General features: G+C 39.9%; 7 protein-coding genes across 23 annotated transcripts; 4 read left to right on the forward strand and 3 right to left on the reverse strand.

Moving 5' to 3' along the window:
* Positions 1-10,195: 10,195 nt before the first annotated feature.
* On the reverse strand, positions 10,196-20,150 carry LOC111610933. The gene is made up of 9 exons (XM_023346083.1): positions 20,079-20,150; positions 16,054-16,089; positions 15,502-15,576; positions 15,170-15,422; positions 14,859-14,869; positions 14,628-14,711; positions 13,132-13,224; positions 12,639-12,704; positions 10,196-10,544 (listed from the first exon to the last, which is right to left on the reverse strand). The coding sequence occupies exons 1-9, from the start codon at positions 20,107-20,109 to the stop codon at positions 10,480-10,482; spliced, it is 714 nt and encodes a 237-aa protein (XP_023201851.1). The 5' UTR covers positions 20,110-20,150; the 3' UTR covers positions 10,196-10,479.
* An 8,085-nt stretch (positions 20,151-28,235) lies between these two features.
* Positions 28,236-31,452, forward strand: LOC102223511 (erythroid membrane-associated protein-like). Its single transcript, XM_005814604.2, has 3 exons — positions 28,236-28,430; positions 30,590-30,934; positions 31,078-31,452. Exons 1-3 carry the CDS (start codon positions 28,361-28,363, stop codon positions 31,206-31,208), a joined length of 546 nt encoding a protein of 181 aa, XP_005814661.1. The 5' UTR covers positions 28,236-28,360; the 3' UTR covers positions 31,209-31,452.
* Positions 31,453-39,886: 8,434 nt separating this feature from the next.
* Positions 39,887-55,977, forward strand: LOC111610932 (uncharacterized protein DDB_G0271670-like). Of its 7 annotated transcripts, XM_023346076.1 has the most exons (8): positions 39,887-39,984; positions 40,935-40,970; positions 41,099-41,368; positions 41,448-41,576; positions 55,074-55,190; positions 55,266-55,310; positions 55,385-55,594; positions 55,714-55,977. In XM_023346076.1, the coding sequence occupies exons 1-8, from the start codon at positions 39,954-39,956 to the stop codon at positions 55,764-55,766; spliced, it is 891 nt and encodes a 296-aa protein (XP_023201844.1). In that variant the 5' UTR covers positions 39,887-39,953; the 3' UTR covers positions 55,767-55,977. The 7 variants fall into 7 exon arrangements, with proteins under 7 accessions (XP_023201844.1, XP_023201842.1, XP_023201848.1 ...); XM_023346074.1 differs by lacking the exons at positions 55,074-55,190; positions 55,266-55,310; positions 55,385-55,594; positions 55,714-55,977 and adding exons at positions 41,775-41,939; positions 42,072-42,155; positions 43,249-43,554 and having other exon boundaries at positions 39,894-39,984; positions 41,448-41,693; XM_023346079.1 differs by lacking the exons at positions 55,074-55,190; positions 55,266-55,310; positions 55,385-55,594; positions 55,714-55,977 and adding exons at positions 41,775-41,939; positions 42,072-42,155; positions 43,249-43,554 and having other exon boundaries at positions 39,931-40,053; positions 41,448-41,693.
* Positions 55,978-76,963: 20,986 nt separating this feature from the next.
* LOC111610860 (high affinity immunoglobulin gamma Fc receptor I-like) lies at positions 76,964-82,463 on the reverse strand. 4 transcript variants are annotated; one of them, XM_023345881.1, is made up of 9 exons: positions 82,375-82,463; positions 82,124-82,159; positions 81,667-81,930; positions 81,342-81,587; positions 81,078-81,260; positions 80,900-80,974; positions 78,506-78,598; positions 77,617-77,688; positions 76,964-77,228 (listed from the first exon to the last, which is right to left on the reverse strand). In XM_023345881.1, exons 1-9 carry the CDS (start codon positions 82,403-82,405, stop codon positions 77,176-77,178), a joined length of 1,053 nt encoding a protein of 350 aa, XP_023201649.1. In that variant the 5' UTR covers positions 82,406-82,463; the 3' UTR covers positions 76,964-77,175. The 4 variants fall into 4 exon arrangements, 3 of the variants coding, with proteins under 3 accessions (XP_023201649.1, XP_023201650.1, XP_023201651.1); XR_002753797.1 differs by having other exon boundaries at positions 77,121-77,228; positions 78,110-78,598; XM_023345882.1 differs by lacking the exon at positions 78,506-78,598.
* Positions 82,464-98,541: 16,078 nt separating this feature from the next.
* On the forward strand, positions 98,542-103,318 carry LOC102216959 (coxsackievirus and adenovirus receptor homolog). The gene is made up of 4 exons (XM_005811621.2): positions 98,542-98,669; positions 99,072-99,189; positions 101,131-101,472; positions 102,867-103,318. The coding sequence occupies exons 2-4, from the start codon at positions 99,126-99,128 to the stop codon at positions 102,959-102,961; spliced, it is 501 nt and encodes a 166-aa protein (XP_005811678.1). The 5' UTR covers positions 98,542-98,669; positions 99,072-99,125; the 3' UTR covers positions 102,962-103,318.
* Positions 103,319-107,350: 4,032 nt separating this feature from the next.
* Positions 107,351-139,975, reverse strand: LOC111610953 (high affinity immunoglobulin gamma Fc receptor I-like). 8 transcript variants are annotated; one of them, XM_023346188.1, is made up of 14 exons: positions 139,138-139,973; positions 122,594-122,932; positions 122,448-122,490; positions 116,817-117,004; positions 116,480-116,515; positions 116,030-116,308; positions 115,705-115,950; positions 115,443-115,604; positions 115,189-115,257; positions 112,401-112,487; positions 110,584-110,623; positions 108,086-108,159; positions 107,764-107,948; positions 107,351-107,656 (listed from the first exon to the last, which is right to left on the reverse strand). In XM_023346188.1, exons 4-12 carry the CDS (start codon positions 116,845-116,847, stop codon positions 108,144-108,146), a joined length of 966 nt encoding a protein of 321 aa, XP_023201956.1. In that variant the 5' UTR covers positions 116,848-117,004; positions 122,448-122,490; positions 122,594-122,932; positions 139,138-139,973; the 3' UTR covers positions 107,351-107,656; positions 107,764-107,948; positions 108,086-108,143. The 8 variants fall into 8 exon arrangements, with proteins under 8 accessions (XP_023201956.1, XP_023201952.1, XP_023201959.1 ...); XM_023346184.1 differs by lacking the exons at positions 108,086-108,159; positions 139,138-139,973 and adding exons at positions 127,219-127,393; positions 127,778-127,890 and having other exon boundaries at positions 107,764-108,085; XM_023346191.1 differs by lacking the exon at positions 112,401-112,487 and having other exon boundaries at positions 139,138-139,974.
* On the forward strand, positions 128,184-136,764 carry LOC111610956 (coxsackievirus and adenovirus receptor homolog). The gene is made up of 3 exons (XM_023346195.1): positions 128,184-128,328; positions 135,451-135,786; positions 135,901-136,764. The coding sequence occupies exons 1-3, from the start codon at positions 128,265-128,267 to the stop codon at positions 135,981-135,983; spliced, it is 483 nt and encodes a 160-aa protein (XP_023201963.1). The 5' UTR covers positions 128,184-128,264; the 3' UTR covers positions 135,984-136,764.
* Positions 139,976-143,389: the final 3,414 nt, after the last annotated feature.

The raw sequence follows: 143,389 nt of genomic DNA on the forward strand, positions 1-143,389 counted from the left end.
AGTTTTTCTGCTTTATTTCCCCTGCTGTGGCGTTCTGCACTAAATTAATATTTAACTTCAGCTTTCATTAGTTAACAGAATCATTTTACTGCAGCAGTAAGAATCGTCCTTTTGTTCTCCATCACTAAATATCCAGACATAAACAACAACAGGCCAGGGGTCCACATCAACATGTACTCATGTTTCTATAGCAACAGTTTCTGCAGCAACATCCGCTACTCAAGCCAGAACATTTCTGGTCTTCTGACGATCTGTGCTACCTCATCAGATTTTCCTACCGTAGCGCATCTAGACAGCTGTGTCTGTCGATCGGTGCTACCTTTTAAAAACCGCTATCATCATGTTAGCAACCAAAGAGCTTAGCAGCCTTCGTCCCTTCGGCTCTTTTCATGACCCACATTTCATTTCCATCAGTTCTTGTCCTGTTGTGTTGTCGTCGAACTTGGACTAGGCCGTCACCAGCTTGAATTTACCAAAACTACTAACTATTATCAAGACCCTCTTTACTTGTGTGCAATACCGCCACCATCTGGTCTGGAGTGTGAACTGGATCTAATTCAATAACAAATCTTACATCATACATCTGAAAATGGATTGGATAAAAACAGTTTCTGTGTTTTAGTTAGAAACTGAAACAACAGATTATATTCAGAGAGAACTGGAGGTACCTGCTGCATTAGGACAACAGTCAATGTCCTTAACATCCATCCATCCATCCATCCATCCATCCATCCATCCATCCATCCATCCATCCATCCATCCACCCATCCACCCACCCACCCATCCATCCATCCATCCATCCATCCATCCATCCATCCATCCATCCACCCATCCACCCACCCACCCATCCATCCATCCATCCATCCATCCATCCATCCATCCATCCATCCATCCACCCATCCACCCACCCACCCATCCATCCATCCACCCACCCATCCATCCATCCATCCATCCATCCATCCATCCATCCATCCATCCATCCATCCATCCAGCATGTCCTGGGTTTTCCCCTGGGCCTCCTCCCGGTGGGACCTGAACTCCTCACCAGGGAGGCGTCCAGGAGGCATCCTGACCAGATGCCCCTCAACTGGCTCCTCTCGATGTGAAGGAGCAGCAGCTCTACTCTGAGTCCCTCCCGGATGACTGAGCTTCTCTCTCTAAGGGAGAGCCCAGCCACCCTATGGAGAAAACCCATTTCGGCTGCTTGTATCTGTGATCTGGTTCTTTCGGTCATGACCCAAAGCTCATGACCAGAGATGAGGGTGGGAACGTAGATCGACCGGTAAATCGAGAGCTTCGCTTTTTGGCTCAGTTCTCTCTTCACCACGATGGACCGGTACAGCGCCGCTTAACAGCAGACGCTGCGCCAATCCGCCTGTCGATCTCCTGATCCCTTCTTGTTTACTAAATTTAAGTGAGTTTAAAGTTATAATGTCAAAATTGGTACAAGTGTACTGTTAGTATACTTTGTATATATTTATAGGTAGTACTTGTAATACTTAGGATACTTAAAATATACTTACACAAATGTAAGTATATTTGAAATACAGTAAAGTATATTTTTTCACTATGGTGGTTTAATACTAATACAGTTTAGTAACTGCAGACACAAACTAAAACCATTTCTAACTTTACAAGCTGCCTGTCATGAAGTAAAACAGCAGCTTAATGAAAGCCTGGTATAAAATAAATAGATTAAATAAAGATTACCGCCATCTTCAACAAATAAAACAGACGAATCAAAACTAGGATGTATGATAATAAATCTGCTGAGTCAGCAGTTTGTCAGGATGATGTCAGAACTTCTGTTGATGTTTGATTCACTGTTTGGTTGCATTAAATCTGCTTTCTGTTGCATATGAATCATTTTGTGTAGCAGGGATCCACTGTGAACATGATGCTGCAGTAAAGAGCCACTGAGGAGCTCAGCTTAGTGAAGAACCAGCCAATAATAACTCAGAAATATTTATCTGTATCTTCAGCTGTTAAAGTTGTTTTTCTCTCCTTTCTGCTCTGAAGTGAAGTGAAGTGAAACCTCAGACTGTTTGCCTCTCTGCGGTCTGACGGCTGATTCAGTTCAAACTTTCACACTTTTCTTGTTTTCTACCTTTTGTGGTGAGAAGTTTAATCTCTAAAGACGGTCAAGAATCTTGTGGCCTGATTCTTAGTTTCAGATCATTTTCCATGACATCTTCAGTAAGTTGCAGTTTATCACGTCTTCTTGATGATGATTTATAAAATGTTTTTAAGTGTAGCGTCTCAGCAGCAGCCGTTCTGTACAGGATTGAACGTTTGCTTTGTTTTGCAGTGACTGATCCTTATGCAGAATATGCATCTATGAAGACAAAAGATGGGCAGAAAATCAGAGGTAAAACTCTAAACTTATGACAATAAAAACTATTTTCTTTCTTTAAATGCTGTTTTAAGACGTTCAGTTATGACTCAGATGATGAAACCAGTTCTGCTCTGAATGAAACTGTTTCCTCATTCAGGAACATTTGATCCATTTTCTCCACCAAAGATCTGAATTTCTGCCTTTTTCTGCCATAAGGCTGATTAATATTCTCATCCACTGATTGGTGGATTTGCTGTAGACAAACAAAATGCATGGATATAAAATTAGATCACATTTTATTTGTATAACACATTTCAGCAACAAGGCAGATCAGAGAGCTTCACTTTAAAAACACAAAATCATTTTCCATCGTTTCACATCAGATTATTGATTAATGTTTCATTGATTATGTTTCCAAGGAAACAAGCTGAGTTTTAGTCTGGATTTAAAGGATCTCAGTGTTTCAGCTGTTTTACAGTTTTCTGGAAGTTTGTTCCAGATTTCCTGTATAGATGCTGAATGCTGGTTCTCCATGTCTGGTTCTGGTTCTGGTTCTGGTTCTGGTTCTGGATCCAGCTCAGTGATTTTTAAACTACATCAGGATTAAAGTTTCTTCTTCGGTGAAGGACTGCAGGTTGATCTGCTGCCTCAGCGGCTTCACAGCATGTCAGTGGGAAAATTTAGCAATTTGGAAGAAAAATAATCAAAATTGGTTAAACTAAATGAAAACTAAATACTTTATAGTACAAACACATGGTAAAAATAATAATATAGATTATTTTATCATAATATTTTTCATGCAGAGCCTCATCTCCTCCCTGACATCATTGGATGTAACATTGAAGCTGCTAAACCTTTTTATTCCTGACGGATCTGAATTAACTAACCGACGGATGTTAGCGCCCTCTAGTGGGCAACAACATAACTGCTACACTTAACCTGCTTGTTCCATGGAAACAGAACTAGATAAATATTAACACATTAAAATCTCACACTAACCTTGTTCCTCATCGACCAGGAGCTAAAATTCCACCTTAACTAGATGATTTGATCATTTTAACCTTGGAGACTCTGAGCTGCTGCTGCTCACTTTTCTTTACGGCTCCGTCCCGTTAGAAACCTTTTCAAATGAAAAACATTAACTGTGCAGCACAATAATAAACCATTATGAACTAATTTATGAAATGGAAATATTGTGGGGAATAAAAACTATTATTATTATTATTATTATTATTATTATTATTATTATTATTATTATTATTATTATTATTATTATATTTCTGACTGAATATTTGTGAAAGACATTTTTCAAGTTTAGGTTTATTTTATTGCACATTTCTGCAGTGAGAAATTCAAAGTACTTTACATAATAAAAAGACAAAATTACAATGTTAAAAAGACACAATACAAATATAATGCTTTTTAATTAAAAATATTAAAAGTTCAGAAATAATTTATTTTGAAAAACAACAACCTTATATTTAGTTACTTGTTTAAAGAATAAAAACATCTAAACCTGAACATCTTTATTCCTTCAGCTACATTTTAAGATCAAATCTATTTTTAGCCAAAAGTCACAGCAGAACAAAATGAACCAGATTTCATTCGTTTCTAACGTGGTTCTGGTTCCAGATGTTCCTCCAGATGTTCCTCTGGTTCCAGATGTTCCTCCAGATGTTCCTCTGGTTCCAGATGTTCCTCCAGGTCCAGATGTTCCTCCAGATGTTCCTCCAGATGTTCCTCCAGATGTTCCTCTGGTTCCAGATGTTCCTCCAGGTCCAGATGTTCCTCCAGATGTTCCTCTGGTTCCAGATGTTCCTCCAGGTCCAGATGTTCCTCCAGATGTTCCTCCAGATGTTCCTCCAGATGTTCCTCTGGTTCCAGATGTTCCTCCAGGTCCAGATGTTCCTCCAGATGTTCCTCCAGATGTTCCTCTGGTTCCAGATGTTTTCTGATCTTCGGTCTCATCCTGACGACCAGCTGACACCTTTCAACTCTCCAAACATCAGATCAATAATGATGATCGACTTTAGTTCAGGCTTTACTAAAATAAATTCTTCCTCGCGCTTTTGTCTCAAGAAAAATATTCAAAATAAAAATGTTTAGATTTAAAAAATGTTTTTTTAATTATGAGCTAAAAATGTTCAACTGCAGCAAAGTTTTTATTTTTCTGCCTTTTGTTTGTGTTTCTAATTCAAGAATAAAAACATTACTTGTGTTTCTGTAACTTTTATCCAGATCATAAAGAAAATAAATCATGATGTACATTATTTTAAAACCACTGATAGAAACGGCATTAAAACATGAGAGTCATTATTTCAATATTAGCCAATGTTTGCATCAGCAGTTCAATAATCATAACACACAGTGATACAGTAATTAGGACTGTCCCAAAAAGTCCAATAATCTATGAGGCCCATAATTAATCAGTAATTAAGAATTAAACGGAGTTTTAATAGGAGGAAACTTGAGCAGATTAAACAATAAACTCGGCTGTTTATAAATTACATAATAAAGTATTAAAGTTCATATTTTTGCATGCAGCTGTAAGCAGAATAAAGGCAGTGAAACGTCCTCGGCTCTCAGCACCGCAGGAAAAGAAACGTTTCTGCTCTGCGTGGTGCATTCAAGGAGCGTCTGACAAACTATGATGAGTTCAATGACAGGAAAATTTAAACTTATCATGATAAAACAGCAAAACATAACACTATGTACGTCCTGGCGTCCTACTGGGACCGGAGACACGTTCCTGGTCCCAGTAGGACGGGTTCTGGTAGGACCGGTCCACCTGCTGGTCCCGGTACAGGAGGACCAGTTCGTCCCCCAGGTCCGTCCTGCTCCACCGAGCTGTTGCCGGGATACGGACAGTCTGTCCCGCTACGGCCGAAACCGTCCCCGGTCTGCAGGTCAGAGGTCAGAGGTCAGAGGTCAGCGCTGCAGCAGGGTCACATGACACGATTATTTAACTGTAATGATCCGTGATATTACTGTGAATATAGAGACAATAAACTGTCATATTCAATAAATTAATGATTATTGAAACATTAATTTATTTCAGAATTAAAAATTAAAACATTTTCAGAATAATTAACAGAATTAAAGTTTTTATTTCTGTTTATTATCAGGATTTTCTACAGTTAATAAAATCTGATCAAAATATGATATTAGATCAATAAAAAAAACATTTTAATTCACAAATGTAAGTTTAAACATTGAATATCTGGTTATCGTTATTTTAAAACATATTTTCAATCTGACAACTGAACCTGATCTGAAAACATATTTACTGAAAATGATCAAAGCGATCCAACATGGAGGATCAATAAAAAATATTCATCCTCTTTTACAAATCAATCATATAAAAACCTCAGATTATAGATGATCAACCTGTTAATCCTGGAACCGGAACCGGAACCGGATCAGACTGAAGGTCTGAACAAAGTTCTGCTGTTTGGATCTAAAGCTGCTTTATTTCATATATTTATATTATAAATGACGTAGATAAAGTTAAATAAATCTGATTCTGCTGCGTTTAAATTCTTCAGCTTTCATTTCTCCATGAGGAAAAATAAAAAGCAGGAAATGAATCTTTTCTCTTTTAAACACAAACATGCAGATTTACCGTAACGCAGGGAAGCAGAGCGCATTAAAAATGATAAAAAACAACTGAAGGCTTCGGTTGCTCTAAAATCTCTGCTTCAAATCATTTTCCTAAATGATCCAATAACATTTTCATCTGCCTCCATAATTTAACCCTGATGATCAATAATCAGTGAAAGCTTTAGCATGAATTGGATCCATTTTTAACATGAATGTTGGATATTAAAGATGAACTCAGACCAACATGAGACTTTCTGACAGGAAACTCCAGCTGAGGAGCAAAGCTGCAGCAGACGCTTGTTGTTGTTTTCAGAGCTGATGGTTCAGATTCACATGGAGTCACAATAATACAACATATAATATGATATATGGCTGCAAACCGGCTTTATGGAAGATGAAATAAAGTTTATGGAGGATTTCATAATCACCTGTTTCTGTCTCCGTTCAGCTGAACTCTGTTTAGATTCAGCAACAATATGAAATATGAAATATGACGTCATCTGAGCAAACCTGGCTGCGATGCGTTCAAGGACCAGTCAAACTCTGGAGGAGACATGGAGTTCAGCAGGAGGAAGAGTTCAAGGAAAACAGCGTGATGCGTTCAGGTGTCAAATTCAGGTTGGTTTCCTCTGACGGGTCAAGAACCAGAAACTTTTCATTAAGGCCATTTTACTGAGTTTAATGATTATATAATGGTTATAAAAATAACAAAGTAACCATCAACTGTCAGGAATAACAACTTATAAAGCAAAACATGTCAGGATTCAATGATTCTCTGATTGAACCGGGTCAGAACAGATTCTTTTCTCTGTTTTGGTTTAAAAAAAGAAAATTTAAGTAAATAATGAATAATTGTTTCTTCTTTGTGAATTTTCCCGATCATCTGGTTTGTTGATGGATAAAAACCCGTTGACGTGGTTCTGATGTGGTTCTGATGTGGTTCTGACGTGGTTCTGATGTGGTTCTGTTTGCAGCAGATATTAGCTCTGCTAAGCTAACACCTTGTTGTTGTTTCCATTTCCTGTTTCTGCATAAAACCTTCAGCTGAGGCCCCGCCCACTTTTACCTGCTAAATCACTGAATCACCTGCGGAGGGATTTGGGTCAAACATTTAATCTGTTTCCTTCTGGATTATCGATAATATGGATTATAAATGTATTTATCGTTCATAACCTGCTGCAGTGATCTGGGTTTATCAGGAAAAGTGTGGAGGAGAAACTCAAAGTGTTTTATATTCTAATCATTAGAGTTTATCATCGGCTGGAAACGGATCAATAAATGGATTAATCAGCAGCAGTTGGGTTGCTGCTGCTGCTGTTAACCACCAGGGGGCGCAGCTGTGTAGCTTCATGTTACTTTGGGTTTTCAGGTGTTGCTCACCTGCAGTGATGGAATAGTTACTTTGAAAAGTAACTTTAATCAGATTACTGACTACTTGATTTGGAAACTAAGTTACATTAAAAGTAACTTTTTTAGTTACTTTCAGCAGCTGCTAACAACAACGCTGTGAAAATGACATTGATTTTTGCCAATATTTAATTGTAAGTTATTTTATAATAATAACATCAACAATGTTTCTCCATTTATAAGGTTGAACTGAAGGGGAGATTGTTTAATAGTTACAACAGCACAAAAAAAACTTTAGTAATTTGTGCAGTTTTTGTGTTTCTATTGTCTGGAGAACTATAAATAGGATTTTAGTGCCCCCCCCCCCCCCGGCCTCCAGGTTCTGTGTTACGGCCCTGTGTCTGCTGTCAGAGCGCAGCGCTCAGAGTAACGCAGCTCCTCCTGTGGCTCCACAACTCAGATGGATGCACAGATTTGTGATGCTTATCTCTGGAGCCAGGCCTGGAGGGGGGGCACGACGGCGAGCGTCTGGTGGCCAGGCTTTTACCCAGGGAGCCCGGCCGGACTCAGCCCAAAGAGGAAACATGGGCCCCCCTCCCATGGGCCCACCACCCGTGAGAGGGGCCAAAGGGGCCAAAGGGGTCGAGCGCATTGTGTGATGGGTGGCGGCAGAGGGAGGGGGCCCTGGCGGTCTGATCCTCGGTTGCAGAAGCTCTTGGGACGTGGAATGTCACCTCTCTGGTGGGGAAGGAGCCGGAGCTAGTGCGTGAGGTCGAGAGGTTCCGGCTAGAAATAGTCGGTCTCACCTGGACGCATGGCTCTGGTTCTGGAACCAGCCTCCTTGAGAGGGGCTGGACATACTTCCACTCTGGAGCTGCCCACGGTGAGAGGCGTGGGGCAGGAGTGGGCATACTTGTTGCTCTGCATCTGGGCGCCTGTACGTTGGGGTTTACCCCGGTGAACCAGAGGGGAGCTGTGGCAGCAAGGTTGTCGGTGCCTGTCGCGGCGGCAACCCTCGAACCCGTTGGTGGACACCTTCGGTGAGGGATGCCGTCAGGCTGAAGAAGGAGTCCTATCGGGCCTTTTTGGCCTGTGGGACTCCGGAAGCAGCTGATGGGTCCCGGCGGGCGAAGCATCATGCAGCTCGGGTGGTTGCTGAGGCAAAAACTCGGGCGTGGGAGGAGTTTGGAGAGGCCATGGAGAAAGACTTCTGTACGGCTTCGAGGCGATTCTGGTCCACCATCCGGCGTCTCAGGGGGGGAGCAGTGCAGCACAAACAGTTTATAGTGGGGATGGTGTGCTGCCTCAGTTGTTCTCCTCTCTCCAGTTCCTCCTGTTTCCTGATTATTCAGTGTTTTTATTTCCCTTGAATTATTCTATTAATCTCTTCAGTGTTTAATAATCCTGCTCTGATTTCTCTACTATCTGCTGTGCAGCAGGTGTATAGTTAAAGTTTACTATTTTGCTGCCTGTCCTGATAGCAGCTAAAGCTACTTTTACTTGAGTTACACTTTAGTAGCAGCAACAAAAACTTCAGATTTGATTTGGACTCGAAGTTCAGGACTTGAGTTTTGGACTTTTAAAACGTTTAATCTCATATTCAGGATAAATGTTTAAACTTTTCCTTCCTCAGTGATTCATCAGTTTTAATCATATGATGCATTAATGAAGCAAAATTCATATAATTCATAGATAATGTGAATAATTGGTGTTTTTGATATTAAATAATTATTAAACTTAACTTGGACATTCATAAAATGGCAGCTCGGTGTAAACATGAGTGTTGTCATGGCAACAGTCTGAGCTTCTGTAATGTGTTTTCTGTCCTGTAGGTGGCAGAAGTGGTTTAGTTCTAGAGGGAAATTCTGCTGCTGGTTCTGGTTCTGGTCTGATTTCCTTCCTGTTCAGTTCAGACTCTTTGTTCTGATTGAATCGGTTTCACATCTGGATTCAGTTTGAGTTTCACCTTTTTTCAGTATTAATTCAATAACCTGGATTCTTCCAGGAGTTTATAACTCAGCAACACAGAGAGGAAATGAGGAAGAACCGACCTGCTTTAACCTGACACATTATAGAAGATAATCCTCACTGGTTTCATCATCAGGTTCAAGTTTAAACCAGGTTAAAGGTTAAACCAGGTTAAAGTTTAAACCAGGTTAAAGTTTTTAAACCAGGTTAAAGTTTAAACCAGGTTCAAGTTTAAACCAGGTTAAAGTTTTTAAACCAGGTTCAAGTTTAAACCAGGTTAAAGTTTAAACCAGGTTCAAGTTTAAACCAGGTTAAAGTTTAAACCAGGTTAAAGTTTAAACCAGGTTCAAGTTTAAACCAGGTTAAAGTTTAAACCAGGTTCAAGTTTAAACCAGGTTAAAGTTTTTAAACCAGGTTAAAGTTTAAACCAGGTTCAAGTTTAAACCAGGTTCAAGTTTAAACCAGGTTAAAGTTTAAACCAGGTTCAAGTTTTTAAACCAGGTTAAAGTTTAAACCAGGTTCAAGTTTAAACCAGGTTAAAGTTTAAACCAGGTTCAAGTTTAAACCAGGTTAAAGTTTAAACCAGGTTAAAGTTTTTAAACCAGGTTAAAGTTTAAACCAGGTTCAAGTTTAAACCAGGTTAAAGTTTTTAAACCAGGTTAAAGTTTAAACCAGGTTAAAGGTTTAAACCAGGTTCAAGTTTAAACCAGGTTAAAGTTTAAACCAGGTTCAAGTTTAAACCAGGTTCAAGTTTAAACCAGGTTATAACAGGAAGTCAAACATTGACTTCCTGTTTCCAGCCTCCGTTTTCTTCCTGCTTTATTCTGCAGCCGTTTGTTTCTTCTTGTTTTTCTGGCGGGCCGGCCACATCCATATCAGAACATTGCTCCATTTTCCATCGGACCATCAGAACCACAGAACCACAAAACATGGACTGGAACCAACTTTATTTAGATTAAACCAAATAATGAGGCAGATTTTATAGATAAATATCAATAATAATGACACTGATGATGGAAACAGAAACTCAATCTTTCAGTTTTATTAGTAATTATATTTATGAACCATAAGAAAATAAAACATGTCAAATCAAATTTAAATGTTTTTGTCTCTTAGCTGTTTTACTAAATTACTATAAAGTTACAATATGTTTAATAATAATAATACATTAATATTCCTCTCTTATAGAAATACTTGACAGAGCAAACAGACGTGATGTTGATGATCCGTTATGGACCATCAGCCGGTCTGACTGCAGAGTAAACCACGTCTGGTTCTGGTTCTGGTTCTGGTTCTGGAAACAAAAATAAAGCAGATTTGTACCAACAGCTTCCTTCTGAATATATTCATAATGTTCTTTTATTAATGTTACATTTATAAAATATTAATGGTAAAATTATCTCCAGGTTTTAATGCTAAATATGAAAAGGTATTGATAGGAAAACTGATCGATCGATAGCAGATCTATAAACGAGATAAAAACAATAAAATGTAAAAAACTCCATTATTGTTTCTATAGAGAATCTGCAGCCATGTTGTATTGATCATCATCATCATCATCATCACCAATAACCATCATCATCATCATCACCAATAACCATCATCATCATCACCATCATCATCATCATCATCACCACCATCACCAATAACCATCATCATCATCATCATCATCACTATCATCATCATCATCGTCATCATCATCATCATCACCATCATCATCACCATCATCATCATCACCATCATCATCATCATCATCACCATCACCATCATCACCATCATCATCATCATCGTCATCATCATCATCGTCATCATCATCACCATCACCATCATCACCATCATCATCATCATCGTCATCATCATCATCATCATCATCATCGTCATCATCATCATCATCATCATCACCAATAACCATCATCATCATCATCATCATCACCATCATCACCATCATCATCACCATCATCACCATCATCGTCATCATCATCATCATCATCATCATCATCATATTCATCATCGCCATCATCATCATCATCATCATCATCATCATCATCATCATCATCATCACCATCATCATATTCATCATCGCCTTCATCATCATCATCATCACCACCATCATCATCATCAGGATGTTTTTCTAATGGGCTGCAGTCTGAGGTGAGTGGTGACATAATGCTAATCTGGAATATCATCAGAAATCATTTTATAGATACTAGATTTAATCCTGAAAGGGATTTAAGATTATTTCAACTCCATCATTCTGCCAGAGACAGACTAGATTAATAAACTTATAGATATTTTATATTGATTAATGTTGATCAACTCAAATCAAATGATTTCCATCTTCTGCCATATTTGATCAGATTCTCTTCTTCCTCAGAGCCAGAACCTCTTCTTCCTAAGAACCAGAACCTCTTCTTCCTAAGAACCAGAACCTCTTCTTCCTAAGAACCAGAACCTCTTCTTCCTAAGAACCAGAACCTCTTCTTCCTAAGAACCAGAACCTCTTCTTCCTCAGACCCAGAACCTCTTCTTCCTGAGAACCAGAACCTCTTCTTCCTCAGAACCAGAACCTCTTCTTCCTAAGAACCAGAACATCTTCTTCCTCAGACCCAGAACCTCTTCTTCCTCAGAACCAGAACCTTTTCTTCCTCAGACCCTGATGAAGAACCAACTGTCCTCAGACTCCTGGTGAAGTTTTACCGCTGCACCACTGAGAGGATCCTGACCAGCTGGTACCGGAGCTGCTCCGCCTCGGACCGGGAGGCGGAGCAGAGGGAGGTGGAAGCTGCCAGCGCATCACTTCCTGTCTCAGAGAACATCTACAGGAAGTGGCGTCTGAAAAGAGCTGGGAAAGTCGTCAGACTCCCAGCACAGAGACTCTTCCCCCTACTGGCCTCTGGGAGGCGCTACAGGAGCTACGGACTGGAACAGGAACAGTTTCCTCCCCACAGCGTCTCACTGCTGAACTCCTGACGTCTGAACATATGAGGCTGTAATCTCCTACCCAACAACACACAGACTGATAAACCACTAACTACCTGCACTGAGCTATTAGTCACTATTGTAAATACTCTATAATCTGCTCCTGTTTATGAAAAACTTAAATTTGTATAAATATATTTTTCTTCTCTTGCTGGATGGAAACAAACTGCATTTCATTGTTTTGTTCTTGTGACAGTAAAGTTGAATTTGATTTGATTCTTTATTCTCCTGATTTTCTTTCTGTCTGTTTTCCTCCAGTTTTTCCTGAAGTTAAAAAGTTTCAACAGGAAGTGATGAGATGAAGATCCTCCTCCTCTTCCTCAGTTCACCATTTCATCAGACATGTTGTTTCCAGTGTTTCCAGTCTGCAGGTTAAAACCAGTAAAGTTTAGTGGAGGAGAGTCGGTACCTCTGGTTCTGTTGGGTCTGATGCCTGCTGTCCTCACTGCAGAGTAAACTGGACCCGGATCCATCTCTGAACAACAGATGTTAGAGGTTCTGTTAGGGTTCAGATGTTTTATGATAGAAAAGCTTTTTAGTGGTTCTGCTGTTATTGTCCAACATATGAATGTATAAACCACAGAGCTGCTCACTTCCTCTGAAACACACAAGCAGAGCTTTGAGTCACAGAAACACACTGACACCTTCAGAACCGCACCGAGTCGGTTCAGTTTGGACCCACGCAGGTTTTATTTATAAAACCGTCAGACGTTTCCTGTGGTGAACTCAGGATGTTTGCTGCTTGAGAAACTTGACTAAAAAACAGCAGCAGGAAGTTTGGTGGTTTAAGAGTCCAACGTTGTTAGAGAGGAGCTAAAAAGTTACTATTAAAACTCTATAAAGACATTAAAACTAAAATATTAAACTATAACTGAACAATAAAACCAGAGTCTGGACTCTACCTCTGCTCCTCTGATGGTTTCCAGTTTCTCTGATGTTTATCTGTCCATATTCAATGTCTCCAGTTCTCACTGCAGAGTAAACCAGAGCTGGATCTGGAAAACATTTATAAATAATATTACTGCAATAAATAACATTAGTGCAATAAATAATATTACTGCAATTAATAATATTACTGCAATAAATAATATTACTGCAATAAATAATATTACTGCAATAAATAATATTACTGCAGATAAAAGTGGATCTTTAGACAAAAAGATAAAAGTCATTATTTCAGAGAAATAATCTAGACTCACATTTTAACAGTTTTTTAAGCTCTTGTTATTAATTAATGTTAAACATGTAAATGTATAAATGTTTGTAATAATCAGAAACCACAGAGCTGCTCACTTCTGTTAAATAAATGTTAACGAGACACAAATAGACCCTGAGAGTCTTTGTTCACTAGACACCATCAGACTGAATGGAAAATGTCTGTTTTCTATATTTACATTTGATTTCATCATGTTGAGTAAAATGGATTGTAGGGTCTCTGCTGAAAGTTTCAACCTCCACAACATTGAAGCATAAATGTTATTAATATGAGTCTCAACATGATCAATGTTTGAACAGGTTGTCATAATATGCCAAACATATTTTAATACATTTCTATTAGTTTTTATTCTAAATCTGTCCAACATGATGTTACATTCCTGATGATGAAGGACGAAGATTTGGACGAGTCAACAGAGGAAGAGGAGGAGGAAGAGGAAGAGTTAGGAGGAGGAGGAAGAGTTAGGAGGAAGAATAGAGGAAATGTCAGACGAATTTATGATTCTAGTTTCCATCAATCAATTTTTTCCATTTGTTCTCTGCAGTTCTGTCTTTTCCTTTCTGTCAACAAATCAGTAAAATCATAAATGTTCATCTTCTCCAGTCTCTTGCTGTTCATCTCCCATAATTACAATTTACAATACAAGTTATCTAAACTTTATCCATAGTTTACATCAGAACTTTCCTCCAGAATCAGTTTAATGTGACTATTTGGTCTAAACTCAGTGAAACAAGAATTTATTATTCTGATGAACTGACATGTTTATTAATACAGATGTTTAACTTTGAGGATGAATTAATGATTTAGAGAAAGAAACTGGATTCTGCAGGTAAAATCCAGTTTTCATATATTTGAGAAATGTTTTGAGTAATGCAACGTATTTTATGAGTGTTGAAAATTTGCATGCTAGCTGTTAGCATGTTAGCTGTTAGCATTAATAACCACAGGCTGCAGAAACGCTCAGAGGAACAGTGAACAGCTACCAAAACCATCTAACTGAATAGTCAAACCTGCACTGGACATGAAAAATATCTATTTATGGAAATTTATCTTTTGTGTTTTTGAATGATCAGTTGAACAGATAAAGATTTTTACTCTGCAGCAGAAAATGGAAACCATGTTTGATTTTGTCTGAGAAATAATAAGTTTGAACTTTAACAGCTACAGGATGTGAGGTTTTACCTCGGCTGCTTCTGATTGGCTGCTGCTGATTTCTGAAGGTTTTCAGTTCACTGTAGGTGATTTCCTTTTCATCTTTTGCTTCATCTGAAATAAAACAGAACAAACATCAAAACTCATCAGAGAAACTTTCATTAAACCTGGCTGGAGTTTTTGAACAAGCAAAACATGCAAAACATAAATATCACAAATTGTAAACCTGTTGAAATGAATGAAAATATTATTAAGGCTCACCTTCAGGTTTCCTGCAGAAACATCGTCTCACCAGAAGAACCAGAAGAATTAATGAGAGCAAAACCAGAAAGATAAAAATGGAAACAACGACTGAGATGGTGGGAAGAGATGAAGGAGGAGGAGGAGGAGGAGTGGAGGATGAAGGAGGAGTGGAGGATGATGGAGGAGTGGAGGATGAAGGAAGAGTGGAGGAGGAAGGAGGAGTGGAGGATGAAGGAGGAGTGGAGGAGGTTTTCCCTGAAATGAATCAAAGGTAATAATTTATTTCTTGTCTCCTGATGAAGGTTGAAGCAGACAGAGAAGCTGCTGACCTCTGACCTTTGACAGAGATCCTGCTGGATGGAGACTCTCCATGACGGCTGATGTTACATTTATAGAGGCCTTCATCAGAGCTGGAAACATGGAGGAGGGTCATGTGACCTGATGGTCCATCACCAATGAAGGAGCCATCTTTATAGAAAGCAGCTGGGAGGTTGTGGGTTGGATTCTTTGCTCTGCAGCTCAGAGTGACGTCATCTCCCTCCATCACAGGGAGGACAGGACTCTGCAGGATCACTGATCCACCTCAACACAGAGACAAACTACAGCATTTCATCCATTTCCACACAGCTTCAGCAACACTAACTCCACAGTCTGATCTTACCAGAGACAGAGAGCTGGATGCTGCTGCTGCTGCTGGAGGATCCAGACATGGACTCACACCAGTACAGACCAGTATCTGATGTGAACAAGTAGCCAATTTTACAGGTAGAACCATTTAATTTCCCCCATCCATCTCCACATCGCGTCCTGTTTCCTCTGGTTGTGTTTCTCCTCACAGTCCATCCATCAGGTCTGTTTTCATCCTTACAGATCAGAGTCACTGATTCTCTGATAAAGAACTGAGATCTGCTGGGAATCACAGTCAGAGGAACAGCTGGAAGGAAAAATTGCTGTTGGTTTTAGCTGCTTTAAGTTATTTTCATCAAAGCTTCATAGTCCTACAGTAAACTCTGTACCTTAAACACATCCGCCCATTTTAATGCTTTAAACCATAGCCTTCAAATATCAAACATTAAAGCCTACAAATGATGATCCATATTGCTTTGTTGTATTAAATATTATTGTCTGAAAGGATAAATCACTTTTCATTAGATAAAGCAAATGCTTATATCATGAATAACATCTCATGATGTCATCAGGAAATGTAACCAACCTTTGTTTGCTGTGTAGATCATTATAAAAGTCAGACCTAGAGAGGGAATAAAAATCACTTTGAATTAAATGTACATTCATAACTTCAGAGCACAGATACAACTTGTCCAATCATTGTGAATAATATTCCCCTTAAGTCATTATGTAACTCTAAACAACTTTTGGTAAATCAACAAACTGAGATCCATGTCATATTTTTAATGTAGATAAAGGTGCAATTACTGTAACATGATTTTTTTTTGGTAAATGTAATCTGGGCCTGCGACAGACTGGCGACCTGTCCAGGTGACCCCGCCTCCAGGTGACCCCGCCTCTCGCCCGGAACGTTAGCTGGAGAGGCAGCAGCTCCTCCTGACCCCACTGGGGACAAGGTGTTAGAAAATGGATGGATGGTTGGATGGATGAAATGTAATCTGTATTTTTTTAATGTAATCTGACCCAGGAAGAATAGCTGATGCTAATGGAGAGTTCAATAAAAGCAAACTTACATGTGTGACTGTGGTGGATGCTAATATCACCATATTGTGTTAGTATTTATTTTGTCTTTATATGAGTTACAGTTTATAGTCAGTTTAAGTTAGTTATTTCATTTAGACATATATTTTCTAATGGGTGCACACTTTAGTTAATATTTGTCTGAATGGTTTATTTACACTTGTTTTGTTTGAGGTGCTGCCACTACCGACCAGCTGGAGGAGGAAACCTGGAATAAACCATTTGTATTCTAAAAGACTGAAGGGGGGACTTTGTTGTTTCAAGATGGTCTTAATTAGTTAATTTTGTCACTTAAATATTCTCTTATTATCATTTGTGCTAAGTTAAAGTTAGTTTTGTTTTATGTTTCATAGAATGCTTTAGTTAATTTTGTATTTGTTTGTTCTTTTGTGATGTCGTGCCTCCCTCATGTGGTGGATTTAGGTTACTCCACCACTATTTAAGCCTTTTGTGCTTTGTTGGCAGGTCAGTTTTGTTTGTATGGAGCTAAAACTGTGTCATAACTCACAAATGCACAGACCAAGATCCACACATGTACTGTATATCTTGATTTACAAGCTATTTCTGGCCTGTGAGTCTTGTTGCATTTGTGTGTGAATTTTGAGACTCTTCTGACATCTCAATCCACAAATGTCTTTTTTAAATAAATGTTCTATCTGATTGGATGATCAGCAACCAATCAGATAGCGTCCTTGTTTCAGCCAATCACATTAACCCATTCCAACAGCGCCATAGCCATGACGACGCACCGACAGTTTAGACCTCAGCCTGGCTTCTGGCAGCGACAGAGGAGCAGTAAGAAAAATATCTAGAACAAGCAACAGCAACACTGGTCAACGACATTGACCAATCACAGAAGTTACATCAAAAACAACTGCGAAGGGTCCACTACTTTACTGCAGATGAATTAACAAGATGACAGTGAGTAATAACCACAACGCAGTTAGGGACATAACATATGCAACATCTACATATGCAGCAAACACATATGCAACATTGCGACAGACTGTCTACCTGTCCAGGTGACCCCGCCTCTCACTCGGAACATTAGCTGGAGAGGCAGCAGCTCCTCCTGACCCCACTAGGGACAAGGTGGGTTAGAAAATGGATGGGTGGATGGCATATGCAGCATCTACATATGCAACATCTACATATTCTACATCTACATACAACAAAGCACTAAGACCATAGACATCTACCAAAGACACATAGCAACGACATAGACCAACAACATCTACACATATAACTTCTACGTATTTTTGATACAAATGGAACCCCATAAGAAACAGCTTGTAAATCAAGATATACAGTATTTGTGTTTGCATCAAAAATACAAGTGCAGCTCTTGTTCTGTGCATTTGTGAATTATGAGACAGTTTTAGCTCCATATGTTTGTGCTCAGTTAGTGTTCAGTTGACCTCAGTTAATTTGGGCCCAAATTTGTTATTTATCCTTTGATTTATTCTTGCATTGAATCTTTATGCTTTGACCTTTTTTTCAAGTATTAAATGGAAGTTTTTTCTATTTTTTTAACACCTTTTGTCCTTGTTTAGTTTGGTCCTTTACAGCGACTATTTCCAAGGAGAGTCTCTTGTATACCATCAAACTCTATATAAAGAACTTTAAAACAACCCCAGCTGACATAAAGTGCTGCATATAACTGTATTCTTGCATCACAAAAACCATGAAGATGATATAACACAAAGAAAAATACAACAGAACACAAGTTGAAATTGTTTTTTAGATCTGTAGGCAGTGAATAAAGGCAGAGGTAGGTACCTTTGCAGGTAGCTGTGGATTTTTGGTGTAAGAAATGTATGGAGTTAAATTTGTTTTACAATTATTCAATTAAAAAAATCATGTCAAATAATAAAAAAAAAAAATTTAATCGTGGTCAAATCTTTTTGATTTGCAATAAATTTTTAGTTTCAAACAAAAAAATAATCTCAATAAAAAAAATTAAACTGGTCAAAACTTTTTGAATTGTAATAATTCTTTAAAAAAAATGTTTAAAAAGCTTTTTTTTAAAAAAAGAGAATCACAAATTTTTGTTTAAAGAAGTGGAAAAGTTATTTACAGGACATAAACTTTTATTTTCAATGTCAGAATTTTTGGGTTGGCAGCCTAAGTTTTTGGCTGCAATTCTCAAACTTTTGGTTGTGATGCTCCCTACTATCTCAGAACTCTGCCCTGAATTAAAGTAAATCTGAGTAGAAATAAAGCACAAGAACGAAAGAGCATGCTCATTCTCTGATTGTTTTTGTCACCTGTCATGGTGGCAGACATTACAGCTCTGTGGCTGCTTGGCTTCACGCAGCGGGAGAGAAACAGAGAACAGTCACGGTGCTCCTTCTGCTTGGTTACTTCTTGCTTGTTGCTCTTTGGAAGGTGTTCATAGTTGAGCGTTTTTTACCGTTAATGCATTGCCTGAATTCCTATATTTAATGGTGAGGATAGTTGTGGTTTGTGACACGGGTAGTATGGGCAAACGCCCAGGGCGTTACCTTGATTGGGACGGTTTAGACCTCTGCGGACTGTAGCACAGAGATGGAAGCGAAGCAGAATCAAGAGTTTAAATTAAAATTAATATTGGTTAAATTTATTTCTGCTCTAAGCATTTAATATCTAGGTGTTTTTTGGGAAAGTGAATCTTTCGGATGAAATTGAGAAGCAATTTTTTAGCACAAGATGCTGGTCTTGGTCTTGTGTCTTGGTCTACAACACCACTACAATTTGAAAATTACAAGTTTAGCATTTTGTTTTCAATTGTTGTGTTTATACAGACTTTGCAGGTGAATTCACAAAACTATTTTACTGATATGCAGACAAATGGAGCTTGTTAGCACAACTCTCACCTGGCATTGTTTGAAGTCAGCTTGCATAACTTTAAAATATTTGATATATGCAATATTTAAACCTGATGAGTAACTTGACAAAATGTAACGCTTCAATTGTTGACTGTGTTTCTAAGACTTAGCATTTTTGTGTTTTTATGATGTAAAACACTTTGAAATGCCTTGTTGCTGAAATGTGCTATACAAATAAAATTGACTTGGATGTAAATGCAAATACTCGTTCCATTGGCAGACATTGTAATTTAAAGCAAGAAAAATTTCTTGCTATAAGAAAAAAAATCTGTTAGTGGGACTATTACTGGTAAAGATGGTTGAAGAAGACGTTTTGTTTTCAAACATCAGTGAGCGTTCACCAGCAACATGTTTCAGGTCCACGTTTGATAAAACACAGATTTATTAAACACTGTGTAATTTCTGCAAGTGTTTAATTTGCAGCGAGTCCAGTTTGTTCTGCTGATTACATGCCTAGAGGTGTTTATAGTGTGGAGTGCTTAGGAAGAGATTATGTTTTCAATGCCATGATTCCAAAATCTATAATACAGTTTTCTCCTGTTTGTCTTATTAAATTCTGCTAACTCCCCTTCTGCTTCCTTTTTGTTTTATTTAATATCATCAACCACTTCTTTTCCACCATTACAACAGAAACAAACAAATCTAGAAGAAACAGAGTACTTACAGAGGAGAGAGTGGACAGATGCTTCCTTCATCGTGGTTCTCACTGTTTGGACATTTTTCAGTTGTTGCAGGAAACACCCAGTAAAACCCGCCTCTTCCTCTGACGCTGCAGGGGGAAAAAAAACACAATTGGAAGAAAAAAAAAGATAGATGTGCAATAAAAATGTGGCTGATAACACAAATATTCTAAAAACTCAAACTATTGGTTCATACCACATTTAGTCTGTTAATTCAGCTGCTTAAAGTTGCTTTTATCCTTTCTCTTCCAGAAAAAAAAACATTTTAAAGTAAAACCGTTATTGTGGAAATGACATTTTAGCTTTCTACTTTTGAGTAGAGAAATGTTATTGATCCTAATCGTGTTGCTGGTCCTTTGATTTATGCCAAAATATTAATTAAAAAGTGCATCTTATCTTTAATTGTCCACCAGAGGGAGCTGTTTCTTCAGAACTAAGCTCCACATCCCTCTCAGTACAAGGGAGACGCTGTCTTAAGGATTTATTTCATCCAGATCCGCAACAACCTGATCATCGTCATTATTCTTCTGTTCAGTATATGGATCCCTGGTGAATATTAATATACTAAGTATGTTAAATTCTAGTATACTTCAGTGTACTTTAAGTATTTTGTTTTTTATGTAATATAAATGCCCTTGATTAGTTTATTTTGACTATTTTTGTGATTAAAGTACAATTAAAATATACTTAGAATGTATTTTTGGTATATTGTCATTACATATTTTATATATTAGTAGTGTGATTACAGTACGCAACAATTACACTTTTGGTTTATTATAGTTGCTAATGAAGTAACTTTTAAATTACTTAATGTCTTTTATTAATCTGCTTTGCCACTTTGTACATTAATGCTTCAAACACACTGCAGAAACACCAGAACACAGAAGGATCAATTAACACTTTACAGGTGAAACTAATTACATTGGGCTTTCAATATATTACCATTTTTCAAGAGTACATCGCCAATATACTATCACAGAATTGTACAAATTGTCAATATATTCAAAGTTTACAGACAACATGCTTATGAAAATTTGCACAATAAAACAACAGGTACACTTTAGAGGAAATGTGAAAAATGTTTCACCAAGGACAGAGTTTTGTTTTAACACAATGTCACAGTTTTCCAGTTTTACTGCAGACAAACTGACATTTCTCCTTCCTAAGATCAGTGAGGATTGTGTCTAGTTTCTTAGTTATAAAAAGTTCATCAGTAATAGTAGAAATGTACACTTACATAGACTTTATGATGCTATCTTGGCCTATTTATCAGATCTTGTGGCTTTTCCATCCTGGGCTACACAATAGTAGCCCAGGATGGCCACATAGAGACATAGTAGCATGGCAGACTCTGTGGGAGGAGACAACCCTCATTAGATGACAAATTCTGAGGTAAAAATAAAAAAAGATTATTTTCAGATGCTTAGACTACTATTGACAGCATAATTCAGATTATTATATTACATTTCAGCCAACAGATGATAACCTTAGGCATATTGGTACCATATACATTATGCTTGCTGAGGATGTTGATTTCAGTCCGGCCTACAAATGAGTTCATTAAAAAATAAAATCATTAAGATGTAACCATTAAGCTTCAGGTGACCAGCAGCATTGTTATCGCCTTTCATTTACTACCACATTTCTTTTAACCCAGCTGCACCAGAGAGGAAGTTAACAACTGCAATACTCATCAGACTAAGGCAGTGGTATCAAACTGCATTCCTCAAGAGCCAGAGTCCTGCAACTTTTAGATGTGTCCCTTTTTCTACACACCTAAATTCATTGGCTAAATTACCTCACAAGCATGCAGTCTTATTAGCAGAGCAGTCTTGATGCAACATTAGAGCTTGCACATTTCTGAGCTCTGCAGCCTGTTTGCAAGTCAGGAACAGTTGGGTAGCTTGCATGTCAGTGGTGCTGGGGATCCTCACATACTGAACAGTCTAATGAATGGAGAAATTCATAGCAAGATAGTAAGCTATTAGACTATTAGATGTGAGGACATAAACCTCTAACAGCTAGCTGGCTATATAGATAGGAAGACCACAGTCAGACAGAAAGACAGAGAACTTTATTGCCATCATATGCTCACATTAAAATGTATTGCCTTGAGTAATAGAATTGCCAACAAAAAAAATTAAAAATTGCTGAAATGGACAAAAAAAAAGGTCTGGCCCATGGACTATATGGTCCCCAATAATGAGATGGGATTTACGTCCTTTCATGGAGGCGATCCACGTAACTAACTAACTAACTAACTAACTAACTAACTAACTAACTAACTAACTAACTAACTAACTAACTAACTAACTAACTAACTAACTAACTAACTAACTAACTAACTAACTAACTAACTAACTAACTATCTGGAGCTGCTGACCTCATTAAACCAGAAGAAAGTTTTAAAAGCCTGGAAAATCAAATCATTTAGTTTCAGGTTGGATCAAACATTTAGGATCAAAAGAATCATTAAACGGCTGTGGACTGGTTTCTGCCTTAGTGAGTTGTGCTATTTAAATAATTAGACTATGATAACGATGCTACCGCTAACAACAAGCTAACCCATGTTATTTCTATGGATCTCCTGGTAAATCATTTATTTAGCTTCTGTAAACTAAATCCATGCAGGAGTTGTAGGTTAATGTTGAGTTGTAGGTTAATGTTGAGTTGTAGGTTAATGTTGAGTGGTTGCAGGATTCAGGTCCAATGTAGGTCATGGATCCGCTCCGACCTACAGAACCTCCGTGTTGGACTCAGACATGAACCGTGTGGGGGAACAGTCACAGCTCTCTGTCTGTATGGCTGTATGGGAGGTTACATTTCATTTATTTAGCTTTTAGCTTTTAGCATCAATAAACATGATCTTTTCTGTCCAGGACTCGGCCCTGAGCTAGCTGCTAACAACATTAGCGCTCTGAGGACAACCAAGCTAGGCCATAAAATAATATCTTACATATGAATGCTTGTCTTTCTAAGTAACTGTCCAGTAAAATATCTGAAAATACAATTTAAACAATGGATCGTTACCCGTTAGAAACTCGGCGTTGCAAACTGGCGTTGTTAGTTTTCACACCTCCTGTTTTTAGCTGTAGATTGTTGATCCACTTTTCTCCTCTTTTTCCTGAAAGTTTTTAAAATTAACTCCCTGTGACCGACTACCTTAGAAACACGAAAACAACTTTTATCTTTCTCTGTATTAGAACGGCTGGAACAACCGTACAGGACTCAGACTTTAGGCATTTTGATGCTGGATCAGCAGAAATAAATGGGCTGCATTTACTTCCTGCCCTCCATCTGCATTGGGTGACGTTGGTGCTACGTCTTCTTCTTCTTCTATTGCATTTTCTGGCGGTTTACAAACTTTGTGTATTACCGCCATCAACTGGACGGAGATGTAATTCAGAAATTCATTTTTCCTAAATATCTTCAAATCTTAAAATAACTAAATTATATACATGCTTTTTCACACACACCCATACATACTAAATACTCTCAGCTAATTTTGTATCTTTTAAATATCTAATAAGTGCTTGAATTATATCATGTGATTGATGCTTCCCTAATAAATGATCCATAATTACTGAATTTCCCATTACCCTCTCCAGTTCTTTCCTCTCTTTTATATATTTTCTACAATAAATCATCACGTGTTCTACTCCTTCTGTTTCCCTGCAATAAGAACAATCACCTGATGGATGTTTCCCTATTATTTTTAAACCACTATTTAAACTAGTATGCCCAATCCTCAACCTGATAATCCATATTTCCTCTCTCCTATTCATTATGCTATTATTTCTTATGATTACCTCCGTCTGTATTTTATGTAAATGCTTTCCTCTTTCTTCTAAGTTCCATCTCTCCTGCCATATATTATTTGTTTTATCTTTAATAATTACTTTTATTTCTGCTCTACTTAGTGGGACATCATATTCACTTTCTCTTGCCTTAACTGCTTCTTTAGCCAACTTATCTACTTTTTCATTACCTAATTCCTTTATGTGCTGGAATCCATGTGAATTGAATATTTATCTTTTGTTGCTTTACATATCAAATAAGTAACTTCATCTAAAAGATCTTGACAGCTATCAGATTTTCCACTTATAATACTGGTTAAACAAGACATTGAATCTGAACAGATAACTACCTTACTAGGCTTCACCTCCAGCAGCCATTGTAATGCCAAAATAATTGCCAACATTTCTGCTGAAAAATTTATAAATTATCCGTTGTTCTTCTTTTTATAAAAACTTTTTGTTTCGGAACATAAACTGCTGTTTTACCATTTTCCTCTTTTGATGCATCTGTATATATTTGTGTCATATTTTCATACATTATTTCTAAATACTGCTGAATAATTTGATACAAACCTCCACAGGACTGTTCTATTTTGTGGGTTTCTAAATGTACTATTGCCAATTCAAATGACCATGGAGCAATTTTAGATTTAATTACAGTTTTACAGCATGCTATATTATTTATCCCCAAATGATCTGCATAAATATTTCCTTCCCATCCAAAACTCCTAATGTTATGGCCATACTCCCAACATTCTCTGAATATCTGTTTAGTAGGTGATTTTCCTCATGCCCTTGTAATTGTAACCAATAATTTGTTGACAGTTTCATCCCTTAAGTCCAGAGGCCTTTCTCCAGTTATCACCTGAAGAGCAGGAACTGGAGACGTTCTAAAAGCACCACAACATTTCCTGAGCGCTTTAGTTTGGATTTTATCTAAATCTAATAACAAAGAATCTGCAGCTGACAGATAAATAATACATCCAGAGTCCAACACAGATCGAATTAAAACATCATACAATCTTTTCAAAGATGTGCTTGTTGCCCCCAATCGTTCCCTGGCCAACATCTCAAAATATTAATACCTTTTTTACATTTATCAATAATCTTTTGTAAATGTATCTTAAATGAAAGTTTTACATCAAACCATACTCCTGGGTACCTTACGATATTTACCTGCTTCAATTTATGCCCATATAATCTAAGATCTAGTGTAGGATTAACCCTTTTTTTTGAAAAACATATTACTTGTGTCTCAACAGACAAATGAAACCCCCATCATGTGACCATCTTTCAACCTTATTAATTGCTGATTGCTTCTATTTTTTAAATTACTAATATTGCCCCATCATCTGCATATAATGCTTTACTGATTCTAACATGTATATTATCAAAAATATCATTAATCATTACATTAAAAAGCAATGGGCTATATACACTACCTTGTGGAGTTCCATTTTGTATGCCATAAATATTTGAATAATTTACCCCAACTCTTACTTCTATTGTTCTATTCTTTAAAAAACCCTTAATCCAATTAAACATTTTCCATTTTATTCCCATTGTATCCATCTTAATTAATAAACTTTCCTTCCAAAGCATAATGTAGTGGCATAGAAATATATATATTTCTACACATATAGAAGTTCCTATTGGGTAAAGTGGGCGTGGTTTATAAGAAGCTGCTGGTTCAGTAGGACACATGTCCTCCTCTTGCTCCCCCTGTGTGGCTTCTGGCCGTAAACAGCAACAAGTCGCTAAGTGAGCTGCAGGCTGCTTTGGTTTCCTGGTGGCAGGTCTCCTCTCTCCCTGCACTGTAGCTGATCTTTGTTAGAAAACCTGAATTTGAGTGTGATTGTAGGTAAAACGCCACTGAGCTGCTCTTCTCCTCCTCTTCCTCGTTCTACGAGTGGGTGTGTGTGTGTGGGCGTGTGTGTGGGCGTGTGTGTGTGTGGTGTGTGCTCATTGTAAGCTCCAGTTTGTTGCAGTTTGTTTAAAAGGTGACTAATTAACTTTTATAGGTCTCCCCGTATTTGGACCATTGCTGCTCTGTTGTCTCCCGGATTTCTGCACAATACTAATCAAAGTCGGACTGTGGTGGCGGCTACACGCCCTGATTAAGATGGTGTTTGGGGTGTGGCGTTGGCACGCCCAGTTCGCCTCCTGCTGCGGCGTGGCCAGAGGGCCACACCTGGTGATGCTGACATTTTAACTTGTATTTTCTCCTTTTTCTTTATTTTGTTTCCAGTCCTTTCGGTTCTTTATATAACTGTTTATTAATTTGGCCTGACATTGTTTAAAACTTTATAACTAATTCCCTTCTGAACAAATATAGCAACCCCTCCTCCTACATGTGGATTTCTATCTTTACATAATGCTGTATTTCCATTAAGAATAAAATCAAGTGATGGTTTTAACCGGGATTCTTGAATCCAGACTGTGTTTGGTTTAACATTCTGTCTTTCAATAAAAATTTTTAACTCTTGTCTATTAGCAATTAAGCTTCTTGCATTCCACTGCAATATGGATAAAACCATTAAATTTCCCCATTGCTGGACTGTTGACCTTCATTTATCCCAGATGTTAAAACTGAACTGAAAAGACAAGTCTTCAATCTCTAGGTATTTTTCTGCTGCTTTAATTATTATTTTAATTTGCTCTGTTCTACTATCTGTCTGTGCTGAACTATTTATTACTTCCACAATAAATGCAACACATTTCTTTTTCTCCACCATCATTGTATTTCCTGAGATTCTCTGGTTCTGCATTTGCTCTGTTGTTTGAGACACAGAAATGTTTTTATCATTAACATTAAATTACCGTTTTAACTGCATCTGCATAGGTAACTTTTTCCTTTGCCTGTATATTTTGTACTTGCGCTGCTTTTATGAGCTTCACATCCTTTAAATGCAGAACTTTGTTCCCCACCACAAACTTTAATTTAGTTCCTTCAGAACATTTTCATCCTCACGCTCCCCTCCACACTTGGCTTTAGCTCTGCAAGCAGCAGCAATCTGTCCAAACATTTGCAGCATCTGGTTGGTGGAGGAATATATTGCCTTATTGAATAACTGACATATCCAATCATCACTTTTTCAGGTAATCTATCCTCTTCTAGGATTAACATAACTGACTTACCAGGACTTTTACCTCCTTCTCTTGTAACAAACAAGAGCTTCACTTTAATCACCAGAGCTCCTTTTACCTTTAATCTCTTCCTCTGTCAGATCAGTTGATACTCCAGATACATAACAGATATTACTCCCATTACTTTTCCTTTATTCTACCATATTTGTGGCTTGACTGTTTTTCTTGCATCTCATTAGTCCTGCACCTGATCTCTATCTCTGCATAACACCAATAGATTATCATCTCTTAACGTTTTGACTGCTTTCACCTGACCTATTATTTTATATATTGCCTCACTTATTTTTAAAGGATTCAAAGCACATGGGGTCTGGAATCTAAGAATCACTTTAATTTCATTCCTTTTATTTTCCTCTCTTTTTCCTTCATCAGATTCAAATCCTTTCCTTTTCTTATTTTCTCGGTTCACTGTTTGCCAGTCTCCTGTTTCTGCATTTCTTTTACAATAATCACTATTCATACTACAATTATCTGAGTCATCTAATTCTTCGCATTCATCCATCGCACTTTCTTGTTTAAAATAACCTGATTAACTCCAAATTACACCTCCATCACTTTAACTTTAACCAACAAACGCTTGAAAGAACGCCCTCCTAGCTCCTCCTTCCTCCGGGCTGCTGGCAGCAAAGCTGCTCCTCCTTCAGCCTTCACCTGAAACCCACCTTTTTAACTTCGAGTCCCTCCAAATGTCTCTGTGTAGCCCTGAGGAAAGTACATCAGGGTTAACATTGTGTATGAAATATGTTGTATTTTTGTGAAAATGTAGTCATTTTCCTGCCGTTCATTTGAATGCTTTTCTGGGGTAGGAAGGGAAATACTGGCACATCAGCTCCAACAATATTATTTTCATAAGCTGAATTATGCCTCATTAAAATACTTCTTCGTATTTCGAGTTTATTTCACTCATCGGAGTGAAATAAACTCCATGAAAATTCAAGAGAGTTAAAACTGTTCATTCTTCCGATAGGGAAGTAGCAGATACGCGAAATGCACTTCATTTTGAAATAATAATAAAAAAAATACAATACACAACTTTATTTTCTTTAGAAAAAAATGACATGTATATTTTATGAAAAGTTCCATCAAACCAGTAATGTTGAAACAAAATGTTCCAAGCATCGATTTAGTTTCACTTTTGCTCTTTGATATTTGTTTTTTTATGACTTGCTGACATCAACCAGCTGCTGTGGGGCTGAGTTTCGTCTGGGTGTGGCGATCTGACAGTAGACTCTCAGATCGACTTTTTGTCCGTAAACGCGGACAAAAAGTCGATCTGTAAGTCTCTTTCTCCGAGCAGGGACAGTTTTTCGTGCACTGAAGTCATGGATTGTGGGTGGGCCCCCAGATTTGTGTCTCTCAGCCTGGTTCTGCTGATTTCTGCCTCTGCTGAAGGTGAGTTGTGAAGCTCACCAGTTCGAGTTTTTTACAGTTTCTTTGTTCTGCCTCTGAAGCAGAAACTTTCGCTTAGTGACAGAACTTATTGACAGGTAGCGATGATATTTACCTGAACATCGATGTGGTATTTTCCCTTTGGGTAAACCAAACTGAGATGTAATTTAAAACATACTGAAATTCCAGTATTTTTAATAGTTTACTTTTAAAGTCAGAGTTAAGTGAATTTTTAAAAATTCTATTTTGACCATATATATTAAAATATACACAAAATATCTGTAAATGCATATTGTTTCATTACTTGAGCAAATGCATATTTTGTTCACTTAAAGTATACTTTTATTTAATATATTTATTAAAAGTGTATTTTGGTCCAATTATATTTAAGTGTGTTTAAAGTTATGATGTTAAAATTGGCACAAGCATGTTCCTATAATCCTATTTACAGTGAACCCTCATTATTTCGCGGTTCACCTGTCACGTCTCGCTGCTTCACGGATTTCCACCTGCATTGTGTTCTGCATTCTGATTGGCTAAACAGTCTCTCCGCCTCTTCTCTACCTGTGTGTCAACAACGTTGCGGTTTAATATGTACACAAACGTAAAACAGCTTCCATATTCAACATAATCGTTGGTGGCATGTCGGTTTATAAGAATCTTTTTGCCCAGAAGGAAAAAGAGCGACAGCAGCCACCGATAACTATGTTCTTCTCTTGAAAAAACACACCTGCACCTCGGGCTTTAGAAGAAAAAACCCTACAGAGCGGAGTCAGGCTGCAGCGGCTCAGTCAGAAGAGCAGTGAAATACATGATAGTCACTATTTGTCCTACTGTACTTTGTTTTGTTGTTTTTCATAATCATTTTTTATTTTCTCCCGTTCTAATCCAATAACTCAGGTCGCGGTGAGGCGGCGCTGATCTCTGCAATTTGAAGCCTTCAGTTCGTCTTGATGATTAAAATTATTATTTTACAGTACAGTAGTTATTTGTAAAAAAACAAAAAACAAAGCGTTTATTCAGTATTTTTATTTGTTAAACAAATGCTTGGGCCTGTAAAAAGGTTTTTTTCTTTGGTTTCAATGTATTATGGAGTATTTTATTGTATAATAAATGTAAAATAATAAAGGTTCCTACTTCGTGGATTTCGCCGATCACAGGTTCTTTTTGGAACGTAACCGCCGCGAAAAACGAGGGTTCACTGTAAATAGTACACTTAGTACTTAGTATACTTAACATGTACTTACACAAACATGTTTGAAATATACTAGAGTATTTTTGTCGCATGGGTTTTGGAGAGTATATGAATGAAGCATAACTTGTTAAATAATTTTATTTTCTTGTTAGCACTCCAGTTAAGAATAAAAGGAAACAAAAAAACCTAGTATAATTACATGCTCAGTTATATAAAAATGTACAAGTCTTTTGCCAGTTCAGTCAGACAAATTTTGCTGGTATCCACATTAAACATCTGAAGCTCCTTATTGATTCATATCCAGACATGTCTGCCTGTCCCTCTGTCCTCAGTCCGTCTCCCTACAGCTCTGGCTCTGCTGACATTACTTCCTGCCAACCACAGCCACAGGATTATAGCAACCCCTCCCTGAACCAAGCAGCTTTATTCATAATTCAAACCTCTATAGGCTGACTGATCACCTCTTTCCCCCAATCTTTGGAATTTAAATGCAGAAGAAAGAAAGTCTCGTTGCTCATGGTGTAGTTTTAAGAAACTCCTTTTAAACAATTTTTCTGACTTTTTCACAAAGTCTTCTTAAAAAAGGCAAAGAGGATGAAAACCGATTTAAAAAGACTCCATATTAAATTGTTCTAGTATTTAATGTATTTATTGGAGGTTATTAACAGATGTGTGTTTTAAAATGAAATCCTTCATGAGTTCTGAGGCTGTTCAAAAACCTCTGGTGTTTCAGTCCAGAGGTCTAAAAACGCCCATCACCACAATAGAGTCTGTTTTTCTGTTTCTGGGAGAGATCAGTTTGTTACTGACTCTAGACTTCAGAGAATGTCCTCTACAAGGTGAAACTATTATTGTTCTTTATTAGCTTCTTCTGAAAGGAACAACTACATTTAATGTCCAGAATGATGGAAGTTTCACCTTTGTTTCTGTTAATCCTCTCTGCTCTGTGTTGTTTTCTGTCCTGCAGGTAAGACCATCACTGGTGCAGTTGGAGAGGATGTTATTCTGCCATGTCAGGCCAGTGACTACACGCCTTTTCAAATTGTGGAGTGGAGCAGAGATGGCATACACTCAGAATATGTCTTCGTCTTTGACAACACAAACCCAGATCTGGAAATCACAGAACAAAGCTACAAGGGACGAGTTGATGTGGTGGACCTGGAGAAAGGAGACGTGTCTCTGAAGCTGAGGAACGTGAAACTTGAGGACAGTGGAAGATATGAGTGTTATGTTGTGAGAGAAACAAACCGTAAAAAGAGAGACATTCAGCCAATCAGCACTGTCTACCTTCATGTGGCTCCTCCTCCTCCAGGTGAGTGTTTAACCAGGAACCAGGAAACTGCTGGTTCTGATCCAGAACAGATGATGATGAGACTCTGTAGAAAGCAGCTGGTCTGAGATCAGATGATGATGATTTTCAGTGGGATCAGACTAATTCCTGGTTCTCTTCTGCAGGTCGAGGACACATTGGACTGGTTGGGCTGATGGTGGTTGCTATGGTTACTGCTCTGTTTGCTGTGATTGTCTGGAAGAAAAGGACTGTCTCCCCTCCCCAGGGTGAAACTCCCCAGACTCCTCCGGTCTGACTAATAGCTGCATACATCAGCAGAACATCTTGCTGCCCTTCACTCAGCTTCCATCATGACAACCCAGCCAATAGGGCCACAAGACCGTATATTCCTAATGCCGGTCCCAAGCCCGGGAAAATGGGGAGGGTTACTGAGGAAGGTTATGCAAGTGTTAATTATCTTTCAAACATAATATTTAAACATCATCAAGGAATTGTACTTAACTTTGATGAAAATAAAATAAGTTTTTTGCTAATTTGAATTCTGAATGTCGTTATTCGGTTAAAACATTTCCAAGAGAAAACCCTACCACTGTTTGTCTGGCATATTTACAGTAACATTTGCTGATGTTTACAGACACATAATAGTGTTATGTCTTATCATGTTGGATTTTTTTTTCACAAGTAAAAAGCAAGCTCACTAACTCCTGCATAGAAACTGCTGACAGCTGAGTCACCTGATGGTTCAGCGTCAAACAGGGAAGTTCCTCTGGTGTTTTATTCTCTGACAAAGTTTGCATGATAAGAATTAATGACAAGAAAAGAAAAGCGAATTGTTCAACGATAAAAATAATCATGCTCATTTAGTCAAATGTGTAGACATGTCTCTATTCACATTTGAGCTGTTTGTCTGCAGTCCTGTGATCAACAGATTTGTGTTTCTAGATTAGATGATGACACAGCAGGTTAACTTTACACATGAATGCAGTGAATCACATGTTGTTGCTGACAGCCTGTGTGTGTCAGAGTCCAGCTAAATAGTCCAAACACCAAATGTTTTCAGTCAATATTGCAGTAAGCTATAATGATTATAGTGCAGAAGTTAGTGTGTTGCTTGGAGGCTCTGCAGGTGTGTGTGTGTGTGCGTGGGTGTGTGTGTGCAGTAAAGGTTGTGCAAGTTTAATCAAGTCTTTCAGGAATGAATGTGAAAGACTTTAAGATAATCAGATTCCAGTCCAGTCATGTTTGGCGGCTGAAGTTACTAACAGCCTCCTTTTCCAGTAACTGAAGTTTATTATAAAGACAGAAAGTAAAGATGAACTTTCTGCTGATAAAGTTTGAGCTTATAATGGTCAGGGAAGAAGAAGAGAGAGAATAGATATTCTGAGGAACAGAATCTGTGGGTTACAATCATTTGCAGCTTCATGTAAATGATTTTCACCCACTGTTTGAACGATGGAGTCAGAAATTCAGACGACAGAAGAGTCTGAACTACAGAGGGGCCATTTTGAATGTCGGCTAGAAAAACTGTCTGAGATGGAAGAATCACATGAATAAATGGACTTTAGAAGAAATTACAGATTCTAAAGTGTTTCTATGTGATGAACTGATGAAATATTTGATGTTTTAACTCAAAGTTTAATTGTTTAATGTCAGGGCAGTAGCTGTTAGCATCAGCCCAACATCAGTAGAATCATTTTCCTGTCATTGTTCTGACTCTGCAGACAGTTTGCAGAACCTGAAACATCAACCCTGAACTTTTGTTAGATTTGATCATTTCAGCTCAGCATTTAATCCTCCACAAAAACGCCACAGATTTAAATAAGTTTGGCTTTAATGAGAACAACTACAGTTCATTTGAAAAGGTTTTTGTGAACTATTTCTCTTCTTTTAATAACTTCAGAAATGTTTGCAGTAAAACTAAACTGAGGAAACAGGCTTCAGTAAAGATAGCTTTCATTTCTCAGGAAACAGTCAGAGAAACGCCTCATCCTGTTCCTGTAACTGAGATGTAAACAGATGCCAGACCCTCCCACTGGGTTCGGCTGGAAAATTACCAGACCTCAGCCCAACACGTGACTCGGTTTGATGTAAGACATGAACCAGACTATTACAGTTTGTTGCTTCTTCTGTTTCTACAGTAAATGACTAAATTAGTCACTTTTCTAGTCTTAACAGATTAAAAATAAACCTGTAATGGATCAGAACCAAGAGAAACAAACAGCAAACTTTGTACTGAAGCTGTTTCTTTTCTCTCCTTAATGTTAAAACTTTAGCAGTTATTTTTTAACTCAGACTGCAGCTCTTCCTGTTTCTCATAGTGAGACTCTGAATCTCTCAGTAAACTCTGGTTTTATCTGCTCCTCGTTTCTCCTCAACGTGTTTCAGGGTTTTTATAGCAGATCAAGTTTCTGGCTGGATTTGTTGGCTCTTTGTTTTGGCAGGACTTCTCCTTTAGTCAGAATGACGAAGTCTTTTCAAACGAAAACAAGTCCATATATGACATTATAAAGAAAGATCCCGTTGCATGCTGGGAAAAACCCTCACTCAGAATAATGTGGGGCTTTTTATGCGTATTTATTCCCTGTTGCTATATTTTCTGTCTGAATCATTGCTGAGGACTGTAGGTTACAATTCTGACTCAAACTTTCTGTGAAACTGATATTTTACCCTTCAGGCCGTTCCTGCTCTGAGAAAACTAACAACAAAAAAAGAACTAAAAAGGGAACAAGTGTGTTTTTCAGGCAGAATGTACATTCAGAAAGGCAGAACAGATATGTCCTTCAGGCCGTTCCTGCTCTGAGCAGCAGATCAGTTTAATCTGTAATCTGATCCTCATGCTTTGAATTTCAAATGATGACGGAAAACTGGGCGGGGCGTTACCGTGGCAACTCACCTGCTGCTGTCTGTGGTAACAAAGAACCAGTCAGACGGGTTTCAGCAGGTTTTATGTGCTTTTCTCAGGTAGAAGTTATTTCAGGTTGAATGCAGAATAAACTGTTTTCTGTTGATTCTGATCTGATCTGCCTTCAGGAAGTGACCCGGTCCTGCAGCTGCCTTCAGTGTTCAGTTTAAAATGTTCAGAGAAACAGAACTGAACACAAACTGTTTTTAATTCTAGAAAACAAAGAAATATTCTAGTAGATAGTCATCAGTCATCAGTTTCTGTTCACAGATTAAACCTACCACACCTGGTTATGTCAGCATCCATCATTGTTTACCTGCTGCAGTCCAGCTGGCCTGTTCTCCTGCAGACGGTCAGAGACTGAGACTGGATGTTGTGCTAATAAATGTAAACATTAATAATTCAGAACAAATCCTCCAGTTTTCTGCTCATGATCACTTTTAAAGCTTTTATTTTTCCAGTTGAATGAAAATGTGATTTGTCTCCCCCTGCTGGATGTTTTCTGTCACTAATCCTGAAGGTGAGAAGAGAGGCAGATGACGTCACCATGTACGTCAGCAGGAAAACTGCAGGTTCTGGAGAAACCAGTCTGATCCCAGTAACGATCAGAACCTTTTGTGCTTCAGAACCAGAACCTAGAGAATATTAGCGACATATTTTATAAAATAATATGTATTTTATACATATTATAAAATATGTATAATTTACAAATTACATTTACATATTATTTTATTTTTATAAAATAAAATGTATTTTATAAAATGTTCAGGTTCTCTAGAGGAATAAATTCTCCCTCTGGCTTTTCTCAGGTTTTCTTTAATTAATTAGTAAAATGTTCAATAAGTTGTTTATTTTTTAGTTGAAAGATTAGAGAGTGTACTGGTCCAGATGGATGGATGGATGGATGATGGATGGATGGATGATGGATGGATGGATAATGGATGGATGATGGATGATGGATGATGGATGAATGGATGATGGATGTTTTCTATGATTTTTTACAGATGTCTGTCGACTGTTTTCTCCTGGTTTAGATCAAATCTTTTTTCTTTCTCAGATAACATAACTAATATAACTAAATGTCAGGTTTGACACCTATTAAAGACAAGTTGAACAAACACAGAAAAGACAAGAGAGTTAGATTCTTTTGTACTCGCGAGGAGAACGGACAGAGATGTGTTTACAGTTACAAATCTCCAACCGCTCTGAAACACATTTGTCCGCTCCTCTCTTTTTATTACTTTCAGAGTCCCTATCACAGAGAGCACTGCAACTCTAAGGGGCGGGGACAAAACATTTAGTTGCAGTGCTAATGACAATCACTAACTAAACACGTTATCTTGCATTAAAACACAGAGTAAAAACAGAACAGGTCGTATATCTTCAAGGCGACGATTCGTCAGCTATCTAACAGCTCAAAGGAAGAAGAAGTCCTGCTGAGCAATGAACCCCGTGAGCCCGGTTATCACTGCTTCTCTTCAGGGAGGCCCTCTTGTGAAGAAGGAGATAAAGTAGATCATAACATACAGAAACAGTCTTTATGTTTAGGGAAAAGAAAACAATCAAGGAACATCATAAAAGTAACACTATTGTTATAAAGGAAACAACAAATATATGATAATATACATATTTCACCTAACAGTTACCAATTTTGGCAGGACCAGACCTCCATACTGCGTATTGCAGCTTTTCAGAAAGTGTCAAATTAAATTTGTTTGTTTTATCTAATATTTGTAGCTTTTAATTTGTTTTCTGCTTTGTCTGTTCATTTGCAGATTACTTTTAAAATGTTAAAGTCAAGATCTCTAAATTAGCTCTGAAATTATCTGCATGATACCAAATTTGCATCTTTGCAAATCTCTTCCAGTCTGTTTTATTTTTCATATTCTCTCTCAGCAGGTCCAGACCAGATGAAGGTGGTGTGTTGATGTGTCACTTTTAAACATCAGGAATCATTTTATTTTCCATTCCGGATCTCAGCTCACAGATATTAACCAAAAGGAGAGAAGCTACTCTGAATCTCCGTCCACCAGCTTCTCCCAAGCCTCATCTTCCCCTTTTCTATTTAACCTCTAAAAGAGTCAAAAGATGCTGCTGGATTTTCTTCTGGAATCGGTTCTGTGGTGTGTTGCTGCTGGACTCACGAACCGACCGAACCTGTTGGACTTTTATCGGCTCTGTGGTCACAGAGGTTTGGAAAATCGGCCCACAATCCTTAAATGGTGTGAACCAGACCTAAAACTCACAAGCTCCTCTCCTCTCATCTCGTCTCTCCACTGCCCTAATCACTGGTGTAGAAGACGACCAGCAGTGGAAGGTTTTTCTTCTCCAGCTGGAGCAGGAAGTCCAGTTTCTGCTGGACCTTCATCTGAACAGCATCAGAGTATCAGGACCAGCTCAGGTCCAGAGAAAGGCTGGTTCTGAGGATCTGGAAGTGATTACAGCAGGTTGTTGAGGATGATGAGGAGAGACAGTGGGTTTAGCTCTGGGTGGTTCTGGCTGCCCAGAGAACCAGACCATCTAACTGCTGTCACTTCACAGATGGGTCCCTGACAGGCAGAGAGGAGGAGAGGGGAGACACATCCTGGGGGAGGAGGGGCACCTGGTGCTGATGGTTGTTATGAACTACCTGCAGATATCATTATTTGATCATAGTTACAAACATAAGCAATAAAGGGGAAACAATCATGTCTAGATCTTCCTGATGATCTTTTATGTAAACAGACAGTAACTTTAGACTTTGTGTTCTGTTGGATTATTGAAGTCAGAAGCTGAACTCTGGATGATTGTGTTTTGTTGTTGTTTGTTTTTGCAGATCCTGTAAAAATCACAGCAAAACCTGAACAGAACGTCGATCTGCCATGTAGAGCTGGCAGGAACAGCAAAGTCTCAGTTGTAAGCCTGACCAGAGACGACCTGGAGCCACGATATGTGCTTCTCTACAGGGATGACCGGATTGATGAAGCTCTCCAGAATCCACAGTACTTGGGCAGAACAAAACTCCAAAGCTTTTACACCACTGATGGACAAATCAATTTGACTATAAAGAATGTGACAGAGAAGGACAGTGGAGTGTATGAGTGCCGTGTCCGGACTGAACTAAAAAGCAACACACGCAGGAAGAGAGCCAACTTAGAAAGCACCATCATCCAGCTGGATGTAGCTCGAGGTGAGTGTTTATTTCTAGATCAAAACCAGCAGCTTCCTGGTTCTGATCCAGAACAGATGATGATGATCTTCAGTGGGATCAGACTAATTCCTGGTTCTGTTCTGCAGGGAACATGGATGGAAACAGAGGAGAAGGAGGGAATGAGGATGGAGGGAATAAAGACGGGTTAGGGGTCAGTCGAAGTCATGTTGTCCTGATGGCGACTGTAGCTGCTGTAGCTGCTGTCATTGTTTCCATGGTGATAGTTATTAGGAGGAAGAAGATCAAGACTCCTTCTTCTTTTCTCCCTGAAGATGCTCAGAATCCTCAGTTGATCTGACTGAAAGTTGTTGATGTTTCTGGATCATCAGCCAAAGCAGAAACAACGTCGTCTTTAGTCAATAAGAACAAGCTAATGTCAGCAACTGGGACATTTTTTATTTTGTCCTCATATTTAAATGTAAATGTGACAAAAACCAGGAAGATCAATAATTTAATGATCAGTTACTTTGCTTATTGCAATACTAACCTGATCAGTCACACTGAGTGTTTGTGTATGACTCCTGCACTAACTAACACTGACTAAAGTCTCACTGCATGATGTGACCTTTAATCTGAAGGATAAAGTTCTTTCTGGGAAAGAAAATATGTTATTGGTGAGAATTTAATGTAAAAATATTACATTTTATTTTGTATAAAAATATTTCTGAATTAAAACTTTATATTTTTATGAATACAAATCATGTTTCTGGTTTCATGTCTGTCTTGTTTTTTTCATGCTGACTCACATTTCAGGTTCACTATGATACTAATCTCAGCTTCATGGGCAGTTATCAGTTCATATTTTACACCTTAATGACCAAAGTTATTATTGAATTTTATAGCCAACATGTGTGGAAGACCTCTCCTTGTGCTGCCACCTTATCCTGGTGGAGGGTTTGAGGGCCCCAATGATCTTAGGAGCTATGCTGTCTGGGGCTTCATGCCCCTGGTAGGGTCACCCAAGGCAGACAGGTCCTAGGTGAGGGACCAGACAAAGCGCAGCCCGAAGACCCCAATGATGGATAAAAACGTTGGACTTGGTGTTCCCTCGCCGGGACGCGGGTCACCGGGGCCCCACTCTGGAGCCAGGCCTGGAGGGGGGTCACGATGGTGAGCGCCTGGTGGCTGGGCTTTTACCCATGGAGCCCGGCCGGGCTCAGCCCGCAGAGGAAACATGCCCCCCCCTCCCATGGGCCTACCACCTATGAGAGGGGCCAAAGGGGTCGGGTGCATTGTGTGATGGGTGGCGGCAGAGGGAGGGGGCCCTGGCGGTCCGATCCTCGGTTGCAGAAGCTCTTGGGACGTGGAATGTCACCTCTCTGGTGGGGAAGGAGCCGGAGCTAGTGCGTGGGGTCGAGAGGTTCCGGCTAGAAATAGTCAGTCTCACCTCGATGCATGGCTCTGGTTCTGGAACCAGTCTCCTTGAGAGGGGCTGGACATACTTCCACTCTGGAGTTGCCCAGGGTGAGAGGCGCCGGGCAGGAGTGGGCATACTTGTTGCTCCCCATCTCGGCGCCTGTACATTGGGGTTTACCCCGGTGAACCAGAGGGTAGCATCCCTCCGCCTACGGGTGGGGGGACGGGTCCTGACTGTCGTTTGTGCTTACGGGCCGAACGACAGTTCAGATTACCCACCCTTTTTGGGGTCCTTAGAGGGGGTACTGGAGAGTGCTCCTCCTGAGGACTCCCTTGTTCTGCTGGGGGACTTCAACTCACGTGGGCAATGACAGTGAGACCTGGAGGGGCGTGGTTGGGAAGAACGGCCCCCCCGATCTGAACTCGAATGGTGTTCTGTTGTTGGACTTCTGTGCTCATCATGGATTGACCATATCGAACACCATGTTCAAGCATAAGGGTGTCCATATGTGCACTTGGCACCAGGACACCCTAGGCCGCAGTTCGATGATCGACTTTGTCATTGTTTCACTGGATCTGCGGCCGTATGTCTTGGACACTCGGGTGAAGAGAGGTGCGGAGCTGTCCACTGACCACTACCTGGTGGTGAGTTGGCTCCGGTGGTGGGGGAGGAAGCCGGTCAGACCTGGCAGGCCCAAACGTGTTGTGAGGGTCTGCTGGGAACATCTGGCAGAATCCCCTGTGAGACGGAGCTTTAACTCCCATCTCCGGCAAAACTTCGAACACGTCCCGGGGGAGGTGGGGGACATCCCCCTCCAAATCCGAGGCCATGGTCTTGAGCCGGAAAAGGGTATCCGCGATCTCATTCTTTCGGTCATGACCCAAATCTCATGACCGTAGATGAAGGTGGGATCATAAAGATCTTCAGGCTGCGCTTAGTCTGGTTCCTCACACAAATACCGAATTTAATTTAAAATTTACTAGATTGTGTCTTTAATATTAAACCATCAGCTTCAGAGGAAAAGACAAAGTTTCTCTGTTTCTGAGAACATGAAGAGTTTCCCAACAATAAAAACAATTTTAATATCTGAACTGTAAATGTGTCAGATTGACCCCAACTGGAGGTCAAAGTGTAAATCATGGCGGCCTGAGGGTTTCATGAGGAACAGCGCCCCCTGCTGGACAAACACAAACCTTCAGCTTCAGAGGAAAGTTTGGTTTTTAGAAAGTATCTCAACAAAGGTGATCATATAAAGTTTTATTATATAAAACAATGAAAACTTTATTTTCCACTGCAGTGACTGATTTATTAGATATTTTACCGTCTAATGAATAAACTGACTGTAAACCTGAACAACCAGCAGGGAGGAATTAAACTGATCATGTTAAATCAAACCATTTAACTTCTCTATTTCATGTCAGAAGGTCTAAGCTGCACTTTGTGTGATATTTTCCTCCATCTTGTTTCAGAGTGAAACCTGATGAAGAGCCTCTGAGGAAGAGGGAGGGTTTTACTCTGTGCTAAAACCGCAGATTGTGTTTGTGTTTTCAGACAGGATCTGATGAAAACAGTCTGATCTCTGAGAGCCGCCATGAAGGAAACATCTGTCCTGTTCCTGCTCAGTGAGTACAGACTCTGTTCATCTGCTGCTGGTTCAATGAGTTAAACACTGAGAGGACGAGCTGAGGGAGGTGAGACAGCTGCAGCTTTATTCACAGAAAGAAACATCCAGTTCAGTCGCATTGAAATCAGTTCAGCAGAAAAAGGTTTTTAAATGAAGATGTTTCCTCTCAGAAACACTTTGAATTTTTCCTGTTTGTGTGAATCTGAAGCTTAAATGTGTCAAAGTTGTGATGAATTTGCTCTTCATGTCAGACATGCAGCATGTTGTAGTTTCCATCATAACAGCCGTTGGTGCAACATGCAGCAACGTCTAGAGAAGTGAAGCTGCAGGATAACAGAGCAGCTCTGATAATCAGTGAAGCTGCAGCAGAGAGATGACTGCATCCTGTCATCCCTCCTTCCTGCTGCTGGAACAAGCGGCCATGTCTGATCAGCTGAACGTCAGGAGGAGCTGAGAGGTTTGGAGAACCAGAGGAAGCTCAGCACACGTCCAAGAGGAACCTCTGAGTTCACAGTGATGGACTGGAGGTGCTGCTGATCGGACCTGAGAAACACGTTAAGATTAGTAAAGGACTGAGAGTTTCGGCCTCAAGCTGAGAGCCTAATAATAACCTCTGGTCTGAGCTGCCTGTCAGTCTGACTGTTTTATCAAAGATCTCTGCAGAGCGACAAACCACAGACACCAGGGCCTGAAAAAGTAAAGAGTTTGTTTTCATTGACAGTAGCTACAGTTTATATAATCATCTTTCAGTGCAGATCCTATCAACAGCTTGGCTGGTCCACAGGTTCTGTCCATGAAAGTAATGAACAGAACCAGTGACAAAGTGCAGCTCTGGTGGAGACCAACTCTCACCGGAAACTAGACTGACTTACTGCCAGCAATGTGGATATTTATAGAAGATATATTTTATATTTACTTATTCAAAATGATTCTTTATTCTCTCTTTAGTTCTGACCTCAGTGCTGTGCTGCACAAAAACACAAGGTTGGTTCATTTAAATTTATCTAAGTACTCTACACATTTAAAACCTCACACCGTTTTACACAAAAACATTTGGTTTCATGGTCAGACTTGTTTTATTCTAAATAAAAAGCAGCAGTTTTTCCTTCCAGCTGTTCGTCTGACTCTGAGTCCCAGCAGATCTCAGTTCTTCATGAGAGAATCAGTGACTCTGATCTGTGAGGATGAAAACAGATCTGATGGATGGACTGTGAGGAGAAACATAACCAGAGGAACCAGGAAGAGATGTGAAGTATGGGGGAAATTAAATGGTTCTACCTGTAACATGAACTACCTCGTCCCATATGATACTGGTCTGTACTGGTGTGAGTCCATGTCTGGATCCTCCAGCAGCAGCAGCAGCATCCAGCTCTCTGTCTCTGGTAAGATCAGACTGTGGAGTTAGTGTTGCTGAAGCTGTGTGGAAATGGATGAAATGCTGTAGTTTGTCTCTGTGTTGAGGTGGATCAGTGATCCTGCAGAGTCCTGTCCTCCCTGTGATGGAGGGAGATGACGTCACTCTGAGCTGCAGAGCAAAGAATCCAACCCACAACCTCCCAGCTGCTTTCTATAAAGATGGCTCCTTCATTGGTGATGAAACTACTGGCAACAAGATTCTCAACTCAGTGAAGAAATCTGATGAAGGCCTCTATAAATGTAATGTCAAAGGTCATGGAGAGTCTCCATCCAGCAGGATCTCTGTCAAAGGTCAGAGGTCAGCAGCTTCTCTGTCTGCTTCAACCTTCATCAGGAGACAAGAAATAAATTATTACCTTTGATTCATTTCAGAGAGAATCTCCTCCACTCCTCCTTCATCCTCCACTCCTCCTCCTCCTCCTCCTTCATCTCTTCCCACCATCTCAGTCGTTGTTTCCATTTTTATCTTTCTGGTTTTGCTCTCATTAATTCTTCTGGTTCTTCTGGTGAGACGATGTTTCTGCAGGAAACCTGAAGGTGAGCCTTGAATATTGTTTTTTTTTACTCATTTTAACAGACATGCAGTTTAAACTTTTTTTTGCATGTTTAGTTTTAATGATTTAATGAAGTTACTCTGATAAATTCTGCTGGTTCTTCTGTTTATTTCAGCTGAAGGAGGAAAAGATGGAGAAAAGGAAATTAGAGATCTGAAAACCTTCATTAATCAGCTGCAGCCAATCAGGAGCAGCAGAGGTAATTCCTCACATCAAGTTAAAGTTAAAACTTTTTATTTCAAAAACCAAATCAAATGCAGAAAGTTTCTCGTTTTCTGTTGGACAGGAAAGATTTTTATCTGTTTAACTGCTGGTTCACAACAAATCATTTCACTTTTTACAGAGAAGTTCAGTTTTATTATTCTCTATGGATAAAGAAGCTTTTAGATTTAGTTTCCATGCAGTACCCCTAGGGGGCGCCGCAGGCCAGCAGTGGTCCAGGAACCACAGTTTGAGAAGGACAGAGTTAGATGGTTTTGGTAGCTGCTTGCTGTTCCTCTGAGTGTTTCTGCAGCTTGTTGTTATTAAAGCTAGCATGCTAACAGTTAAAGCTAGCATTCTAACAGTTAACAGGCTAACAGCTCTGTGGTTATTAAAGCTAGCAGGCTAACAGTTCACAGGCTAACAGCTCTGTGGTTATTAAAGCTAGCAGGCTAACAGTTCACAGGCTAACAGCTCTGTGGTTATAAAAGCTAGCAGGCTAACAGTTCACAGGCTAACAGCTCTGTGGTTATTAAAGCTAGCAGGCTAACAGTTCACAGGCTAACAGCTCTGTGGTTATTAAAGCTAGCAGGCTAACAGTTAACAGGCTAACAGCTCTGTGGTTATTAATGCTAGCAGGCTAACAGTTCACAGGCTAACAGCTCTGTGGTTATTAATGCTAGCAGGCTAACAGTTAACAGGCTAACAGCTCTGTGGTTATTAATGCTAGCAGGCTAACAGTTAACAGGCTAACAACTCTGTGGTTATTAATGCTAGCAGGCTAACAGTTAACAGGCTAACAGCTCTGTGGTTATTAATGCTAGCAGGCTAACAGTTAACAGGCTAACAGCTCTGTAGTTGTCCAGCTTCCTGTTATTGAAGGAAACATGCGGGTCAAACTGGAGCTGCTCCAGAGAACTGGGAGGTTTAAACTGGTTCCCAGTTGGACCAGCAGACCTGACCATTAGGATTATCCAGCCTCCTTCAGGCTGTCTGCAGTTTGACCAGGAAGCTGATAACACACTTCCTGCAGCTCAGAGTGGATCACCGAGTGGATCAGAGCAGCACTAAGCTGACTGTTTGTGCTGCAGGAACCTCTACATGCGTCCTCTACTCAGCGCGGAGGACAGACGTCCATCAGGGACAGATCGTCTGCAGAGCCACAGCGGCTCCGTCTTCAATCTGAGGAAATCTGGTCCAAATCTTCAGAAAACTGCTGTCCTGCTGCAGCAGCTCCAAGCCTTCAACATCTGGTCCACAGTTTCTTACTTCTTCCTTTTCCAGCATGTTAAGAAAACTGTGGTACAAAGATATGTGTCTGTTGCATTCCTCGTTCTTGTGCATGATTTTATAATACTGTCATGTTCCAAATAAATAAATAAACAGCATGAAACCCACTGACCCGGTTCTGGTCCCTCGCACTGACCCTCCCAGACTTTCTCTGTCAAGAGGTCAAAGGTCACAACATCTTGCTGGAGGGTTTAGAAACAACCGATGAGTTTCTGCTGCCACTCATCACGTGACTCCATCAGCAGGCCTGACATGTAATTCCTGCTGCCACCTGGTGACAGGAACCTGGTACTGCAACCACAATGTTCTATTGAAACAATGAAGGAGTTTCAATAAGTGATTATTAATTATTATTATTATTATTAATATTTCAGGTAACTTTGAGAATATTTCATAGCTGCTGGTTGATCCTAAACTCACCTGATCAGGTTTAACACGAGAACATTTTAAATGTTTCAGGCATTTAAATATAAACTCAGCAGATTTTCTGATCGATTCAACATTTTTAATGTAACACTCACTGGTTTGGTTCGGTTACATCATCGGTTCTGGTCATGAACCAGTGATGTGACTGTAAGATGCTCTAAAGCACAGATTACCCCTGAACCCAACCCCTGATCCATCCATCCATCCATCCATCCATCCATCTATTTATTTAGTTATTTTCTAACACCTTGTCCCTTAGTGGGGTCAGGAGGAGCTGCTGCCTCTCCAGCTAACGTTTTGGGTGAGAGGCGGGGTCACCTGAAGGCGGGGTCACCTGGAGGCGGGGTCACCTGGACAGGTCGCCAGTCTGTCGCAGCGCCAGACTGATCAAATGAGAAATTAAAGATTCACTATAAAAACTTGATGTTAAAACTGAAGGAGCTCCAAAGAGCCAGAACTCTTGAGTTATGTTCAACTCGGAGGATCATCCACCAGGGGGAGACAAACCATCCACCAGGGGGAGACAAACCATCCACCAAGGGGGAGACAAACCATCCACCAGGGGGAGACAAACCATCCACCAGGGGGAGACAAACCATCCACCAGGGGGAGACAAATCATCCACCAGGGGGAGACAAACCATCCACCAGGGGGAGACAAACCATCCACCAGGGGGAGACAAACCATCCACCAGGGGGAGACAAACCATCCACCAGGGGGAGACAAACCATCCACCAAGGGGGAGACAAACCATCCACCAGGGGGAGACAAACCATCCACCAGGGGGAGACAAACCATCCACCAGGGGGAGACAAATCATCCACCAGGGGGAGACAAACCATCCACCAGGGGGAGACAAACCATCCACCAGGGGGAGACAAACCATCCACCAGGGGGAGACAAACCATCCACTGTTCCACCAACAGAAACAGTTTTTCTCAGCAGCTTTGGTTCGTTTCTCACAACAGAAGTGAAATTCTTCATACTTGTTCAATCTTTAAATCATTGTGTCACTGATGCACCTAAAATGAGCTTCCTGTTACTTTCAACAAGTTAAAAATGCGTCTGTGCATCATGGAAGAGATTATGTAGTCTCTGTTTTTCATGCACTTTCAGTTGTTTCATGGAGACCAACATGTGTTATACAGGTCTGTGTTGAAATATCTTGGTCACATTCTATGTTAACTTTCAAAATGCTTTCTATACATTTGTATGAAATGTTTACAGAAATCCATCCTGAACTGATGAATGTCTTACAAGTGAATCCTGAGTTTCTCTGATGGAGGTAAATGTGTGAACCATTAGATGAACCAGTTTTCTGAAATAGATTGAAGGCTCATCATATACCTGATCAACTGGCAGGTTTATAGTCTATAGAACAACATGATGTTACATTTCTGATGATGAGGGACGAAGATTTGGACGAGTCAACAGCCAGAGAGAGGAAGAGGAAGAGGAGGAAGAGGAAGAAGAATCTGAGGACATGATTCTAGTTTCCATCAATCAATGGAGTTCATCTCATCCTCTTCATTCCTGAAGTCATTTTTCCCAGCATGCCGATGGAAACTATAATGTACAGTAAAGTAATCTACTGTGTTGTTTTCCTTCAGGAGATTCTCTCATGTTCCTGTTGCTGCTTTTTCTTTATGCTCTGCTTCCTGTATCTCCATGATAAGGTCTGTCAACAAATCAGTAAAATCATAAATGTTCATCTTCTCCAGTCTCTTGCTGTTCATCTCCCATAATTACAATTTACAATACAAGTTATCTAAACTTTATCCATAGTTTACATCAGAACTTTCCTCCAGAATCAGTTTAATGTGACTATTTGGTCTAAACTCAGTGAAACAAGAATTTATTATTCTGATGAACTGACATGTTTATTAATACAGATGTTTAACTTTGAGGATGAATTAATGATTTAGAGAAAGAAACTGGATTCTGCAGGTCATTTATTCTGTTTTGATGTATAAATAGTTTTAAAAATGCTCTTACTGCTTTGCAAATATCAAAAATGATTTGAGAAATGAACCAAAGTGACGGAGAAAAACTGTAACGTCTTGGTGAACAAAGATTCATGTTAGGAAGCAAAAATTAATCACAAAACCATCAAAAGAAACTTGGAAAAAACTTTATTTATACAAAGATTTTTAAAATAAATAATCCACACAGATAATATATAAAGAAATGTTATCTGGTAGACAGAAACAAAGACCACAGTGATCTTCAGTCCATGGCGCCCCCTAGTGGCAGAGCAGAACCAGCTGGGAGTCACTGAGGTCCAGATGGAAACGGAGGGAAGATCAGCAACATGGTCTGATGATGTCACAGCTTTTAGCTACACCTGGAGCCTCAGAGCTTCATCATGATGAAGAGGAGGAGAGGGAGTCTTCCTCTTCTTCCAGATAATAATCACAGCAGCCAGAACAACCAGAACAACCAGAACAACCACCATCAGAACCAGTCCGATGTGTCCTCGACCTGCAGAACAGAACCAGGAATTAGTCTGATCCCACTGAAGATCATCATCTGATCTGAGATCCAGAACCAGGAAGCTGCTGGTTCTGATCCAGAAATAATCACTCACCTTGAGGAGACTGTGGAGCAACTACATCCAGCTGGATGATGGTGCTTTCTAAGTTGGCTCTCTTCCTGCGTGTGTTGCTTTTTAGTTCAGTCTGGACACGGCACTCATACACTCCACTGTCCTTCTCTGTCACATTGTTTATAGTCAAATTGATTTGTCCATCAGTGGTGTTAAGGCTTTGTTCTGTTCTGCCCAAGTACTGTGGATTCTGGAGATCTTCATCAATCTGGTTATTCCTGTAGAGAAGCAGGTATTTTGGCTGCAGGTCGCCTCTGGTCAGGCTTACAGCTGTAACGATGCTGTTCCTGCCAGCTCTACATGGCAGATCGACGTTCTGTCCAGGTTCTGCTGGGATGTTTACAGGATCTGCAGGAGAGGAGTTGACAGAGCAGAGCGGTTAGAGAGAATCAGCTCTCCACCTCCACTGGTTTCATTCGTCTGAACTGACCTGCTGCTTCACAGCCTGACAGGCTGATCCAGAGAGCCAGGAGGACCCAGAGACAGGCGGCCATGTCTGTGACGCAGGACATCGCTGGACCGACTGAGGACAGTTTGGAGACCAAGTATATGGAAGCTGCAAGCACAGACAGACATGCATTAACCAGTCCAGGTTATTAATATCTGTAAATATGTGTATGTTGATGAATGTTATAGGCCTAGTAAATCAGAACGTCAACAGAACCTTCACTTGGTTCTACTGACTACCAGGAAACTAGTGGACCAAAAGACTGAGAAATGTTTTAATCAACGTCACGTTTGTAAAAGAAAAACTGGGATATTGTCACATCGAAAAGTTTTACATTTAAAATTCCAGATATTCTCTTGAGTTGGGAGGAAAAATACTGAATTTCTACATTAAAACTCTGAAATATACTGAGTGCAACAGAAACTGTGGAAGGTTCAAGTGGTAAACATGTGAGATAAATATGTGGATAAAGTCCAGAGAGTCAGAGGCAGAACTGGGATCTGGATCAGAACATTTCCTGGTCCAAACCTAACAGTGAATTTATCATCAGCGGATATTTGTAGTGTTTTAGATGAACTTTATTCATCATTTCATGTCATTTCTACATCAGGTTTGTGTGATTTTATTCTCTGATTATTATTTTAGTGAAAGTATTTCCTGCTTTTTCATAAAGTTCTTATTATTAGACATGTTCACATGAACAAATGCAGTTAGTGACAGTCACCTGCTGAGGTGTGGCCTGGGGTGGCCAACCAGCTGCCTGACAGAAATCTCCCAGGTGAAGGACCCAACCTGGCTGTGAGCTGGAAGCTGCTGATTGGTTGAGAGTCAGAGAGGAAAGTTTGGCTGGAAACTGGTTTTACTAAGGAGATGAAGGTTGTTGAGCTGAACTTAAAGGGAAGGAAAAGATTTGTGGATTCTTGGGAATCGCTGGTCTGACGACTAGAACCGCTGGATTGTGTTCAGGAACCGAAGGACTCTGGATTTTTAGGATATTTTATTATTTTATGGATCTTTAGTCTCTCTTTTTTTAAAAGAACATTTTCATTTAGTATTTTATTTTACTTTTACTTCCTGCCTCCTTCACCAGGAATGAACTAATGACCAGAGCGGTTTCCAGTCTCTGTGGGTTCTGATCCAGTTGCTCAGCAGCTTCAGTTCGGATCCAGATGGCGTCCATTTGGACCCGGGAGTTCTGATCCAGAAAAGAAGAATCCATTTGGACCTTCTGGTATTTCTGTCTCTAGTGTCTGATTTATAATCCAGAACCTTAAATCTTGTTTTTGTTTCGTGTAAATTTCTTGTCTTATGTCAGAATATCAGTAATAATAAATCTAATCCCGTCAAAAATGGAGAATTGTCTTTTTTGCACTTACATATGTAAAATTTTCAATAATAGATATTGGTGATTAAGTAGTTGATCAGTCAGAAATCATCCTTATTCTTTTCCTTTCAGCTTGAAAAGCAGCACTGACTCTTTGAAATCACATTCAGATCGTTATTTACAATATTTTGTGAAATATTACAAAAATACTTCCGTTTTTAAAGTCGTAGTCGATAAATGATGAGCTGATCGATTCTCAGATTAAGTAGAAAAAACTTTGATTCGCGTATCAAACATTCTTCAGGAAACATTTTTGCTCTAAAAATGTTTGATGTCTTATTTTAATATAACTGGGAGTAGAAAACTATAATTTACATAAACGTTTAAAAGCATTTACCACTAAGATTTTGTCTTCTGAAAAAGGTTTCTAAACTCGCCAACAAATCAGGATCTATGCTTCAGATTTCCTGTTTTTCATTTTAAACATTCAGTTTCTAAATTTTGTTCTTTAGCTTGAAAATAGTTGGACATGTTCAAAGAAAAGTGGGACAGAAATTAAAATAATACAAAAATCTTCACAGGAGAAAATCCTGAGGAAATGTTCAATTTTCATTCCTCCCGTCCTGTGTGTGTGTGGGTGGGTGTGGGTGTGTGTGTGTGTGTGTGTGTGTGTGTGGGGGTGTGTGTGTGTGTGTGTGTGTGTTCAGTACTCACCCAGAGGATCGACGCTGGAAATTGTCTCAGAGGAAAAAATCAACGGCCATTTTCTAAGCAAGATTTTCGGACTCGAAGCCGTAAATTTCCGGCAGAATGAAGGAGCCGCCATGTTGTATTTCTGAAATGTGCGGGTGAAAGTCGGCAGTCGGCCTTCACTCCCAGAAACCTTGTTTGAAGAAACACTCACTTCATTTATAAGTGAACAACTTGTTAGTTTATAGAAACTAGTAAGAATTGATCAGTTTGTGTTTTCAGGGTTTCAGCCTGACTTAATGTAAAACCAGAGAATTAAACCAGATGTGACCGATCCTCAAATCTACACAAATAGAAAGTGACTTCATCTGAAAACATGAATAACTGATTTAAACAAACTGAACAAAGGAGTTTTTGGTGATTTATTCACTTATGTTGAGATTTTGAATCCAGTTTTCTGTCAGATAAAATGTGTTTGACGCTCTGAAATATTAAAGATGAACAAAAAAAGCAAAACGGTGCAAATGATTTCTGCAGTAAAGTATTTGTTGACAAATTGGTTTTGGGTGATTTTATGAATAAAATTCATGAAACACAGTTTAAGGAAAAACAGCATTAAAAACACATATTTTGTGCCAAACTGTACAAAACTAAATATTTGATAACATTTTGTTTCTCAGCGTCAGAGAAGTTTGGATTGTTAGTGTGAATTATTGTGAAGGAAGTCAGGAGACAAAGATTTGTGCTTCTGTGCGGCTGGAGGACGGTCTTCATGTCCAGGCGTGTCTGCTGTCTGGAGGACGGTCTTCATGTCCAGGCGTGTCTGCTGGCTGGAGGACGGTCTTCATGTCCAGGCGTGTCCGCTGGCTGGAGGACGGTCTTCATGTCCAGGCGTGTCTGCTGGCTGGAGGACGGTCTTCATGTCCAGGCGTGTCTGCTGGCTGGAGGACGGTCTTCATGTCCAGGCGTGTCTGCTGGCTGGAGGACGGTCTTCATGTCCAGGCGTGTCTGCTGGCTGGAGGACGGTCTTCATGTCCAGGCGTGTCTGCTGTCTGGAGGACGGTCTTCATGTCCAGGCGTGTCTGCTGTCTGGAGGACAGTCTTCATGTCCAGGCGTGTCCGCTGGCTGGAGGACGGTCTTCATGTCCAGGCGTGTCTGCTGGCTGGAGGACGGTCTTCATGTCCAGGCGTGTCTGCTGGCTGGAGGACGGTCTTCATGTCCAGGCGTGTCTGCTGTCAGGATCTCCTGAACTGGTCTGACCTGAAACACTGAGCCTGATCCGTTTCTGTTCTGATTTACTTCACTGAATCATTTCAAACAACTCAATCTTTATTTCTGAATGAGATAAAAACCAAGAGCTACTTTGAGTTTCTGTTAAAGTTTAATAACCTGTATTCAGTTTTATTGATCATTTTCTTCTGATGCCTGAAGGGAAAATAAAAGTTACAACAGTTTAGCTGGAGCTGCTTTCAGAACAGAAACGTCTCTAATCTAGATTCAGTTCTAGAAATTCAGTTCTTTTATTCTCTACAGACATCCTGTCACAGGTAGTTTAGTAGGTTAACTATATCAGTAACCAAAGGAAACGATTCTTTAACTGATTTGTCTTTTATTGGGCCAAACATCCACATTTTTGATGACCTAGAAAGAAAAGCTGGTTCTGTCTGTTTCACTGAGGAGGAAGTAACCAGGCTCACAAAGATGTCAGCAACTTATTCATTTTTTAATTTAATCAATTTCATTGCTGAAAATCCCATGAAGCCTTTACTGGTGACCAGCTTTGACTGGGAGTTTGGAAACTGGACTAGAAACCAAACTAGGATGAAAATATGCTGTTCTGGTATTTTTATGAAACTATTGTTTTGAAGGAAAGGAGACTTTATGTTTACACACATTTCAGCAACAAAACAATGAAAAGTCCTTTGAACATAAAACATCAATCAGACTAAAACACATCATGTCATAGTGGCGTTTTCAGGAAACGTTATGAAACGTTGGAATAATAAAAAATGAATGATCTATGTGTTTAATCAAAGACAGCTCTTAGAAAAATATACTTTGTCTTATTAAAGGAACTTTTCTGAATTTTCTGGAAGGTTGTTCCAGATTGTGGAGCCTAGAAGCTGAAAGCTGCTTCTGTTTGTTCCTCTTCCAGCAGGTCAAAGGTCAGTCTCCCAGGAGGAGCTATCTTTCTTTTCAAAGTGAGTTTCATTGTCTTCATGCATCAAAGCACTTCCTGTATTAACTATAATAACAGTTTGATTGGCTAGAAAGTTAGTCTGAGAAACTAAAGACGTCTGAGAATAGAAAAGATTCTCTGAAAGCTGTTAAAGCTTCGCCTGGTAACAGTTTGCTGTGATTACAGTGGTGGTTTACTCAGGTTAAACTAGTTAAACTAATAATAGTTTATTACACCATCATGAACTGGATATTAACCAGTTTATGATGCCAGTCATTTTAAACACAGTGTGGAGGAAGAATCTGGTCCAGTTTATTAAGAATTACAGAAACGTAGCAGAAAAACAACAACAACAACAACAACAACAACAACAACAGACGGCTGAAACAAGAACACAACTGAAGTTATTGTCTTTGGACCTACAGAGGAACGATCTAGAGTCATAGCTCTAGAGTTATAGGTCTAGAGTTATAGATCTAGAGTCATAGATCTCGAGTTATAGGTCTAGAGTCATAGATCTCGAGTTATAGATCTAGAGTCATAGCTCTAGAGTTATAGATCTAGAGTCATAGATCTAGAGTCATACATCTAGAGTTGTACATCTAGAGTTGTACATCTAGAGATATAGATCTAGAGTCAAGGCACAGCTTCAGTTCTTCCAGCTGGAAACCAGAAGCTGACCTCTGACCCTTGACCCTTGGGTTCCACAGTTCTAGCAGCTGCAGAACATTTCCAGAACTAAAGTCTCGGATCAGAGAAACTCATCCAGGCTTTTGTTTCTCTCTACTGGCTTTGATTCCTGCAGCAGCGTCTTCACAGGTCTGATTGACAACCCAACGGTCCAGAACGCTGCTGCTGGAGTTCTGACTAGAACCAGGAGGATAGAGACACCACCCGGTTCTACACCACCTGGTTCTACACCACCCGGTTCTACGTTCCTTCACTGAGAGACTTTTAATCCTGCTGTAGTTTATAAATCACTGAACAGATTACAGATCTGCTGCGGTGGTGCAGCGGGTTAGCACGCCACACGTTTGGCTCCACCTACAGCTGAACATGTTTAAGGTCAGAGGTCAGAGTTGAGTTTGTTTTTTCACACTGATAATCTGCCAGAGAGAGTTAAAGTTCAGGATCAGATTCAGGAACAAAAAAACTTTTAGAGATTTAAATATGAAAATGTTTCTGAGAACATGAAGAGTTTCCCAACAATAACAACAATTTTAATATCTGAACTGTAAATGTGTCAGATTGACCCCAACTGGAGGTCAAAGTGTAAATCATGGCGGCCTGAGGGTTTCATGAGGAACAGCGCCCCCTGCTGGACAAACACAAACCTTCAGCTCCAGAGGAAAGTTTGGTTTTTAGAAAGTATCTCAACAAAGGTGATCATATAAAGTTTTATTATATAAAACAATGAAAACTTTATTTTCCACTGCAGTGACTGATTTATTAGATATTTTACCGTCTAATGAATAAACTGACTGTAAACCTGAACAACCAGCAGGGAGGAATTAAACTGATCATGTTAAATCAAACCATTTAACTTCTCTATTTCATGTCAGAAGGTCTAAGCTGCACTTTGTGTGATATTTTCCTCCATCTTGTTTCAGAGTGAAACCTGATGAAGAGCCTCTGAGGAAGAGGGAGGGTTTTACTCTGTGCTAAAACCGCAGATTGTGTTTGTGTTTTCAGACAGGATCTGATGAAAACAGTCTGATCTCTGAGAGCCGCCATGAAGGAAACATCTGTCCTGTTCCTGCTCAGTGAGTACAGACTCTGTTCATCTGCTGCTGGTTCAATGAGTTAAACACTGAGAGGACGAGCTGAGGGAGGTGAGACAGCTGCAGCTTTATTCACAGAAAGAAACATCCAGTTCAGTCGCATTGAAATCAGTTCAGCAGAAAAAGGTTTTTAAATGAAAATGTTTCCTCTCAGAAACACTTTTCATTTTTCCTGTTTGTGTGAATCTGAAGCTTAAATCTGTCAAAGTTGTGATGAATTTGCTCTTCATGTCAGACATGCAGCATGTTGTAGTTTCCATCATAACAGCCGTCTAACCCTTTAAAGTACGGCGTCCCTCAAGGCTCAATTTTAGGTCCCATTTTGTTTATTTTATATTTATTGCCTCTTGATCAGATTTTCCATAAGTTTAATGTTTTGTTTCATTGCTTTGTGGATGACGTCCAGATTTATATGCCCATAAAACTACTAAATGGTAAAAATGAATCTCTTCAGCTATTAATAGATTATTTAGCTGAAGTTAAATCTTGGATGGAACAAAACTTTCTTCACCTCAATCAAAGTAAAACTCAGTTTATATTATTTGGTCAAAACCTTCACACTGATAATCCAGACTTGATTCTTGGTTCTTTATCTCGGTTTTGTTGAACTTCTGCCAGGAACCTTGGTTTTATCTTTGATAGCTGTTTAAAGCTAGATAAACTAGTTAGCTCTGTCGTTAGATCAAGTTTTTATCACCTGCGGATTTTAGAAAAAGTAAAATCTTATTTTTGTTTTAAGGACTTTGAAGGACTTTTCCAGTCTTCATTACATCTCGAGTGGATTATTGTAATTCTTTGTATAAAAGCCTGGATAAATCACAGATGCAGCGACTTCCAGTGATCCAGAACGCAGCAGAACGGCTTCTTACAGGAACCAGGAAGTGACACCATATAAGGCCCTTCCTGGCCTCTTTCCACTGACCGCCTGTTTCATAGAGATTAGATTTGAAATGGATCAACTCCTCTTTGTCTTCAGGACCTTTTGAAACTTCATTCTGTGTCCAGAACTTTAAGGTCCAATAATCGGCTGCTACTGAAAGTCCCTCGGACCCGACTCAAGAGGAAACAGATCGGGCTTTTTCTGTTGTTACTCCTAATCTCTGGAATAATCTCTGGAATAATCTACCAGAGATTAGGAGCAGCAACAGAAAAGCCTGATCTCGTTTCCTCTGGTCGCCACTGTCGCTCTATTGTTTTGATTTATTATTATAACTTATATTATTTTAACAATATATATGAATGTTTCTTTTCCTGTATTATTTCTATTTTTTTCATCAACTTATTGTATTATAGTTTTTGTACAGCACTTTGGTTCCAGTTTTAAACCTGTTTTTAAAGTGCTATATAAATTAATTTGACATAATTTTTATTTATAGTAATTGGAGGATATCGTTCAAAGCAATTGTTTATTTTTAAATTCATCCTCAAACCAAAACCTGATCCTGAAAGTTTGAACTTATTTAGAAATGAAAATGTTCATGTTTATGTCAGTAGTTCAGATATTTAGCAGATTTATTTGTCTTTGATTTAATTCCCAGTGATTTTTCTTCTCTTTAGTTCTGACATCAGTGCTGAGCAGAGCACAAATAAAAGGTTGGTGAACTTTATGTTTAAACCTTTAACATCACATCAGTTTTCATGAAAACATTTGGTTTCCTTGAAAATAAAAACTAAGCAGCAGTTTTTCCTTCCAGCTGTTCATCTGACTGTGATTCCCAGCAGATCTCAGTTCTTTGAATATGAATCAGTGACTCTGATCTGTGAGGATGAAAACGGATCTGATGGATGGACTGTGAGGAGAAACACAAGCAGAGGAACCAGGAAGAGATGTGAAGGATGGGGGAAACCAGTTGGTTCTACCTGCAGCATCACCTCCTTGTTCCCATCAGATACTGGTCTGTACTGGTGTGAGTCCATGTCTGGATCCTCCAGCAGCAGCAGCAGCATCCAGCTCTCTGTCTCTGGTAAGATCAGACTGTGGAGTTAGTGTTGCTGAAGCTGTGTGGAAATGGATGAAATGCTGTAGTTTGTCTCTGTGTTGAGGTGGATCAGTGATCCTGCAGAGTCCTGTCCTCCCTGTGATGGAGGGAGATGACGTCACTCTGAGCTGCAGAGCAAAGAATCCAACCCACAACCTCCCAGCTGCTTTCTATAAAGATGGCTCCTTCATTGGTGATGGACCATCAGGTCACATGACCCTCCTCCATGTTTCCAGCTCTGATGAAGGCCTCTATAAATGTAACATCAGCCGTCATGGAGAGTCTCCATCCAGCAGGATCTCTGTCAAAGGTCAGCAGCTTCTCTGGATTTTGGTTTTAACTTGTGAGCGTCACCATGGTAACAAAGTAACTCTCTTTATTTCAGAGAAACTCATCACCTCCTCTCCACCCAGCAGTGAGTCTGTTACAGGTGAGGAGCTTCAGGGTCTCTGAGTTCATCCTCCGTCTCCTAACTGAGTTTTATTCTCCTTCATTATAATCCAGTAGCTTCATCCTCAGCTATGAATCTGTTCACATCATCATCATCATCATCATCATCATCATCATCATCATCATCATCAGCTGCTGCCTCTCCAGTCTCCACTCCTCCTCCTTTTACTGTGGGTCTTCCAGTTTTCATCCACCTGGTCGTGTTTTCTCCGTACTTCATCTCCACTCTGATCCTGGTGTCTTTATATCGACACAAAGACAAAGGTAACACTTTAAATCAATCACTCACTTCATACATTAACTAATTAATTACTTAATAAAAATGGTTTCTGACATTTTAAAAGTCTTTTATGTTTCTAATTCTTTCCTTATTAAACCTGCAGGAGACAATCTGCCCAACTCAGTGGTTATAATTTCCTCCACCCTGGATGAATAAAGATTTTAATGATCTGAATTATTATATCATCACCGTGTTTACCACATATCAGTATGGCACGTCCCTGAGGAACTCCTTGTGTTTCTGTTTCCTTGAACTGATTAAATATCAGCTTTGAGTTTCACTGGAGGAGGAAAAGTCGGATCAACAAACATCATTTAAAAATCGGTCAATAACTGTAACCAGAGTGTGACATCATAGCCTTCTGTTGTTTAACTGGTTTCTTCATTAAAATGAATGAAATGATTTATTGTGTTGGTTTGTTTCTCCATCTTGTGTTTCATGTTGCTCTGTGTCTGTGATGCTCAGTGTTAGCAGCCTGTGGTTTTCCTGCCAGCTCTGTGGTCTCAGCCTGTTTCCAGTTAGCCCAGCCTGTTCATCTCATCTGAACCACAGAAACCAGCTGCTGGTGGATCAGTGACTTTTTAACTGAAACTGGATTTTACCACCAATAACCAAGTGTTGGTGAAAACGTGTCCTGCCAGAGTTTCCACCTGTCTGGTCCAGTAGTGGCCATGTTGAGGTGACCGCAGCGTGACGGACTGGTCTGTCTTGTTCTCTGTTTCTCTGGGCGTCTCTCTGACAGGAACTCCTTTAAATCCAGTAGCTTAGCATTAATTAGCATGTTCCTTTGGAGAATTGACCATGAAAATGTATTGATGGTTATTACAGTCCGGGGGACTAACATCTTAAACGCTGTAGCTGTCATTCCTCTGACCTACAGCCTGGTCATGTGTTAATGAGCAGGTGGAGGTGAGTCTCCATGGAGACTAAATGGATCAGGAGTCAATCTGCAGGTTGTGTTTTGACTCGGAGTCAAAGGTCAAGGCTGCGCAGAGCGACCAGCTGCAGGAGTAAAGAGTAAAGCAAAGAAGCACACTGCCCCCTGCAGGTTGTAGCGCATCAGTACATCAGGCCCTGTAACAGTAACAAATCAACAGATTATTTATTATTGTTTATTCACCAATAAATCAACCATCACCTGCAGCGCCCCCTGCAGTCTACGGAGAGGAACTCAGTAAGATCCATCAGGAAGTGAATCAGAATAACTGAGGCTCATGGGAAATGTAGTCATCGCTCAGTGGGAGGTTGTGAGTTTGATTCCAGCTGCCTGCCCTGTTGGACGTCCATGTTCCTCTAGATGAACCAAAATCATCCAGAATCATCAGGAACGGCTCTGCTCCACCTGATGACGTCACTCAGTGACGTCATCAAGATTAATCAGATTTATTGTCTCTGATTTCAGGCTGAGAAAATCCACAATATACACATGGAAATGATACGTCATCACTTTGTTTATAGTAGATTATATTAAAGCCTCATAAAGTTCATCAGTATTTAAATTAAAGGTCAAAGACAGTAAACAGGTTTGACCACCGGGGGGCGCTGTTGGTTTATAAAGAGGCTGAACGTCATCGGTCCGTTTCTGCTTTTACAGAGTTAGAATAGAATAGAATAAATAGAATAGAATAGAATAAATAGAATAGACTAGAAGCTTTATTGCCCTTCAGGGGGTAAATCAGGTGAACCAGCAGTAACAGCAGATTCAATTATAAAATATGGATACAAGCAGAGAAAACTCTCTGCTCAGTGAGGACAGAGTTACAGTCTAAGATAAAACATATTTCAGTTTCCAATATAAATATGATAATCATTGATTTTGATCCAGATTGATTCAGTTTCTGATCCTGATCAGAAATCCTCCTGGTTCAGTTTGAACAGCAGCAGATATCAATGAATCTAATGATAACTTTACACTTTTTAATGTGTTTATTGTAATAAATTCATCGAGAGAAAGAGAGAGAGAGAGAGAGAGAGAGAGAGAGAAAGAGAGAGAGAGAGAAGAGAGAGAGAGAGAGAGAGAGAGAGAGAGAGAGAAAGAGAGAGAGAGAAAGAGAGAGAGAGAGAGAGAGAGAGAGAGAGAGAGAGAGAGAGAGAGAGAGAGAGAGAGAGAGTTCAGTTATCAGACTAACACCTTCAAGTCTTTAGGAAATCATAAAGTTGATCACGTGGTTCAGTAGAAACGCCCCCTGCTGGGAGTTTCACTGTGAGTCTATATAAGAACCAGTCAGTCTGAACCAGTAACAGACTGACTGGTCCCAGTCTCCAGTCCAGATCAGTTTCCTGTAGATTCTCCTCCCAGTTATAAACCATGGACAGAATCCTGCAGTCATTTGCTCTCAGCTCTGCCAGCAGCAGGTCCATCCTCACCGACCGGACCGACAGCTGGGATCTTCCAACGAGCTGACAGTTTCTGGAAGAGCAACAGCTTTATCAGTATTTAGTTACTGGTTAGTTACTGGTTAGTTACTGGTTAGTTACTGGTTAGTTACTAGTTAGTTACTGGTCTGTTCAAACCAACGGCGACGACAGAAAGGAAAATGAGTGGAGAAAACGTTTTCACTCTTCTAGTGGTTCTGACTTTAATCTTCCCCACCGACTGTCAAGGTGAGCAGGACGTGAATATGATCACATTTATCGGGTCAGAACCTGAGGTTCGGTGGTTCAGTTTCAGTCTGTCTCTGCGGTTAAAAAGGAAAGTTTTTGGTTTTTCTTTAACAGCTTCCAGGTTATTTAAATCTCAGCTGAGAAACAGATAATAGATGAAAACAGAACTTCCAGCAGCTGGTCGTCTTTTTCTACGTTAACCAAACCAAAATGGCGGCGCGCGTAGACTTTGGGCTCCGACTCAAAGTTTGTCCAGTCGAGTAAATCTCAGTCTCGCTGTAATCTGTTGATGACAATAACAAATAAATCTGATCTGATCAAGTTAAACAGAACGAAGCTTTAATTACAACATGTAGGAAAACATGAATTTAAGAATAACACAAAATGGACAATTTGCTACTAAATGAGTCAAATCCTTTAAATTAGTCAGTTGGTCGGTTTTATGAAATTCTGACACTAAAAGTGAACTTTAGATTTAAAGTTTTCTTTGAAATATTTTACATTTTCTTTCTCAGTTGATTATTAGAGAACTTCATGCAAACAGGTTCTGATTTCCTCCTGTCTGCTGTATCGCCATGGCGACCGGTGGGGCAACACCAACCGCCCCGCCCCACCATGCAGGGCAGAAACGGGGCAGAAGGACAGAAAGTCCCTCTGGATAGAAAAACTAAAACAGACTTTCACTTTCAGAGCTGAAGGTTTTCTGCTCCATTTATCCTCTGAGCTTTTAATCCTATTAAATGTTTGAAAAACCAAACAAACATCAACATTAGTTCTGCTCTGAGTCCCGGTCCGTTTGCTGCATGACTCAAATAACGCTTCAATAAAGGAAAAAATGAGCCTCGAAGTATAAACATCATCTGATGTCAGCAACAAGCCGCCAGTTAACAGGTCAGAACCACTGAGATCAATTATTAACTCACATCTGATCAATGCTGGACTCAAAGACTCAGATTTAATAAAACATACAGATAATTTATCATTAAATATAGTTCATCATAAACCCAGCCTGCCGGAAACTGGACCTGAACCCAGCAGCAACCAGAACTAGTTCAGTTCAGTCAGGTAAAATGAATCGATTCATGTTCATAGTTCACCTCCTGAATCATCTGCAGTTCTCAGCTTCATCTTGCTAATAAAGCTTCTAATAATTTATCATAAACTCTAACAATAAAGCTTAAAATGAAAACATGGCTCATTAATTCTCTCTTTGTTTCCTTTCATAAAATCATATTTAAGGCTGAATTTCTAAAATATTAATATTAATAAAATATTAATATTTTAATATTAATAAAATATTAATATGTTAATATTTTTAATATTTGCTCTGAGTGAAACTAATCGCTTCACCAACAGAAAACAAAGTTAAAAGTTTTCTGAGACTAAAACTCACTAACAGGAAGTTGATCAATCATTCCGATCAAACTTCTTCCTTCATGTTTCAGCTGAAGATATTCCTCCATAATAAACATATTTAATAATAAACATGAACATATTTACATGGAAGAATCACATTTCTTCTTCTCCTGTTGTAAATAATCAGCATCAGAAACTGAAAGCGTTTAAATGAAGGGAAGAAGAAGAAATTAGCCTGTGGATTCACTGACCTCCCTTCTGTCATAAAGTCAGCTTGCTTTACTTTGGCCTTCAGCGCTGACCTTTGACCTCTCTGTTGTGCAGATCAGAGGAACGTGACAGCAGAACCGGGTCAGGACGTGGTTCTGCCATGTAGAGCTGCTGGGAACAAACGGCTCATCGCTGTGCAGTGGAGCAGATCTGATCTGGGGTCAGATTATGTTCTTCGCTACAGAGACGAGCGTCTGGACGAGGAGAACCAGAACCCGTCCTTCAGAACCCGGGTGGCTCTGCTGGACGGAGCGGTGAAGGACGGAGACGTGTCTCTGGTTCTGAAGAACCTGACGGCCAGCGACACCGGAGCGTACGAGTGTGGAGTCGCCCAGAGAGGAGCAGCAGAAGCTAACGCTAACATGAAGCTCATCAGCACCATCTACCTGCAGGTAGCTCCGCCCCCTCCTCCAGGTGAGTGGTTGATTCTCAGAGCAGCAGATGATGATCTGCAGTCGGATCAGACTAACACCTGGTTCTGTTCTGCAGGGAACCCAGAGGACAGCAGAAACACTGGATCCAGAAACCTGCACCTGGGACTGATAGTTTCAGTTATTTTAGTCGTTGTTCTGCTTGTTGCTGCTTCGGTTCTGGTTCTGACCTGCAGGGAACCAAACAGCTGAAAAGCACCTGGACTGATTCCTCCTCTGAGTCTGGCTTTGGCTGCTCCAATAATCTGAACAGAAAAGTTTCCTTCCAACAGATTATTGTTATTGTTGACCTGAATTTCTCGGAGCTTTTCTGTCTTCCTGGGTTCCACCGGGTTCTGCTGAGATCAACACCAGCAGGCGACTTTCTGTCAGAACAAGCAGGTGAACTGAAGCTTCGTTAGTTAAAGACCTCAGAGCTGCAGAGAAGCTGCAACGTTCAGACAGAGAAACATCAGAACCAATGAGTTTTATTCTCCTGACGCCTCAGTGATCAGAAACTAAATGACTTCAGAGGAGAACTGGGTCGGTCCGACCTGATTTCCTCATCGGGTTGGCCTCAGTCTGGCTTTAATGAAATATTAAACAGTTTACAGAGAGGAGCTGCTGAGATCAGCAACATTTTTAATAGTTAGAGAGTTTTATCATTTGGACTTTCTGAATGTTTCTTGTTAATCCGTTAAAGATCCAGATTCTCCTGCCAGCAGGTTATTAGCAACGCTAACGATTATCACTATTATATCTATCACGATTATAATTATAACATTAACGATTATCACTATTATATCTATCACGATTATAATTATAACATTAACAATTATCACTATTATATCTATCACGATTATAATTATAACATTAACGATTATCACTCAAAGCAATAATCATTGTTGAAATAACGTCAGTCTTGCAGTGGTACATAAATAAAGATCATTTTTCTGGATAAATCAGAGGAAAAATGATCATTTTTCCAGCCTGCTGCTGTCAGAACAGAAACATGTCAAAGCTCCAAACATGATGATTTAAAAATGCTTTTATTTAAAAGTGCTTTTATTTCTTCCCATCTTAATAATTATAACAGCCTTTTTATGAACTTTATAAAATGAAAACACAAAATGCTTCACTGCGTCTGTCTGGACTTTGTTCATCGTTTAAGGAGCAGCTAAAGAGCCTCTGTTCAGGTTTATGTTTTATTTTTCTGTCATGTTTTATGGTTGTGTTGCTGTGAAATGTTTTCATCCAGTGAAATATGATTAATAAATAGTTCAGCTCTCCTTACAGTGAACATTACTTCAGGTACCAGCTAAGAGATGTGATGAGAGGAAAACCCAGTGAGGCTGCAGGCCAAACATTTCACTCTGCAGATGATAGAAAACTGGATTCATATTTCACTGCTTGTCTTCCTTAAGTTATTTTAGAAAAGTTTTTCTGCTGCCTGGTTGTTTAATGTGAATAAATGTTGAATGTTTTCATGTTTCCATTATTTTTGCTTCATCATTTCAGATTAGTTTAAATGAAGAAAAGCTCAGGATGCAGTCAGAGGACGTGTGATATTTGTTCTCACTTTATGATTTAACTCAATAAAACCAGAAATGATTTTAGCTGAAACTTTATCTGGAGATGTTTTAAATCTAACATCCTGTTTAATCCCAGATTATTTCCTGTAAAATAAATTCATGCATTTCAATCCTTGGTCCTATAATAAACACATGATATTCATGAATTATATCATTTTATGTTGGTTATGTTAGTGAAAAGGTTTTATACTCGGCAACAATTGTTGCTGGTGGGAAACTGTACAGTCTGAATGACACAAATCTGACCTATTAATACAATAAAACATAAAAATCATGACCTGCATAACCTATTATAGCAAAGAATGGTTACAAGAATATTCAGAAATATTTTAGATGTATAAAGATTCAATGCCACAGCCTGCAGATGTCATTGTCTCAATGTGCCGAGTGACCTTTGACCTCATTTGGTCGTTTCATCAATGAGACAAAATCAGGTAAAAATGTCAGTATGAACAAATCTGCATCCAGGAGGAAATTGTCCCAGTTCCACCAGAACAAGAACCAAGAACTCCACCTTGGTTCTGTACTGAACTGGTTTCAGACGTGGCTTCATCTGGTACCAGTCATTCAGTGGACAGATACACTTTGTGGAAAGGATCGCCTTCTGGGAAGGTGTGTGTGTGTGTGTGTGTGTGTGTGGTTGATTTCAACTGTGGGAACGACAGTGATGAAGGAAACATCTTCAGGTTCCTTCAGGTCTAGAAGATCTAAAACATCTGATAGTTTTAAACTGTGTGGGAAAAACGAGGAATATAGAAAAAACTGGAGCTGATCTTAGTGGATAACAAACCAATGGACAACAGCAGAGCGCTGTCTGTGTGTTAGCATAGTGTAACCCACATTGCGTTCAAGGATTAACAAGATTTTAAATAATCCGAATTAAAATTTATCCAAACAGTTCTTAAAGTCTAGCTAGGTTCGGCTACTGGAGGAGATGGCAATTTGTAAAGCACAGAGACAGTAAGATGGTGCAAATTGGTGAGTTGTATTTAGTATTTACAATATATATACAATATATATACACATTAGTCCATAGTGTAAAGGAAAAACAAGTTAAAGTTCCTTATACCAAGGACGTCCACCAGTCTTTGTTGATGATGGAAAAAAACCAAAATAATCCACTTCCTTCAATGGGGACTTGAGCTGATCCTCCAATTGGGTCGGAAGAATGTTCCCAGATGATAAGTCTTGTGTTTCGGTATCCTGCTTATTTTAGCTCGCCAGTCTGGTCGGTGAAACCAGACAATCCTTGCTATTGTCAAGATCCCTCCAGCCACTCCTTGCGCGAGGAATCTGCAACGCACCTGGCCTGTATAAACAGACCTAATTAGTCAGTTACATGTGCAGACGTTTCATAAGTAAATATAACTTATGCAACCAATATTGTTACGCAACAAATCAATATACAATCACAACAGGCTGGAAGACTAGTGCTAGCATACTAGCTCCCTACCAACACTCACCAGTTCCCTCTTGACTAACCGTGATTCTTGCAACGTTTGGTTGAGTAATCACCCGGCTGCAAGTTAACAGACATACACGATTGAAAAACAGACAATAGAGATCTGAAAACCTCGTCGGGAACAGACCAGAAGCCTACCTGCACATCAGAGTCCCGCAGCGTTTCCTGCCTAAGCTGCGATTTGCAGCCATATAAACTGTGCTGTCAATTTAGGACGCTGAGGTGCAGCTGTCACATGACGTCAGAGCCACGCGAGAACACTATTGTTCTCGCCTGGTTGGTGTTAAATAAATTAAGGGGAAGAGGAAAAAATGTTTAAGTAACCCTTTTAAAAAATAAATCTAACAAAATGGAAAATAAAATAAATAAACTAAATCTAATATAGAAAATGATCCTGGTTACATCCTCCCCTCTTTAATTCCTGCACGTCCCGTTGCAGGGTTATTTAAATTAATTTTTCTTCTGGATATTCACATTAGAAACTTGACTAAGAGCCTCAGCGTACACATTTGCCAAACCATGCAATAGAGCCTGAACTACTGAAATGAGTGGCTTACCCAACACAGGATATGTTAGACGACTAGGAGGTTGACGCTGTCGATCTGATCGCCTGGGCAATGTTTCAGACTCAACTGAGTTATAGGGTGAGCTGACGCTTGCAGGTCCTATAGATGACTCAGATTGAACGACCAGATGACCCTCAGCGTCAGGTTCTTGAACTTCAGGTAAGTGTTCGTCAGGTACTTCTACCTCCATGTGTACTTTCACAGGCTCAGCTACATGTGGTTCAGAAAGTTCCTCTGCCTCAATCTGTTCCACAGGTAGCTTGTCTTCATAGTGAGACAGTGATGAATCAGTTGTTAAACAGGATTCTTCATTTTCAGATGGACTAGCAGTCTCAAGGTCTGTACTCTGAATTAGAGGTACAGGATGCTCTGGTGCTTCAGCATCACTTTGAGCCAAAGGTGAAATAGGCTGCAAAGTAATGGATTCCGGTGATGACTCGAATTTTCTCACCTTCACACTGAATCTGGTTGGGGATGGGATGGAAACTTCTGGCACATATGGCTCAGCATCCTCATCCTCCTGCATCGCATCAGGAACATCTGGATGGCAACCATCCTGGCTGCGAGTCTTTCGTTGTGAGGCAGGCATGGAGATGGAAGGGTCTTCTGTGGAGCAAACTGGCAGGAAACCACAAGGAAGCAACAGGTCTCTATGTAAAGTACGAGTTGGTCCCTCTTTGTGTTCAGGTTGTACAGTGTAAACTGGTACATTTTCAGCTCTGTCAACAACTTTGTACACCCCTGGTTCCCATCTATCTGCCAGCTTGTGCTTACCCCTCAGACGGATGTTGCGAACCAGTACTCGATCTCCTATCTCCAAACTGCATGGTGTAATTTTCTGATCAAAACGGGTCTTGTTCTTTGCAGCTGATTTGAGGGCATTCTCAGAAGCTAGTTTGTAGCTTTCTTTCAGGCTGGATTGCAGATTCTTAACATACTCTGAATGAGAGATGGATGATTGTTCTCTGACGGGTAAACCAAAAGCCAAATCCACAGGAAGACGAGGACAACGACCAAACATGAGTTCATAAGGTGTGAACCCTGTTACCACATTTCTTGTACAGTTATATGCATGTACTAAAGGTTTGACATACTCTCGCCATTTTGACTTTTGTTTCATTTCCAGGGTTCCAAGCATATTGAGCAGAGTGCGGTTGAAGCGCTCGACTGGATTCCCTCGTGGGTGGTACGGGGTAGTACGGCTTTTCTTCATGCCTACAACTTCACAGAGCTCTTTAATGAGCTTGGACTCGAAATCTGTACCCTGGTCTGAATGTATACGCTCTGGAATTCCATAATAAACCATAAATTCATTCCAGAGGTACTTTGCAACAGTCTTTGCCTTCTGGTTAGGGGTAGGAATGGCAACTGCAAATTTGGTGAAGTGATCAGTAAGAACAAGAATGTCTTTAGTATTACTACTGTCAGGTTCAATGGTTAAAAAGTCCATACATAGCAGTTCAAGTGGTCGGCTTGTCTGAATATTTATTAATGGAGCTGCTCTTTCTATTTGAGCTTTACGCCTTATGCAACGACCACAGGTTCTGACAAAAGCCTCCACCTCTAATGTCAATTTGGGCCAAAAGAAGCGTTGGCGCACCAGATCAATTGTTCTTTCGATGCCCATATGCCCCATATCATGGTGCAAGCTCTTTAAAACAGTTGGTCGTAACTTGGGCGGTAGGATTAACTGGTAGATAAGTTTATCTCCATCATGTCTTCTCCGATATAGGATTCCATCCACCAACTCTAACCTGTTCCACTCTCTCAGGAGCAAAGGAAGGTCAGGTAGCTCCTCTCGAACTGATGGAAGGACCTTCTCCCCAGTCTCCAGCTGATGAATGACCTCACGAATAGCAGGGTCAGCTTGTTGTTGTTCTTGGAGATCGACCTGAGATAGAGAGGGGATTAGAGGCAAGCCATGCAACTTTTCATTGCTGAACCCATCAGGGATGGAGTTAACAGAGACAGATAGAGACTCAACCAGTGCGACAGATCGACTTAGTTCAGTTTGGTTCTGTGTTCGGATTATACAACTCTGACAGATGGCATCCACAATTTCAGGGGAAATGTCATGTGTTCCTTTACCATTACCCAACTGACTGGTCAGATGTTGAATGAGCTCCCTCTCTCTGCAGTGCTGATCACTCGAAGTATCTTCATGTGAGCGTCGGGACAGAGCATCAGCATCAAAATTCTGTTTTCCAGCACGGTACTGCAGCTTGAATGAGTAAGTGGACAGTGCTGCTAACCACCGGTGACCTGTAGCATCCAGCTTGGCTGAAGAAAGAACATAAGTGAGAGGGTTGCTATCTGTGACAACTGTAAAGTTAGTCCCATAGAGGTAATCATGAAACTTCTCAGTAACACTCCACTTCAGGGCCAAAAACTCCAGTTTATGCGCAGGATATTTTGACTCACTGACAGACAGGCCTCGACTAGCATAAGCAATAACACGCAGCTTGCCCTCCTGCTCTTGGTACAATACTGCTCCCAACCCATTTGTACTGGCATCAGTATGTAAAATGTATGGCAGCTGTGGATTTGCAAACCCAAGAACAGGTGCTGTAGTCAATTTGGAAATGACTGTTTCAAAAGCAATCTGCTGATGGCTAGTCCATTTATCTCCAAAGGATTGCTTTGGATCCGAGTACTTTCCTTCTGGTTTCTTCAGTTTTGCAGGGCTGCGGGCAGGAGGATAACCACGGGTTAACTCATTAAGTGGTTTGACAATAGCAGCATAGTCTTTAATAAATCTTCGGTAATATCCAGCAAAACCCAGAAAAGATCGCAACTCTTTAAGGTTGCGGGGGACTGGCCAGGATTTTAAAGAATCAATCTTTTCTGGATCAGTTTCAACTCCTTTTTCAGAGACAATATGTCCCAAATAACGTACAGATGACTGAAAAAACTTACATTTCTCTGGAGAGAGCTTTAGTCCAAACTGCTTCAACCGGGAGAGCACACGCAGCAGCCGTTCCTCATGTTCTTCCAAAGTGGCAGAGAAGATGATGATGTCATCGAGGAAGACAAGGACTTCTTTAAGATGCAGATCTCCCATGCATCTCTCCATTAGCCGCTGAAACGTGCTAGGTGCATTTGTAATTCCCTGCGGCATCCTGTTCCACTCCCAAAATCCAAGGGGAGTTACAAAAGCTGTTTTAGCCTTATCTTCTTCTGCCATCTCTATTTGATAATAGCCAGATTTTAAATCCAACACAGTGAACCATTTGGACCCTGTCAAAGCACAAAAAGATTCTTCCAAATTAGGAAGGGCATATGCGTCTTTGATAGTTTGAAGATTCAGTTTCCTGTAATCTATGCATAGCCGGACGGAACCATTACGTTTCCGAACCACAACTATTGGAGAGGAAAATGGTGATTTAGACTCTCTTATAATGCCAGCTCCAAACAGGTCTCTAAGATGTTCACGGACTGCCTCCAGATCTTGGGGATGGATTGGCCTTGCTCTGTGTTTAAAAGGCGTTTCATCATTAAGTTTAATGGTATGTTTAACTGCATCTGTACAGCCAAAATCCATATCATGATGAGAAAATACTTCAGGCATGCTGTTCATTTTGTTGATAATATGTTCCTTCCACTCAGGTGGAATAGGAGAGTCTCCAAAGTTAAACTCCAAAGTGGTTCGTTGTGAGGTTTGAGATGTGATTTGTTGTGACAAAACAGTAGGTGCTGACCCAATGTCTGCAATAATGGTTAATGGTGATATGAACATCTCTTGCTCTGATTCATTCTTCATGATCACTGGGACTTTATATGGTGGATGCTGTGGCAGTGTAATTAGACAACTCTGAACACATAAACCCCCTGGTAAAGGCGAGCTAGGGTGTTCAACAATGGCCCACTTATTGGCAGATGGAGAGGTGTTTTTAACAGAACCCTCCAAGACAATGGTTTGTCCAGGTGAAATAAGGACTGGAGTGGTGCTTAACAGCCTGACAGTCCCTGCATTTCTTAATTGATTTTGCTGGTGCCTTAACTGTAGCAGTTTCAGGACCGCTCGATATCCTTGGGCCATGGCTTGAAATTGTACATGGTTACTGCTAAGATGTTGTTCATACAGTGGCTCCAGTGTGTTCATGCCAATAAGTACATTAGATGGCCTGTCAGGACTAGTATCTGGGACCACAAGAGCGAGAGTTGGTACCTCTGTGTTTACTCCTATGAAGTCTTCAGGGAATGTGATGACCAGCTCCACGTACCCCAGATACGGAACAGACTGTCCAGCAGCACCTTCAACCTGTAACAAATTATCCAGAGGCAGTACAGGTTGGTTGCTTAACTTATCATTATAGAAAGAAACTGGGATCGTTGTCACCTGTGAACCAGTGTCTAAAAGGCAGTTACACACATGACCAGAAATGTCAACAACAGCAGCACACTTTGATCCAATCAAACCTTTGGGTAGCTGAGTGGGTAGTTTATTAGCTTGGGCTTGCAGTTTTGTACATTTAACAGTCTTTTCTTTAATAAGGGGACCGGTTTGGCTGGGACTGGTTCCGGTTTGTCCCGCAACAGGAACCATGCCTAGTTTAACTTCTTCTGAAAGATGTTCTGCTGTCGCTGAGCAAACTGTTTCCTTTTTCTGGCAACAAGAGCAGGGTTTGGTTCATTATTACATTGTGGCTTAATATGACCATTTTCACCACACCTGAAACAATAACCAGGTTTAACATGGACTGGTGGGAACTGTTTGGATGTCACTGTATTGCCCCCTTTTTCACCCGGCTTACTGTGCATTACTTTAGGTTGTGATGTAGTCCTGGGCTGGGTGGTTGTGGATGTTAGCTTAGCCAGCTGCCGCTGTATATCTGCCAGTTGTTCTGCCAACTGCTGAGTCAATTTGGTTAAAGCAGCAACTGCTCCACCATCACCTGCATCAACAGAAACCAATTGTGCATGATTGACTACTTTTTGTTTGTTGGACCCCAAATATTGTCTCATCCGGGAAGTTTTAGCTGCCTCCCTGTCTTCTTCAGTACGTAGAAGTAGTAGCAGTTCAGAGAAACTAGGTGGGACCAATTTCTTTTGTTTTAATTGGAGTTCAGCAATCAAAGTATTGTCCCAACAACCCCTACAGAACTGGCTTATGAGATGCCGGTTTACATCCTTGGCTAACACACCACCTCGTTTCAGGGCTAAGTTTAATGCTACCTGCAGCCGCTGGAGGTATGAAGATGGCTTCTCCCCCGCATCTTGGAAAGTGTCCATGAATTTTGCAAAGAGTTCTTCTCCATCTTGCACTGTGCCATATGCCGAATCCAATATGTTCAGATATACAGTAGGTGGAGTATCTGAACTTAGATGCTTCAGCATATCAGCGGCTGGGGGAAGTAAACTCTCCACGATCCTCCTTGATCGCTGCAGCTCAGAAACTGATGGGTCTTTTAGTAGCAGATCCACTCCTGAATGCCAGGTCTCGTAGTCTGCTTCATGTGCTGGTCTAGGCAGCCGTCCAGAAAACACTCGGAGCCTTTGTAGATGGTAAGCACTTTCCTCAGTTTTCATAATGTGTTCCACCACGTAGCGCTGGACTTCGGGTGGTTGGATGTCATCATCATGAAGAGAAGGTCTCTGTCGTGAGGTAGGTTGCTGCTCAAGTCTCTGTCTGGAAACTGTAGGATCAGTGGCGGTTGACAACGTTGGCTCTTCCTTCATTGTTGGATCTGCAGCTGCTGCCATAACCTCAGACTTCTCATCAGGATCCTCCATCTTAGCAGCTGAGTGAAGTTCAGCAACTGATTGTCCAATCTGAGTCATCGTGGATTTTAACACCTCTGCAAAATCCATGCCAGAAAGCTTTGCAAGTTTCTGTAACTCAAATAAATAAGAATGAGTTTTACTCTGTGAAACATGTTCTGCATATACAACAGCTAATTCAGAGATGAAAAATGTGTCTGACTTTTCAGATGATTTGAATGAATATGGTAAAATGGAACGCAATTCAGCTACTGCTGTACCACTGCTAAATTCAACCACAAACTGGCCCTCAAACTCAGAGTCAGCTTCGGAAATGATTTCAGTCTTTGTTATCTTCCCATATTGTTTCAAAAAGTCAAATACTTCCTCTTTACCATCTTCATCTGAAATGCCTTCAACCAAAACAGAGTTGGGAATTTTTACGTCAAGTTTTTGAAATTCATCCATATTGTTGATGACAAAAAAAACAATGATTTGTGTTTACAAAATGCCAACAACCTCCTGGCTAGCTCGCCAAGTTATGTAACCCACATTGCGTTCAAGGATTAACAAGATTTTAAATAATCCGAATTAAAATTTATCCAAACAGTTCTTAAAGTCTAGCTAGGTTCGGCTACTGGAGGAGATGGCAATTTGTAAAGCACAGAGACAGTAAGATGGTGCAAATTGGTGAGTTGTATTTAGTATTTACAATATATATACAATATATATACACATTAGTCCATAGTGTAAAGGAAAAACAAGTTAAAGTTCCTTATACCAAGGACGTCCACCAGTCTTTGTTGATGATGGAAAAAAACCAAAATAATCCACTTCCTTCAATGGGGACTTGAGCTGATCCTCCAATTGGGTCGGAAGAATGTTCCCAGATGATAAGTCTTGTGTTTCGGTATCCTGCTTATTTTAGCTCGCCAGTCTGGTCGGTGAAACCAGACAATCCTTGCTATTGTCAAGATCCCTCCAGCCACTCCTTGCGCGAGGAATCTGCAACGCACCTGGCCTGTATAAACAGACCTAATTAGTCAGTTACATGTGCAGACGTTTCATAAGTAAATATAACTTATGCAACCAATATTGTTACGCAACAAATCAATATACAATCACAACAGGCTGGAAGACTAGTGCTAGCATACTAGCTCCCTACCAACACTCACCAGTTCCCTCTTGACTAACCGTGATTCTTGCAACGTTTGGTTGAGTAATCACCCGGCTGCAAGTTAACAGACATACACGATTGAAAAACAGACAATAGAGATCTGAAAACCTCGTCGGGAACAGACCAGAAGCCTACCTGCACATCAGAGTCCCGCAGCGTTTCCTGCCTAAGCTGCGATTTGCAGCCATATAAACTGTGCTGTCAATTTAGGACGCTGATGTGCAGCTGTCACATGACGTCAGAGCCACGCGAGAACACTATTGTTCTCGCCTGGTTGGTGTTAAATAAATTAAGGGGAAGAGGAAAAAATGTTTAAGTAACCCTTTTAAAAAATAAATCTAACAAAATGGAAAATAAAATAAATAAACTAAATCTAATATAGAAAATGATCCTGGTTACATCAGCGCTGTCTGTGTGTTAGCATAGCACTGTCTGTGTGTTAGCATAGCGCTGTCTGTGTGTTCGCATAGTGCTGTCTGTGTGTTAGCATAGTGCTGTCTGTGTGTTAGCATAGCGCTGTCTGTGTGTTAGCATAGCACTGTCTGTGTGTTAGCATAGTGCTGTCTGTGTGTTAGCATAGCGCTGTCTGTGTGTTAGCATAGCGCTGTCTGTGAGTTAACATAGCGCTGTCTGTGTGTTAGCATAGCGCTGTCTGTGTGTTCGCATAGTGCTGTCTGTGTGTTAGCATAGTGCTGTCTGTGTGTTAGCATAGCGCTGTCTGTGTGTTAGCATAGCGCTGTCTGTGAGTTAACATAGCGCTGTCTGTGTGTTAGCATAGCGCTGTCTGTGTGTTAACATAGCGCTGTCTGTGTGTTAGCATAGCGCTGTCTGTGAGTTAACATAGCGCTGTCTGTGTGTTAGCATAGTGCTATCTGTGAGTTAACATAGCGCTGTCTGTGAGTTAGCATAGCGCTGTCTGTGTGTTAGCATAGCGCTGTCTGTGTGTTAGCATAGCGCTGTCTGTGAGTTAACATAGCGCTGTCTGTGTGTTAGCATAGCGCTGTCTGTGTGTTAACATAGCGCTGTCTGTGTGTTAGCATAGCGCTGTCTGTGTGTTATAATACATGGACATGTAATAACTACATGGCACAACAAATATCTCAACAGGCCTTTTCTTTAAAGCAGACATCATCCTGAGATGGAAAACAAGCTCTGAGGTTTAATGTTTATCGTGCATCATGGTGAAGTAAGTCCCTCCAAACTGAAACCAGTTTCTATTTACTGGAAATCAGCAGAAACTGGATGTTTACATCAGTGGAAAATCCCCAGGAGTCAGAAGAGTTAACTCTGCTTTCAAACAGCAGCTTGTTTCAATCAGACAGGAATGTTGAAGCAAGAGATCATTTATCAAAGATAATCAGCATTGTTGCTGTTTAAATACAGGTTTAAAAAATAAAACTCTACTGAGCTCTACCCAACGAAACGCTGATCCAAAGACCCGTCCTCTTCTTCTGTGATTGGGTTCTTACTCCTCGTCTGGATGATTCCTGGTTTCATCCTGAAACTCTCCTGTTTCTGGGAATCAGCTCCATTGTTCCCGTTTCCTGTAAACCAGGCTGTGATTTACTGGAAGAATCAGCTGACAGCCAGGCTGGTTACAAAGTGCCTCAGGATGGACGCAGATGACCTCTGACCTGCTGGGAGTTTAAGGATTCCAGGTTTAGCTTCAGACAATTCTGGGTTTTAAAAGTTAAAACTCCAAACAGGAGAGAAAGTGAGAGAAAACGGATTCAATAAAATACAGCCAGCAGGTTTTATCAGAGGAAGGAAGAGAAAAACAGTTTACAGACAGCCTCCCTGCTGGAGCCTCTTATTATTCACTACATGATTATTGTCATTAGTAAATAATAAGCACATTTTTGTTCTTTATTTGTGCTGAGGTCCTCCTCTTCAGGCCTCCTGCTGTGATTAAAGCCACAGCTGCTGTTGCTGATCTGGTTGTTTGGTGAAGGAGTCAAACTGTTTTCCACCACAAAATTAATGTTTGTACTTGAATTTTTACATGAAGTCATTTCAGTATTTTTATCAGAAAAGGAAATGTTCTTCCTGAAACCTGAAAGCTCTCTGTGAGTGATTTTTATTTTGAGTGAGTGGAGAAGCTCCTCCTCAGAAACTACTTTATGATGCATGAGCAGCCATGATGCGTTCAGGTTCCCTCAGAGGTCAGTTTACTGTCAGTAACGGTTCCCAGAAAACTCCTACAGTCAGAAAACTTGGTTCCTGTGTCTGACTGGCTTTTCTAAAATCAGTGAGCAGGTCTTCAGTTTCTGAGGATCAATCACCGCTGACCCAGTCCTCACCACCCGCCCAGGCCTGTTTCTTTCTCATGAAGCAAGCAGACCAACAGTGAGTCATCTGCATAAAGGCAAACAGCAGGGAGGTAAACCTGGACCTTCACTGCTGCTGCGGTTTGTGAAGAGGATAAACAGGAAGAGTGAGAACAGGAGCATAAAGTCCCTCCAGTTCCAGAGGAAACAGTTCTTCTCTTTTACTGTAACCAGCTGAGCTCAGTGAGCAGGAAGTAGATTTTAACCTGGATGGAAACCCAGTGAGTCAGAACAGAACCTCAGTGCCGTTAGTTTATAAAAAAAATTATTTTATTTCTAAAACAGTTTGAATGTTTCAGACAGAAAATAAAACTGGAATAAAGTCTCTCAATATTTCATCTCAGTACAGAAATAAAACACTGTAAAACATTTTACACTGAACAGAACTTCTTCACTGAATTCATGACTCACCTCTGCCCCCTCCTGGTGGCGCCTGGTACAGAATCCTCTGATTACTGACTCTAAACTGGTTCAGGTTGGGAAGCTCCCAGTTCACCTTCAGATCAGCTTAAATCTAATCAATTCAAATCATTCAAATCATAAATCAGAAGGTTTGTTCTCTGCTTCATGTTCAAACTTTCCTTTACTGAACCAGGTCACTGTGACCCGCTTTCCTCCTGACTGAACTCTGAAGCTCCTCAAGACAGCATCTCAGCCAGGATTAGGTCTGAACTTTGACTAGGCCGTTGACACACACTGATTGAGTGCAGTTGGGATCATTGACCTGCTGCTACTTGGATTTGGACTTGGTTTCTAAATGAATGAATGGACCATGAGCCTCCAGCTGTAAACGTCTTTATGAAACGATTCGGTGCAGCGTCAGACAGACGGACTTTAATGGACAGATTTATGGCATGAAATAATAAATAAATCACTTCTGTAAGGTAAAGCTCAGACCGTCACACTGCATGTCTCCAGCGCTATGCTGCCACCTAGTGGCGGACATCAGTAACTGACCTGCAAACAGAAATATTTCTGAAACTAGAATATATGAAAAAGGGCTTTTTAAAATTTCCTTCTCATCTCAGAAAATGAAACTATTATATAGAATCATCACATAATCACATCTTTATTCCAGACACATAAACAGGTAAAAAATGAAAGAAAAAACAAGCAAAAGAAAAACTGTAGATGAGATAAATAGATGTGTTGAGTAAATCCTCCGTCTCCAGGTGAGAAACTCAGAGGAATAAAACTTGATTCTCTGAGCAGAAACAGGATGTGGGATCAGTGATGAGTGATGATCAGGGATGAATGAATGAATGAATGGGGATGACTTGTATTTGTCTGTGAGAGGCGGGGCATAATTTGGAGGTCAGATCGAACATGTTGGTACCACAGTGAGTCTTCAGTAGTGAGTGTGAGACTAAACAGTTTTTGTCCTAAATGGGCCTCCGTAGACTTTTAATCTGGTCCACTTTGTGATTAACAGAACCAGAAATCCTCACTGAGACTACAACCTGTCTATCTATCTATCTATCTATCTATCTATCTATCTATCTATCTATCTATCTATCTATCTATCTATCTATCTATCTATCTATCTATCTATCTATCTATCTATCTATCTATCTATCCATCTATCTATCTGATGACATTTTGATTATTTATTTATGATGTAAATTCATGAATAAAAAGTTTCATTTTGTTTAGTGACAGATTTAAAGTTTATTTTCTGTTGTGAAAGCTGAAATAATCCTGATTGACCAGGAGGCAGAGAGAGTTTTACACTCAATGTGTCTAAAATTAATTACCAAAGATTTATTCCACTGGGACCAACAATCAGACTTTCTGCACAGTTTCATGTTTTTATTCATGTTAGCCAGGATCATTTATTCACAGAACACTGAACAATATTCATGTTTTCATTTGACTCTTTGAAAGTTAACAATAATCTTCCTAAAGGTTGTTCTTTAAGAAAATCTGGAGGAAGGTCAGAAATAATACAAAATTCACTGATAGAACTAAAATAATAAGTTCAATTTATGATCTCAATAAATTATAAATAAAATATTAACTATCCTACTGTTGGTGTTTAATTCTGATAGAAAATCTCCATTAATAACTTTAATTTTGTAGTGTTTTAAATAGATGCAGCAAATATTAGAAATTAGCAACATAAAACTGCAGGAGATCCTCAGGGATGTTCACTTGGTCCTTTTTATTCTGAGTTTAACATTTATGAGCAGAAGTGATTTCAACAGAACCAGCTGATCCTCTGTTAACATAAATACGATTTAAAGTCATTAAATCTGCCTGCAGTCTGAGAACAGTTAGTGAAACACATCAGACACAGAAACGGTTTCAGTTTAATGGTTTCTGATGGTTTCATCCTGTCACTGACTGGATCTGATGGTTTCATCCTGTCACTGACTGGATCTGATGGGCCGCGTTGTGTCACTGACTGGATCTGATGGGCCTTGTTGTGTCACCCCACAGGTTCAGAGGTCACCCTGTGGTGTTGGTGTGGGAACATCTGGGTCAAAGAGGCCGCAAACTGCTGCTGTTATCGTTATTATGAGGAAAACACCTTCAATAAAAACCAGTAAAACCAACAAAACCAATAAAACCAATAAAATCAATAAAACCAGTAAAACCAGTAAAACCAATAAAACCAATAAAACCAGTAAAACAGACTCGTCTTCCTGGTTTTGTGTCTGTTCGGGGAAAACAAGTTGGTTTCTGGGTAAATACATGAATCATTGTCTGTATTATAACTTTTACTTTATTAAGTAAGGAAAGTAAAATAAAGCGTGTTGGTAATCGATCAATAACTCATAAATCAAGTGTGTTTGAATAATTAAAGACTTGATTACTGAAGTTATAGATCTGGGAAATTTGAACCAGTTTTCAGAGGAAAGCCAGACGATAAAATATTATCCAGCTGAACTGTTTCCTTTAGATCAGAAAGAAAAAATATTCACTGGAAAAAATATGTTAAAGGACAAAAACTGAGAAAATGAAATAAACAGAAACCTGGAGACAACTGAGGACCTCTAGTGTTCAAAACAGGTAAAAACACGGAAATGTAATTTATGAAATTCATAAAATAAATTTATAAAATGAGCCGTTAATTCAGACCTTAATGTGTTTAAATGTTTGCAAATAATCACATTCTAATGAGGTTTTAAAGGATTGTATTTTTAACATAAATCTTATAAAACTGTATTTTTACTGTTTTCTTATTACTCAGGTGAATGTTTATTTATTTTGTTGAATTTATAATTAATTTATGATTATTATTCATGAAGGCGTTTCAAGAAATGAAATGTTTGTTTTATCATGAAATTCTTTACAGAAACAATTTTTTTCAAATACATTTAATTCTATAATATTTTGGGTCAAAGTGCAGCTGATAAAGTTAGAAATTTGGACTTTTCTGCCAGTAGGTGGCGCTGTGGGGTTTTATTGGTGTTTCCTCCAGTTATAATAATCCATCATAATTCCATTATTTCTTGTTGTTAGACTCTCAGTTGTTATTAAAACATATTAAAGATGAATAAAGCAGCAGGTTTGGAGCAGAAGGTGATTTCTGAGTCTTGATTAAATAAAGTTATGGTGATAATCTGTTATCTAGATTTATTCACTGCAGGAACATGTCTGAATATAATCATATTAAAATATATTTTATATAGGCGCCACAGTGTTGGATGAAGTTTCAGTTTTTAGACAAATAACTGATAAATATTAAAACTCTGCCCCCTACTGGAGCAAAGTGGAGTCTGTTGTTTAAAATGATATAAAACTTACAAACTGTATGTTTACACAGAAAACTACACTTTATAAAGTTTAGGTTATGTATTTCTACTGCTTTAATGAACGTCCCTTGAAAGACAATTTAGTTAATAAAAAGCTTAAAACAATAAAAACACCAAAATAAATCTGGAAATATTATTTCTGAAAAAATAACTTTTATTAAAAACAACATTTGAAAAAACTGACAGGTTTTATGAAGCGTTGCAGTTTTTATTATAATGCAACATTTATTCAGAGTTTTAGTAATATTTTAATAAGAAAACCAGATCATAAACCAACATGAATAAACTCCAGTCCAGTCTGGTGGAGTGAGGCAGACGGACCAGTTAAACCAGTAGATGGACGTCACTGGTGGATCAGGAGAGAAGAGTAGATGATCTTTGGCTCTGGATGAAGATCTGAAGACACACAAATCATCTCTACATTAATAATAATAATGATGTTACTGCTGAACGTTTGGGTCAGTTTGGGTCCGTTTGGGTCCGTTTGGGTCTCTGAAAACCTCCAGGCTGAAGGAAACTGAAGCTGCTTCAACTTTAAACATTTCAGGATTTATAATCTGAGAAAATCAGACAAATTATCTGAGATTTGATTAGATTTGATTTTACTGAAGTTATAGAAATTCAGGACGATGATTAAAACGAAAGTGTGGCAGCTAATGTGTGTGTGTTGCTGTATGTAGGTGTGTGTGTGTGTGTGTTGCTGTATGTAGGTGTGTGTGTGTGTGTGTGTGTGTGTGTGTGTTGCTGTATGTAGGTGTGTGTGTGTGTGGGGGTGTGTGTGTACCTTTGGTCCTTTTTGTTCTGTCTGTGTTGTTTCCTTTTCTGACGTATGAATAAACAGCAGATGAATCGTTCTCTGAAATGAGATTAATTCAGATTAGAGGAGCAGATTACAGAGGAAAATCTAACAGTAAATCTACACAGATTTAGTATTTATGCTGTTATTTTTATAACTGAACAGTTTTTATTTTTCTCTGCTGCCTGGTGGTTTGTTAGAAGGATGCTGGGAAACGATCCATCATCTCTCTGATCTTTCATATTCAACTCCTCAGGAATTATGTCAGATGCTAATCAGCTGCTCTGGTCAACACCTTGTTGCCATGGTTACAGATCACAACAGTCAGAAAGTGAAAGAGTGAAAATGCCTCCAGATGAGCAGCATCCATAACCAGAGGGAATAATTGTTTGATTCAACCTGAAAAATATAAATTAAAATGAAAGAACCAGCAGAGCTGGTTTATATCTATTAATATTTAATATAAACACAATATCTCTACCTGCCTGTAGATCCATGTTTTACCTGCCTGCTGCTCTTCTGCCTGAGTTTCCTCAGTCAGAGACAATTAAAGGTTTTCTGTTCTATTCCAGGTTAACAGGAAGTTTTTCTTCCACTGTCAGCAGAAACCAGTAAAACCTTTTTATCAGATGTTCATGTGGAGCAGAAGAAGAAACCGCAAAGATCAACTTCTGGTAAAGAGCAACAACAGCGGCGTCATGGTGACCACATCCAGGTCAGAGGAATCCTCAGCTCAAAGCTGCTGCTCTGGTTTTAAATGAGTTTAAAAAAGATTTTATGCTTTGCTTGACTTTTTACTGGAGGTAAAAATATGAATTATTTCTAAGACAAATAAAAGTTTTGTTTTAAAGATCAGAGTGGGATGAAGGATGTGAACCTCTGAGCTCGTCTTCATCCTCTCTGGTGTTTCTCTCTCCGTCTCTCTTGTTCTCCATCCTCACTGCAGAGTAAACCCAAGCCCAGTCGCCGTCTGGTCAGTAAAACACACATGATGTCACTGCAGCTGCTGCCAGAAACAAACCAACCAGCTCTGACTGGTAAAGCCTCTGATTCCTCTGATTGTTCTGGTGAATCTTCAGTCAGAACCAGCAGCAGGTTTCAGTCTGAACTGGAACACCAGAGGAAACGAGAGCCACCGCAGAGCTGCAGGCTGCTGCAGCCTGGCAGAGGTTCTGCACATTAAACAGGAAACCAGAGGCCTGCGACACACACACACGCACACACACACACACACACCCACACACACACACACCCCCCCACACACACACACACACACACACACACGCACACACACAGACCCCCACACACACCCTGCCAACAGAGGACTTCTGTTTCTAGTTTGTTGAAAAAGCAAAAACCCAAAATAAAATGTACATTAAAGCTCTATTACCTTAATATGACTGAAGGTTTGACTTTAAATCATTTTTGAAGAAATTGCCACGAGGAGACCTGGATCTCTGAGCGACGTTAACCTCCTGCAGTAGAACCGTCTGTTCACATTACTGACCTAAAGAGTTTTTACTTACTACAATTAATTACTTTAATTAACTGATGATTTAAACTTCAGTGATATTATTTAATTCGTTACAATACAAATATTACCCAAAAAGTGAAATTATGGCCACATATTATAATGAATAATATTTTGATTGTCATTTAATGATGGCATGAATTAATAACTAGGCCTGCAGTATCAACAACAAATATATATTTTTAATATAAATTTAGTCTCTTAATGTGGTAAGTTGCTCCTCTGTCTTTAACTATAACTACACACACACACACACACACACACACACACACACACACACACACCATCATCAGGAGCGTTTGCTCCTCAGTCCACTGCCTCATTCTGCTCACTGACATAAACCATCATAATCATGAATAATCCTCACAGGATCAAAACATTTAATCTATTTCTGGTTCCGTCTTCGGTTCACACTGTGGTTAAACTGTCACTACATCACAGTCTGGGTGTCAAAGCCACTCCTCCATCCTTCCTGTCTGAATAAAATACTGCTACCAGAACCTCAGGAGGGATTTGATATTTCAGTACAGCCGGTCCAAACAAACCAAAACCATCATCATAAGAGCAGACGGATCCTGAGGCTCTGACTGACCGTCTGTTGGATCAGAACAAAGAACAAGAGGAAAGAGGAGGGAAAATCACAGCTCTGAGATTTAACAAAAACACAAAAATAATGAGAGAGAGAGAATATCATAAAAACCTAAACCATGTGGGATGAGGAGGGCAAGACCTCTGACCTCTGACCCTGGTCCATTCAGACTCCCCGTCCCCTACCCGAGTCAGAACCGAAGAAAATCTTCCAGATGTGATTCCAGAGACTCCCAGATGTTTCCACCATAAACCAGACTGAGTGTAATGGAAGAGCCTTGGATCCGGATCCATCAGGGGAATCTGGAGGAGACCAGAGGAACCGGCTCTGACTGCAGGACCGATCCGGTATGGATCATCTGGACGGCGTGTAGGGACGGACAGTCAGAACCTTCTGACCCACCAGGAGGTTCAGTTCTTCTACTCCGTCCTCTGGACCAACACAGAGAGCTGATGACCTCCAGAAGCCTGAAGTGGGTCGAGGTGAACCTGAATACCCATCTCAGAACCAAACACTCCAGATCCCATCCTCCCAGTTAGGAGACTTTTCCAGATTAGATGGTTGGGAATCAGTAAGTTACACTCGGTTCAGGCCTCCGGTCCACTGAGTGGTCCGGTCCGGTCCGGTTTGGTTGGTATTTATGGTTATGGGAATTCAGGATGGATTAAACCCAAACCACCAACATGGAGACCAACCAGCGCGATGCTAAACCAGACGCACCAGAACGTCTCAAACAGGAACATTTCTCTGTCCGCTGATGGACATCAGATCATTTCTTATCTCCCAAAACAGAAACTCATCCTGGGAGCAACAATGAAACCTGATCCTGACGTCCCTCCGTCTGGACCGTCCTGTTGGCCTCTGGATCTAAAACTGAAGGCCAACCAGGAAATGCTGCAGTATGAAAGATTTTATAATGGAATCAGAACAAATACAGAACCAGAACAACCCGGTCCAGTCAGTGGAAACGACCGGCAGACATCATGACGTCATCATGACATCATCAGTTTGGTCCTGATTGTTTGTGTGGAAGATCATAAACTGAAACAAACATTTCTAAATAAATGAAAACACAGACATCAAAATATTCTTAGATTTCCATCTGGCTGGTAAAAATAAAACCCAAATAACTGGATAAGACTGAACCGTACCAACGCTGCATCTGATTGGCTGCAGTCGGGTTTGTAAAACATCATCACTGTGTGACAGATCTTCATCTTCAACAACTGAAAACAGAACCAAAAATCTGAAATCACAATCTGACAACATCTGAAAGAAAAAACTCAACATCTCTGGAAGAAAAGCTTCATTATAAAGTCTGATGTTTACCTTCAGGTTTCCTCCTGACAAAACATTTCAGCAGCAGAACCAGGAAGACGAAGACGAGACAAACACAGGCAAGACAGAGAGAGAGAAGAAGAGGAAGAGGAAGACTGGGAGAGGAAGAATCCATCGGAGACTGGGAACTGGAAGAAGAGGTGGAGGAGGAAGGAGGAGTGGAGGAGATTCTCCCTGAAATGAATCAAAGGTAATAATTTATTTCTTGTCTCCTGATGAAGGTTGAAGCAGACAGAGAAGCTGCTGACCTCTGACCTTTGACAGAGATCCTGCTGGATGGAGACTCTCCATGACCTTTGACATTACATTTATAGAGGCCTTCATCAGATCTCTTCACTGAGTTGAGAATCTTGTTGCCAGTAGTTTCATCACCAATGAAGGAGCCATCTTTATAGAAAGCAGCTGGGAGGTTGTGGGTTGGATTCTTTGCTCTGCAGCTCAGAGTGACGTCATCTCCCTCCATCACAGGGAGGACAGGACTCTGCAGGATCACTGATCCACCTCAACACAGAGACAAACTACAGCATTTCATCCATTTCCACACAGCTTCAGCAACACTAACTCCACAGTCTGATCTTACCAGAGACAGAGAGCTGGATGCTGCTGCTGCTGCTGGAGGATCCAGACATGGACTCACACCAGTATAAACCAGTGTCTAATGGGAGGAGGTAGATCAGGCTGCAGGAGGAACCATCAGTTTCTCCCCATTGATCTCCACACTGAGTTATGGTTCCTCTGGCTGTGTTTCTCCTCACAGTCCATCCATCCTCACAGGTCAGAGTCACAGATTCATATTCAAAGAACTGAGATCTGCTGGGACTCACAGTCAGACGAACTGGGAGGACTGGAAATAACATAATTGTCTGTAATATTCTGATATACCTTCATTAATCTTGTCTGATCTCACCACCTTCTAATAACTCGGTGAGGTTATGGATCTCAGTTAATTATTGATAAATCACATGATGATGATGAATCGTCTCTGATAAACTGTCAGCATCAGTTCCTGTAACGACGCAGCAGCAGGAGAAACTGACCTGAGTTTGTTGAGCAGCAGAGCAGAACGATGAACTCTGAGGAGAAATAAAGTTCAGCTCAACTTAACAACCCACTTCACAACATCAGCTAATGAACTGGGAAGGTCTGCAACACATTTCCTGTTCCCGTCTTAAAGTCCTGCTGCGTTTGGGTCCAGTTTTAACCAGCTGACCTCCCCATCAGAACCATCAGAACCACCAGAACCATCAGAACCATCAGAACCAAAGCAGAAATGCAGACAGTTTCTCACCCAGCAGACGTCTGGCAGATGTTTCCTCCATGTCTCCTCAGAGCGTTGACCCGTTTGGGTTGGTGCTGGTGAGACCGGGCTCAGTCCGCCCTCTTCCTCTGCTGGCTGTTCACTTCCTGCTCTGCTGATGCTGAGCTGCTTCTCCAACCATCAGACTGAAACCTGCCAGCAGCTCAGAGGTTCTGACAGGCTGAACGCTGCTGCAAAATGAACTTTATGCTCATTTTAGATTTAAATTAAGACAGAAAATCAGTTTATTTAGTGGAGAATATAAAAACCTCCATGGTGAACATGAATGATGCATTAATAATAGTGAAGTAAAGACAAAAGCTGTCACTTATTCTTTACAGCACATCAGCGCCATCTAGTGTTGCATTAATTACTACTTAACTACAAACCATTATGGTTGAAAATCCTGAACTGTATCTATGCTGAAGTAAATCAGACCTCAGAGTCTCTCAGATTGTTCCTCATTTTTACTCTGTCTGCAGTCCAGCGGGGTCACACTGACCCGTTAACAGGAGCGCCCCCTGCTGGGACGCTCGCTGCTCCTCCAGAGCGTCGTTCTCAGACTGTGGGAGGATTATTGCTGGTTCACAATGCAGGTTTCCTCAGTAGCTTTGGTTCATTTCTCAGACCAGAATTTTAATTCTCAAAACTACTTAATATTCAAACCTCAGAGTCACTTGTGCAAATCAGAAAAACATTTTCTCATTTCTTTCAACAAGTTGTGCAAATGATTATGTATAATTCTCTGCCAGAGTTAAAACTGATTAATATTTAGTACCTGACAGTACAGTGAGCAAGAAGACAGACTCTGGACACAACAAAATAAAAGATTATTCTCTAGGTAAAGTTGGAGTTTTCACTGACACAAAGCTCTGACTGTTTTTACAGCAGATTACATGTTATATCAGATGATGGTTCATATTTTTATGTTTTTACAGTAGATTACATGTTACATCAGATAATGGTTCATAATTTTATGTTTTTACAGTAGATACCAATTTTTTTTTTTGTCTGAAATGTCACTAAATGTAGCAAGAAAGTCACTATCGGCCAAAATCAAAATGGGCAGGTCAGGCTTTTTAAAGATCGGTAACCAGGGATCGGCCAGAAAACTGCAATCAGTGCAGCCCTACTTAGGATGGAATACATTAGGGCTGTATAATTATATTGATTCTACAATTTATTGATATTTTTCCTCCTCTTACGGTATGATATGTTAAACCATAGGAGTCCATAGGTTTATTCCGTCTTTTTAACATGTCTGGTTTGTGACGGCGTAGCAGCAAGACTCCGCCTCCCCCAGTCTCACTTTCAGCTTGTGCTTGAAGTGCACATTATACCAGTTTTTGAATTGTGTTAATAGGCCAAGTAAAACCGCAGTTATGCTAAAATAAATAACCCATCACAGTCCGAATGTCAGAGAAATGTCAAAAACCGGCTTTTCCAGTTATGGAAGGAAATGAGCTTCCAAAAGTAAAAAACCAAACTCAACATTAGATCGTTTTGTTTTTGGAAATCTTCAATAAATAACAATGGGCTGCATTTTGTTGCTAAGAAACAAAGTAAAGTTGCGCAAGAAACCTGAAAGAGAAGCGGAAAGGAGCAGCAGTAAAAGCAGTGAGATCCTGAAATTAATGCAAAGTTTGGATATTGGAGCGACTAGTGGCATCTACTTAGTGATTAGTTTTTAGCTCAGTGGTTTCTGTTCTGTATATAAAGGATTACCTGGAGAATAATGCAGTGGTTCTGTTTTGAGCTGGAACGAAGAGATCCTGGCAGTTTGAGAGGCAGCTGCTCAGAGACCCCAGCAGGGGAACGGCGGCGATGAGGCAGAGCCGCCAACAGTGGCGTATCTAGGCCCGTTTTAGTGGGGCTTTAGCTTTAGCACCCCTAAAGCTAATTCAGATTCAGGGGTGTATCTCAGCACCCCTGAATCAGGTTGAAACCCATCCCATAAAATACGGAGTCGTCCCATATCTGGCCGTTAAATGTGCGTCCTGCAGTGAACAGATACATAACTAAGACAGAAACGCCTTTCATACACACATCAACACTAAGTTTAACAATAATGACCAAAATAAAACACAGGAGATATTAAGGTCAGCTAAATTGTAGTGGGAGGAGCTAAAGGACTCCAGAACGGGCCGATGCTGAACGTCACGGTTGCCTAGAGACGGACACTGCGCAGCCGCGGTGAGCTGCTATCAACCTACGTCTTTTAAAATCGTCCTCAGATGTTACAATGGACAGAGGAACTAACAAGTTCAGGTCATGTTTTTTGGATGAGATCAAGGTGTTTGAGCCTCGCCATGAATCCAACGTTGTGACGTCACAGCAAAACGCTTTCGCTCCATGAGGAGAACAGCAGATCCTCACACCCTCTACATCAGGGACCCAAACTTTATGAGACCAAGATCTACTTTTTCTCTCAGCAGCCGGCTGAGATCTACCTCATGACACGAAGACATAAATATTGTAAATTAAATTATATTGACTTATTTTATATGTGAATATAAATCAGTTACAGCAGAAATAATAAAGTGATAGAAAACCTGATGCAGTTTCTTCCTCAGTGAGACTCTGTCACTGGGAGCAGGTTACTGGTTTCTCAGTCACAAGCTGGTTGCAAACCTGAGGCCAGCAGGTGTCAGTCAGTTATGGTAGATCTGAACTTTGACCTCAATATGAGAAGCTACAGCCTGATAGGAGGAACCAAAGAGCTCTGTAAAGGTAAAGGCAAATCTTCTGAAGTTGGGACATAATTAATTTAATTTCACATAATTACCGCGGTAGAAGCCATTTGTTTGTTAACATTTTATGAAATATATTTGTTCTGTTTGATGTTTGTTGTGAATGACGTAAACTCACAAACGAACGAGGTAATTAGTCCAACGTTTAAAAACTACGGCGGCTGTAATGAGCCACAGCAAAGGGAAACAAAGGTAAAATAACCTGAACAGGTGATCAACTCAAAACCACTCCTACCTTTTTACTCTCTCTCTCTCTTTGTAGTTTAAGCACACCTGTTACCATGGCAACCGCCTGCACCCCGCAAGACAAGCAAAGATTACGTTAAAAACATAACATTCAGTCCTAGGCCTGTCACGATAGCAAATTTTGCTGAACGATTAAATGTCTCAAAAATTATTGCGATAAACGATAATATTGTTTGAAGACCTTTTTACACTGAAAATGATGTAATAATGCAGGCGATTTCCTGCCAAAGTTAGATAACACTAAACACTGGAACCGGTAAACAAAATAAACAAAACAACCAAAAACAAAAATAAAATGGATTCTCAGTCTCCATTAACAAAAAATGTACTGGAAAAAAACTAAACAACATAAAGCCAAAGTGGAAATAAATACTGCATTCAACCAAAAGAGTGCAGATTATGAAGTCTGTATATTATGTTGCCCTTCAGTAATAATTAGATTTAAATAGAGAAAATGGGCACATCGACTACCTGATGCAATAGTTCACACTACATGATTTTTTGCTCCTATTTTTCCCCTTACAACAATCTTAGATCGTTGGTCTTTCTAAGATTGTGTGGTGTGTTACGGTAGATCGTCGTTGCCGCTCCGATCTAAATCAGGGTTTTTCCCCGACTGGGATCTTAACGCAGCCTGTTGAATGTGACAGGCAGCCAATCAGAAAGCGCGGATTCTCCTTTCTGAGGGTAAATTACGGAGGGGAATCCCAAACAGCTGACACGGCGCAACCCGAAGTCCAGCGGACATTGGAGATGATATGTGGAAACAACATTAATGTTTATTCAACATGCAAAGAATATAGAAATGACAAGAGGAGGAGTTGGAGCGAAATTGCTACCGCAGTTGATAAATCTGGTAACTTTTCAACTGTTCTTCGTTAACGTGACATAAATAGGTTCTAATGATTTTCATTCAGTCAGGACTTTACGCTGACACTAGCCACATGCATTGCAGGTAGATTGTAGTAAAGCATTGATTAATGCCTGGTTTTAAAATTAGTTAACTGGACTTGTAGCCATTATTTTGTGCCCATTGTTGGACACCACACGGCAGGAACCCGATCGAACCGTTATAGCTAGGATTTCTGTCGGGTAATGTGTGGGTCTGTCAGGTTTTGAAAATGGGCCGACAATCGGCCGACAGCTCTAAGATCGTGTAAAGCCCAGCTGACACTACACAAAGGAAATTAGGAAGGGAGGAGTCAGTGGAGAGCACCGGAGTTGAGCCTTTTTTCATTCAGTGTCATCAACAGAAAGAGGAAAAGGCCAGAAGAGACGATAATGCCGATAATTAAAATGATGTTGGTAGTTTTAATTTATCGTACGATTAATTGATTTATCGTTTATCGCGACAGGCCTATTCAGTCCGTTACGATATCAAGTTTCCAGGCTTGATATTTATTTATCGATTATTAATCAGCGCTTCCCTGAACACAGCGATGGTTGATTGACTAGCTGTACTTGGTGCTAACGTGGCTAACACGAGTAACAGTTTAGTCCAAAGCCTTTTCTGCTAAAATAAAATATTTAGTGTATGTCAGATTCAGACACATTGCATATTGATCTGTTTAGCTACCGTCAGACTGTGTAGCAGACAGGCTTCAAGGTGTACAAGTTGTATCAGTGTGTTTGTGAGACGGCCACGCACGTTGTAGCCGCGCTGCTACGTGGAATGGGCCCCTGCAGTAAGGCCATCAGGCTGCTTCTCTTTTCATGGAGTCACCGGAAGTCCAAGGTGTTGTTTTTTAATCGATGTGTCCATGGAGACCACATAATGTTTTTCAGGTAATTTAAAAAAAAAAAAAACAAACAAACAAAAAACGTTTTGAATACCTCTGAAATCAAAGCAACTACAGTCAGCATTAATAAAATAAACAATTTCACCACTGTATCCATGGAAACCACTGTTTAAAAAAAAAAAAAACTGGTTCCAAAACTTATTTCAAATCAAAACAACTAGTCAGCATTAGTTATAATAAGCAAAACAATTCAACGTGTTGTTTTTTAATCAATGTTTCCATGGAGACCACATAAGGTTTTTCAGGTAATTTTTCAAAAAACTGGTCCCAAAACTTATCTCAAATCAAAACAAATAGTATTAACTAAACAATTTAGTGTGTTGTTTCATAATCAATGCATCTGTAGGGCAGTGGCTTAAACAAGTCAGCTGATGCCACCAAAATGTTAGATTTGTTGAGTTGTGGAAGTTGGTAAAGTTTGTCGTTGAAGAACGCCGTACTCGGCGTCTGTTACGGTGCGCTGGCAGAACCACGGTCAGTATGAAGGTAAGCAATGCTGACCACCAGCTCCTCAATGTAGCCAAATGTTACTTTTAATGGAAACGTAGTTAGTTTTATATCATTTTGTCTTTTTCTTCTTTTTTTAATATATGCTGCATCTGTAAACAAAAAAAATAAATAAATAACTGCGTTAATGAGACTTCAGACAGGAATGTAATTGTTGATATAAACTGGAGCAGTCAATAATTCTTGGGACCAAACCAACATCAGTTGACCAAGAGTAAGTTTAGCTGCATAGTTGTGATAAAGATCAGGATGAGAATGAAAAGTTTGACTGATTCAGTTTCTAATGTTTCCAGATGAGGTAACATATTTATTTGCCTAAAGCTAAAACCATGTTCAGATATTTCTGCTCTGCTATAAAGCTGCAGCGCCCGACTCCACAGAGACGTCAACAGGTCAGGAAGACAGCAGGACGAGTGCAGCTTTCAGGTCAAACCCGTCAACGACTCAGAATCAAACCACCACTTTTCAAAAACTCACTTGTAAATATCACTTAAACATGAATACCTGCAGCATTCCTTAAGGAAGATTGCTAAGAAAGTTTCAAATCAAAATGCAGAAATGAATCAGGAAGCGTCACCGAGGAACTCTTCCAGGGTTTCCTCCAGAAAACCTGCTGAGCCTTGAGGTAGAGCTGGTCATCCATCAGGCCTGGTGTATGTTTAAGGTTAAAAAATGTCAAGTTAAAAAAGAAAAGCCAGAAATAGCAGCGTGTGAAGCCAACAGGTAGCTGAAGGGACGGCACTACTGGTTCATAACCCCTCAGTCAGTTCAGTGCCTCAACTATAAACCTTTAGCTTAATCTGACTTTACTTCACCCATCACCTGGTTGAGGGCTAATAAAAGCCTGACTTCCATCTATAGTTCTAGTCTTAAACAGGAAAGCCGTCTATATTTCCAAGCGATCTTTGGGCTGCTCTTGGTCCGATCCCTCACCGATTGCCACGGTGGACCTGTGGCAAACGGAGCCGTCAAAGGGATGAAGCCTCTGATGGCTCCTAGGATCACTGGGATACTCAAACTCCTCCACCACGATAAGGCGGCAGCCCACGGAGGGGAAACAGAAAACCAGAAACCGTTATGGCTCTCTGATGTTAAACCAAAGACCTCACAGTATTAACTGGTCCAAAATGGCTCCCTTGAGTCAACTTGGTTCTGGTTCTGTTGGTTTATTCATGTTCCTTTACTTACAGACTGGCATTGCACAATCTGAATTTTAAAGTTTTATTACACATAGGATCAAACTGGACATTGTGTAGGAAAATAACACCTTTATATGAATGGACAGTATTGGCATAAACAAAGCTTTAGTTTATTTTCTCTATAGACGCTACACCTGGTCTGGCGTTCTGATTGGCTGTGGTTCCTTCCTGGAGGAGGACGTTGGCTGACATGACGCTGCCAGCCGACCCTTCTCCGTCTCCTGCTGCCAACGTTTCCATGAACGTAGTAAGTTCTCCTGAACAGTTGCTCTGTTGTGTTTCTGCTCCGTCTTCTCTCAGCTCCAGTCGGTCGTGGCAGGTGGCTGCAGATACTGAGCCCGGTTCTGGTTCTGCTGGGGGTTTCTTCCTGTTAGAGGGGAGTTCTTCCTCTCCACTGTCACTACATGCATGCTCAGTATGAGGGATTGCTGTAAAGTCAACAACTCAACACAAGCGGTTTGCTGTCGCCCCCTGCTGGTCGGGAGGAGTGAATGCTGTAAGTAACGACTCCATACAATCTGCTGGATTTTCTTTGGTACAAACTACTTAAATAATTAACTGAATCTAAAACATTGACAAGTAAAATCAACTGGAATCTGACTGAATTGAAATGACTTTATAAAATGCTTTGACAACAACATTGTGAATTAACGTTATAAATACATATTAATTGAGTTTCTTTATTTTATTGTTTAAGTTGAAGTTTAGTTGTTGGTTTGGGGTTTTTGTATTGATTTTTTAAGATTTTGTATTGGGTTTTGAAGGTATTTGTATTTGGTTTTGAAGGTTTTTGTATTGGTTGTTGGTGTTTTGAACATCTTTATATTGATTTTTGGGGTTTTTAACATTTTTGTTATTGGTTGTTGTGCATTTGTAGGTTTAAGTATTACATTTTATATAGCATCAATTCACAAAAATGTTGTCTCAATGCACTGAAATAATTTTAGTTCACCCACATATATTCCAATTTCTATTAATTCACAGTAAATTAAAGTTAATTATAGTATAAGTAGTTTGTACCAAAGAAAATCCAGCAGATTGTATGGAGTCGTTACTTACAGCATTCACTCCTCCTGACCAGCAGGGGGCAACGGCAAACTGCTTGTGTTGAGTTGTTGACTTTACAGCAGTCCCTCATACTGAGCATGCATGTAGTGACAGTGGAGAGGAAGAACTCCCCTCTAACAGGAAGAAACCCCCAGCAGAACCAGAACCGGGCTCAGTATCTGCAGCCACCTGCCACGACCGACTGGAGCTGAGAGAAGACGGAGCAGAAACACAACAGAGCAACTGTTCAGGAGAACTTACTACGTTCATGGAAACGTTGGCAGCAGGAGACGGAGAAGGGTCGGCTGGCAGCGTCATGTCAGCCAACGTCCTCCTCCAGGAAGGAACCACAGCCAATCAGAACGCCAGACCCAGTGTAGTTTCTGTGGAGAAAAATAACCGAGAAACAAAAATGTTAACAGTTGAAAAATGACTGATTTATCCTCCAGTAACCTAAACCAGACATTAAATTCTAACTAACATTTAACAATGAAAGACATTTTAAATGTATAAAAATAAAATTATGAAATTTCTAAACAAAATTATCCTAGACAGAAAGAAAAAAGAAACTGAGTTGTTTCAAGTTCAGTCATTTTCTTTTGTCCGTCGTTGGGAGGCGATGAAGGGTGAAATCGGATGATCCAGGAGGATTCCTGAAGGACCACAGGACACCAACTCAGAATGAAAATGTCACTTTTCAAAAGATCACATATCAATATCACAAAAAAAAAAACAATACAATCACAGCAGCACTTCTTGATTAAGACTGCTGAGAACATTTCAAGTCAAAATGGAGAACCGGATCAGGAAGCATCTGCCTTACCTGCTCATCTGGGAACACTTCTAGGGTTTCTTCAAGAAAATCTGCTGAGTCTTGTGATGGGGTCACTGAGGTCGCCCATCAGCGGGAGGCGATGAAGGGCTTTTCTGTCCATCCGTCCTTGGGAGGCGATGAAGGGCTTTTCCGTCCATCCGTCCTTGGGAGGTGATGAAGGGCTTTTCTGTCCATCCGTCCTTGGGAGGTGATGAAGGGTGAAGCCAGAGACAAAAACAAGATGATTGAGAAGGATTCCTGAAGAACAGGACAGGAAGACAACAGGATGGGTGCAGGTTTAACGACTCAGAATGAAGATGTCACTTTTCAAAAGACACATTTATGAATATCACTTAAACCTCAAAATACCTGCAGCATTTCTTGAGGAAAACTGCTGAGCCCGACGGTAGGGTCACTAAGGTCAGCCACCAGCGGAGGGGCGATGAAGGTCTTTAGACGGGGTATTATCCTTCCGTTATCCTGCCGTTGTTCACACACCTCTACACTTTGTTCTTGACTTTCAATAGGTGACCTTTTAGAATGAATTACACATATTTGATTACAGACTAGAGAATACAGGATCTGTTCTGGTTGCTGTACCCAAGATCAGAACATCTTCCTCTCATATAACCTACCGTGTTTTTCCTGCAGGGAATGGATTTACCGTTTCGTTGTATTCCTTTGTTACCAATTTCCTTTAACTCATCCGACGACTTCAAAGCCTTGACAAGTGGCTTCAAGAAGTAGCAAGCAACATTTCCTTTTGTTGGGTTCAGAATCCAATACCATAGTGCCCATCTTGATACCAACATTAACTACCAGTCTGAGGCCATCTGGTGTTTCCAGTCTCCATCTCAACAAAAACTGCTGACTGACTTCTAAATCCCCTCAGTCCACATCCATGTAGTGTTGACAAGACCTTAAACGCTCAACCATGAGCTCAAAACCAGTCTCCGTCACCGTAAGACACATCGAGGATTCAAGTGGTGACAGTGGAGAAGAAAAGCATCCCTTTTCACAAGACGACTTTCAAAAAAACAGAAAGAAAATTTAAAAAGAAAACTGCAGTTATCAAACATTGGTTAAAAGTTATGTAAGCTAAAGCAATGCCTCATACTGAGGATGCATGTAGTGACAGTGGAGAGGAAAATCTTCCCTTTAACAGGAAGAACCCTCCAGCAGAACCAGAAGTTGGCTCTAAGAAAGGCCATCTGTCACGACCCCCGGGGATTGAAAAGATAGAATAAAGAGAAAGACAGAAAAAGAAAAGAGGATCCAGGAGGATCCTATAGGAGAAAAGAGTTGGCTGCAGCAGAAGGTCCTCTGGTGGCTTCATCTACAGAGAAACAGTTTGTGTGATTTTAAAAGCTAAAGGGAGAAAGAAACAGTTGGTGAACCAACAGGTCATCCAGCAGCTTAGTCTAGGAGGAAAACTGGGTTAAAAACAAACTTAACACTGAAAGACGGGTCCAACTGGATCATCTCTGGAAGGAAACCTGAGTTAATCTCAGATGAAAACCTGCAAATAAGAGGTGGTGGATTAGACTCTGTAAACCTCACCTCTGACCTCTGACCTGCAGCTCCAGCAGATCTCTGTTGACCGTCGTCGTCCAGAAGAAATGAAATGAAATGAATCCATCCGCAGAGTTGACGCAGAAATAAATCGATTTTCACGTTTATATTGTTGTTGAACGCAAATAAAATTTGTTGAGCTATTAGATTATTATAGTAATGATGCCATTTTAAGAATATTTAGATTAGATTTCAAACTAAATATTAAGTAGATACAAAAAATAAAAAAAATGTATGTAGAAATGTAAAAGACCTTATTTTCACCCAAAAGTATATTTGATAATATTCACAGAAAAGATAATTATCTTAATGCAGCTATATTAATGTCAACATAGCCACATTAAATTATCACTAATAATATGCAGGTATGTTATCAAGGATTATGATGGTGTTATTTATTATGCCTAAGCTGAATCACTTCCTGCATCCTCTAAAATGTTGCCAAATCTTTGGCAGCCATCTTTCACATCACAACTGACTTTCAGCCATGAACTTCAGATTCCAACATGCTAGTTACACCTAAACCTTCCCAGGTCACATGACCACAGCAGTAAACAGCAAAAAGACAGAAGGATTTTCAACAGCAGAATCCTTCTCAGCGCATAGATTCTCAGCAGAGAATCAAAACAAACCAGCATAGCCAAACGCTTCAGCATCAAACCCAGCAGCAGCTCTTACTTTGAGATGTCTTCTGGACCCGCCATTGGAACAGTTCTTTGACTTAACAAACCTTTGATGGGTTGGGCGGATCCGCCAGGCACCTTGTAGGGAATCCTCAGCTTGAGGGAAGCGATCCTCAGCTTGATTGAAGGGAATCCTCATCTTGATTGTAGTTTATCCATAATCGATCAGCTGCTGGCTCCAGACGCCATTTTTTCCCCATATTTCAGGGACGCCAGCACCCAAACAAACCATCGCTGCGATGCCGTGGTCGGGTGGCCTTCTGCTGCTCTGTTTAATCACAAAAAAAATGGCTTCAATAACTTAACCCTCTTATAACCAACCCGTCGCCGCCGTCAGGATTTGGCTTGTGTACTTCCCATTGCCGTAATTCCTGAACAGTTCAACATATAAAAAAAATTTTTTTTTAAAGGGCAGAAAAGCTGAGACATTGTGCTTTCATGGCATATATGACACATGACAGTAGCCACCTGGGAAATTTTTGATATGAGCTTGACCAATCACAAGAAAGATTCTCCGTCTTGTTTGTCACCCAAGCTACTCTGTATCATAACTCCTGAATGGTTGGTAGCATTCAAAAAAATCCAAAAGTATTAGAAAGTGCATAAAAAGGGCTTTTCAACTGTGTATGACGTGCATGTTGCAGGAGACATTACAGAAAATATTTCTGTAACTACAGAGTTTCCCTGCGGAGCTTCGTATTGTATCAACAGAGTAGCAGTGAGAGAGAGAAGACAGCAGAGGACGATTTGAAATCGCACATACAACTATGGAAATGTCTAAAAGAAAATCAACCAGACTGATAAAGTATCTCAGAAGACTAATATCTGAAGGCAGTGAACATGAGAGACATATTACCTGCAAACCAGGTTATGTAAAATGTTTGTACAAAATAAGGTTTTTCATTTGAATGCTACACAACTATTAGCTAGATGTTAGCTTCATCTTGATTCCTGCACAATTTGTACAATAAATATTTACTATGCTGAAAATAAAATTGTGAGCTTCCAAAAAGAATGCCCCAATTAATATTTTTACCAAAAGTAATTTTGGGGAAGAAAAAAACAAAAAAAAAAACAGCACTTTTTTTGGCCAAAAGATGAATATTGGGGGGGAGTGGGGGCGTCTCGCCCTTTGACCCCTGGAGATGGATACCAGCACCCCTCTGTACCTGCAGTGTGCTAGATAAAGTATGGATGGATGGAAATAAAAATCACTTTTGGCAAAAAGTGATTTACACTTTCACTGGTGCCAGCTAGAAAGGAACTGCTGCAGAGCCTACCACAAAAAAAAATTAAAACGCCTGAAATAATTTAATAAAAAACAGGAACAAAAACATGTAAATTGGAGGCCAGGTTTCAGTTTTCTCTGCATTTATGTAATATAGTTAAAAGCTGAAACTGCTTGCCCCTGTCATCTTAGTTCTTCACTAATAAACCTGGAAATTTCAATTCTGATTTTTTCCTCTTTAAGCCGTTCACAATTTTTAATAGACAGAAATGTTAAATAACTATCAGATACTGACAGCTGAGGTTGTTCTGGAGAAAAGGAGCAAAAATACAGACTCCATGCACATTTCAGAATTTTACAGCCATAAAATAAATTTTAAATATTTTAAAAATAAAAAAAACAGGCGGCCCAGTTACAATTATGGCCATAAGACGAAAACAAACAACTTCAATAAAGGTTTCTGCAATATAACTTACCTTGAAACAAAGCAGCGATTTTAAAGATGGCGGCCCCGCGGCCTGCTTGTCCTCATCAGCAGCCAGACAAACCACCGCTGAGACGCCATGGCCGGGTCGGTCCTCTGCTGCTGTTCAAACACACAAAATCACCTCCATAACTTAACCAAGGACAAAACAAACAACTTCGAATAAGGATTCCGAAAAATAACTTACCTTGTAACAAACGCAGCGACTTCAAACATGGCGGTCCCGCGGCCTGTTCGCCCACTCCACCTGATTCTCAGCAGGTGTGTTTAGGCGCCAGACTAGGAGGCCCAATCAACACGGAGACGATTTCAGGTGAATCCGCAGAAGTTTGTAGTTTTTTAGGCTGGGCGTCCACGTCGGCGTCCTGGGAAATCAGAAAATGAGATTTTTAAATCCGGGTTCCAGGGCGGATGAATATCAGAAAGCTGGTTTAGTGTCTCCGTGCGGCCTGGTCGAACTGGGCCTTTGAAACGCTCAGGTCGAAATTGCGTCATATTTCTATCCAGCACGGCGCATGCGCATCACGCGCATAACGCGCTGATAAAAAACAAACAAACATGGCGCCATTTGGCAGTAACCAGATTTGACAGCTTTCAGTCCAAACTCAAAGTAAAACCCGTAAAACCAGCAGAATAGCAAAAAGGAAAATAAATCTGATCCTTAGAAGCAAAAACGCTTTTAAAAATACAGACATGAGTAAAAAGACGCGCATTATAAGCTGAACAATTTCAGTTTGGATGGAAACTGGACATAGAAAGACAAAAAGAGAATGTCCTTGGTGACGCAGTGAGCTGCTGTATGATGGACTGAATGGATCAGGAGAGGAACCGCAGACCCATCAGAACCTAAAGAACCAGAAATCAGCGACTCTTCATCCTCTATCATCTCCTCAGGCTGACATGGTACAGAACATTTTATTATGATTGATAAAGTTTATTATTGTGATTTTAACTGACTATTGTGGTTTGATTCTTTGCTTAGGATGTTGAGTTTGGATTATATTTAATAAATAATAGCATTAGCCAAAACAAGTGGCCATTTAAAGAACAAATCACACGAATAGATTAACAGTAAACGCATAAATATTTCCTACATTACATTACTTTCTGTGTGTTTTATTCAAAAATGTTGATATATTTTATTAATAATTGTCCAATGGTCATTTAATGTTTTATTTCACTAATATTTTATTAATGTGGTTTACCAGTTTGGATAATCTGACTTCCTATCAATGAAGAACAAACATGCTAAGCAAAAATACCTGCAGGCCAGGGCCGGTTCTAGACGGGGGCCAAGAGGGGCTCTAAAGAAATTATACTAAATAAATGTCTTTTTTAAATATTCAGTGGTAGATATTTTTTCTTCACAATTTTCGTTTTAAGGTATTATTAAAAATGCATTAAAATTATTTTAAATAAAAATGAATTTAATGAATTAAAAATTATGGTACTTTAACTGCTGTATGGAGATAGGATCACACTTTCCATCTACTAGATCAGGATCTGCAACCTGAATCTCTGGAGACACAAGTGGCTCTTTGTTCACATTATTAAATGATGAAATATTAATCTGTTTTTGTTTAATTCTTTTTTTAAGTGTCTCCGTAAAAACACTGTCTGCACGGCCCTGTGGTAAATCTGGTCTAGAACCAGCCTCTAAAGAAAGCAGTAAAGATCAATATATATATATATCATTTTTTTATATATATATATTATCTGGTTCTGTGTGAACAGAAATGTGTTTGGTACTGAAACTATGACAGACCCACTTCATGAACTGTGAACTGAAATATTAAAACCCTAATTCATCATGTCCACTTTTCCACAGATGGACATTCATTCTTGTTTAAAGAAAAAAGGTCAACAGCCACAAAACGTTCAGATAAAAATTTCTAAGTCTGATTTTCAAATAAAGTTCAGGTTAAAACTCATTTCACTAGTCATTAACTTGAATGTCTACCTTGATAATAAACTGGTTTTAGGTTTATTAATCTATGCATTTAGTAAAATGTTCTTCAAATGACTGGAAATGCAAAGTTTTGAGTAGGTTTTATTTTAATTTCCACTCTAGGACTGAGTGACTCCACAGCTGCTTGTGTCTCATTAATGTTAGCAGATGTTAGCAGCTATGATGTAATCTAGAGATTCTGTTTCAAACTGAGTTTATTCACCTCTGGAAAAAATTTAAGTTTCTCTGATTTTACTCTTTATAAGTTTATGTTTGAATAAAATGAACATGGTTCTTTTGTTTGTGAATATATGTAAATAAGCTGTTAGATTTAGAAAACCGCACCAACGAATATCTTCTCATGGGTTTTAGCCCTGCTGGGGGCTCAGCCCCCCTAAAGGTCAGATCCTAGAATCGCCCCTGGCCACTAACACAGCAGCTAGTAGTAAACAGCTTACAGCCACGGCTAACCCCGGGAGCAAAATGTAGAAAAGCCTTTTCCCTAAAGTCCAAAAGACTTTTTTTACTCCAGAATGCAGCCACAGTATGTCCACAATTTGCATATTGAGAGTCTAGAGGCTGATAATCTCCCCACTCAGGTCCTAGATCACTGTGGAAACTTTGAGTTTTATCTCAAATTCACATGAATTACCGTATTTTCCAGATTATAAGTCGCTCCAGCCATAAAATGCATAAGAAATAAGTAAAATACATATATAAGTTGCATTTTTGAGGGAAATTTATTTAATAAAATCCAACACCAAGAACAGACATGTCATCTTGAAAGGCAATAAAAATAGAATAGAGGCAACAACAGGCTGAATAATTGTACGCTATGCTAACGTTACATGACACATGAACAGCGAACTGAGAACGTGTCTGGTATGTTAACATATTAAGAACCAGTTCACCAAACCATCCGTGTCACTGAAATCACTAAACGCCATGAAATCTTGATCCTCAGTGTCGTTTTTAAACAGCTCCGCTAATGCGGCGCTTCTACCACACACATTATCAACACAGGCCTAGAGCGCCCTCTTGCGGTTTAGTGTGAAAATAACATGTGATATAATAATGTGTGAATAATTTCACACATAAGTCGCTCCTGAGTATAAGTCGCACCCTGGCCAAACTATGAAAAAAACTGTGACTTATAGTCCGGAAAATATGGTAAATGACAGAAACTAATTTTCTCATTACATCTTTGATTCACTTTGTCCAGCTGTAGACTGTTAGACTCTGTCCAATCAGAGTCAGGTATTGTGTAGTTGGTGCTTTTAATCAGTTTTCAGTTAATTAAATTCAAGTCTATGGAACAAAAAATGTCACTAAAATCACTCTGTCCTTCTAAAATCTTTTAGAAAATTGTAAAAATGCATCGAATCGTATCGCTTGTCAAATATCGTGATACATATTGTATCGTGATCAGAGGCTCCTTGAAGGATTCTTGAATTTCTGTCTAACTGTACTATGCCATGTTTTAAAGAAATGTCCCAAGTAACAATAAAATATTTCTGAAGAAAAAATCTTCTGCCACTCAAAGAAAACCACTGCGCACGTCTTGGAGCGCCGCCTGCGAGTGAAAGGTGGGAGGCGGAGTAACAGAAACAGTAACTGGTACGTCACGTTATTGGTTGGATTTTAATCGGTACGTTTTGCATCCAAAACAAACATGGCAACTAATAAACTGGACAGTTTGCTGTAAGTTTAGTGATATTTCCACAGTTGAGTCTTGGCTGGTCTTGAAATAAAATCCCGAGTCCTCAGGGCCCAAGACCGAGACGAGACGAGACGAGACTGAGACCGAGACGAGACTGAGACCATCAAGAAATAGTCCAAGACCAAGACCGGTCTCTAGAACTACAGCACTGTTCAGGAGGCGGTTCAAGCTGAAGTAGGAACATTTCTGCAGCTGCTGCAGGTCTGGACACGTTGGAGGGCGGATCCACTGAACCAACTGGGATCTAACAGAGTCTGAAGGATTACTGAAATGCTGATAAAATCCTGTGGTAAGTTGGAATCTTATTTTGTTTATTTTATTTTGGATTTAATAATGAATTAAATACATAATAAAGTAATTTATGCTTTTGCTAATAAAATAACAATAACATAACAGAATCTGTTTAGTTTTCAGATAACTGAGCATTTTGCTTGTGGATGAATAAAAAGGACCTTCAGTAAATAATAAACCCTGTTCAGCTTTGACCAGTCTGGCTGTGTTTAAAATCTGATGTTTTAACCTCTGACTTTATCCATCATCTCCAAAATACTTGAAAAATAGAGTTTTATTTAGAGAAATTACAGTTTTTTAGATTTTATTTTAAACTGAAATAATTCCTCCATTTTGAAACAGCAGCTGTTTTTAGTGAGGAAGAGCAGGAATCTTTATCCAACTGCTTTCTCTCTTATAGCTGCTAGTTCAGACACGCCGCTCAGGATCAGACAGGCTGTTTTCTTCGCTCCTCATGGCCACTTTACTGCAGCTGCTGGCTTCGGTTCTGGTGTCAAACGTTTGGTTCACATGTTCTGGTAAGTCCAACTAAACAGGAAAAAGACTTTAGAGACTCACACTAACCTTCTTTATGGAGGAAATGTTGATGTTTTTGGTTGATTTGCGAAACTTCAAAAAAGGTTGATTTCACCACTTTTTAAAATCTTGGTCGCACAAGAACTGCTCTAATTCCAAAACTACACCATCTAAACTCTTCAAACCTAAACTAAATTATTCTCAACTAGTAGCAGAATATTTAAAACCATGTTTGGGATTCATGAAACATTTTCCTGATTTGTGAAACTTCACTTAACAGACGCTGCAGAAGATCTTTCCTTCCAGCAGCTGTTACAGTCTGCAATAACTATTTGAGGAATAAATGAGTTACACCAACATTTAGTTTCCCATTGGGATTAATAAAGTGTTTATTGTTATTATTATTATTATTATTATTATTATTATTATTATTATTATTATTATTATTATTATGATTATCTCCCAGGTGTAGTAAACAAGCTGCCCGTCTTGCTCAGGTTTCTTTGCTGCTGAAGGTGAATATTATATTTATTTGATGGATTTATTACTTTCACATTTCCACACTGAACAGTACAAATTTCCAGGCAACAAATGAAATCATCTAAACCGTCTCTAAACTTTGTTCACTGATGAAACTGATACTGGTAACAGCAGGAGGTCAGTGTGTGGGTCACAGCCGGTCCAGTTTAACCATCAAAGATGACAATAGGAACCACAACATGCAGGTGTGGAAGCAAAATTATTGATAACAATTGTTTTATTATCTTAGATTGATTTAAACTATTTGATTGTCATGTATATTGTTAGTCAGTCACTGTTAAAAGATGTATAAAAAAATCACTACTGACTATTATTACCAAAGGGTTTGAATACTTTTATTATTTTACTTATGCATATTAATATACCTCCAATGCATCAAAGACATACAGTGATATAAGTTGTTTTGTGATGCCCACAACAGTGTCTGTGTGACAAACTGTTTACAGCCCTGAAGTGAAAACTGGTTGAGCAGGATGAACTTAACCTGCATCTGAGTTTGCTAACAAACTCTGACAGCGATAAACTGATGGTTTTCCTCCCAACTGTCTTGGATACAGATGTGTCAGCTTGTTCACACTGAAGCTCATCTATTAACAGCCTCTGAGTTCCATGACACACAAATGTGTTCATGGTTAAAGTGTCGACACCTGAAGGCTGGAAATGTTTCCATCTGCTCATCATGACACCAGGCCTCACTGGCTGTTAGATCCTGGATGGATGGGAACCACAAACCTGTTAGAAACAGGAGATCAGGAACGGAGCAGAACCACAGAGACGGAGGAATGTCTTTGATATCTGACAGAAATCATCTCTAAATATTTACAAATTAAACTTCATAAACCAGAACCAGCAACAGACTTTATTGAGATCATTGTATTAAAATATTGTTAAATAGGTGAACAGACAATTTATCTATTTATTTTGTTCAACATCAAGATTTATTTATATAATTACATACTATAAAAGTTATTTATAATGCAGATTGTGTTAGTGAGACCAGCAGTCAGACTGCAGCATCTTACAGGAGGATAACAGAGGAAGATTTGGTCCTGGAGAATCTAGACCTCAAACTGGTGACCAGTTAAATAACCAGCCTGTCTGGTAACAAGGTTGAGTTTAAAACTCTTCTGTTTTTATATTCACTCGTTTATTTGTTAGAAAAGTAAGGCCTCTTAAAATGACATCACAACATGAAAACTTTAAGTTAAAAACCTTAAATATAATTGTATTTTTTTTTAGAAAGTCCTTTGAGTCTCAATGTTTCCAGAACAGCTGAGCTGAACCAGATTATTTCAATATTCTGTAACTTATTTCTGTTCCAACCAGATTATTCATCAGTGATTCTGTTGCTGAAGTTCAGAAACCAGAGTTTGGTCTTTAATTTCCTGTTTCCTCTCGTCCAGCTCAGGTCAACATCAGAGCAGAACCTGGACAGAACATCGTCCTACCATGTCGGGTTGCGAACAGCGGACCTATCAAAGTCGTAGATTGGACCCGGGATAATCTGGGTTCATATCGGGTTCTTCTGTACAGAAGTTCCCAGTTTGTCTCAGATCAACAGCATCCATCCTTTAAGGGCCGAGTGGATCTGCAGGACAGACAGATGAAGGATGGAAACGTGTCTTTGGTTCTGAGGGACGCGGCGGCTGAAGACTCGGGAACATACAAGTGTCAAGTCGTTCAGAGTGGAGCAAAAAACATGAATTCAAATCCCAACTGCATCATCAACCTGGACGTTGCTCGAGGTGAGTCTGTCTGTCTGTCTGTCTGTCTGTCTCTGTCTGTCTGTCTGTCTGTCTCTGTCTGTCTGTCTGTCTGTCTGTCTGTCTGTTCAGCAGCTTCCTGCAGGGATCATGTTTTCTAAAATGTTCTTCATCCAAAGCTGGCAGTGGAGGAGATTATATAAGCTCTGTAATAATCTGATGGTTATGTTTTGCCTTTATTCTACTTAGAATAAAGTTGTAAGAATAAACGATCCTGTCTGAGTCGCGTATCCAGGGTTAGATGTTGTTTACTGCAGCTGCTCAGGAGTCTCACTGTCTCCATCGTTCAGTTTCTCCTCCTCTGTCTAAAACTGTTGGGTCGTCTGCTGATGTCAGAGTCCAAACAGAACTCAGTCTGAGTTTTGGATCCTCAGTTCTCATGTCATGGACTCGGTGTCAGATGATCCTGACTGAGGGATTTTCACCTAACAGAGATTTGCAGTTCATTTTTCCACATCATGAGCCAAAATGGTAACATGTTCAGTGGAGAGAGACTGATGGTTTGTCCAGTCAGATCCGGATCCTTCTGGATCCCTTCAGACCTGAACCAGTTCATCTGAGAGCAGCTGACCTCTGAGCCGTCCAGAAACGACTGGGCTCCATGTCTGAGCTGAAGGCAGGACAGCGACAGGGCAGAGAGACGGTCAGTTTAACTTACAGATACAAACAGCATCACATGGTCTGAGAACAGAGGAGAGGTGAGACAGGATGTGAGTCATGGAGGTAGAGGAGTTAGAGGTCAGTCCATGACTAGTCCAGGTTCAGAGATCCTGGCTGAGTGACTTTCCCTCTGATGCTCTGAGTTCATCAAGTCCTGATGGTTATTTATGTTTCTGCTCCAAGAGAACAGGAGGCAGACAAAATGGTGCAATTATTACACATGGATTGACGATTGATTTTGGCACATCAGCTGAAGGATGAGGCCAGATGTTGGCCGATGTTCTGGTCTGTCCACTGCTCTCCTGATAAACTGACAGGCTGGCCGTCCAGGGAAGTTGCTCATCAAGCCAAGAGATTTCCTGGAATCTGAATGGATCATGTTCAGGGTCTGTTTCAGATGCTGATTAAAGATATTAAAGATATTAAAGATGGTTTCTGTAGTCGAACTGAGGGAAGGACGCCAGAGACGGTGGAGGCTGTGGAGCTCCAGACGTCCCTGCTTGGTTCTGTGTGATAAAACCAGAATAGATGCTGATCATGTGGTTGAACAAGCAGAAACTCAGATCATGTTGTATAAAATCCCTCCCTGCACAACCAAAGAAAGAGCTGAGTTGGCTTTCAGCATCGAGTCGATCTGGTTTCCACTGACAGCCTCCCTGTGTTTGTCCTTCAGTCTCTGCCTGACGCTTCGTCTCTCTGCTGCTTCTCCTCCACAGAGTCGAGGATATTTAAAGGCACAGGACGCAAAGCTGGACCTTCTGGACCCGTGATTGGACTGACGCTTCTTCTTCTTCTTCTATTTAAAGACTGATTTAGGTTTAGTTGTTTTTAAAGGATAAATTGTTCAGTGAGATTCTGCTTCACTCCAGACAGCCTGTTGGCTTTTTCTTGATTTCTTTCAAATGTTCTGCATGTTTAGAGTTGCGTTGTTTGTAAAGTTGTATGTTTTTCATATAAATGTATATAAAATGCTTATGTATATACATTTATATGTAGCGGTGCTTTTCTGTATTTTTATTGTCCAGTTAACAGGCCCACTGCTGTTTTCTGGGGTCAAAGTTTTTATTTGTAATTCTCATTTGACAAGTTTCTTTCTGTTGTTGCACCAAATCAAACCAAAGTTAATTCTGTTAATACAGTCGGGAATAAAATCCGTTTTTCAGCTGGATGCGTTCGGCTCATTCAGACATTTATGTTTGATGTGTATTAATAATTTGGATGATGGTAAAATGTTTCATGCTAGTTTCCCAGTTTATTGTTTTATGATGTAAAGCTGTTTTAGTGGTTTTCTCTGCAACATGTTGTCCACTGTGTTACTATGGTTGGTCTTGTTACCAACTGAAAGTCTGAAGATTTTAATTCAACCTTAAAGTAATTTGATTTTGTTTCCATTGATGCAGAACGACTTCCTGCTGGTTTTCCAGAAGTCGCTGTCAGGCTGCAGGTTAGAACATGTTGAATCATTTTGCTTTTCCTGTTGCTGCCTGCATGAACTCATGTGTTCACCAATCATTCATCCACCTTTCCAGGGAATTTCCTAAGCAAACGCAACATTTTGTTGAATTGCCCAAAGCCTTTTTTAGGCCAAAGCAGCAACAATTATGAAGCTGCAGCTCCTCCAGTCAACTCGGTCCTCTTCCTCATCTTCATCACCTCTTGTGATTTCTACGTTCTGGTTCAGTTTGAAAAGTTTGGGTCGTTACTCATGGCTGGAGCAGTCGGACCGTCAGACGCCATTTACCCAAAAACATCAAAAATAAACTAATTAATAACATTTTATTTTTCTTACCTGCAACAGAAACAAAACTTCCAACTGGGTTTAAACATCTGAACACTAAAGCAAATAAATCCAGTTTTTACATCATTTAGATTTAATAATTAAAAGCAGATTTGTGTAAATTAAAATCTGCTGTTAGTAAAACTCAGGCAGAGAAACTGATGAAAGATGAATTATTTGCTTCATGCCTAATATTTTCAGGAAAATGTGTAATTATCAAATCATTTCATTTCCTGAATGTTCTGGTTCCGGTCCCGGTTCTGGAGCTGCTGTGGGTTTTCCCCACCTAGTGGCGGAGAGCTGACATTACAGCTCAGCTGATGGATGTTTCTGTTCTCCAGGAGAGAAACTGCAGAGACTGAGGTGGATGAGAACATGTTACCCCATAACATGAACTTATACAACTCATCTTTAATTAAAGTATCAATAATAATAAATGTACATGTGAATAAATTGCTGCCTACAGGGCAATTAAAGAATGAAAGTAAAAACAGGGAAATATTTCATCATTTCATATATAAATGAGTCAAAGAGCCTCGTCTGTCATCCTGTCTGCAGGTCTGAGGCTTTTTGTTAGCATGTTTTCTATCATTCTTATAACCTGATAGGAAACCTGGTCCAACCTGGCAACCCACATTAATAAAATGGTGAAATAATATTGACCACAAAACACTGTATTTATAAAGATATCAACATTTTTTCTACACAATCTTAGCAAACGTTTTTAATGTTGAAATAATAATAAACTGTTTCTCTTCCCAATATTAATGAATGAATTAGTAATTTATTTGTGACTGTTATTCTCTTTTCAGTCTCTGAGTTTCAACATTTATCACTTCATGTTCAGGATTATCTGGCAACTGATTCCATCCTTAAGATGAAAATAAAGTTCTGACTGAAAAATAAAAGTTTACAAGAATCCATAGAAATCTGTTTTCTGAATCATTCAGCTGCTCATCTCTTCAGGATTCTGGATTATAATCTGGACATCTACACATCCTGTTTTGGAGCCTTTGACTAGGACAAGCTGCTTTAGTCCAGATGTTCCAGATGCTGAGCCTCTTTCTGACCCAGTTTGTTTCTGTCAGCTGAGTTGTAATAACAGCTCTCCGCCAGTAGGTGGCAGCAGGAGGATGTTTGACTACCAGCTGATGGAGTCACGTGACTCTGCTGCTCTTCAGGTGAATAATCCTCAGAAAATCTGTGCAGCTTCAGCATCACAGTCACTAAATACATAATTATAGACATAAATCACACAGAAAAACTAGAAAAAGAAAAGAAGAAGACTTGAGATTCATGACACAATGAAGAGCTTTCTTCCTGTTTGGTTCTCCTGACCGAGGAACAGCAGAAAGTTACAAGTTAAACTCAGTAAACCAACTGTAGGTGAGAAGCTGATCTCCAACAGAGGAAGTGTGATGCTGTGGGCCTGGTGTCACATCACTTCCTCATTCCCAGTGAAACCACAGAGAGGGAGACGCTGCTGGGCAGATCAGCAAACTGAATGAATATCTGAACCAGTAAACTCTGAAGCACTTTGAAAGAAAACCGTCGGCCCATTTCCAGAAAGATTTTAGTTTTTATGAGTTCAGCTCCATGTTTAAATCTCAGAACAAAGAAAATGTTTATTTACAGAGCAGGAATCTGATTGATTTAATATTTACTGTCAGACACACAGATGAAACCTCCTCTGTCTGAGAACGGGTCGGCTCCCCGAGTCACCCGGGTCATAAACCCGATTATAAACCCGGTCCTGATCCCGTCCTGATCCCGTCCTGAACCCGGTCATAAACCCGGTCCTGATCCTGATTCTGAACCCGGTTCTGAACCCGGTCCTGATCCCGTCCTGAACCCGGTCCTGACCCCGGTCATAAACCCGGTCCTGATCCCGGTCCTGAACCCGGGTCATAAACCCTGTCCTGATCCCGATTCTGAACCCGGTCCTGATCAACTTTTAACATACAGACTTTGTTTTTTAGATCCTTGTTCTTATCTTCTTTTAGTTTAATTTAATTGATGAATTGTATTTATTAAAAGAAAATAAAACTTTGTGTATAAATGTACAATGTCATGTTTTAAATGTCACAAAGTAACAATAAAATATTTCAAAAGGAAAAAAATCTAAATCTACATGTTTTCATAATTTCAATTATCTGGTTAAAGGAAGCAGAGCTGCTGTAGATCTGAGACACAGAGACAGACAGACAGACAGACAGACAGGCAGGCAGACAGACAGACAGACAGGCAGACAGACAGACAGGCAGACAGACAGGCAGGCAGGCAGACAGACAGACAGACAGACAGACAGACAGACAGACAGATTCTTTCACTCTGATTTTATTAAAATTCAACAGGTTTTTCCTCTGAAGGTAAAAACAGAAGAGAAATGAAACAGTTTGATTTGGGAACAAATTCTTCACATTTATCTGCAGAAACCAAAAGATAAAAATTTGACAAATAAAATGTTTTCAGGACAATAAAAACACAGAAACCTTCATTTTGGTGGGCCCCATTAGTGACAGGCAGCATTAACATGTGGGACCCATCTGGGTCAGAGACATTATGGGTGATGGGGCCCATACAGGACCCATACGGCGTCATAAGGTGGCAGCTCATGTTTGATCCAGGATGACTTTGGGGGAAAAGGGACCCATGTGGGTTCTCCATGTGTTGCTGCTTTTATCAACAAACTGGACCCAGGTGTTGGGTTTGTTCTGTTCTGTCAACCCACCTGGTCCCATATGAGCCCTGTCCATACTGGACCCGTCCAGCCTGACCGAACCCCGATGGGCCCCACAAACACATGCTGGCTGGAAACCAGCTTCATCCAACTGGGCCAGCGATTCATCAGCCTTCAGCCTCCTGACCAGCCAGAGACAAACTGCTTCATCAGAGCAGCAGTTTGATCATAAATATTATAAATATTATAGATATTATTAATATTATAAATATTATAAATATCATAAATATAACAAATATCATAAATATTATAAATATTATAGATATTATAAATATCATAAATATTATAAATATTATAAATATCATAAATATTATAGATATTATAAATATCATAAATATTATAAATATCATAAATATAACAAATATCATAAATATGATAAATATCATAAATATCATAAATATTATAAATGTCATAAATATTATAAATGTCATAAATGTCATAAATATTATAAACATTATAAATATTATAAATATCATAAATATTATAAATATCATAAATATCATAAATATTATAAATGTCATAAATATTATAAATGTCATAAATGTCATAAATATTATAAACATTATAAATATTATAAATATCATAAATATTATAAACATTATAAATATCATAAATATAAATATTATAAATATCATAAATATTATAAATATTATAAATATTATAAATATCATAAATATTATAAATATAATAAATATAAATATTCTGATCTTCATTCTGCAGAGAAACACTGAGACTGACTCCGTTTGACCTTTGACCCCTGGTCTCAGTGGAGCTCTGGACGGTTTGGGATCTGTTAGCTGATCTGGTTTCCATATTTATGTTCACAGTAAAACAGTAAAAGTAACTTCATGTTCAGCTGCAGGTTCCGTTGTAATGAAAACTCAGTTCAGTCCGATTGGACCCAGAGAGTAAATAACAGAATCAGAACAACGAGTCCGGCTGCAGGGAGACGTCTGACGGATCCATCATTCCTGTTCCATCCTGGGTCCCTGCAGGACAGAACCAGGAATTAGTCTGATCCAAATGAAGATGGTCATCATCTGATCTGAGATCCAGAACCAGGAAGGTGCTGGTTCTGATCCAGTGTGACCCTCACCTGGAGGAGGCGCAGTAGAAACCTGCAGGTTGACGATGTTGATGAGTTTGAACCCGACACTCGTACGTCCCGCTGTCCTCAGTCTTCATGTTGCCCAGAACCAAAGACACGTCTCCATCCTTCATCTGCCAGTCCAGGAGACTCACTCGGTTCTGATAGGGTGCATGCCGGACCACTGACTGTTCCTGACCGGGTCGGACAAACAGAACATCTGAGTCCAGATCAGTTCGGCTCCATATCACAGCCTCTATGATGGAGACATCAGCAGCTGGACAGGGCAGAGTGACTCTGTCTCCAGAACCAGCTGAGAGGTTCTGCTGACCTGACGGAGCAGAGAGGTCAAAGGTGAGACCAGGCCTTCTGACACTACAATGACCATCTTAGATCCTGTGTGACCTGGAACAGGAAGTGCTTTTATTTTGATATTTCCAGCAGAAAGAGTCCATTAGTGCTAATGTTGGACTTCATTAATATTTAAACTGTTATTGGGTCGAACTGGTTACTGGACCCAGTTGGCTGGGTGTGTGTGTGTGTGTGTGTGTGTGTGTGGGTGCGTGTGTGTGTGTGTGTGTGTGTGTGTGTGTGTGTGTGCGTGTGTGTGTGTGTGTGTGTGTGTGCGTGTGTGTGTGTGTGTGTGTGTGGTTGATTTCAACTGTGGGAACGACAGTGATGAAGGAAACATCTTCAGGTTCCTTCAGGTCTAGAAGATCTAAAACATCTGATAGTTTTAAACTGTGTGGGAAAAACGAGGAATATAGAAAAAACTGGAGCTGATCTTAGTGGATAACAAACCAATGGACAACAGCAGAGCGCTGTCTGTGTGTTAGCATAGCGCTGTCTGTGTGTTAGCATAGCGCTGTCTGTGTGTTAGCATAGCGCTGTCTGTGTGTTAGCATAGCGCTGTCTGTGTGTTAGCATAGCGCTGTCTGTGTGTTAGCAGAGCTCTGTCTGTGTGTTAGCATAGCTCTGTCTGTGTGTTAGCATAGCGCTGTCTGTGTGTTAGCATAGCGCTGTCTGTGTGTTAGCATAGCGCTGTCTGTGTGTTATGCTAGCGGTAACAATTGTTGCCATGCTCACATTCACTCTTATTATTAAAAATGGAAGAAGAGAAAGAGGCCCAATCTGAAGGCATTAAATCAGGAAGTAAAATTTCTTTGGTGTATATATTTTTATAACAACTGAATTTAACAGTTACTTTATGTTAGAGAAATTGTATATATCATTAACAAACATTTGCTGTTTTATACTTCATATTACTTTTATTGTTTCCATAAACATTAATGATGTTGTGTTTGAATTTCTTTAATTCTGTTTCTGAGTATATTTCAAGGAGACCACTGAAAGGAGAAGTGACCTTCTTCTCCTTTCAGTGGAGAAGGAGGTCACTGCGGTTCTGACCGGTTGCAACAGATAAACACTCAGCTGGAACTTCCTGTCCTCCTCCTTAGATGCAAGGCTGATGTGAAGAAGTGTGAAGTGAAGATGGTACAACTTGTTCTAATCAAACTGCTGCTCAGTAGAAGGACATCCTGACCTTTTGTGTTTATAATAAGATCGTTTATAGCGACATCCTGACCTTTCATGTGAGATAGGTTATAACGTAGTGGTGCTGATTAGCCATACTGTTTATGAAACCATAAACCACGTTGCAGCTGCATATGTTTTGTTTTTTTCCTTTTTGCTCCTTCAGAGCTGCAACATGCATGTAATAGAGAAGTCTGTTAAAATACAAAGAGAGGGCTCAACAGGACGTACTTCAGAGAGGGTAGAGATTGTAACTGGAACACGTCTCTGTCCGTTCTCCTCGCGAGTAAAAAGAATCTAACTCTCTCTTGTCTTTCCTGTGTTTGTATTTTGATGTTCTAGTGATTTAAACCTGACACTTTATTGTTCTATTAAATGGTGCTATGTCTCTGGAAAATACATAACACTGCCCTTTTTAAGATAAGATAAGATAAGATAAATCTTTATTGTCATTGTCACAAGGACAACGAAATTCAAAGGGTGCCATTTTAACCAAAACCTAATTCACATTTTACTTCTCAACCTAAACTTTAAACCAAAACAAGGAGGTTCACTGTGTCAGAGCAAGTTTGGTTAACATGAGGTCCAGCAGTATTTAGAAAGAAGAATTAGGCCACAGATGGTACTGAAGAGGAAACTAAAACACACACACACACACACGTTTGCGCAGCTGTCTTTGCGGGGACTTTCCATTGACTTCCATTAATTTCTACAGCCGAAACCTTAACCTTACCTTTACCCTAACCATTACATACCTAACCCTAACTCTAACCAAAACTCAATTCACACGTTAGTCCTAAATCTAACCCCTGACCCAAAAACAGCGTTTCCCCTTGTGGGGCCCAGGCTTCGGTCCCCACAAGGGGCAGTGTGTCCCCACAACGCAGTATATGTCAGGAAAAGGTATTAGAAACAAACACACACACGCCCCCCAACCCCCACAGACACTCACACACTCTGCTTGTTTTCTGAAAGTTTCCACTGAAGCCTTTTTCACTCTGTGGTTTATTGGTTGTTTGTACAGATCAGAGATGAGCAAACAGGAAAACATTTCTAATCTATCGGCTCTGAAGCCACAGAAACCAGAACGATCAACGACGTAGAAACAGCCGAGACCAAATGAAAACTTTAATAGTTCACTGCAGAACGAACTATGTGAAAGAAACATTTGATTAAACATCCAGACAGAAACGATGTTAAAGTCAGATGATGTTGGGCCAAAGCAATAAAACAACTAAATGTGAAATAAAGAGGTGAAGCAGCAGCTGGAGGTCAGAGGTCAGACTGGTGGACTACCTCAGTGAAGAGTAGATGATGTTGGTATCTGGTCGAACATCTGGAAGAAAATAAACTCTGGTTAAAATAAAACTAAAAACAGATTTATGAAAACTTTAAAATCATTTATCAAATGTACATGGAAAAATTAATTGTTCCTCTTATTAAAACACAATTGAACTGTTAGTAACTATATTCTGAAGATTCAGTTTAACCAGCCATGTCTCCATCCTAGTCCTGCCTGAACTGTAAAATCTAAAGATCATTTAAAAATAACCTGTTTGATGACATGAAGCCGACCAAATGATCTCAAACATCCAGTTATAATATTTAATTCCACTGAACAAGGAAGAGCAGAATAAAGTCAGTGACATCAGCCTGGAAAGATTGAAAACCCATTTGTAAGGCCAGAACTGTTCTCCACATGGAACCACAGGGACCAGTGGAGAACCTTCCCAGAGAGACGGGAAGTCCAGAACAACCAGCACTGAGAGAGAGAGATGGACTCTGGCCTCAGAAAGCCCATCAGCGACTCCACACTCAGCTCCACACTCAGCCTCCCCCCCAGCAGGCCCAGTGCATCCTGCCCTGGAACCACATGGAGACAAGATGCCCTGTGTGACACCACCCTACCCCACCTTACAAACACAACAGAACAGACGCCACCAAACTACAGAACGAGTTTCCCGACCCAAGACCAGGATGGCACCCAGGGCAGACGGCCCCCACATCGCCTCTTCTACCGTACAACACGCTGCCAGTGCACCAAACCGACCAAAACGTCAGTGGCCCCACATCCAGAAAGGGCTGGAGCCCCTTCAGTACACACTGCAACCAGCAGCACCAACATGCAGGCAACCAGAGCAGGGCATGCAGAGCCCGGCCCAACCACCGGCCCAACACCAGCAACCCGACTCAACCCATCCATGAAACACACACAGCACACTGCATTGATGAGCGTCCCACCAAGATGACTAGCAACCTCCTCCGCCTCAGTAAAGCCATCAACAGAGAACAGGAGTCTGGAAACCCCCAGGTCTTCCTCTTCCTGCTCTGATATGGTGTTGATGTGAGTTGTTATAAGTAGCAACTAAAACAGAGATGGGCAAGTTGATCATATTATCTGCATCCATTGATGAGAGCTTCTTCTGTCCTCATGTTCAGGCTTCAGAGCTAACTAGACTCTGAGTTTAGTTACCAAGTTCAGATCTGCTGTTGTGAAACCAGAAACCCAGAGGATCACAGAGCTGGTTCGGTTCTACTGAGTTTGTTCCTCAATCAGAGCCTTGATGTCCTCAGTGCTTTCTGACCAAAGCCTTCCTATGACCAGCTAGGCTAACTTAGCAACGGTTAGCAAAACTCAACTACTATAAAACTGAAACCATGAGTGAAAGGTCTGCTCCAAAGAATCATTCAGGAAGGTGTGCAATGTTTGATTCAGTAGGGGGCGCTATACTGTGTTAGTAACACATGAAGATTATCAATATGGTTGAATTTAGTGCATTAGCTGCCATTAAATATCATGTTGGTGCAGCAATCTAGTGTTAGTGGAAGTAAAAGCTAATGTTTAGTTAGCAATGCCCAACTTTGGACTAAGGGAACCTCAGTGGGGTCAGAGGTCACTAGATCACGTCAAGATCTTTTCTGGAAGAGCAAAGTCTCAAGAACCTCTGAGGTAGCATTTTACCTCTGAGCATTAATGTTTACTGAATGCTAATATCTCATAATTATAAAACTATAGAATCGAAATATTAATATAAAGTCTAGCCATATTTCTCATTATCTTGTTAATCCAAACTTTATAGATTATTTCAGACATTAATCAGCAGCAGTTCTACCTCTGGTTCTGTTGGTTCTGATGTTGATTTCTCCATAACTGATCCTGTCTGTTCTCACGTCTGAGTAGATGGCAGATGAAGGACTCTCTGTAAATATATAAATATGAAATGAGGTCAATATACTGCAGCGCTGCTGTCAGATAAATGCTTTAATATCATTCATGCAGACATTAACTCTTTGTTTTGTCTGTTCTGAACTTAAATAACTGTAAAACTAGCAGGTGGGAAACACTGAGACCACACAGTCTCACAGCTAAATCAATCCAAGTCGACACGTTGCACCACAGATCAAAGAGACGCTCTGTAAACTTCGACTCAGTGACATGCAGGTCTGCAGACCACCCTGCAGAAACCACCAACACCTCCAGAGGAAAAGCAGGGCAGCTTTCACACGCAGAGACACCATTAACTGGAACAAAGGGTGAAGCACAAACACACCGAGAGGAATCAGAGCGTTACAGATCCTCTGATTATCAATAACTCTATTCATATACTGCCTGCATCTTACTGGGGTAAATGATGATAGACATAAAAGTTATTTGAAGAAGGCAGTTAAATGTGTTTTCTCTAATTTTAACAGTTAAACTGAGCTGCTGTTTGAAAGATAAGCAGCATAAGATTATTAAAATCTACATCTACAGGTACAATCAGACTATTTTTACTCCTCCAGGCCTGTAGGTGGCGCTAAACATGGAGTAAGGGACAGGCAGTCAGTCCTTCATCAAGCTGATCTGCATGACCAGAACAAAGTTTCATCTGAACAAATCAACTGTTTGCTGAATATGAGGACAAAATAAACTTCAGTTCAGACGGAGTGAAGAGAGTGGCAGTAATCAGGTAGAGTGAAGCACGGTGGTGGCAGAGTCATGATGCGTGTTGTTGGCTGTGAACTAGTTCACTGAGGGAACCATGAAGCAGAGAATGATGTTCAGAAACTGAACCACATGGCAGTGTGGTCCAGCAACCCTGCTGAACAACAACAGTTTTGTTGCTATTCAACATAACAACCATAAACATCTCAGTGATGATCGATGCTAACGATGATCGATGCTAACGATGATCGATGCTAACGATGATCGATGCTAACGATGATCGATGCTAACGATGATCGATGCTAACGATGATCGATGCTAACGGCTCTGAGGGAAACTGAACTGGTGAAGCTCCTCTTCACATCTAAACTCCATCAATCATCTGCAGCCTTTCATTTCTCACAGCGAAGGTGGAGAAATGAAACGTCTCCATCATCCACCAGCTCATGATGTCACCATGGAGGAGATTCTAGACAACCAGCCAAACTCCATCAACTCTGAGTCCAACAGAGAAGAAGCAGCTTTAATGGAGGAAACACAAGATATTGATCGATATCGGTTCATGTTTAAGGATAGTGATGGTCCGGTCGACCCGGTTCTACTGGACCCAGAACTCCATCATCTGCTCCACCTCCAGCTGCTGTGGTTCTGAGTCAAACCAACCTGTTCCCCTCCTGGCCTGTGGGGGCGCTGCACCAAGAACCACTGAAGGAAACGACACAACGTTTTTCTTCATGTAATGTAATAACACTAGAGTGGCATGCAGGTGGAGGATTTCTCTTTAGTCTTTGGCTAAAATCCATGAGCCTTTTCTCCAGCTATCGCTAGGCTAGCATGTTAGTTTGGATTGTATTTACCCAGAATGCCCTGCGTTATAGTCCACTTCCTTCTTCTGGAGCGGTCTCCGGTCCGCTTGGTGTTCATATACTCACTTCAACCAAACCCAGAGCGAGGTTTTAGACGGTTTTAGAGTTTGATTTATTTGTAGATTACTTGTTCACACCTGACCAAAAGAACTGGAGGACGGATTAAAGCAGACTGAACAGAACCGGAGGGAACGGACTCAGAACTACTGAGGGAGATGGAGTCCTGGAGGAACTGATGCTGAAAGATGAACAGGATTTATTTCTCATTGTAGCCAAAATGACTGACCTAGATCCTCTGATGTATCTGGAACAGGTTGGTACGTTTCCCCCTCCAGACAATGAACCAACCTGCCACCATGTTTGACTGATAATTGATAAATAACTGAGATGAAATCCAATTCAAGAAATTAAACTAATTATATAAACACAGCACAACTTTTATCTTTTAAATAAATGTAACAAAATAAACTCATTCCATGCATTAATAAAACTGTTTAGCTTCTGGTTGAGCTTCTTTTATTAAATATTCATACGTTTCTGTGTAGTTTCAAAAGATATTTAAGTTCTTCCTCCTGTTTTTGGGTCCTGATGGGGCCCAGCTCATAATGTTCAGGTTTTGTTTGACAGGAAACGTTTTGATCAGAAACAGGAAGCTGGACGACCACAGAGCTGCTAGTCTGTTCAGCAGAACAACCACAGACTGCAGGCAGAGACGGTCCAACATGGCAGGCTGGTTCTGGTCCTACTGACAGTCACCATGGCAACGGATCACCTGATTCATTCCTACTGACAGTCACCATGGCAACAGATCACCTGATTCGTTCCTACTGACAATCACCATGGCAACAGATCACCTGATTCATTCCTACTGACAGTCACCATGGCAACAGATCACCTGATTCATTCCTACTGACTGTCACCATGGCAACAGATCACCTGATTCATTCAGGGTCTGCAGATCTACCAGCAAACTGACTGAATAAAACAGCAACATGGAGGAAGTTATAAGATCAGGATTAATAAGGATCAACATGAAGACGAATGTTTCATTTGGATGTTTTCAAACATCATCATCATCATCATCATCATCCTCATCATCATCATCCTCACCTTTGGGTCTCTGCTGATGAAGCTGAGTTATCTGGACGTCGCTGTATGTGACGTCGTCTCCTTTATCAGCTGGAAGAAACAGAGATTACCCACAATTCACTGCTTCAGGAGGCAGTTCAGTTTTATGAGGAAATAGTTTTGTGCTGAAATATCTGACTTCATTTTATTTATTAAAAAAAATCAGTAGTGCAGGTTAAACATTCACACCACTATAGAGAAACCTGCTTTTATAAATCAAGATGTTTGTATTTCACCTTTTGTTTTGTGACGACGTCTCTTCACCAGTAGAACCAGTAACACCAGTAAAAACACAACACATGAGGAACCAAGAGACAACAAGATGGAATGAAGAGAAGAGGAGCCAGGAGGAGGAGAGGATGGAGAGGAAGAGGTGGAGGTGGAGGTGGTGGGATTCTCTGAAAAGATATATTCATAAAGCTGCAGTCTAATTAGTAAATAATGAAACTTTATAAATTAAAGTCAGTAATGAAAGTGATGAAGATCAACAGTTCTGACCTTTGACAGAGATCCTGCTGGATGGAGACTCTCCATGACGGCTGATGTTACATTTATAGAGGCCTTCATCAGATTTCTTCACTGAGTTGAGAATCTTGTTGCCAGTAGTTTCATCACCAATGAAGGAGCCATCTTTATAGAAAGCAGCTGGGAGGTTGTGGGTTGAATTCTCTGCTCTGCAGCTCAGAGTGACGTCATCTCCCTCCATCACAGGGAGGACAGGACTCTGCAGGATCACTGATCCACCTCAACACAGAGACAAACTACAGCATTTCATCCATTTCCACACAGCTTCAGCAACACTAACTCCACAGTCTGATCTTACCAGAGACAGAGAGCTGGATGCTGCTGCTGCTGCTGGAGGATCCAGACATGGACTCACACCAGTACAGACCAGTTTCATGTTTGTAGAGGCTGCTGATGTTGCAGGTAGAACCATTTAATTTCCCCCATCCATCTCCACATCGCTTCCTGCTCTCTAAGGTCGTGTTTCTCCTCACAGTCCATCCATCAGGTCTGTTTTCATCCTCACAGATCAGAGTCACTGGTTCTCCTTCAAAGAACTGAGATCTGCTGGGACTCACAGTCAGATGAACTGGGAGGACTGGAAATAAACATATTGATTCAGAATAAAAACTTTTCTTTACAAAGAATTAAAATGTCTCCATGAACAGCAAATGTATTTCTTCTGTTTTCTAATCTTTCTCTAAGGAAACCCTCAGCAGACTTTATCATTTCCTACTTGGAGATAATAATAAGTATAAACTTTACTAACCTCGGTTTATTCTGCAGCCCAACAGGAAACTCAGACCTACAGAAAACAGACATTAAACTGGTTTTATTCCACATCCAGAGCTGTGACATAGAACTGATATCTGTGATCTAGAAGCAGACCTTCATCTATCAAACATTCCAGCTTTAATCATTTTCTAATCTCTTCAGGTCTTTAGTTCACATATTAGGATTATTTTTAATCTTGTAATTCAAAGTAAATTGTAAACCTGCTGATCTCAGTTCAGTCTAACTTGTTTCTCCTTCATCCTACACCATCATCATCATCATCATCAATAATCAGACAGTATCAATACTTAAATCAGCAGATATGAACTTACAGAGCAGCAGACTCTGCTGTGTTTCCTTCATGGTTTCTCTCCTTCATTTGACGTTTTTCGTGTCTGACTGGAGACTCAGAGTAAAGAGAGACCGCCCTCTTCCTTAACGCAGCTCTGCTGCTCTCTCTCTTCATGATGCATTGCTGATAGTTATTGGTCTATCATCAGTCGCCATGGCAACAGATCACCTGTTGCAATCAAAGTGATCATAATTGTCTTGTTCACAAAAATCCCAAACAAATTCAATTAAATATATTCCATATTAAACTCCTGAGGCCTGAACAGTGGTGCAGATGGTAGAGCTGTTGCCTTGCAGCAAGAAGGTTCTGGGTTCGATTCCCAGGGTCTTTCTGCATGGAGTCTGCATGTTCTCCCTGTGCATGCTGGGTTCTCTCCGGTTCTCTGGTTTCTTCCCACAGTCCAGAAACATGTTAAGTAAATTGGTCTCTCTAAATTCTCCCTAGGTGTGAGTGTGTGTGTGTGTGTTTATGGTTGTGTGTCCTGTCTGTCTCTGTGTTGCCCTGCGACACACTGGTGACCCGTCCAGGGTGGAGACAGGCAGCAGCTCCTGTTAGAAAATGGATGGATGGTTAAAATCCCTTTTCTGTGTTGTTTCCATGTTACAGTCCAATCAGTTGTGGGTCTCATTTCTAAAGGTTCATCACTTCCTACACAAAGGTTGTGATAAAAACCACCATGATGGAGAACATGTGAACATGTGAACATGTGGCTCCTTCCATCATCTCTGTCTCCTAGACACTGAGGTTTAGACCTGAGCAGGTTGCATCAAGATTCCTCTCAGATATTTAATTTCTCTCTACAGCTAAGTTTAATTGTAGACCCACTTTATAATAATCATTCAGAAAAACAGTCTTATTAATGCTTCCATCGATGAACCATAGCTATAGATGTGGACATTTCTAATAAAAAAGATCTATAAACAAGATGACTTAAAGTCTCCACAACATTTGGTCAAAGTTTTCTCACCATCACATTTCCTTCCTGTTATGGGACCAGAGATAGAAACATTAAAGGTGACACAGTTTCAGGATGAGACTGACTGCAGTAAACCGTCTCACTCAGCCGAAGCACTAATGGATGGATTACTGCTGCTGGACACTAATGGACAATAAGAGTCAAAGCATTCAGCCTGATCTACTGAAACACTGCAGTGATAAACTCTCAGTGTCTCCTGACCCCAAACCCTCAGAGTGCAGAGGACATAAAAACATTTAGGATAACAGAAAATGTACATCAATAACTGATGTATTATTGTTGCCTCCACTTATCAACAAACAACCTAAAATAACTAAAGTTTTGCTTAGTTGTACATAAAACACCTACAATTAAAATGTCACTTTAGTGCAGCGCTTCTCAATTCCAGTCCTCAGGCCTCCCTGCTCTGCATGTTTTAGATGTGCCTCTATTCCAGAGCAGCTGATTCAAATGATTGCATGACCATCAAGTGCTGCAGAAACCTGTTGATCACCCACATATTCAACCCAGGTGTGTAGCAGAAGGGAAACACCTAAAACATGCAGGGCAGGGAGGCCTGAGGACCGGAACTGAGAAACACTGAGTTAGTGTCATGAAATGCAATGAGAGGAGGTGAGGCTGACACAGGGGACCAGGCTGACGTGAATAAAGATGATTTAATGATGAAAATGTCAACAATCCAGACAGCAGAGATGAACAGAGACAACGGCTCACACTGGGAGTAACTGGACTCGACTTGAAGACAACAGACAGACTGGTACAACAAGGACCCGACAGAGACACAGAGACAAAGGTGAAATTAAACACACAGAGGGCGATCAGGGAACGAGACACAGCTGGGAACAATCAAGGGTCAACAGGACAACATGGAGACAGAAACCCAAAATAAACACAGAAAAACTCTAATCAACACAGAGAAAACCAAATCCTTACAATTTGTGTGTTTCAGTCCAGAAGTCATTGTACAAAACTATTTTATAATAATCAAGTCATGATTTATGACTGCAGGTTTATCTGTCAGCAAGAGAAAATCAACTCATTTTTGACAGATGAAACCTCCATCCACAGCAGCAATAATCTGATGTAAGTCATGTCCACAGATTAAAGCAAGGGCGTTTTGGTGGGACCTTACAACTTACTGACCCCCCCCTTCCTCCCCCCCACACCAACCATTTTTGACCAGTGGGGGGGGGTTCACCACATTGGCTTAATAACCCCCTCCCCCCAACCATAACCATAACCAGATCACACATCTTGTGTATACAACCAGATACAGTCATACTCAGCATGATCAGTTCAAGAACACTTTACTTTTTCCTTTTCAAAATTCAGCAAACATTACAAGTAAGATCAAAAGAAATATCCTCTGGATCTACTGATTATACAACAAACACAATTGCAGGTAAGAACAAAAAATGACTTCTTGCACTTCAGGAAAAAGATCCAATTGTTGAGATATTATGCATTTAAGAGGAAAAAAGATTCATAAAATAACAAATAAATCAATAATAAAATAAAATAATATATTGCATTAACAAAAAAAAATAAACATGAATAAAATTCTCTGTATTATTGCAATGTTTGTTGCATGCTCATGTGTGTCTGTCTTTATCAACTGGCAAAAAGTGTTATTTAAATGCACCAAACACATGCCTCAGTCTGTCATTTACAGACACAAACTGCTGCCCAATTTGCTTGATATCAATGAGGTCCAGTGCTGTTTGATGCACATGGCATACACTGATGTTGTTAAGGCGCTGCTGGGTCATTGTCGACCTCAGCCAGTTTTTCAGCCTTTTCAAAGCACTGAAGCTTCTTTCAGCTTCCGCTGAGGCCACAGGGATCACCAATAACAGCCTAACAAATGATTGAATAGGCCACGAACTTCCCTGGGCATCCCTCTCAGTATCTCTGCTGCTTCTGCACTTGATTTTAGTGGATGTTTGTTAAAGAACATGGAAAGTTGAATCCCCAGATTCTCCCTGTTAATCTCTGGGTACTCCCCAATAGTGTCATTAACCTTACCGGTGAGGAGCACATCCTCAACCTGTTTGAATTTCTCCAGATCAGGTTGGTTGAATCTGTCTTTGAACTGCATATCAAAACAGTCCAAGACCTTGAAAAACTCAATCCTGTAGAATTCCTCTGCTGTCTTTGGCTGATGATGACTAGCCTGACCAGTATATCTCCTGGGGGGTTTCCTTTGGTGAGGAATTTCAATGGCTTCAATCCCCAAAGTATCCACCATCTGCACTGACTTCTCAAACAATTCTGCAAACTTTGCATCAGTCCTTTTCTCCTGAATAGCTGAGCTTACATATTGAACTGCAGTCTGCATGCCGGCAATGGTTTGGGAACGATTCTGCAGGGATTTGTTCAAACACTCAAGCTCTCCGAGCACCTCTGTGGCTATATTGAGGCCTAAAATGGTCTTCCCTTTTTGGAATCGCTCCAATAGACCATTTGCCCTAGTGCTTGTGTCGGAACCGAGTGAGGCCATTTCCTCCAGACTGTTTAGGATAGCCTCATATTCATTGAGGACTACCTGCACAGCTTGCCCACGGACAGTCCATCTTGTGGGACAGAGTGGTTTAACTGTCCTGGTGGGCCCCTCTGGAACAGTATGCTGTGCCAGAATGCCTTTAAATTTGCCAGATTGTTTGCTCAGTGTTCCAAGTTCATGGACCCACTGAAGTGCGTCACACAGTAAGGGTGAAGAATTGCATGCACATTGGGTAATTAAGTTGACACAATGTGCGCCACAATGTACATACAATACCAGAGGCTGCTCCTTTTTGAGCACTGCCTGGGCGCCAGAAAAACGGCCTGCCATATTTGCTGCCCCGTCATACGTCTGTCCTCGCATACCTGAGATAGGCAGGTTCAGTCTGAGAAGCATGTCCAGAGCTAGTTTTGCCATCTGTTCACCAGTTGTAGATGGTGTATCATACAAGCCGATAAATGCTTCCACTGGCACCAGGTCTTGATCAACATACCTCAGGCATATAGAGACCTGCTCTTTGCCCTGGATGTCATGGGTTCCATCCATAATGATAGAAAAATGGACAATAGGGAGGGACCTAATCATTGCAGCAATTCCTCTCACAATTGTGTGGCCAAACAAAGTCAAGTATTCATTTTGGCACTGGGGACTTACATAATCATGGCAGCGAGTCAGCCAGGAAGTTAGCACTGGGTCATTCTTTGCCTTTAACTTCACAAGGTGGAACAAGTTACCCTCATTTGAAGCATGCCCTCTCATTGCAATTCCCTGCCTAGCCAGATACCTCACACACTCCATAATTTCCACAAGACAGTGCCTGGCATCCTGCTGTGTTTTGGCTAAAGCACTGGCCAGCTGTGTATGGACTGGAGTTTGCTCCATTGCATTCACAGTGACGGCATGATGGTGTGCCCTCGAATTTTGATGGTGAGTAAAGCTCTCAGAAGCATTTTTCCAATTGCCAAAACCATTTAGGCAAAATGCAGGATCATGTTTCTTTTCTAAGGAGGTCATTTTGATGCTAAAGGCTTTGACACACTCAAAACAAAGAACTTTTTGCATGGTGGGGCTATAATGCAGCCATGGGAAGAGGCTAAACCATTTGGCCTGGAACAGCAACCTTTTATTGGGCAGCTGCTGTGCTGCAATGAATTTTACATCAGGCTGGTATAGCGCACTCCCCATGTCCAGGGAACTGCTGCCTTGACTTCCCTGGTCACTGGCACTCACACTGACTGCCTCCTATAGAGCAAACAAAGCGTAACCTGGTTTGTATTCACACTAGCTTAACTTAATTTAAGACTAACACTTCAAATGCCATATTTACTGAGATAATTTCACAGTATATTACATATCTGAGAACTAACACCTGAAGCTCCAGCCACCTCTCCATCGTTCTGCTCTGCTGTCTGAGCATCCTATGTGAAAAAGTATTACATAATTAACAGACCTATTCTACCTCACATTCAGTGCTGACCTTACTAAACACCGGACTTTACAACAAATGCGTTGCGTGATAGATATCTAACTTATGGGTCCCCTCACTGTACTTACAGCCGAGGTAGCGAAATAACTTCTAATGTCTGTCGTCCTTTTCTTTTTTGGTGGCGACATGGAGACTCATAATAAATGTCAAACTCAGAAGGAGACGCGTTCACTGTCAGCACCATGGACCAAGCTTCCGTTCCGCGTGTGGCCAGCTGGCCGCCGCCTGTTGCAGCCAATCAAAGAACGAAGATCCACGTTCTGTGAGCCAATAGCGGGTCGTCATAGTTCATAACAGCGAATTTTAAAATGAATGCTACCACTGCGTAGTATATTGAAATATTAAACTAATCAGTGTAGATTTTCGTTTATTTATTTTGTTTTTGTTAAAAAATACATATGTTTTTTTTTTTTTAATTAATATGGCAAAAATTGGTCGGGACTATTTTATATCCCTTGAATATTGGTCGTGACATGTCACGACCGTCCATACCCAAACCTACGCCCATGGATTAAAGGCATTTATAGTAAATCTACAGATCAGCTGGAGGATCTGAGCTTTTCTTCCTGAAACAAGCAGATTGATTTTTATAGATCAGAAATAAAACAACAACAACAGCCAATAAGATTAATAAGATCAGACCAACTATCAGTCCGATGGATCCATCGCTGGTTCCTCCATTTTGTTCTCTGCAGAAAAAACAAACACAAATCAAGTCAATGAGCCGATTGGATCAGATTTAACATCCAGAACCAGGAAGCTGCTGGTTCTGATCCAGAAACAAATTCTCACCTGGACTAAGAACCTCCAGTCTGATGGTTCTGATGAGTTTAGTATCAAGGCCTCCTTCATTCTGGACTTGGCACTGATATAGTCCCGTATCGTTAGTCGTCAGGTTCTTCAGAACCAAAGACACGTCTCCATCCTTCATCTGTGGGTCCATCAGATCCACCCGGTTCTGATAAGACGGGTTCTGGTTCCCTACATCAAACCGACCGTCTCTGAACAGAAGAACGTACTCTGAGCCCAGATCGGTTCTGCTCCACTGAACGACGATAACAGATGAACTGGCAGCAGAACTACAGGGCAGAGTGATGGACTGTCCAGGTTCACCTCTGACCTCTACATGACCTGCAGGAGAGAAATCAGCAGAGGTCAGAGGTCAATGATATGTTCCATGTTTTTGACAGATGATTTGTGTTTTTTTTATTCCATACATATTTTCATTTGCTGCTGATACATAAACTCTCTACTGAGGGAGAATAAAATCTGTTTTTATTCTGTCCTAAGTTGAGTTCATGAGTTTTATATGTGATAGAGTTAAAATAATAACCTATATAAAAACTGATCAGTGTGTTTATGGAGGCCCTGCTGAAGGATGCAGGCAGCCGGCGCCAGCTTGTTCTAATCAGACGGCTGCTCAGCAGAAGGACGTCCTGTTCTAAATGTTTATAATAAGATAGTTTATAGAGTAATGCTGCTGATTAGCTTTATATAGTCATATTGTTCATAGTAAATGTTCTAGTTTATCTAATGAAACTGTGAATCACGTTGCAGCTGAATATGTTTATTTCCTCCCTTAGAGATGCAACATGCATTGTGGGTAGGGCATTCCCTGTTTCAATAAAAAGAGAGCAGGAAGAGATTGTAACTAGAATGCATCTCTGTCCGTTCTCCTCGTGAGTAAAAGAAACCAACTCTCTGTTGTCTTTTCCTGTGTGTGTTGCCACAAGGTTAATTTCGCTGATTTTACTCGTGTGTTTGAAGAGGAAAATAAGAATTTCCACAGCACTCCGTTGTAAAGATGTAAAACAAAAATTTATTCCACCGTTTTTTGCACCATCCTTTACAAGAGCAACCAAATTCCTAAAAACCTCCACAAAACAAAACTACGGTTGAAAAACCGTGTGGCTCTGTCCATTCTACTTGCAGCACCTTTTCCTCTCTCTGCTCTCCTCCCACCGTCGTTAAGGCTCCAGCGCGGCACACCTCATTTATATAAATTGCAAAATGGCCAATTAAGTTATAAAGCATAAAATTAAACACTTATTCACAATAAAACATTATGAAATTAGCTACATATAATATAATAATGATACCTAAACCTCAACAAATGTACTTTTTGAATTACTAATTAAACAAATAAGTTTTAACAGTAACTGAATATGCTGTTCATTAACTTGGCCTCCACACTGTGTATTTCAATGTTCTAGGTGTATAAACCTGACAATATCTTTCTGACCTGCTTCAGTCTTAAATTTGACCTTTGACCTTCGATCAGTGGACCTGCTGCTGACTGAAGCTCAGAGGAGATCAGGTTTGTCCAGAATTATGGAACAGCTGATTATTAATCTGAAAATTCATCTCTTGCTGTTTTTAAGTTTCACTAAAACACATTTTGCTCTCAGTGGTTTTTGACACAGTCTGAGTCAATTCATTGTTTCTGCTTTTATTTGAGTCCATTCATTCTTCATAGTGTGTTTTATTTCTGCTTTATTACTAATTATTATATTTTGTAATTACTTCTGTCATGGTTTGACTGGTTTTGGTTCTGTACAGATCTCTGGTTACCTAAATGTTTTAAGCCTCTAAATGAACTGAGTTGACTGAAGATGGAGGCTGTGATGTTCAGCCTGTGGAAAGATTTCATCTCCTTCCTGATTCCCTGTAGAAAGTTTAGAAATGAATTTTCCTCTGACTGGTCAGATCAGAGAAAAACTCAGTGGAGTCAGAAATGTTTCTGCTTCATTACCTCAGAATCTGTCTGTCACTGAGAGAATCGTTTGGACAAACTGCCTTTACCTGGAAAACACCAGCTTTGCTTCATCTGCAGATTAATGAGTCCAGGACAGAATCAGAGATTATTTTACAAAAGTTGATAAAAAGATTTAAATGTCTGAATTATCAGCATAAAACTGAATATGACACATTTAGACAAAGATTGATGATGTATTTTATAAATAGATGGGGATCTAACACAGAGTCCTGTGGCGCCCCCTTGTGGACAAAAACTGATAACACAAACCATCAGCTATAGAGCACTGAGTATGGCAAGCTGTTCTAGCATAAAATCAGTTTCAGCTGAATGAAACAGTTAATTAGATTAGTCACAATTAATCAGTTACTGAAATAATTTTCAACTAATTTACTTATTAATTATTAATTAGAGAATAAAAAACCATCCATCTGCAGAAATAACAACATATTAAGAGCATTAATTATTAGTTTTTTAGGCTTATTTTCATGAATAAATCACCATCAGTGAGTTTATCAATATGATTCACATAAGCAGATAATTTTATGGAGTCACTGGCTGCATAAGTCCTACAGTCACCATGTTATCTACAGTCAGAGATTATAATCTGCATGTGAGATTATAATCTGCATCTCATTTCTGAGCTTCTCCTTTATTCTATTCTCTGTGGTTCATCTGTTAAAATCTTCTGAATCCAGCAGATGATGTTGATATGAGTATTAATGCTGCAGAGCCTTTTGATCAATATAAGATTTTACATGCAGTTAAAAGCTCAAATCAATAAATAATAACCTGATAGCTGCTGGGCTGCTGCAAACTGACTGAATTCATCATGTTAGTAAAGCATCTGCTGCAGCTCTGCTGTGTTTCTATGCAGCTACAGGCTGCAGATCAGAGCAACGATCACTTTGGCCTCTCAGGGTCTGGGATTGTATCTGAAACTGTCCAAAAGTTTAGAATGAAAATCATTAATTAAAAGACTCTTAAATTATTGAGCAGAAACTGCTGTTCAAATCTACATGATCTAATGACTCTGGCTGTGAAACCACCAGGTCCAGGTCTGACGGGATTCATCTTTGCCAGGGCGACTGTGACCTTTGCCCTCAGACAGGTAGAGGTCACAGTCACCTTGGCTGTAAGTTTCCTCTTCCTGACGGTTCCTCAGATAGTTTCTGGCTCTAAAGCAGCTGTTGGGACACGTTGAATGAATTCCTGTGTGAACAAACGTCCTCAGTAAATGAAAGGTAAACAGCAAACGGCTGTTTAAGGTTATTCATTATCTCCATGAGACACTGAGCTGGTTAATCTAGAACAGTGGTTCTTAACCTTTTTTAAGGTACCGAACCCATCAGTTTCATATGCGCATTCACCGAACCTTTCTTTAGTGATGAATAAAAATATATTTTTTTCCAAATTCAAGACATACAGTACAGACCAAAGATTTGGACACACCTTTTAATTCAATGAGTTTCCTTTATTTTCATGACTATTGACATTGTAGATTCACACTGAAGGCATCAAAACTATGAATAACATGTGGAAATATGCACTAAACAAAAAAGTGTAAAACAAGTGAAAATAGCCCTTATATTCTAGTTTCTTCAAAGTAGCAACCTTTTGCTGTGATTACTGCTTTGCACACACTCTGCATTTTCTTGATGAGCTTCAACAGGTAGTCACCTGAAATGGTTTTCACTTCATAGGTCAACCTGCCCTGTCAGGTTAATAAGTGGGATTTATTGCCTTATAAATAGTCATGAAAATAAAGAAAACCCATTGAATTAGAAGGTGTCCAAACTTTTGGTCTGTACTGTATGTATATGTTTTTTTGCTGGTGCACAAATGAGCCGTACATGAACATCATCTTTGCTGAAAGAACAAAACCATGAACTCACAGCAGGTTACAGTGTTACTTTATTCTGGCCCCCAGAAATATTTCGGCCCCATAAAAGAATTTCAGCCCCCAAAATATTTTTTTTATTATTCTACTAATTAAAAATAAATTTGGATTTTTTTCAAAGAATTAAATTTTTTTAATAACTTAATTTTTTTATTTTAAATTTAATTAGTTTTTTGTCGTTTTGAATCCACAAAATACTTTTTTGGGGCCAGAATAAAGTTTTGCACAAATTACATGTAAATCAGTGAGACTCCTGCTGCTGTTTTTGGGAGACCAGTTCAGAGAGGCGTGGCTTCAGAGAGGCGTGGCTTCAGAGAGGCGTGGCTTCACCTTGGCAGGTGCATCTTCAGAGCAAAGTCTGTTCATTTTCTGCTTTTTTGCTCGACATATTTAGTATGGATTAAAATATTAAGAAAGAAACCAGAGACGTACAACTACGACAGCCGCTGACACTGCGTGCTCTAAATTCCCCGCAGCCCTGATTGGCCGAGCAACGTAACATGATCCTCTGCAGCAAGTGATGGCCAAGCGGGGCGGGTCATCACGACTTTATACAGGTGTGTGTTTACCTCCTCGGCAGAGGCTCCGCCGAACCCCAGGTTAAGAACCACTGTGCTAGAACCAGAATGTTTAACTGGTGGCTCTGGTCAGAGCTGAGCAGGAGGAATATGTTACAAAGGAATAGGATTCCTGATCATCTTTTGATCTGGATTACCAGATCAGAGAATCGTTAGTTAGAATGAAGGCGGATTAAAAACTCACCTTCAGCAGAGACAGAGCTGATCCACAGAGTCCAGAGCAACGAGACCATTAATGAAACCATTTCTATCATCTGGAAACGCTGTTAGCCGTAAAGCTACTTTGGAGAGAAACGCGGAAGTCAAGATGCTGCTGGGACTGACGCAACGTGACGTCATGATGACGGGACTAATGGCTCCTTGAAGGAAACACAACCATCAGGTTCATTCACTACAAAGAACCGATCAAAGAATCAATTTTTACTATTTGAATTATATTATTCCTAATGTTTTATATTAATGTAGAAAAACTTGTTTTTATGAGTAAAATTCACTAAAAAGTCAAATCATCTGTCTAACGTAAAATTAATATTTATTCAATTATATGAAATATAGTACAGAGCCCAAAGGAAACTTATACATCGTAACTAGATTTATAATATTTCTGTATTTTGGTACCAAATGAATCCAGAGGATAAAATTTCACATTTTGGTCCATTTCTGGGCAGCAAAGTCTCCATATTGTTTGAAAAGATAATAATGTCTCTAGTTAATAAACTATGTTACCAAAAGTTTTGGCTCACCTGCCTGGACTCACATATGAGCTTCATGAAATCCATTCCTGACCCATAAGGTTCAATCTGATGTTGGTCCACCGCCTGCAGCTAGAACTCCTCTTCCTCATGTTGGAAGAGGAAGAGTTCAGGTCCAAACTGTTCCCACAGTTGGAATCGTCCAGAATGTCTTTGTATTTTATTGTATATTATATTATTATATATTGTATTATGTCATATCTTCAGCCTGATGTAACGGATATTATACTATACTATATATATATATATATATATATATATATATATATATATATATATATATATATATATATACTATATTATGGATTTAATGGTTCGTTCTGATGATTTGGTTCGGTTCAAAGAGCCATAACTCCCATCACTATGATTTACGACAGTTTGCGACAGTCCCAGCAGCATCTGCAGCTCCATGACCCACGTGACTTCCGCATTTCACTCCTTGTACCGTTACGGCTAACAGTGGATACAGGTTACAGAAATGGTTTGTTTAATGATCATGTTGTTCTGCTCGGCTCTTCGTATCAGTTCTGTCTCTGCTGAAAGTGAGTTTTTAATCCGCCTTCATTTTTACTAACGATTCTCACAAACTGTTAATCCAGAGTCAAAAGACGAACAGGAAACTGATGATACGATGATGACGTTGCTAGTTCACAGAGTAGCTGAACACACAGTGTAGCGAAACGTTATAGTCATATTAGCCTCATAATAACAACAATAAAACACAATAAGACCTCAATGTTTGTAAAACCAGCTAATTGTTACAAACATTGAGGCCAAGCTGGTGGTGACGTCACGCCGTTATCTGAGCTCTGACTTCCGGGTCAGAGGAAGACGGAGTTATTGTCAAACTGGTTGGTTGTTCGTGCAGCTAAAGCCTGAAAGCGATGAGGATCTGCACCGTTCAACAGCCAAGACGATCCAGGCGTCATTCAGACCCAGATCTGAGTCCAGTCAGAGGACATTACGTCTCTGGTCCAGCTCCAGGCCAGGCTGGGATCAGCAGCCTGCCTGGCATCCACAAAGTGTTCTGGTTCTGACCCGGTATTCAGAGTCATCTGAAGTTCAACAGCTTCCTGTCATTGGTTCGCTCCCTCACCTTCCCTCCCTCCAACCAGCCATAATGTTTAGTAAATTAATCTGAAGTTCTCCTTACGTTGCTTCCCTTTATTTGTTAAGGCACCAACAAACTGGTCTTTGTTCAAATTTAAGCTACAGTCATGGCCAAAAGAATTGAGAATGACACAAATATTATATTTTCACATGATCTGCTGCCCTCTGGTTTTCATGTGTGTATGTCAGATGTTGTCATCACATACAGAATAATATTGCAATCATATTATGAGTAACAAAAGCTTTTAATGACGGTTAGAATGAGTTAATGCAGCAAGTCAATATTTGCAGTGTTGACCCCTCTTCTTCAGGACCTCTGCAATTCTCCCTGGCATGATCTCAATCAATTTCTGGACCAAATCCTGACTGATAGCAGTCCATTCTTGCACAATCAATGCTTGCATTTTGTCAGAATTCCTAGGTTTTTGTTTGTCCACCCGTCTCTTGATGATTGACCACAAGTTTTCAATGGGATTAAGATCAGGGGAGTTTCCAGGCCATGGACCCAAAATCTCTATGTTTTGTTCCCTGAGCCAGTTAGATATCACCTTTGCTTTATGGCAAGGTGCTCCATCATGCTGGAAAAGGCATTGTTCATCACCAAACTGCTCTTGGACGGTTGGGAGAAGTTGCTCTCGGAGGACATTCTGGTACCATTCTTTACTCATGGCTGTGTTTTTAGGTAAGACTGTGAGAGAGCCGACTCCCTTGGCTGAGAAGCAACCCCACACATGAATGGTTTCAGGATGCTTTACAGTTGGCATGAGACAAGACTGGTGGTAGCGCTCACCTCGTCTTCTCTGAACAAGCTGTTTTCCAGATGTCCCAAACAATCGGAAATGGGATTCATCAGAGAAAATGACTTTACCCCAGTCCTCAGCAGTCCACTCCCTGTACCTTTTGCAGAATATCAATCAATCAATCAATCAAATTTTATTTGTATAGCACATTTCAGCAGCAAGACATTTCAAAGTGCTTTACATCATTACAAACACAGAATCACAAAGCAATATAGAATCAATAATCAAAACACAGCATTAAGTCAAGTTCCATCAATAAATTTGTAATTGATTACATTTCAAATACAATCCTAAACAGGTGGGTTTTTAGTCTAGATTTAAAGGAAGTCAGTGTTTCAGCTGTTTTACAGTTTTCTGGAAGTTTGTTCCAAATTTGTGGTGCATAGATGCTGAAAGCTGCTTCTCCTCGTTTGGTTCTGGTTCTGGGGATGCAGAGCAGAACCAGAACCTGAGAGGTCTGGAAGGTTGATACAACAACAGCAGATCTTTAATGTATTGTGGTGCTAAGCCGTTCAGTGATTTATAAACTAACAACAGTATTTTAAAGTTTATTCTTTGAGCTACAGGGAGCCAGTGGAGGGACTTTAGAACTGGTGTTATGTGCTCTATCTTCCTGGTTTTAGTCAGAACGCCAGCAGCAGCATTCTGGATCAGCTGCAGCTGTTTGATTAATTTGTTGGACAGACCTGTGAAGACGCTGTTGCAATAATCAATACGACTGAAGATGAAGGCATGGATGAGTTTCTCTAGATCTGGCTGAGACATTAGTCCTTTAATCCTGGAAATGTTCTTCAGGTGATAGAAGGCCGACTTTGTAACTGTCTTTATGTGGCTCTGGAGGTTCAGGTCAGAGTCCATCACTACTCCCAGGTTTCAGGCTGATCGCTGGTTTTCAGTTGTAATAACTGAAGCTGTGCATTGACTCTAGACCTATAACTCTAGATATATAGCTCTAGACCTATAACTCTAGATCTGTAACTCTAGATCTATGACTCTAGATCTATAACTCTAGATCTATAACTCTAGATATATAGCTCTAGATCTATAACTCTAGATCGTTCCTCTTTAGGTTCAAAAATAATAACTTCAGTTTTGTTTCTGTTCAGCTGGAGAAGGTTTTGGCACATCCACACATTTATCTGTTCTAAGCTTCTGTTCAGTGATTGGATGGGGTCAAAGGTCACCTGGTGACATCATAATGTAGAGCTGTGTGTCATCTGCATAGTTATGGTAGCTAATATTATTTCCTGTTATAACCTGAGCTAGTGGGAGCATATAAATATTGAATAAAAGGGGTCCTAGGATTGAACCTTGGGGTACCCCACATGTGACCTTTGACCTCTTTGATGAGAAGTTTCCAATTGAAACAAAGAAATCCCTGTTCTTTATGTAGGATTCAAACCAGTTAAGCACTGGACCGGAGAGTCCGACCCAACTCTCCAGTCGGTTCAGTAATATGTCATGGTCAACACTGAGGTCCAACAGAACCAGCACCGTGGTTCTGCCACAGTCCGTATTTATATGGATGTCATTGAACACTTTGACTAGGCCAGTCTCTGTGCTGTGGTAACCATGGAAACCAGACTGGAAGGAGTGAAAGTGGTTGGTTATAGTTAGGAAGCTAGTTAATTGTTTACACAGCTTTTTCAATAACTTTGCTGATGAATCAGAGGTCAGAGGTCAGAGGTCGGCCTGTAATTCTGCAGTAGTGATTTGTCCAGATTGTTCTTTTTTATCAGTGGTTTGATTACTGCTGTTTTCAGAGCCTGGGGGAAAACGCCTGATGAGAGCAATGAGTTACTATCTGGATCAGATCAGCAGCAATAACAGGCAGGACTTTCTTAAAGAAATGTTCTAGAGTTATAGATCTAGGACATCCAGACAGCAGGAACTGGAGCTTATTGACTTATAATTTCCTGTAGGGTTTTATAATTAAGTAGTTGAAATTGGGTCATTTTTCCTGTACTTGTTTTGTTTGGGCTCAGCATTGGTACTGACTTTATAGTGGATGTTCAGATTAATCCTCTGATTTTTTGAATTTTCTCTGAAACGAAGCTGAAAACTGGTTGCAGGCAGCAATACATTGGAATTCAGGCGGTAACGTCACAGGAGGGTTTGTGATTCTGTCAACTGTTGCAAATAAAGCTGGAGCATTGTTAATGTTTTTGTTTATGACATCTGCAAAGAAAGCCTCTCTTGCTTGTTTTAGTGTTAAATGATAGTTACGTAGTTTTTCTTTATAGATGTCACAATGAACGTGGAGTTGAGTTTTACTCCATTTTCGTTCTGCCCTACGGCAGAGTTGTCTTGCAGATCTAACTGTTTGTGTATTTCTCCATGGAGATTTCTTTTTACCAGACACAACCTTCATTTTAATGGAATCAATAATATCTGAGACTTTAGACTGAAAATCATTTACCAACTTATCTACATCATTACAGCTTAAGGGTGAGGAAGAAGAGTAGATTTGATTAAAAGTTTCTGCTGTGTTTTCAGTGAGAGAACGTTTTGTGATGGTTGCTGTTTGTCCAAGTGGGTTAAAAGATAAAGAACTTTCAAAGATAACAGGAAGTGATGCGACAGGCGACATCAGTTACAGAGACACTGGAAATATTCACACCCTTACTGATAACCAGGTCCAGTGTGTGTCCTTGAGTGTGTGTTGCTTGTTTGACATGTTGTGTTGGACCAAAAGTCTCTAAAATATTAGCGAGCTTTTTTGCCCCTCTGTCTTGGGGGTTGTCAACATGAATGTTGAATCACCAACAATTATTAAACAATCATAATCAATACATATAAGAGATAGAAGCTCATTCAAGTCAGTAAAGAAATTTTCCACAAAAGTTGGAGTTTTGTATAAAGTTACAGTCAAAGTTCGTTTGTGACCTTTAACCTCAATTCCAAGATACTCAAAAGAGGTGAAGTGACCCAAAGAGATTTTACTACAGTTTATGGTATTCTTAAATATTGAAGCCACGCCTCCTCCTTTTTTATGTTTTCTATTCTCACTGAAGAAATTGTAGTTAGGAGGCGCAGATTCAATTAGTACGATCGATTCATTATTATCATTCAATCATGTTTCTGTCAGAAACATAACATCAATATTATGCTCAGTGATGAAATCATTAATTAATAGAGCTTTAGCACAGAGAGATTTTGTATTTAAAAGAGTTTAAGTGACTTGGAGGCCAAGAAATCTTCAGTCTGATGTTTGAATTAGGTCCCCTGTATTTTATGTTTCTGTTTCTTGTAGATTTTCTTGTAGTGATCCGGACAGGTAATGTCCTGTTCTGCAGTGCCGAGGGGCCAGACACATTCTGGAGCAAGAAGGGTGTAAAGATAAAGTCTGGACCCCGGCCTCAGACCTCAGAAACGCAGAGTGATGGATCCTCTGGGACGTTAGAGTCAGGTGGCTTAAATGAAGTGAGGTCTGCTACGTGAGCGCTAAGGAGAGACGTCCCAAGTACAACCTGTTGATTCATTCCATCTGTAAATTTAAGAAACTCCGGTCCAGAAGACATTTCTCCATGTGTATCTTGTGAATCCTGTGAATAAGTGGGTGAGCAGAGAGGGAGGGGAGAAGGAGGAAGGGAACCAGTCGCTCCGCCTCCAGTCGATGTATCAGGTGTTTTTGAAACTGTTTTTGCCTGATAAGCCGACGGTTTCTTCCTAGTCAGAAATCCTTAAGCCTGTTCTTCTGAAGCGATGATCACGTTGCTGTCCTTGTTGATAAAGTGAAAAAGATTTGCAGTGAGCAGCTTTATTCCATGTTTATTAAGATTGCGTCCGCTTCTTCCAAAAAGGTGAAAGCGCTGCCAATAGATCCAGAGGTTATCGATGAAGGTCACTGAGCTGGCAGAGCAGCTTTTAATCAGCCATTTGTTTATCATCAGTCTGTTGATCAGGGATCAGTTTGTCCCTGATGTTTTTCCTGGAGAGAAGTGACTTCTTTGCTGCCCTCCTTGAGACCAGGCCTTGCTCCAAGAGTCTCCGCCTCACAGTGCATGCAGATGCACTCACACCTGCCTGCTGCCATTCCTGAGCAAGTTCTGCACTGCTGGTAGCCCGATCCCGCAGCTGAAACACTTTTAAGAGACGGTCCTGGCGCTTGCTGGTCTTTCTTGGGCGCCCTGGAGCCTTTTTGGCAACAATGGAACCTCTCTCCTTGAAGTTCTTGATGATGCGATAGATTGTTGACTGAGGTGCAATCTTTCTAGCTGCGATTTTCTTTCCTGTTAGGCCATTTTTGTGCAGTGCAATGATGATTGCACGTGTTTCTTTCGAGATAACCATGGTTCACAGAAGAGAAACAATGATGCCAAGCACCAGCCTCTTTTTAAAGTGTCCAGTGGTGTCATTCTTACTTAATCATGACAGATTGATCTCCAGCCCTGTCCTCATCACCACCCACACCTGTGTTAATGGAGCAATCACTGAAACAATGTTAGCTGGTCCTTTTAAGGCAGGGCTGCAATGAAGTTGAAATGTGTTTTGGGGGATAAAGTTTATTTTCTAGGCAAATATTGACTTTGCAATTAATTGCTGTTACGCTGATCACTCTTTATAACATTCTGGAGTATATGCAAATTGCCGTTATAAAAACTGAAGCAGTAGACTTTGTAAATATTAACATTTGAATCATTCTCAAAGCATTTGGCCATGACTGTACAATTTTATCTCTTTGAAATGTTAATTAGTGAACATAGTTTAACTCATTTGGGAAGATAGTGAGGGGATGTTTCTTTTTGAACCTTTTCTCTCCAATAAAGGTTTTTTTTAGAAGTTTTGAAAGTTTTTTAAGTGTTACCTGTTGATTGATTTGTGCCTCAGTGTGTTTCCCCTTTGGAGTGCATGTGCTCACAAACAGCAGCGTGAGATCAGATGGTTAGAGCGGTTGTCTTGGGAGCACAGCCATAGTGTTGCTGGGTTGCCAGTTTTCTGGTTGCCTTTGCCACTCTATTGGTTTTTAGTGCATAAATTTACACCTCAGTTGGGTTTAAGTGCTTTGTGGATAGAAACTATCAGCACAGCATTTATTTTTAGCCTGTTTAGGTAACAAACTCTTGTTAGAACCTTAATCAGTTTTGCTCGTACAAGTGACAAAGTCTTCTGTAGAGAAATGTTGAAAGCACAAATATAGATCCTCTGGAAGTTGTGTTCGGCTCTCTCTCACTGCACTCTTCTTATTTCCATGTGGGAATTGATCCAGATTCACCTTATTGTTTTTAAATTACAGCCAATAGCGCCACAGTGTGGCATTATCTAAAATGACACCAGTCAAACCAATATGATCAACAACTACTGGGGTAAAGTTAGCCTTCCTGTTTACTCTGGAGACTCCAGTACAGACTGGACCTGATGACATCATCAACCCAGCTGTGAAAAAATGGCGACCAAAATATAACAAAAATGTAAATTTATGAAGTAATTATGAGTTTCTGTATCACAAAGAGCATTTTTTTAGTTGATAGGAAAATGACAACATATTTAGGCCAACATGTTGAACACGCCGTGGGCCCAGAGCCGGGCTGTAACAGCAACCAATAAACAGATAAAATAATAATAAATCTGTCACCAGTTACTGTACATAAAGCCAGAAGGTTCTGAAAAGTGGATCAATATTTCATCAGAGTCACTAAGTTGACTGTTAACCACAGAAGTGACTTGATGGACATGAAGCACTTTATGCTGCCATGGAAGGACACAGTCCTCTTTGACCTTTAACCTCTCTGCTCTGTGTCTCCTTTTCTACAGACATCACAGGTTTTTCTGGACACAACGTCACTCTGAATTGTACAACTACTGAGAACAAACCTGTCGCTGTGGAGTGGCGCAGAACTGATCTGGGGGACAAATTTGTTCTTCTGTACAAAGACGATCAGATTGATTCATCCATCCAGCATCCAGGTTACAAGAACCGAGTGGATCTGGTAGACAGACGGATGAAGTATGGAGACGTGTCTCTGGTTCTGATGAACGCAACGACTAACGATAATGGAACATATGAATGTCGAGTTCGAAATCAAGGAAGTCGGCATCCTAAACTGATCAGAACCTTCAACCTGGATGTTTCTTCTCATCCTCCTCCAGGTGAGTGAGTTGAACTCTGGATCAGAACCAGAATCTTCCTGGTTCTGGATCCCAGAGAAACATCTGGGATCAGATCATTTGTTTAACTGATTCTAGTTCTGTCTTTGTCTGCAGGAGACAAGAACTCAGGAAACCAGGACGGATCCGTGGGACTGATAGTTGGTCTGATTGTGTCTCTGCTGGTGTTTTTGTTCTAATCTATAGAAAACAATTTGCTTGCTTAATGCAGAAAACCTCAGATCCTCCAGTTAATCTATAGATGAATGAATGCCTTAATCCTGTAAAGATAATTTGCATCAGATTATTGCTGCTGCTGGTGATTTTCTGATCGATCAGCATGACAACGATCACAACTGATCAACCTTCTGATCTCATCAACATTATAAAACTATTTTACCTGTACCATCAACCATGGACTGAAATGCTTTATAAGTCAGATTTTCTCATTTCTAACCTGATCCAGACCTGAACTGATCCTGGATCCTGGATAGAATCAGATTATATCTGTAAAAATCTTTCTTCAAATTAGTCCAGATTGATTTTTAATGGAGATTTAAATTATTTTTGCTTTGCTGTTTATCGTTTACATATTTCACATCAGTGGATTGTTCTTCATTGTTCTTCACATTTAATCAGTGAATCTAATGAACATAAAATGTTTCCTGGTAATTTTAGTAATAATCTGAGTAAAATCCTCCTTAAAGAGCCTTGAAAGGCTGTAAAGACATGAAGCATCATCAGGATCCATGTCGGCACCAAGAGTGAAGAGAAAAATGTTTGAAATGTGGAAAGAAAACATGAAGAACAACCTGATCATCATATGAAGAATTTTATTTCATTGAGATTTTTTCTGCTTTCTGTTCATATTTATTCTGACCTCACTGTGTTTTCATTTGATTTACATGTTTGTGTCTTTTTATTGAAATGTTTTATGTTCTCCAGTATTATGGTGGATTAAAGTCGGATAAATTTCACTGATTCAACTTGAATGAATTGAAATAATTTGGGATTTAGTTTGAACTTCAACATGAATAACTCCTGACTGCATTTGGACTGTAAAACAGTTGATATGTGACACCAAACAGAAAGTTTGTCTGAGCATCCTGACCGTTAGCCAGTGTTTCCTCCTCCTGCTGACAAAGACGAGCAGCAGGAAAATGTTCAGTGATCCAGGCTGTTAGGAAGGAAACACGGAGAAACCAGGTGGAGGCTGTTATGCTGCACCAGGTTCCACAAACCAGACAATCAGGGACATTTTATTTCTGCTTCTGTTTTCTGAGAAGGTTTAGATCCGGACCAGGATCGTCTGCATGGAGTTTGTTCTCCCTGTGGATCGGTTCTGGTTCTGGTTCTTCAGCTTCAACTGGGAACGTTAAGCTGTAATCTGAGCTCTGACTTCCTGCTGAATGAAAACGTTGGCTTGTTCCAGAAATAAATGTGTTTGTAGCCATAGTCACTATTTAACCTTCAGTTAAAACACAGAAACCAAGTGAACAGCAGCAGAACTCGGAGCTTTCAGGTCCGTTTACTAGTCAGCAGAACCACATCAGTCAGAGGAAGTTTAAGAGTCACATTTCCAGATTTACCAGAAACTCAGATACTAAAAACTAGACGTGATTTTGTTCGAAGATTTCAATCTATGTGATTAATGAATAGAAAATACTGTGTTAAAGTTTCAGCCCTAATCCAGGTTAATTTAAACTGATAAGAAACCAAAACAATAAATATATTAACATTAATAAGAGAAATAAATCAGCACCAAACATAAAGACTGGACATCATGTCCATGACCAACAGCCACAAACAGCGACTTCATCCAACATTAAGATCATAAACAGTAACTGACCTGCAGATTCATTATTTATTAAAGCTTCAACAACTTAATAAAACTTTAAATGTGTTCAGCCAAATGTAATAAAAGTTCCTGCAGAGCCGAAGATCAGTGACAGTGAGGCCTGGTGATGATTTATGAATAAAAACTGATCAAGTTCAACCAACCAGGAACATGAAGACGGATGAACAGAGAATCCAGACAGGAAGAAATAAAAAGCAGGAGTTTAAATAACTACTGAGACCGAACAGAACCAGAACCACACTGTAAAACCAAACCAGTTATCTTTACTAAAGCAGCTCATGGTGGGAGATTCCTCTGGTTTTTACTCATTAAAAATCTAATAAATCAAAATCTCTCTAGAAAATAATGTGTTCAAGATCATCACTGGTAAAGAATCCTGGTTTAGAAGGTTTATGAATTTATCATGTTTATTAGGAATCAGGATTATTAAATGTATATTATAACTATAATCAGTTTGTTTTTTAAATATTACACAATAATTGTTTTTTTCTTTTTATAAAGACGACAATTCATTTATTTCTCAGAAATGTATTGTAAAAATAATGCAAAGTAATATTTTCAGTATATAAAGTAGAGTAAACATTTCACCAGATAACTAAACTTTAAACATCAGAAATATTTTATTTCAAAGATCCAAACATTTAAATCCAAACTGAACAATCTGATTCTTTCTCCTTCTGCTCTAATTATTGATTATCTGTTGATGTTTCTGATTTGATCTTACAGTCTCTGTATTTTCTCCTGATTGCTGCATCTGATCAGGTTTTGTGTTGTTGATAACACAAAAACATGAAACTATGGCAACACACCAAGCAAACACATCAATGCTGCAAAATGCAACAACAGAAAAATGTTCCAACCAGAGAAACAATCAGAGGAAACAGAAGCAGAAACCAAGAAAACAGAAAGAAAGAAGCTGAAGCAGAAAGTTCAATAAAACAACAAACATTTTTCAGACGCAGAGAGTTTCTAATAATCTGAATCACTTTTAGAGATGAACCACAAACTGTTTAATAACAGGAGATTTTTAATAACTCCTGCTATTAAAATAACAGTTATTAAAACTTTGAACCAATTCATCTTCAGTTTAGTTTGATTTATGAAGAAAGTCCAAGTTTATGAATATAGAAATCTGAAAGATTTTAGTTTTGTATTAAATTTAGAATGACTAAAAGTTAAACTAGTAGAAGTGCATATGTTTCATAAATCTGCTTGTAAATCATCTCCTGGTTGATCAACATATTGATCATGATCAGATTTATTCATTCTGCTAGAAAATGACAAACATTTTGAGTCACAACTAAAGTTTTTCTAACTAAAGTTCAGCCTGACGGAGGAATTACTGCAGGAAGCTGAAGGTCCGACATCCTGTAGATGTTTGGTTCTGACTGGGCAGTTTGGACATTATTGATCATTTATTTAGTAAATTATTGATCCTTCATTAGTGCGATCGGCTCCAGATAATATTTCAAAGCAGCAGTAAAGAGGAAACTGACCTGCAGCGTTTCATGGCGGCCCACTGATCCTCCTGCCTGCTCCTCCATGTTGCCAGGTTTGACTCTGTCCTCCAGTACACTCTGTACTCTGTGACCTAGCAGCTCTGACTCCGCCCACTCTGGAAAACACAGGTGGAGCTGCTGCCAGGTGAGCAGCTCAGGTACAGGCAGAGACACGAAAACGTCAAACATCCAGGAATGTTTCAGTTCACAGCAGGAAAAAGATCCTGAAATAACAGAAACCAAAAGAATCATCACCAGAGATCTGATCAGGTAAAGTCAGAGAGAAAAACTCACTTATTGGTTACATATTGACTCAGTTATTGGTTACATATTGACTCTGATCACCTGGGAATGATTTACTAAACTCACTGAAGAATGTGAAGGTCACAAACTGGAGCTGAGAGGAGAAAACTGAAACACCTCTGAAGATTCAGGGTCAAAGGTCAGAACAGAATAAAATACTGAATGATCTGAGTTCATAATATTTATGCTCCACATCTTTTTACTGTCAACAATAAAAATCAGACATTTGGTTATTAACGTCTTTCTGCTTCAGTGATTTTAACTCATAAGTTCATAAACATCAGAAAAACATTTATTAGTTTAATATTTAAATAAAATCAGCAACTTGACTGATTCCTCAGACGACCTTTGACCTCTGCTGTGGAAACTTTAACTCTCCTGTTTCTGATTGGCTCCAACACTCAGAATAAACATTTTATCATTAAAGCTTCATTTGTTGTGAAATTATTTATTCTCACTGGATTTCAAAGATAATCTGGAATAAAACCAACAGTTCATGTTCAAACTGAAAATCTGACCCATGGTCAAAACATTATTTTACATTTTATTTAGTTATTGTTTTACACCCTATTTATTCATTTCATTTAAATTAATACTCTGTTCTTCAACGTCTCATTTGTAAGAGAAAGATTTTAGAGGAAAGAGTTTCTTCTTTAGTCTGTAATATTTCTAAAGTTCAGTAAACATCCTGATGAAAGTCTTCATTTGTTCAGTAAATTATTATTATTTTAGGATTAAATAAAGTAACTTGACATATTGAAGTGATTTTGTTGGAGTTTATTTAATATTCATAGAGCTGCACCAGGATGATATGAACCATGTTGAGACAGGAAGTCTTTTATTGTGAAATCCTTCAGCATCATAAACTAATCATTGTTCTGATTATTAATAATCTATAGTCAAACAGCAGCAGCTCAGGGTTTAAAATATCCAGTAAAATCTGTCCTTTGTATTTATTTTATAATCTTATTTATTATAAATCCATCAGTTTTTCATTATATTTTCATAAACTCTTCATGTTTACAGGATTTACTCACCTGTGGAGGTGAATTTGTTATTTTTGTTTTATTTTATTTATCTAACCGTTTATGAATAAATATAAATGTTGTGCATAAATTTAACCTCTGACCCCGCCCACCTTTATATGAGCAGCTGTGACCTCTGACCTCCTGCTGCTGATGTAAAGAGGGAAACATGTCTGAGTTTGTTTGTGTGAGACGTGCAGCCTGATGCAGGAATGAAGGAGATCGCCATGGAAACCAGAACCAGTCTGGACCGGTTCTGGTCCGGTTCTGATTGGAGCGGTGCTGGGATGACCCAGAACCAACTGGTTTCATTTAACCTCCATCATGTTTGTTACTGATTATTATTAAAACGAAAAGAGAAAATGAGTCAGTCAGTCTGTCTGTCTGTCTGTCTGTGACCTAATGAGAAACAGCTGATGTCTGGTGTTTTCCCTCAGTACGGACTGCCAGGCTGCTGCTGTCAGTCAGAGGAACTGAAGTTTCTTGGTTTGTTGATCAGAACAGCAGCAGCTCAGAGCTGATCATATAAACCTGCATGTCAGTTGGGCATGATAATTTGTTTGAATTTTCTTTTTTTCTTCTTTCTTGCTTTTATTTTTGTCTGTTTGAAATAAGCAAATAAATAAATAAATAAAATAAAAATAAATAAACTCAACTCAGGTCAGTCAGAGCTTTAATGAGATTCACTTTGAAAACCCAGACCCACATCCAGCAGGTGGGACTCAGCAGCAGCATCTGGACAGATGTTCCCTCCAGGAAGAGATTCTGTCCCCAGGCATTTTGATCAGGGAGGAAATGACAGACTGTAGGAAGAAATGTGGACTTTTTTTGGTTCTGATTCCCAGTCAGTCTGTGATCTGCTAGTTTGAACCTCCTGAATTTTCCCCATCAGAAGTTCATGGTCTGATGTAAACAACCAGACTTTTCTAAACTCTATTTCATGGACTGGAAGGATCTTAACTTTATTCTGACACAAAAGTAAGTGAATTTGAGACAATCATAACTTCAAATTTGTTTACAGATATATTTCAATATACATGTTTGTGGATTAATCAGTACAATTTTTCTCTTGATGTTCTGTGTGACCCGGTGAAGGTGAAACTCCCAGCCGCTTCCAGACCTGCAGGACTTTCTCCAGGTTTGGTTCTGACTCCCAGAGGTTCTGGTTTGGACTTGTTCGGGTCACATGTCATCAACTTCTAGTCAGAGTCTCTTCTGAAATAAAATCACTTAAAAATGAATTAATTCTGAAGCTCATTGATTCTCAGTCATTACTTACATCTGCTGAGATTATGGAGCCTCTGGAGACAACAGTGCAAAGAAGGATTCTTCATAAAATCAAGAAAGTTATGGACAACCTTGAGCATCCTGCCAACAGCATCACCATCTTCAATAACTCGGAAGAATCTGAATGAGTTACAACTTAATTTCCCTTTGTGATTGATCAAGTATTTTTGACCCTTGTGTTGTCTTGCGGGTCAAACTGACCCATTACCATGTTTAGCTGTAGAAAAAATACCGTAAACAATCTTTTTCCAACTTGAAATTTTATGGCTTTTCCTAAATCGACCCCATCATTAAAAAAAGTGATTGTTTGGTTTTGTTCATGTTTCCATGTGGGCTGTACACACCCACACACACACACACCCGCATACACACATCAAATAAACTGGTGTGAACTGAACTTGTATTTGACCTGCAGCTGCAGCTAACGCCTCACATCACACAAGCTCCCAAACACAACAACAAATCTCAGAAATGATAAAAGCAAATTCAGTATTCAGGATAAAGGTATCCTGAATCAAAATCAAAGCAGCTCTAGTTGATTCCTTACTGAAGCTGAGTAAATGTTTCACTGTGCAGCAGGTCATAGGTTGTATGCTGTTGTTGCGCAACACCCCCCTTCTCTCTACTTCCTCTCCTGAGGTGAGATGTGCTACCAGCTCTCCTTCTAACGGGTTAATTGAGTTTCCTAAATCTGCTGGGATTTATCCTGTCCAGAACTGTCCGGACCTCCTCTGTGGTTCCCGCCTCCGGCGCTGCGGACGCCCGCCGGACATTCCCCGTGGGAACCATCCTTCGTCTCCGCCCACCCTTGTTGTGTTTTTTCTTAGACATTTTTTGGGGGGGTCATCTGGTAGCCGCCCTTGAGGGGGGGTCCTGTCATGTTCCGTGTTTTTCTGTGTGTTTATTTCGAGTTTCCTGTGTCTCTGAGTCTCCATGTTGTCCTGTCTCCCTTTGATTAGTTCCCAGGTGTGTCTCGTTCCCTGATTACCTCCTGTGTATTTAGTGTCACCTGTGTGTCTTGGCTTCTGTTCTGCTGTGTGTCTGGTTAGTCCATTCGTTCTCTCTGTTGCTACCTGTGTTGAGCCTCAGCTTCCGCTCAGCAGTGCTGCCAGGGATTTGGACTGTTTTTGGAGCATTATTCATCGTTAATCTACCATATCTCTCTTACCTGGGTCTCCTGGCGTTTTGCCTCACCATCTACACCGCAACTTATGACACATTCTCAGGGGAGAAAGACTCACCTGGTATAAATCACATTTTTAACTATTGGAGTAACACTTAAGAGAAATTAATTTAATCAAAGAATGTCATGAATATGTGTGTATATGTTCCATCTTAACCCGTTTAATCCCAGATTATTTCCTGTAAAATAAATTCATGCATTTCAATCCTTGGTCCTATAATAAACACATGATATTCATGAATTATATCATTTTATGTTGGTTATGTTAGTGAAAAGGTTTTATACTCGGCAACAATTGTTGCTGGTGGGAAACTGTACAGTCTGAATGACACAAATCTGACCTATTAATAAAATAAAACATAAAAATCATGACCTGCATAACCTATTATAGCAAAGAATGGTTACAAGAATGTTCAGAAATATTTTAGATGTATAAAGATTCAATGCCACA

The sequence above is a fragment of the Xiphophorus maculatus genome, chromosome 14 (genome assembly GCF_002775205.1).
Source record: "Xiphophorus maculatus strain JP 163 A chromosome 14, X_maculatus-5.0-male, whole genome shotgun sequence".
Classification (NCBI taxonomy): Eukaryota; Metazoa; Chordata; class Actinopteri; order Cyprinodontiformes; family Poeciliidae; genus Xiphophorus; species Xiphophorus maculatus.

What these genes read in the sequence shown, in the direction of transcription:
- LOC111610956 (XM_023346195.1), top strand. Translation starts at nt 128,265, where the DNA reads ATGGTTTGTTTAATGATCATGTTGTTCTGCTCGGCTCTTCGTATCAGT. An exon ending in CAGTTCTGTCTCTGCTGAAA is followed by an intron (nt 128,329 to 135,450) that starts GTGAGTTTTTAA and finishes CCTTTTCTACAG; the next exon opens with ACATCACAGGTTTTTCTGGA. An exon ending in TTCTTCTCATCCTCCTCCAG is followed by an intron (nt 135,787 to 135,900) that starts GTGAGTGAGTTG and finishes CTTTGTCTGCAG; the next exon opens with GAGACAAGAACTCAGGAAAC.
- LOC111610933 (XM_023346083.1), bottom strand. Translation starts at nt 20,109, where the DNA reads ATGAAGGAAGCATCTGTCCACTCTCTCCTCT. An exon ending in ATCTGTCCACTCTCTCCTCT is followed by an intron (nt 16,090 to 20,078) that starts GTAAGTACTCTG and finishes TTCCCTCTCTAG; the next exon opens with GTCTGACTTTTATAATGATC. An exon ending in CATCCAGCTCTCTGTCTCTG is followed by an intron (nt 15,423 to 15,501) that starts GTAAGATCAGAC and finishes CTCTGTGTTGAG; the next exon opens with GTGGATCAGTGATCCTGCAG.
- LOC111610932 (XM_023346074.1), top strand. Translation starts at nt 39,954, where the DNA reads ATGAAGGAAACATCTGTCCTGTTCCTGCTCA. An exon ending in CATCCAGCTCTCTGTCTCTG is followed by an intron (nt 41,369 to 41,447) that starts GTAAGATCAGAC and finishes CTCTGTGTTGAG; the next exon opens with GTGGATCAGTGATCCTGCAG. An exon ending in TTTCTGCAGGAAACCTGAAG is followed by an intron (nt 41,940 to 42,071) that starts GTGAGCCTTGAA and finishes TGTTTATTTCAG; the next exon opens with CTGAAGGAGGAAAAGATGGA.
- LOC102223511 (XM_005814604.2), top strand. Translation starts at nt 28,361, where the DNA reads ATGGATTGTGGGTGGGCCCCCAGATTTGTGTCTCTCAGCCTGGTTCTG. An exon ending in GATTTCTGCCTCTGCTGAAG is followed by an intron (nt 28,431 to 30,589) that starts GTGAGTTGTGAA and finishes TCTGTCCTGCAG; the next exon opens with GTAAGACCATCACTGGTGCA. An exon ending in TGTGGCTCCTCCTCCTCCAG is followed by an intron (nt 30,935 to 31,077) that starts GTGAGTGTTTAA and finishes TCTCTTCTGCAG; the next exon opens with GTCGAGGACACATTGGACTG.
- LOC102216959 (XM_005811621.2), top strand. Translation starts at nt 99,126, where the DNA reads ATGGCCACTTTACTGCAGCTGCTGGCTTCGGTTCTGGTGTCAAACGTT. An exon ending in CGTTTGGTTCACATGTTCTG is followed by an intron (nt 99,190 to 101,130) that starts GTAAGTCCAACT and finishes CCTCTCGTCCAG; the next exon opens with CTCAGGTCAACATCAGAGCA. An exon ending in CAACCTGGACGTTGCTCGAG is followed by an intron (nt 101,473 to 102,866) that starts GTGAGTCTGTCT and finishes TCTCCTCCACAG; the next exon opens with AGTCGAGGATATTTAAAGGC.
- LOC111610860 (XM_023345881.1), bottom strand. Translation starts at nt 82,405, where the DNA reads ATGGAGGAAACATCTGCCAGACGTCTGCTGG. An exon ending in CATCCAGCTCTCTGTCTCTG is followed by an intron (nt 81,588 to 81,666) that starts GTAAGATCAGAC and finishes CTCTGTGTTGAG; the next exon opens with GTGGATCAGTGATCCTGCAG. An exon ending in CAGAACAAAAAGGACCAAAG is followed by an intron (nt 77,229 to 77,616) that starts GTACACACACAC and finishes GTGTGTCTTCAG; the next exon opens with ATCTTCATCCAGAGCCAAAG.
- LOC111610953 (XM_023346183.1), bottom strand. Translation starts at nt 116,847, where the DNA reads ATGAAGGAAACACAGCAGAGTCTGCTGCTCT. An exon ending in CATCCAGCTCTCTGTCTCTG is followed by an intron (nt 115,951 to 116,029) that starts GTAAGATCAGAC and finishes CTCTGTGTTGAG; the next exon opens with GTGGATCAGTGATCCTGCAG. An exon ending in ACGTCGTCACAAAACAAAAG is followed by an intron (nt 115,258 to 115,442) that starts GTGAAATACAAA and finishes TGTTTCTTCCAG; the next exon opens with CTGATAAAGGAGACGACGTC.